At 46.0% G+C, this 104,760-nt stretch overlaps 3 protein-coding genes across 5 annotated transcripts; 2 read left to right on the top strand and 1 right to left on the bottom strand.

Moving 5' to 3' along the window:
- The first annotated feature begins 14,042 nt into the window (after nt 1-14,042).
- On the top strand, nt 14,043-32,691 carry BID (BH3 interacting domain death agonist). Its single transcript, XM_054387111.1, has 6 exons — nt 14,043-14,513; nt 24,136-24,201; nt 27,944-28,145; nt 29,954-30,099; nt 31,240-31,443; nt 32,673-32,691. Exons 1-6 carry the CDS (start codon nt 14,043-14,045, stop codon nt 32,682-32,684), a joined length of 1,101 nt encoding a protein of 366 aa, XP_054243086.1. The 3' UTR covers nt 32,685-32,691.
- Nucleotides 32,692-39,598: 6,907 nt separating this feature from the next.
- BCL2L13 (BCL2 like 13) lies at nt 39,599-81,298 on the bottom strand. Its single transcript, XM_054386473.1, has 6 exons — nt 81,178-81,298; nt 66,427-66,537; nt 65,180-65,336; nt 61,880-61,949; nt 54,153-54,296; nt 39,599-40,562 (listed from the first exon to the last, which is right to left on the bottom strand). The coding sequence occupies exons 1-6, from the start codon at nt 81,296-81,298 to the stop codon at nt 39,750-39,752; spliced, it is 1,416 nt and encodes a 471-aa protein (XP_054242448.1). The 3' UTR covers nt 39,599-39,749.
- An 8,363-nt stretch (nt 81,299-89,661) lies between these two features.
- Nucleotides 89,662-104,392, top strand: ATP6V1E1 (ATPase H+ transporting V1 subunit E1). 3 transcript variants are annotated; one of them, XM_054386685.1, is made up of 9 exons: nt 89,662-89,737; nt 94,281-94,346; nt 96,295-96,404; nt 97,360-97,426; nt 99,520-99,609; nt 101,481-101,549; nt 102,128-102,222; nt 103,128-103,215; nt 103,778-104,392. In XM_054386685.1, the coding sequence occupies exons 1-9, from the start codon at nt 89,705-89,707 to the stop codon at nt 103,838-103,840; spliced, it is 681 nt and encodes a 226-aa protein (XP_054242660.1). In that variant the 5' UTR covers nt 89,662-89,704; the 3' UTR covers nt 103,841-104,392. The 3 variants fall into 3 exon arrangements, with proteins under 3 accessions (XP_054242660.1, XP_054242661.1, XP_054242662.1); XM_054386686.1 differs by lacking the exon at nt 94,281-94,346; XM_054386687.1 differs by lacking the exon at nt 99,520-99,609.
- The last annotated feature ends 368 nt before the right edge of the window (nt 104,393-104,760 follow it).

Below are 104,760 nucleotides of genomic sequence, written 5' to 3'. Positions count from 1 at the left end.
AGATCATTGAATGTGAGCTGTAGAAGAGAAAAAAATCCTGAAGAAGAAATACCAGATCACTGCTTTTCCCTTTCGTGCTGGGGGATGCTGGCCAGATTTTCACAATGCTGAAAACTTATATCACTTGAGGGTGCAAAGCCCTACTGCATGGGAAAACTGCATCTTCTAAACCTGAACTTTTCAGGTGATGCTGAAGGCCTCCAGCAGAGAATGAAAATGGAAGAGCTACCATCGCACACACAAATTAATTTACAAGTACAAGAAAGGGAATGTTCGAAGGCCTTTTTATATCAAAATGGTTGTAAAAGGCACAACTTCTATTTGCTGTTCTGTTGCACTTTAAGAAGATGACTTGCATATCAGATAACTTGGGTTTTTTTACTATCTGAATATTTTTAATTCAAATTTTATATTTTTAAAGCTGAAGAAGGCTCTTGTGACCACAAGATCCCTTATTTGTATCAGAATCCAAGTAGGATGTTCTAGCTCTTTGTGTTGCCCAGGTGGGCAGCAGCACATGACTCAGCCATGTGCATTCAATGACACCTGTCCCATTTCACACGTGAGGGGAGCAAAAATGCCCTCAGCTTCCAAGAAGTGGGCATGCAAAGGCATCCATTCCCATGTGACATGGTCCAGACCGGGAGTGGCCTCTTCCTCCCTGCAGTAAGTAGGAGGAGAGCCAAGCTTGGAGCTGTGTTCCCTTTGAAATGGACACATTGATGATGGGGCAAGCACTTCAGCCCCCTAGAGGAAAGAAAGGGGGCACCACCTCCTGGAAACAGCCAGGAGGCAAATGGGGAGTGTGGGGGGGTTGAGGACTGCCAAAACAACTAATCATCTGCTGTTTTCACAGTACAATTCCATTGTTTTTAACTGTTCTTTTAACCACCTTTTCATTAGAACTCACCAACGGCTGTAAAATCCTCAGCTTCAAAGAACTGATGTGTGGGGAGGTGACAAGAGGTTTCAGCTCCAACTTCCAGACGTATTTCTTCTTTCAGTTAACTGATCCCCCATGGTCTCGCTAGGGCATGTTCCAAACTGTGTTGCTGAACATATTTTAGATCAAACAGCGAGTTTTCAGAGCCTGTCCTTCTCTCTCTCCGTCTCTGCATATTTTGTGTAAATATTTGTTTGTATGTAAAGACACCAGTGGCTCCTTGGGTTACCCCCACCATCAAGAACCTGAGTTTTGTGCAATGCCTAGGCCTCTTATAGAACACGGTGCTTGCATAGAGCTAGTCACCACATTTGTGTGCACTCTGGTGGTTTTAAAATATTTTTATACATCCTAATCCTGAACATTTTGAAGTATTATAAGTGGTCTAGACTGCATGATCTAGAGCAGCCCAGCAGTTCCCTTTTGTTAGCAGCTGTCCCTACAGCGTTCACAGCTACACCTCATTTGGTTAACATACTTTTCAAATGAATTTTCAGTTCAGCGTTTACACCAGACACTAGTGGAGGAGGAGAAAGGTGTTGCATTATCAGATCTCCTGTGTGCAAACTGAAAAGCCACACTATGGCTCTGTGGGAATTTCAGTTGTCACTGTCTGCAATAAGGAGAAACCTAAAGCATACTAAAAACTAGCCTGTACATAGTTCATGGAGAAGGAGGTGGCTGGCTCTTGACCGTTGGCAAAACAACCGAGATTCAGCTGTCCAAAGGCTCCTGCTTTTGGATTGCTCTGAGTACTGCTATAGGCAGGGTAGCCAGGCAAAGAGGAGGGCACTGGAGGCAGATATGAAGGGGAGGATGCCACCTTCTGATGGCGTGGCAGTAATTTAAGTACTCTGTATCTGTGCATGCATGTGTGTGTGTGTGTGTCAAGTTCAATCTGGGCGAGGGGATCTGCTTTGGCATCTTCCCTTTCGTATGAAAGTGAACTCTGATATTCAGATTGTTCAAGGCTCTGACGGTTGGCATGTATGGAGTGTTGTTAACAGAGAAGTGTATACCCTACCTGTACAAAATCCAACTCTGTTCCAGCCTGGTTTTCTTCTGTTTGGTTGTGTTTTATTGTTTTTTTATGCACACTTGCTTCGTTGGTGTTGAGATTTTAGCACCTCAGATGGCCAACTGAACTAAAAATAATAATAATAATAAAGTCATTAATTATTTTTTCTTTTTGTTGGTGGAGTTCCCTTTGTTTCCCTTGCTTTTACTCCCATCGCTGATGATTAAAGAGGAAGCCAGGAGCTGAGGGAAGGTAATCTTGAGGTGAGATAAAATCCTAAGTGTCAAAGGGCCTGACTTCAGTTTCTCTTCCTCTGGAACACTTGGACCCCATCTCAATTAATCTGAGATACAAACAAATCAATCTCAATACAGTCCTAATACATGAGTTTCCTTTCTTCCTCATATTCTTTGTGAAAAGAAGTCACAATAAATAGCCAGGAAGGGGTGAAGGTAATGTAAATTAAATGGTAGGAACTAGGATTTCATTTCTGTAGCTGAATTCCTTAGCCTGCAGTAAGAACATGAATATTTCATACTGATACAGCAGCATCCAGTAAAGAGTGAATATCAAAGCCTCTGTGCTTTGTGTTGTCTGAAGCCTCCACCACTCCATGCCTGCGTCTCACCTGCACTGTGCCAGCTCAGAAAGGTTAGCTAAGCGATGTGCAGCTCCAGAGCTGTGCCTCTTGAGCGGACTGGAAGGATTCAGAGGTTCAAGGTATCTTGTCTGGCTATCTCATGTTTGAAAAGGATGGATGTTCAGCCTAAGCAGTGGATGCTGGCTCCAGTAAATGGCAGGAGTTTAAAGCCCCAAGGAATGATAGCCAGTCAGCAGCACAACAGCAGATGTTGTGGGAAATCCCAGCTGGGGAAATCCCAGACAATGACTCTTATTTTCCTTTCAAAACAAAGGATAAACCCTGGTGTATGTGAAGTGGTTGGGTTAAAGCAGACCTACTACAGCAAGAGGGGGGATGAGAGGCTGCACCTTTGCTCTCATGCGGAGCACAGCCCGGAGCCTGGGGACCGCAGGCTGTGCTGTAGGTGGCAGGAGCAAGAAAGCTCTCTCCTCCGTTGAGTGCAGCTGAGTAGGACGGCAGTTCTTCAGCGATGTTCCAAACCTGGCAACTCTTCCTGCCCTCTTGGGCTCTTGTTTTCAAATAGTAGTGGGAGAATGCTGCAGCTAGCCAGGAGGGATCTCTGTGGTGTTAAAAGGCCATGTCCACAAGGAATCTTCCCTCCATGCCAAAAGAGAAATTAATGCATGGGAAGTGATCACTGGATTCTGGGACACAGGAGGCTGGCTCTCATCTATCGAAGGCAGTCTTGTGACACTTCATTTAATTATACTGTAAGCTCATTAGCCTCAGATCTCAATTAGAGACCCAGAAGGGTTTTCATATTTTATAAACTACAGACAGGACAACCAGCCTCCCAGAGAGACCTTCCTGTATTGCTTTACTTTGGCAAAGAGCTACAACAGCGCAAACATCCTGCCTCAGGAGCCCAGCGTGATGGCAGCTTTCACTCCCCTGCAAGCAACCCTTCAGCAGCCTCCAGCCACCATCTTTCCACACATGGTGTTCCATGGCCTCAGAGCTGCCTCACCCACCCTGAGCCGTTCCCTGCTGCACAGAACCACAACCCCCTCCCCAGCAACTTGGGCTCAGTGCTGAGGTAAGGAAAAAGCACAGCAGTTACTGAGAATGGAGTGTGAATGTGTCTTCTGCTCTGAGGAGGCGCACAGGAAGAAAGATGGCAGTGGGTTCCTTATGTAAAGTGGATCCTTGTTTCTGCAGATGTTATAATGAATGTAACTTGTCAGGAAAAATAACTGAGGGAAAGTCATATCTAACACTAAGAGCAAAGAGCAGGTGAAAACCTGGACCTCTGCCTTCTCTCATGTTTTAACAGCTTTTGGAAAGTCCTCACCATGAGTGCTGTGACAGCCACCTTTACATTAGTAACTGCAGTTTTAAGTCCTGTGTATAGGAGAATGCAAACCTGATCCTGTAAGGATGCTACCCTGCCACACATCTCGCCAGGAAAAGCATTTTCAGAATTCAAGCAAGGCCTACGCGCATCTTCATCCTTTAAATCCTAAGCAGCAGTAGCAACAGAGCTGTTACCAGGGAAGAGGATTGACAAGTGGCAATGGTGAAAGCAATAGTGCTGACATGTGGCTACTCAGCTGCATCATCCTCCCAGAAGGAGGGAGGGGACCTCCTGCCTCATTTTATAGCTACTACTCCAGGGAAACAATAAAGAGTTCCCTCCTTCCTTAGCCTGTCTCCTTGTACACAGCCCCCAAAATAAGGAAAAAACCCACCTTGTCCAGCCAAGCTCTGGAAAAAGTACCATTTGCACCAGTGCAGATGCCTGTGGGTGGCAAGGAAGTGGATGAGTATTGCCAAATTTGCTGAGTATGTATGTGGTGCCTTTCTGAACATCTCAGACAGCAACCATGTGGTTTCCTGTAAGCAGCAGGAAACTCTTTTATTAGTATTGAGATATCTCTTTTGTTAGTATTGAGATCCTCTATATACATATAGCAAATAACCTATACTACTTGGATACCAGAAGCAACAACAAAAGAAATATACCCACTCAGGGCAGAAGGAAGAGAGAATAGGCATTTTCCCTCCTTGGGGCTAGCAGTGCTGAGTTTCTAAGACCAAGGTGAACAGTTTAAGAGAACAGAAACCTTCCCTAGGATTTACAAAAGCTGGCAGACATATGTTGCTCTTTTCTTCCCCCTACATCATTCCCAGCATGAAGCCACCCAGAGGGCTGAAACCTGAATCTGCCTGAAACTGGCCTTCATTTTGTGGAATCCCAGGAACTTTAAAGAGCACTCCAGGCTCAGCACCTTCCGGATTGAACACCCTGCACCTGCTCTCTTTAGAGAGACAAAGGCTGGAAGTGGCGCCATGGCTCGGCAGGTTGGGAAGAAGAAAGCGTGTGACAGGAAACCTGCATTACGTACATGGTAAGCTTTGCTTTACACAAGGCTGTGTTCAAACTCTAGGGCTAATGGTAATTAAAGCAGAACTGTATTGCACCCATAAACCGGAAAAGTTAGGTTTACTTGGAAGGGATAGAAGTGGCTATCAATGGGATACGGGGAGATTTTATCTGTGAAATCCTCACGGTCGGACCCCATCCACCTTCTATAACAATCCTGTCAGCAGCAGGGGCCAAAGGCTGGAGACTGCTTTACCCCCGCACTGATGTATCTCCGGAAGAGGCTGTGCTCTGCTCGGGGAGATTCCCGGTACCCGCTGCGGTTTCGGGACGGTTTCAGCCCTGCGCTTTGCTCTGAGGAAGCGCCAGGAGGGCGAGAAGCCAGCTCCATCCGTCTGCCCGGCGCGCCGCCGGCGCCTCCCACGTCTTCGGCATACGAGCCGAGCCGAGCCGAGCCGAGCCGGGCCGGGCGCTCCCTGCCTGCCCTACCCCACAGGACGCTGGAGCAGGGGGAGCAGGGGCAGCAGCGCGGCGTTACCCTGGCCGTTGACCCACGCGGCCTCTGCCCCTGCGCCCGCCGTGCTGCGCGTGCCGCGCTTTCCCGCCCGCCGCGCCGCAGGGGGCGTGGGGCGGGGCCTGGTGGAGCTGCTGAAATAACCGGGAGGAGGAGCTGGGGCCGTGCTGCCGGGACCGCTGCGCTACTGGAGCCTTCTCTCGCACGAGTGAGTATGGTTTCTTCTCTTTCCCTATCCCCCCCGGCCAGCACGGTGGCGGGAAGGGCCCATCGCAAATGCGGTGGTTCAGGGAGGGTTATATGAGGCTGCCGCTGTTCGCAGCCCTATAGGGCGAAGGAAGGGAGGGACTCCGGCACTACGATCGTTGTCGTCAATCCGCCCGGGCTTAGGAACAGGCAAGGCGGTAAGCCGGTGGTGTGAACATCGCCGGGTCTCCCGGCGGTCTGAATCCCCCGTGATCCCGCCGAGACGTGGATGTGGTGCGGCCGTCACCAGGCCAGGAGGCGCCGGCGGTAGCAGAGATCTGGGCGAGTGTCCGGCCTGTCTTGGAGGGGCAAGCCTGCGGTTGGCGCCGCCGCCTCGGAGTACTCCCTCGGGCCTGACTTAAAGCTTGCTTCTCGTCACCCTTTGGTCCGCTGGTTGTGGCGCTGAGGAGGGCTGCGAGGGTCTTCTGCTTTCTCTTAGGGATGCTAGCAACTCTTCGGTCTCTCTGTAGTCGCTCCGTTTCCTTTATGCCGGGTGGGTTATTTTGTTTCTTCGCTTCTTGCCCTCTCAACCCTTTGGTAGCTTTGTGCTGCGCTGGTCGCTGTCCCGCTTTAAGGGCCATGCTGCTGTCGTCTGCGTTGTGATGGAGCTCTGCTGTTCGCTTTGGCCGCTCTGTCGCTTTCCCCCGCTGCCATCCAGGCACTCTGTACCCCCTTACCCCTGTCTTGCAGCCCGGCCTCCCTTCCGCTGAGGTGATTATCTCACTAACCATAAAAAGTTTTCTTTGCTCTTACTCTGCTTGGTAAAGTCCAGCATCTCTCCCTCGGCCTGTGGCGAGAGTTGTCAGACTGGAGATATATTTGCTGGCTGGGGGAGAGTAAGGAGTTAATCCTGTACCCGCGACTCCAGAGGGACCCATGCTTGCCTCATCTTTCCAGCAACAGAGGGCTGTAGGAGTGGCAGCCACAGCAAGAAAGCAAGGCAGGAAAGGATTTCGAGTGGTACTCCTGTCGTTTGTAGGAAAGTCTGGTGACTGATACAGATGTAGCAAATTTAGATTGGCTATTAGGAACAGGTTCTTTACTATGAAGGTGGTGGAACACTGGAACGGGTTGCCCAGGGAGGTGGTTAGGGCCCATCCCTGGAGATACTGAGGTGAGGCTGGACAGGGCTCTGGGCAACCTGATCTAGTTGAGGATGTCCCTGCTGACTGCAGAGGGGGTTGGACTGGATGAGCTTTGGAGGTCCCTTCAACCCAGACCATTCTATAATTCTGTGTGCAAAAAGGAAAGAGACTGGGGAGAATCCAGCCTCCTTACCTTCCACAGAGCTGTAGGTATCTGTGGTCACCTGCAGTGGTGCTGAGTGCCCTGGCTGCCTGTTTGTTTCTTGTGAGCAGCGCTCATGTTCCTGTGACCCAGTGACAATGTTCAGATTCAGAGCGACTGAGGGCTGGAGCCGGAAGTCAGGCAGTGTGCCAATTTGGAAGGAACTGAGCGAGCAGGTTCCTTGGAAAGATGTTTCTCTAATGTGTGCGGTCAGGTGATGGTCTCTGCAGCTTGGAGTGACAGTGGCTCTGAAACTGGTGGGGTTGGAGGAAGTTCTTCTAAAGTGTGATGCTTTGGAACTTTAACTACAGAAAGTGAGGTATAGGGTCTCAGAGTTGCTGAAATCACTGAAGTCTTAATCCAGATAGGCTTCTCTCAGGAGAAATTGGGACTTGATGTTTTTTTGGGGTATCTGGCCCAAAATCTTGTAGGATGTTTGTATTGTTGTCTTTTCAAAATGGGTGAAATGCTTGATGGAGCAAGGTGGATCCCCAACAGGAAATTGTTTCTAAAGGGTTTGGTGTTTCGTTTTGTTTTTTTTTTTTTAGTTAAGGACTTTTTGTAAAAGTCCACTTGTGGGGAAGCCTGGTGTTCTCTTTTAACTTAGTGTCACTCATCAGACTGAAAGTCCATTTTTCCTGTGGAAATATAATGTCTTAAAAGGTATTAATGAAAAAGAAGGGTGGTTATTTGTGTGCTTTTTTTTTTGATTCTCCGTGGCAACTTCTTTACACTGTTTAACACTGTTCAGGGTCTTCTTCAGTGTAAAGCCTTACAACACCTACTCCTTGTGACCTCCCCTATTCTATTGGTGCACAAAACCCACCTGGGGAATGCATTGTATAAAAAGAAGGATTCTAACGCTTTAGTTTTTTGCTTGAATTTCTGCTACCTGCCTCTTCCTGTTTTTCTGTTTTCTTCTGTAGGTCTCTTGTCTGTCATTATAAGTGACTGATTGTAGGGTTTAGGGACCAGTAAGAAAACTTATGCTGTGTGTGCAGAGTGTGTAACATCTATGCTGAGGAAGGTTGGTGTGAAAAACTGCCTTTCTTATTTGGCTGCTTCATGTTTGCATTTGGTGAGATCTGCCGAATTCAGTGAAGAAAACTAAACCAAACTGAAAATAAAACCGATGACTGAACTGTTTTTCCTTAGGTGGTTTTGTTGGGTTCCTGAACTCCCAATGTCTTACAGCCAGATTAGGCCAGATGGTGCTAGTACAGCTGAGAGGGTGAGTTCAGATCTGTTTTTCACTGTGCTCCATTGGCAGAACCATGTGTGATGCACCACTGTGCAAACCTGCAGTCTCTGCTCTCAGGAATTCAGTGTGCCTGCATCCAGCACTGGGGCACTGCACCTGTGAACAATCTGACAATCTTGTGAAGGTGCTCAGTGTGGCCTCTTATTTCTGTAAGAGCTGTGATACATAATTAAGGAAGGCTGGTGTGTGTGTGTGTGTGTTCACTGAGTGCTCTCACCTGAGGTCAGTTATGCCCTGTTGTTTCCGTGTATTGTGCTCTTTCTGTGTAACAGGATGACAGGAATCATCCACGCTCAGCGGGAGCCTGAGGAGCTGGCAGATCAAACAGTGTTTTCCTCTGTAATAGGATGAAAATGTTTAATCTGGAAGCAGGCAGACACATAAATCTATTGACTGCCACCTTTGGAGCCCTTGCTGGAGTGGCCTGGTGCTTAGAAGTTATCACTTCCCTTATGCCCTATTGAAAGGGGAAGTAGGGACATAATAGCTATTAGCAGGTTTATATGCTCCATGCAAAGACTGCAGGCAGGTCTGTGGAGGAGCAGCTGTGAGGAGTTGGCACCTTAATAAAGAAGCTCCTGTGGCCACTAACAAGTAGTAGCAGGTAGGGGAATCAGCCTGGTCTACAATTTTTTCTAAGGAAGGGGATTGAGTGCAGATTTCATTTATACCACTTAGCAGTTCCCAATTTACCAGCAAATATGGCATTCCTTGGCAGAGTGCCTTCCTCTGGTTCTCTCTTAGCACGTAGTGGCTTTATGTCTGTTTTAGATTGTGCTGTGCAAATCCAAGTACATGTAAACATTTCTAATTAGGGAGTTGAACTTGTGGCTTGGGCAAAGGTGCAAAACTTATGCTTCAGGTCCGATGTCCTGTTATTTTTAGACAGCTTATCTTGGGCTGTAGGGTTTTGTTTGTCCCTTCTCTAGAGATTTACCATGTCTGGGTTTTTTTTTGTTTTTGTTTTTCTTTTTTGTTTGTTTAAAAAAAAAAAACCTATCCCAGAGAAGAGTAGGGAAAGGAGGGGGTAAAAATAAATGTTATGAGTCACATAGGGCATCCAATCTCATTCTTTAGCTTTGAAAGTATTCTGTTAAGCTTCTATGGTTGTCTTTATTTGTATCAGATGTCTCTGGTGAACCATGTCCTGACATCCTGTTATTGCCTCATCTATAATGGGAAGTGAACAGGACTTTGTAGATGCTGGTGATCTGTGTTAGACATCTCCTTATACCTGGATGAGAGCATAGTGGTTTGTTGATGCCTTCTCTGCTCTGAGAATCCTGCAGTCCCTTCAGTAGCCCCACAGCTTACAGCATTGTTAGCACTACTTTGGGCACTTGCTAGTTTCTGTTCTGGATTCAGTCTGCTGGTTTTCCTATCTCTTTGCACCAATATGGCACTGCATGGAGGTGATAGTGTGCTTCCTGCCTGTGATGGGCTTTGGTTGGACTGTCCTTGCTGGTAAATGTGAGAAAAAATTGTATACTTCAATACATCCTCAGAACGTTGCTCTTTCTCACAGGAGAACAGTGTCAATGTGGCTTTAAAATCCTAGCCCAGCATTTTGCTTACCACTTTCCTTTAAAATCTCAGAGATTCAGTTTTATTCAGCTTCACTGAAGGTATGAGCAAGGGAATTGGACTGTGTGTGTATCATTGCAGACACGGATGTTGAGTTTTTGTTAAATGTCTGCAAACCTGCTGTATTTCCAGATAAACCCTGACCTTTGGTCAGTTCCTAGTATGCTCTTGCCATGGTTTATGGTAAATGGGTGCCTGCACCTTTGTAATGTATCAGAATATTCTTTCCTGTCCTTTAAAAAGGAGCAAATACTTTCTTTGGTTGTTTCAACTCCTGGTACTTGGGTGTCATTGTTATTAAACTAACAGCTGTGCAAAACAAATCTGCTTAGATCAGCTAGTTGCTGGATTTTGGTTTTATATTCACTTCCTGGGATTCAACATGAATCTGTTTCTTCTTAAGCTGAAACTGAAAGTGAAATACTTTGCGTTATTTCATGCAGAGTCATGCGTTTTCTGCTAGTAAAACTGACATTTTTTTTCACTGTGTTTTTAGACCTACAGCCAGAAAGCCTGCAGCAGTGTTGAATGGAAGATCGATGCAGCATGCTGAGGCATTTGGTGTAACTGCATAGGTTTGCCTCAAGCAGTAGGAAATGTGTGCTCCTGGAGGCAACTGCTCTGCAATTTTACTATAAGTTTCCAAATGGTTCCTGCCGTGTCTCATTGAAAGATAATATTTTTGTAGCTGTGCATCATTGTGTTAAAGGTGTTTGGAAGGAGATGGTGCTCTTTATGCTCACATTTATGAGGTGCTGCTGTCAAAAGGCTTTGATCGGGGCTGTGAATGCTCTTATGAGTTACTACTGGTTTTTGACTGCCTGATTTGATGCACGACTTCCTCTTTGAGGTTCTTGAAGTCTGGGCTCCTGTCTTAAAGATTTCCTTTGAGATGATTTTTTGTTGTTGTTATTTTTTTTTTACTGTCTTCATCAGTTTAATTATTGTGATGGGAATAGGAGGTTGTACTGCAGCACTGTGGGAAAGACTTCTTCTAGGAGCCAGCCAGTGTGTTCAGTGTAATCAAAGCACCACTGTCAGGTTTTCCTTCTGGGGATTGCCTCTTTGACTGTCTGTACTGGTACGTGGTTAAGTAAGGAACATAAGAGGTGCTTGTAGCTGTGATATATTTGGTGTTTAGGAGGAGGGAAGTCCATTTAATGTCTTGGGGAAAGCTCTACTGAGGCAGGGTTGTGTATGCTTTCAGAACAGATAAGCATGCAGCTGTGAAGATTTGTCTTTGTACCCCTTCTCCATGAATGCTTTAAGTCTTTTCTTGATAGTGAATGTTCTGACTCTGATAAGGTGAACAGGCTCCACTAAAAAATCCACTAAAACAGCTGGAGTACCAGCTGTAAAAATCCTCTTGAAATGTGCTCCTGTGGCCAAGAAGGCCAGTGGCATCCTGGGGTGGATTTAGAAGGGCTGTGGTTAGTAGGTTGAGAGAGGTTCTCCTGCCCTTCTACTCTGCCCTGGTGAGGCCACATCTGGAATATAGTGTTCAGTTCCAGAAGGCCCCTCAGTTCAAGAAGGACCTCTGGGAACTGCTTGAGAGTCCAACACAGAGCCACAAAAATGGAGTGGAACATCTTCCTTATGAGGAGAGCCTGAGGGAGCTGAGGGCTCTTTAGCCTGGAGGAGAGGAGGAGCCTGAGAGGTGACCTCATTCCTGTTGATAAAGATGTGCAGGGGGAGTGCCCAGAGGCTGGAGCCAGGCTCTGCTGGGTGATGCCCAGTGACACCCAGGGGCAATGGTTAGAAGTTGAGGCATAGGAAGTTCCATAGAAACGTGAGGAGAAATGTTTTCCCTGTGAGTGTGACAGAACACTGGAACAAGCTGCCCAGGGGGCTTATGGAGATATTCAAAACCCACCTGGATGTGTTCCTGTGTGACCTGCCCTGGGTGATCCTGCTCTGGCAGGGGGATTGGACTGTATGATCTGTTGAGGTCCCTTCCAGCCCCTAACATTTTGTGGATGGACTCTGGTGGATTCTGAATTGTCCTGTTTAACTGAGCTGTTGCTTCATAGCTCTGTGAGAGCCATCCTGGCTGTTGCACCAGCATACTTGTTTTAACTAAGCAGGGAGCTTTGATCAGCTTCTCTTATGTATTGTTGTGTGGATACTTCATTCAGAAATGACCCATGCTGATTCCATATTTAAATTTTCATACTGTGAGCATCTTTATAGCTTTTATGGTTTGTGGTTTGTCTTGTTTTGTGTGGGTTTGTTTGTTATGTTTGTGGTTGTTTGTGGGTTTGGTTTTGTTGTCAGAAAGCAGTGCACTTATGAATCTGGAAGTGGAGTTCTTGTCTAGTCATATTACTTGAAGGTAACTAAAGGCAGAGAGAGTGCTACTGATAGTGGCCCCATGTGTCCATACAGCTTGCTTTTATTTTTTTTAAATTAAAAACTCTGATTTCCTACTTTGCTAACCTAACTTGCTCACTGGGTAGAGGAAAGACAGATTTACATTCCTCTTTCCTGTTGGTATCAGCTGTGGCATGTATCTAAGTTGCAGTATGAAGTGGCATTCCTGATTTTGATGGATGATCTATGCTTGTGCTGGCAGGTGTTAATGGTAGTTTGTGTGTTACAAGTAAAACCAGGAGGATACCCTTGTCCTCTAGGTGGCATGGCAGCTATTGTATCCAGGCCCACTTCTTGGGATTTTTTGGTTGGCAGTTCTTGTCAGAGCTTGTCCAAGTGGCACCTGCATCTGCAGACGCGCTGTTGCCTAGTGATAAGAGATTGTCCTCTGCTGCAGGGACTGAGCACTTCCTTGCTGCTCAAAGGTAAGTGCAAGGGTCCAGTACTGATGCCCCAGCAGGGGCATCTTCTAAATCTGGAAGCAAGTCTTGCATTTCTGACAGTGGCAACACTGTCACTTGCACATCACCAACGATGGCCAGAGCTTGTTCCAGTGCCCACCACTTATCAACCTGTTTGTCCTTCCTTTATAATGTCAAAAGACTGGAGCTGTGATTCTTGTCTTTTTTGTTCTCCAATCATTTCCAAGAGTCCATCAGTTAAGAACAGCTTGAAAATGCTCTGTGATGTTACTGCAGGGTTCTGTTGCAGCTGCTGGCCTGATGTAGTTGGAATTGTGAATTATGAAGCTAACCTCCTAAGGGGCTAGAAGTCTCTTGAGGGGGATACTGCCTTTTTCCATTAGGGCTTACTCTGCTTCATCCTACTTTTCTGAAGGACCTGACAGAAATATTTTTTTAACATTTATGAGGAGGTGAAACTCAGGGCAGGCTTATGAGACTTGAGTTACTTTGCTTAACACCATAGAGGAAAAATGAAGCTCAGTCCCAAACTCAAAAAACAACCTGCACTGTGGCAGCCAAGATCCAATCTCTCGCCTTCTGTTTAGGCATTGTCAGACCCAAAATAAGGAGATGTACAAATTCTGCTTGGGTCCGGCTCTAGTTAGAAATCCCAGCTCTGAGCTTTGGGCAATTTGAGCTGAAGGCTTTCTGCTGGCTCAGTTTGAGCCAAACTGTAGCTGTAGGCTGTCTTCTGAAGAATACTGAACAGTGTCACCATGCTGCCTCCATCACTGATCTAATACAGTAAGGAAAAATTCCTGCCTACTACTTTCTTAAGAGAATAAGTAATACGGTAAATGTGCCGCCTTATTGATGTGCTGCATAGGTGCTGGGCAGCAGAGCATTTTAAGCCAAATGAAAGTAAAGGTTGGTGAGGAAGTTGGATGTTTTTCCTCCTGAGAAGTCAAAGTACTGCCCTGATAACTAGAGGACTCCTGCAGTTGATGTTGTTGTGAGGAATACTGTGAAACAGCAGCAGACCTTGGGGAGCCAAAAAGAAATCTAACAAAAAGGCCAATCAAAACCTTTTTAGAATTCTCTAATACAGCATTTCTTTCAAAGAAAATTGAAAGCCCATGAAACAAACTGTGTAATGTATTTGAGTCAGAATACACAGCTGTGTGTCCTTGGTGTTGGGGCTGAGACCTTTGCTCTCTTCTAGGGCAGCATCAAGAAGCAAAGGTGAAAACGCCCCAGTGAAGGGGGAAGTTGGACAAGCGTCCCTTGGTGTCAGGTCTTTGTGTTCCATTTAGAGTTTCAGTGCCACTGAGTGCTGGAAGAGAAGTGTGCACTGCAACTGGTAGGAGCAGGAAACATCTAGGATGGTTTAGAACATCAAAGGAGTTAGGAGCAAACCTGCTTGCTCCTGTCCTTGCTGGAGTGGCTCCTATGGCTTGTTCTGGTTACTTGCATCTTAAAGGAGGATGTGGCTGGAAGCTGAAAGGGAGAGAAACAAAAGCTGATGGGCTCCAGCAATGGGCAGTAGTGCTTGAAGAGCAGCAGGGAGCGGTGGATTTAAGCAGTCTCATGGTTCCTGAAGAGCAGCAGGGAGCGGTGGATTTAAGCAGTCTCATGGTTCCTGAAGAGCAGCAGGGAGCGGTGGATTTAAGCAGTCTCATGGTTCCTGAAGAGCAGCAGGGAGCGGTGGATTTAAGCAGTCTCATGGTTCCTGAAGAGCAGCAGGGAGCGGTGGATTTAAGCAGTCTCATGGTTCCTGAAGAGCAGCAGGGAGCGGTGGATTTAAGCAGTCTCATGGTTCCTGAAGAGCAGCAGGGAGCGGTGGATTTAAGCAGTCTCATGGTTCCTGAAGAGCAGAGTATCTTTCCTAGGAGCCCAGCAAATAAATCACAAGTGACTGGGGTATGTCCTGCAGTGAGCCACAGAACTGCTGGCATGTCAGAGTACTCTGCCTACTGCTTGTCAGCTTTACCACTTCTGAAATTGAAGCTGTTGGTGTTGTATTCTCCCTCAGAGACAAAGGGAGTTTGTCTGCAGTTTGGAAGCTGTGTTCCCTGTGGTGGGGAAGTCCCAAGAAACATCAGGCTGATAGCTTTGATATTAACCAGGTGGTACCAAACTATCCCTTCAGTTTCACAGTAGCTGTGTATGTGTGTCCATAGATGCACAAAAGGGCTCACTCAGCCCATCTTTCACCTGGCTAACATACTGCAATGTGTCTGTTCCCCCACCATGTTGACTGATTTATTTAATGAAGCCTAGAATAAAATTCTGTTTTAGGGGAGTGGGTCTGGGATGAGGCAAAAATCTTTGAGCCTTCTAAGCACTATTACAGGCTGGAATATCCATTGATGGGGACCCATCAATAGTGATAGGGGCAGGTTTTCTGTGGTTATGATAACATTTCATAGAATGGTCCAGGCCAGAAGGGACCTCCAAAGGTCATCCAGTCTGACCTCCCCATAGTCAGCAGGGACATCCCCAACTAGATCAGGCTGACCAGGGCCTTCTGTGGCAGAGAAATTCTCCCAAATCAGGGCTTATAGGCAAGTCAGATATAGGGGTAAGATTTTTATATTTTTAAAAAACAAACATCTTTTAATCATAGAATGGTCTGGTTTGGAAGGGACCTCCAAAGGTCATCCAGGCCACCCCCCTCTGCACTCAGCAGGGACATCCCCAACTAGATCAGGTTGCCCAGAGCCCTCTTGAACCTCACCTTGAATATCTCCAGGGATGGGGCCCCAACCACCTTCTTGGGCAACTTGTTCCAGTGTTCCACTACCCTCATGGTACAGAACTTGTTCCTAACACCCAATCTAAATCTGCTCTTCTCTAGTTTGAAGCCATTGCCCCTCATCCTGTCCCTGTAGGCCTTTGCAGTCTCTCTCTATCCTTCTTGTAGCCCCCTTCAGGTACTGGAAGGTTGCTATTAGGTCTCCCTGGAGCCTTCTCCTCTCCAGGCTCAGTACCCCCAGCTCCCTCAGCCTGTCCTCGTAGCAGAGCTGCTCCAACCCCCTGAGCATTTTCATGGCCCTCCTGTGGACCTACTCCATCAGGTCCATGTCCTTCCTATACTGAGGGCTCCCGACCTGAGCGCACAGTACTGCAGGTGAGGTCTCAGCAGAACAGAGCAAAGTGTCAGAATCACCTCTCTGGCTCTGTTGGCAATGCATCTTTGATGCAGCCCAGGTTGTGATTTGCCTTCTGTGCTGCAAGCTCACACTGCCTGCTCCTGTCCAGCTTCTCATCCATCAGCACCCCCAAGTCCTTTTCCACAGGGCTGCTTTCTGTAACCTCCTCCCCCAGTCTGTATTGATAAGCGAGGATTGTCCTGGCTCAGGTGCAGAACCCTGCACTTGCTCTCGTTGAGCCTCATGAGGGTCACCTGGGCCACCTCTCCAACTTGTCCAGGTCCCTGTGGTGTATCGACACCACCACTCAGCTTGGTGTCATCTGCACACTTGCTGATGGTGCCCTCAGTCCCACTGTCTGTCATTGATCATCTCAGCACTGCTTTGCAGATCAGCTAGCTATATTCCCTTTTGTTCTCAGTTTCTCTGTCCTTGCAAAGTCTGAAGCATGTGTAGCTGCCATGGGAGTAGGCAGACTTGTATAGCTGGAGAAATATGAGGAGAATCTCTGGTATCTGCTGGTGGCTGGGCTGTTTAGTTCCTGTTGGGTTTATGGGCTGGAAATTGGGTGTGACAGAGGGATAGGGATTCCTCTGGTGACTTCAGGCTGCATGATGTGGGATTTGTGACTTGGAGTGCTACAGACAGCAGTCTGGTGTAGCTTAGAAATATCCTCAAATGAGGAATTTCTCAATCTGCAGCACTGTTTCTCCTCCTTGCTTTCCAGCAATGGCTGGTTATGTAAAGCACTTGTTCCTGTGGCAGGTTTTCAGGAAAACAGTGAAACTGAGTGGTTCTGGCTTGATCTGTGGATTTAAAATATCAGGTCATGCCAGGTGCCTCAGTTTCCTTACCTGTAAAAACAGCTCTGCAGCTCAACAATGAAATGATTGCCTGCAAGACAGGTAAGAGCCACCAGCTCTGGGAAGGGACAGAGGCACTGTTTTATTTCTTACCATCATGATGTCATCCTGACTGCCAAAAATAAAGCTCCTGACTTTAAGCTGCCAGGCAGAGAAAGCAGTGCACAAGTTGGAGGGTTTTTTCTTTTTCCATGACTGACATTTTACTGCAGTTTCTGCTTTGAAGACTCAAGTGTGAGGTGAAGATGAATGTCGTGACAGCTCACACAGCAGGTCCAGTGCCTGAGAGTGTCTGCCCAGGAGTTTGTATGGGACATGGCTCAGAATCCAGACAAATTGTTAAAGGACTCAGTCTTACAGGCATGAGGCTTTGCTGCTGGAAAGAGCATGTTTTAAACCCAGACAGTGCCTGAGACAGCTGAGAATAGCAACTCACAGGCTGAGCTGTGAGGGGAGGTGAAGGATCTGAGGGGAGGTGATTCTAAGCAGAGGCATTCACAGGGTGGATTCTTTTCTGAGCTGTCTTGAAGGTGTAACAAGTGTGAAGAGAGGAAAGCTGATTTGTGTGGTGGCTTAGCACTGTTGCTGTAGGTATTCTGGTTCCTACTCCTGTTTATGGCAGCCTTAAGAGCTATTGAGAGTTCCCCCTAACAGGTACCCATATGGTACTGCTGATTCTTGCTGCCATGTGGGGAATTACTGCTGATGTGCTTGGAGATACAGCAGAACCCCACACTGACTTTAGGGCAGATAGACCCTTGCATGCCTTGCAATTCCACTGTTTCCATGTGTAGCTTCCCACCTGGGAAGACAAAATGTGCTTGCAGTGTTTGCTCTTGAAGTACATAGTATGTGTGACAATGGTATGGCAGGGAGGACCTAGTTTGGTCTCTCTCTGGCACAGCTATGGCCAGGGTGGTCCCTGCAAACTTGCAGTGCCTGGAGTCAGAGAGGGAAATCTGGCCCTGCCTGCTGTGGCCTCTACTGGGGACTCTTGAGTCTGCTGTTGACTCTGCTGGGGACAGAGTGGCTGGAGAGCAGCCAGGCAGAGAGGGACCTGGGGGTGCTGGTTGACAGTAGGCTGAACATGAGCCAGCAGTCTGCCCAGGTGGCCAGGAGAGCCAATGGCATCCTGGCCTGGATCAGGAATAGTGTGGCCAGCAGGAGCAGGGAAGTCATTCTGCCCTGTACTCAGCACTGGTTAGACCACACCTTGAGTCCTGTGTCCAGTTCTGGGCTCCTCAATTTAAGAAGGACATTGAGATACTCGAATGTGTCCAGAGAAGGGCAACGAGGCTGGGGAGGGGTCTGGAGCACAGCCCTGTGAGGAGAGGCTGAGGGAGCTGGGGGTGTTTAGCCTGGAGAAGAGGAGGCTCAGAGGAGACCTTATTGCTGTCTACAACTACCTGCAGGGAGGCTGTAGCCAGGTGGGGGTTGGGCTCTTCTCCCAGGCAAGCAGTGACAGAAAGAGAGGACACAGTCTCAAGCTGCACCAGGGGAAGCTTAGGCTTGATCTTAGAAAGAAGTTCTTCACAGACAGAGAGATTGCCCTTTGGGCTGCCCTGGAGGCGTTTAAGAAGAGACTGGATGAGTCACTTAGTGCCATGGTCTGGTTGATTAGTTAGAGTTGGGTGATTTGTTGGATTGGATGATCTTGGAGGTCTCTTCCTACCTGGTTAATTCTGTGATTCTGTGACACTGTTGCCACCACCCCTTAATGGCTTCAAACTAGAGCAGAGCAGATTTAGATTAGATGTTAGGAACAAGCTCTGTACCACGAGGGTGGTGAAACACTGAAACAGGCTGCCCAGGGAGGTGGTTGGGGCCCCATCCCTGGAGATATTCAAGGTGAGGCTCAAGAGGGCTCTGGGCAACCTGATCTAGTCGAAGATGCCTGTGCAGATGGGGTTGGCCTGGATGACCTTTGGAGGTCCCTTCCAACCCAGACTGTTCTGTGAGTCAGTGATTCATTGATGGCCTCAGCTGGGAGCAGTTGCTTTGGTGAGCTCCTTGTAGGACTAATACAACTTGGGTAGCAGAGGGAGAAACAGAAGATGGCACACCAAACCTGAAGGACCTGTGTTGCTGGAAGAAAGCAGTTCTGTACTGTCCCTGAGGATGTACTCAGCCCTGTCTAAAGAGTCATGGTTGCTATGTGGCAAACCTTGGATGCTTTCTTTGAGGGAAGCATCCAAAGAATTCTCCCTTGTGCAAACTGGCATGTGTGGGGGTGGGTGAGGTCTGTCATTTTGCACTGACAAGCAGCTGGTGGATGTGCTCTTCTGACTCTAATTATGTTAAATTAACATACACCATTAACATGGTGATGGAATGAACAAGCAACACTGAGCTGGAATGGACATGCCCCATGTTGACTCTTTAGAACTGATTTAAGGGTCCTAAATTTGTATTTAAAATAGTCCTTACATGCTTTTTTATTTTCCTAAGATGGGGAAAAAGTGATGAGAAAAACCTGTTTGTAGTCTTGACTGTTGAATGCTTCCAGGCATCTAGTGGTTTCTCAGAGGCAGCTGTTAACACAAGAAGTTCATCTGTCTAATGAGTGAACTGAAAGTGTGAAAAGGAATGATTTGTTAGAATTGGTATTTCAAGTTTTAAAACTCATAGTACATAAAATTCACTCCAAGACTTCCACCAGTCCTAAAGTAGCCTTAGCAAAGGATCTGGTTATACTCTGAATCTAAATGCAGATGGTGTTTGTAGCCTTTGTCTCCATCTTTTCTCATGCTCCAAGTAAAGATTCTTTTCACACAGTGTAAGATAACTGTTTGCATCCACCAGAGAAGTTCTTTACCTGAAACTAACACTACCAAACTTCCAAAGTCTTACTGATGAAGAACTTCAGGTGGCATCAGAGTGATTCCATTTGACTCTCTGGGGTTTGCTCTTGAGAGGTCTTTTTGAGATTCCATTAAGCAGTTTAACTGCTGAGGAGGAACTCTGTTGAAGCCCCTTGCATTGATTCAAGGCAATTACTAGTTAACTAAAAGCCAAAAATAATTTGCCCTGTATTGTGGTGGTAGGGAGACATTTTGTGATGTGAGAGAAATGCTTTTACCTGTTCCTGGTGTGCTTTTGGCCACCCAAGCAGAACTTTATTAGCTGAGGGCTGGAACCCCTCAGGGACTCACTCCCTGGGTGGTGATTCTTTGATTCAGCAAATCCAGTTCGTTAAATCATCATCTTCAAGCCTCCTTGTCTTAAATTTTTACCATATAAGCACTTTGGAGAGTGGTGGTGGTTTTTTTTTTCATTATTCATTTTTGTCTTATCTGTGCTCATGTGCAGGAGTTGCAGTTTGCAGCTGTAATGGTCTGATGGGTGATTTTTTTTTTTTTAAATTTTATTGCTTTTTCTTAGTGATGTCTATTTTTGTAGGTTTGCCCTGAGGAGTGTCCTTTCACACAGAGCTGAGATGATCCCCTGAGGGGAAGGGATAGAACCTCCATGTGTTGTAGGTCTCTTCCCTCTGCACACTCATTAAAATCTCTGGGTGCAGCAGGCACCCTGGCAGGGCAGGGGCTGCTCAGACCCTTTTTGTCTGCACCAAGGTGTTTTACCTGCGCAGGTCACCAGCACACAGGGAGGAGCTTCTCTGCCATAACCAGTCTATAAGCTTCTGGCTTTTGAAGAGCAGAAGTACTTTCAAGGCACAGCATTTCACAGTCTCACAGTATATTAGAGGTTGGAAGGGACCTCCAGAGATCATCCAGTCCAACCCCCCTGCCAGAGCAGGGTCACCCAGGGCAGTCTGCACAGGACTGTATCCAGGTGGGGTTGGAAAGTCTCCAGAGAAGGAGACTCCACAACCTCTCTGGGCAGCCTGCTCCAGGGCTCTGTCATCCTCACTGTAAAGAAGTTTCTCCTCATGTTGAGGTGAAACCTTCTCTGTTCAAGTTTGTCTCTGTTGGTCCTTGTCTTATTACTGTGCACCACCCAAAAGAGCCTGGCCCCCTCCCCTTGACACCCACCCCTCAGCTATTGATAGACATTGATCAGATCCCCTCTCAGCCTTCTCTTCTCCAGACTAAACAGCCCCAGGGCTCTCAGTCTCTCTTCACAGGGGAGATGCTCAAGTCCCCTAAGCATCCTCATGGCTCTCCCTTGGACTCTCTCCAGCAGGTCTCTGTCTCTCTTGATCTGGGGAGCCCCAAACTGGACACAGTACTCCAGATGTGGTCTCCTCAGGGCAGAGTAGATGGGGAGAGGACTCCTGCACATGTGCAGGAGCTGATGTGATGACCATGCTCAGCCAGACAGGCTCAAGCCTTACAGCTTCTAGTCACTGGTGGGGGAAGTGCACTTGCAGGGCCTTGTGCCAAGCTGCTCTGCTCTGCCTTTCTTAGCCAAGCTGTGTGGCCATGCCAGACAGAATAGATCAGGGTCTTTTTTTTTGACTGGTATTTTCTGCTTTGGGAATGGAGAAGTGTGCCTCTTGTCCTTCCCAGAATGGAGTGGTCTGTGCTGCCTCTTTTAAAGCAGGGAGTGGGAAAAGACAAGAGTGCATTTCTTCTGGACTGCCTCTTCCATGAGCCTTTGGACTGAACCAAATGGAGTTTCTTGGTACTGTGTAATAGCATGACAAAAAATGTAGGGAGTCTGTGATTTAAAGTCACATTCTGAGCTCTCCTGGAAAAAGTGTGGCAGGTGGCAAACCACCTTGGCTTCTTTTGCTGTAAGAAAGGTCATGTTGATCACTCTGCAGGCTGATATTTTATTTAGTTTATCACCACCTGGTTGTGCTCAATTTGCCCTCCAGAAATTCACTGGAATTGTCATCACTGAGGAAAAAAAAAAAAAAGGTCACCCTAGTTTGGGTGGAGGAGGTTTCACTGTAAGCTTTGTAAGTGAGAAATCCCTTTGGTGCTACCCAGCCAGTTTCACCAGCACATCTGACCACTTGTGTACAGCTTGCAGCTGTAGTGGCTTGAATCCCATCACACTTGTGCCAGAGCTGTGCTGCACTGCCTGCCCCTCTGCATGGGGGGTAGGTGTACCTTGACTGATGGGGAAATTTGCTCAGCCTGTACTCAGGTTGTGAAGTCAGCTATGAAGTTATGAAGGATGTTACTAGCCCAAATTAGCCAACATGGCTTAATCTGACCAGCTATGGACTACTGCTGTGGTCCTACATCAAACTTTTGGCATGGGCTGGAGCTGAGTGGGGATGGCAATATTGGGAGAGCTCAAGAAGGCTGCTGTGACAAATGTGGGTTTCAAGGCAAGTGAGATGAGGCCAGCAGAGGCTCAGCAGCGTTTGAGGCTTGCTGAGGCCAGCAGAGGCTCAGCAGCGTTTGAGGCTTGCTGAGGCCAGCAGAGGCTCAGCAGCGTTTGAGGCTTGCTGAGGCCAGCAGAGGTTCAGCAGCGTTTGAGGCTTGCTGAGGCCAGCAGAGGCTCAGCAGCGTTTGAGGCTTGCTGAGGCCAGCAGAGGCTCAGCAGCGTTTGAGGCTTGCTGAGGCCAGCAGAGGCTCAGCAGCGTTTGAGGCTTGCTGAGGCCAGCAGAGGCTCAGCAGCGTTTGAGGCTTGCTGAGGCCAGCAGAGGCTCAGCAGCGTTTGAGGCTTGCTGAGGCCAGCAGAGGCTCAGCAGCGTTTGAGGCTTGCTGAGGCCAGCAGAGGCTCAGCAGCGTTTGAGGCTTGCTGAGGCCAGCAGAGGCTCAGCAGCGTTTGAGGCTTGCTGAGGCCAGCAGAGGCTCAGCAGCGTTTGAGGCTTGCTGAGGCCAGCAGGTCAGCAGCGTTGGGCTGAGGCCAGCAGAGGCTCAGCAGCGTTTGAGGCTTGCTGAGGCCAGCAGAGGCTCAGCAGCGTTTGAGGCTTCTTGTAGGCCTAAGCCATGATGGTTTCGGAAGTGGTGTTTAACTCAGCAGGAGTCATTATCAGAGGATATCCACTCTTTACTAGTTGTAACATGAATAGCTTTGATCTGGAGGGAATTACTTTGTATAGATGATAATTCTTACATATTAAAAACAAAATAAGTGCAAGCTGAGGCTTTTCCTGGCCTCCAGAAATGTTGCTCATGCAGCTCCTGAGGGGTTTGCACAAAGCCATGGTCCTGCCACAGACTTAATGCTAAATCCCTACTTTCTTCTTAATCTTGAGGATTTTATCTGAAGTTCTGCAGCCTTAATTAGTATCTTTCTCTCTTCCAGAAAAGTCAAGCCCAGGAAGAAGTGCCATTCTGACTTGCTTTGGAGCCCTGTCCAGTCCTAGAGGAGCAGACAAGGGACTGTACTCTCCCCAGCCAGCAGACTCTTCTCAGATAGAGGTGAGTAGCAGCAAAAGGGGTTTGAATGTAATAAAGGGAAATGCAAAGCAGCAAAGGCTGAGTTTTTGCCTAAAACTGAGCAAAGCTGAGTTTTAGACAGCTGTTGGTCTGGTGTGACAACTAAGTGAGGAAAAAGAGCTCATGGTCAAGAGGCCCTGCTCATGAAAGTTGAAGCCAGCTTGCACCAGAGACTTCAGTGTGCAGCTGTGGGACTGTTGCATCTCTAGAGGCAGCAAGTTGAAGGTTCTTAAGGGGGATTCCTCTCTTCCCTTCCTTGGCATTTGCTAGGTAGTTTTGTGCTTTTGGCACTGGCTGTGCTGTTCTCACACCTGTCTTGCTCTGGGACTTCCTGTACCAGAGGTGACTGCTTGTGCTGCTGGTCTGACCCACCCATCCACTATACCTGGCTGGATGAGGAGGGAGCACTCTGTTCCTACCAGCTGCCCCTTCTCAGAGGGTGAGGGAGGCCACCCTCTGCATGATGCTGTCTGCCTTCCCCCTCCTCTTCCCTTGGGCATTGCCCAGCTACAAGACAGGCTGAGGCTTGTCAGCCCTGAGCATGCACTGTGGGAGCAGAGGAGCTTGTGACCCTGGGTCCTCTTTTCTCCCTTCTTCCTACTAGGCCTCCCTGGAGGTTTAGTGGACTTGTGCTCATGGAACTAGAGGCCTTTGGTGGCACTTTGTCCCATCCTCCCTGTCCAACATTTGCTAGGAAAGTATTGAAATAAACCTTGGTATACAGCTGTATTTCTGTGTGGGAGGCAGGGGAAGATGCATTTGAAGTGCCCCAGCTGTGCAACAATGTCAGCTGGGTGCTGTGATCCAGGATTTGGTGCTGTGCACACAGATTCAAGCAGCTCACCTGCTCTCATTCAGGTACTTAGAAACTCCTTTGTGATAATGCTGCTTTTCCCTTCCAGGCTCTGGCACTCCTCCCTTCTCCAGCATCACCTCTTGGCTTCAAGGCCTCATTTGGAGGTTATGTTGCTCCACTCTCTTGCATGTGTCTGTGGCAGGGAGGAGTTTCATGCCCCTTATTCACATGAATAGGGCCATTCTTGCTGGGACACTTGTGATTTTTCTCAGCCTTTTTTTGTCACTGTCAGCATGTGATGGGCAGCCCTCTCCAGAAACACAGATGTGCATCACTGGAAAGGTCATTCTCTACAAGATATATGGCCAGACCCATGAGCAAGGTTTATGGGGAGTTACTTTACCTTTCAGCCTTTTCTTTCTTTTGCAGTGCAAGAACTTCTGGTCTGAAGAGGGTCATAAGAGCTGCTCTGTCTCTGAAGCCATCATGGAACAGGTTAGATGCAAGTGTGACTGAAGTCAGTGGTTCCCTTGTGCACTTGTTCTGAGACACCTCAAAGGGGATAACCTTCAAAAAGTGCTGCCCATGTCCTCATCTTCCCTAGAGCTCCTGCAGGGGCCCTAGCACTGCTCTGAACACAGACTAAAATGGATGGAACCACTTCATTAGCAAGCTGCTTCCTCATTACCTCACAGTGTGACCCTTCCCCTTCCAGCTGCAGGCTGGGGTTTGTACTTTTTGGGGTTTGTACTGTTTATTGGTAAAGCTACAAACTACTGAAATGAACAAAGTAACAGACACCACTGTGATCAGTTTTTATTGCATTGGTTTGTGCAATATTGAACATAATAACTGCGGTTGAAGTGTCTGTCACCCTCCTCACCCCACCTTGTGCCAAGGTGCTGTTATAACCCTCTTTGCTCTGCCCTTCCATCAGCCTTTTGCACATAAACCTGAAGAATCATTGAATCATAGAATGTTAGAGGTTGGAAGGGACCTGCAGAGATCATCAAGTCTAACCCCCCCTGCCAGAGCAGGATCACCCAGGGTAGTCCTCACAGGAATGCATCCAGATGGGTTTTGAAAGTCTCCAGAGAAGGAGACTCCACAACCCCGTGGGCAGCCTGCTCCAGGGCTCTGTCATCCTCACTGTAAAGAAGTTTCTCCTCATGTTGAGATGAAATCCTTTGTTCCAGTTTGTATCCATTGGTCCTTGTCTTATCACTGTGCACCACTAAAAAGAGCCTGGCCTCCTCCACTTGACACCCACCCCTCAGCTATTGATAGACATTGATCAGATCCCCTCTCAGCCTTCTCCTCTCCAGACTAAACAGCCCCAGGGCTCTCAGTCTCTCTTCCCAGGGGAGATGCTCAAGTCCCCTCATCATCTTCCTGGCTCTCCCTTGGACTCTCTCCAGCAGGTCTCTGTCTCTTGAACTGGGGAGCCCCAAACTGGACACAGTATTCCAGGTGTGGCCTCACCAAGACAGAGTAGATATGGAGAAGAACCTCCCTAGACTAGTCCCATGGGTTGTTCAAGGGGGATAACCACTGGTGCCCCAGTGAGTTTGGGTCAGTGAGTAAGCTTCACTACTGGCTATAAGCATCCATGCCCAGATCATGGAGGATTTGCCTTCTGTTGGCCTCTGACTGATCATATACCTTGTTTGCCTTTTGTTTCTGTTACTGGAGTTTGCTTTTTGTTGTCTTTGGCTTTCCCTTTCTCTGTCTAGTCTCTTCAAGTACAAACAACTTGTCCTTAATTGCTGCTTACTGCTTTGTCCCAGTTCTGCTGCTGTTGCCTAGGCACTTTGGGTCTTGTAAGTACTACTGATATGTAGATAAAGTTGGCCTTGCAAGGGTCCACTCCCCAAAAGTTACCTGCAGCTCCTGTTCAGTGATCAGGTTCTTCATCCTGGTTGTACACTATGCACTTGGCAAAACAAACCATTCTGCTTCAGCCTTGATTCTTCTCCCTAGTTACAATTTTATGCCGAAGCATTTTCTCCTAGGAATACAGTCTGCATACCAGAGGAGGAATTTTCTTTCTGTTTTTACATAACATCCTGTTCCATAAGCTGCTCAGATAGAACTGTTGGACAGTCTCCTGGTTTTCTACAGAGGCCTTAGCTGTTCTTGAGGCTCCGTGTTTTCAGCAGGACATCTCTCTCTGTTATGGTTTGAGGCTGGATGCCTTTAAGAGCCATAGAGAAGTCTTCCAGGAGGACCAGAGAGGTCCAGGGATGGACCAGAAAGTGTAAAATTGTTATCCTATCCCATAATTCTGTTATCTCTTTGTAAGCTGGCTGTATGGCTAGCTCTGTGTCTTTCTTCTCTCTCCTCCTTGGAAAGCACGAGCTCTTATCTGGTATGGGGGAGGATTTGGGAACTGTCTACAGCCTTTGAGGGCCTGGGTAATATTTCCTATGCAATTCTGGCCTCTTTGGGCCTAATGGAGGAGGGCTTGGAGGAGGAGAAAAGAGTACTTAGGTCTGAGTATTAAGGTATGTCTGGGGGAAGGGTTTTCTTGGTATGTAGTATGGATTATGGATTTGTGTGTTTGCACTGAAATATGTAGCTATGAATAGCATTTCCATTCAAACTTTCCAGTTCTATCCATCCTGAGGGGAGTGTTTAACTCCTTTGAGAGGGGTTATAGAGCCTGTCTCACTCCTTAAATGGAGACACCCTCACAGCAGTCTGCCTGCCTGATGGACCAGCTCAGCCTAACTGATGTGTGCACTCTGCCACCCGGCCTGAAGGCAGCAGGGTGTGTGGCTGCAGAGGCAGCATGTCTCTGTAGATGATACCAGACACCAGTGACCTGCATCTCACTGTCACTTCCTGTGAGCAGCTCCTTGGCTCTCTACAGGTTGCTGAAGAGGTTATAGTGGAGCTAGTCTGGATCCTTTCAAAGAGGGGGAAGAAATGTGAGCCTTTGGATTTTCTGCAGGCTTACACTGTTATCTCTGTTTCCCACCTTGTTCGTGCTGTGGTCTGATCACACTGAGATGGGGAGCTGCTGGCTTCGTTATGGACAGGAAGTGGAATGGCCAATTCCCAACACGGAATGCCCTTCCAAACACAGGATGGGGTGCAGTGGGTGGTTTGTGCTGAGTACACCTCTGTTTCGGCGGAGGCTTATTCAACACCTGGGTGAAGGCACAGAGAGTGCTCTCAGCACCTTTGCTGATGACACAGAGCTGGGAGGAGAGGCTGACAGCCCTCAGGCTGTGCTGCCATTCAGTGAGACCTGCACAGGCTGGGAAGCTGGGCAGAGGGGAACCTCAGGCGGTTCAACAGGGGCAAGTGTAGAGCCCTGCACCTGGGGAGGTGTAACCCCAGGCACCAGCATGGGTTAGCAGCTGACCTGCTGGAAAGCAGCTCTGAGGAGAAGGTCCTGGGAGTGCTGGTGGACAAGTTCACCCTGAGCCAGCAATGTGCCCTTGCAGCCAAGAAGGCAAATGGTATTCTGGGGTGCACTACAAAGAGTGTGGCCAGCAGGTTGAGGGAGGTTCTCTTCCCCCTCTACTCTGCCCTGGTGAGGCCACACCTGGAGTATTGTCTGGTTCTGGGCTTCCCAGGGAGGGACAGGGAACTATTGGAGGAAGTGGCTCCACAGAAGGCCACAAGGATGATTTGGGGACTGGAGCATCTCTCTTACAAGGAGAGACTGGGAGACCTGGGGCTCTTTAGCCTGGAAAGGAGAAGACTGAGAGGGGATCCTATCAATGCATATAAATACCTACAGGGTGGAGGCCATGAGGATGGGGTTTGTCTTTTCTCAGTGGTGCCCAGTGACAGGGCAAGGATCAGCAAATACAAACTAAAACATAGGAGGCTTCACTTGAACTTAGGGAGAAACTCCTTTACTGTGAGGGTGATGGGGCACTGGAACAGGCTGCCTAGAGGGGTTGTGGAGTCTCCTTCTCTGGAGATCTTCAAAACCTGCGTGGATGCCTTCCTGTGCAAGCTGATACAGGCATACTTGCATTAGCAGGGGGATCAGACTAGATCATCTCCAGAGGTTCTTTACAACCCTTATGATTCTATGAGGTGCTCTGATCAGAGTTTCTGTCATTGCCACAGCTGCAAATGTGGGGAGAAGGTGAGCTGAGTCTTCCACCACTGGAAGCCAGAGAAGTATGTTCAAGATTGGAAAACAGCCTATGTGCAGACCTTCAGAGTGGAGCCTTTCCCAGGCATGGGCTTACCAGTGATTTTCTTCATGTTTCAGATCAATGGATCTGTCCAGGTGGAGCGTGTGCTGCTCTACACCTTCCTGGAGGCATCCTCAGACTGTAAGTTCAGGGAGCAGCTGCAGTGCCTGCAAAGCCAGGGGATGGTCTCTTTCCTGAGAGGCAGCTGCTACGACGACGATGAGGTGGAGCTGCAGACCGACGGCAATCGGAGTGGCCACATGCAGAACGGGGAGCCAGGTGAGTGCTCTCCTCTCCATCCTGCATGGGTTTTGCTTCCCCCTTTTCCCACCTCTGCTGCTGGTAATGTTTTCTCCACTGAGAAACTTCACAGCATGGCTGTGGGTTGGGATGTGATAGCTAATGCTTGGCTGCCCCTATGGATTTCTAGAGCACTTGTCACCCAGGGGGTTTTCTGCAGCATGTCAGACAAGGGCCACAAAGCTGATACTAATGATAGCTGTCCTCAAGGAGTGTGACATTAACCAGTTAGGCTTCACAATGTTCCTCAGGCATCATCAGTACCTGGGATAGGAGTTAGAAACAACTCTTGTTCTGGAACTTGGTGTTGCCTTTTCTGCTCTAGCAGTGTGATAAAAACTGTTCCTCAGCCAGTTTCTGATACCATTCCTGCTGCTTTAGCCATCTGCAGGATGGCTGTTGTCCCTTGCCAAGGATGTGTTGGCTGGCACATTGACTTCAACCTAAGTAGGGGGAGGAGGGCTTCAGTGAATAGTGTCCCCTCCTACAAATCTGCATAGATCTCCTGCCCCAGCTGGCAATGGCAGGAGATAGGACACGGGGTAATGGTTTTAAACTAAAAGGTGATAGATCCAGACTAGACAGAGGGAAGAAGTATTTACAGTGAGGGTGGTGAAGCACTGGCACAGCTTCCCCAGAGAGGTGTTAGATGCCTCATCCTTGGAAGCATTCAGTGTCAGGTTGGACGGGGCTCTGAGCTACCTGTTGTAGCTGAAGATAACCCTGCTCACCTTTCAAGGTCCCTTCCAATCTAAACCATGCTATAATTATCTGAGATGTTGCATTTTAGATGGTGCTTAAAAAACAAATTCTGACAGTAGCCACTTGAAAGTGATGCACACTCTCTCACTTCCCCTCCCTAGGCAGGGTGTTGACTGTAGCTGTCCTGGAGAGATTTTGGCTGGAGATGTTCTAACCTCCCCTGTAGTGCATTTTGATCAGGATGGGACTGCACTTTGCCTAAAATACAAATTAAAAATCCTGTTTGGACACTGCCTCTGTCTAGCAGAAAGGGACCTGGGAATTGTAATTGACAAATGGCTGAATGGGAGCCAGCAGTGTGCCCAGGTGGCCAAGAAAGCCAAAGGCATCCTGGCTGGGATTAGAAATGCTGTGTCCAGCAGGAGCAGGGAGGGGATTGTCCCCTGGGACTCAGCTCTGGGGAGACCACACCTCGAGTGTTGCGTCCAGTTTTGGGCATCTCAGTACAAGAGAGATGTGGAGGTGCTGGAGCCAGGGCAGAGGAGGGCAAGGAAGCTGTGAAGGGCCTGGAGAATAAATCTGATGGAGAGTGACTGAAGGAGCTGGGGATGGTTAGTGTGAAAAAAGAGGAGGCTGAGGGGAGACCTCCTGGCTCTCTACAGCTACCTGAAAAGTTGTTGTGGAGAGGTTGGTGAGGAGAGAGAGAATGGCCTCAAGCTACAACTGGGTAGGTTTAGACTGGACATGAGGAAGAATTTTTTGCCAGCAAGAATGGTCAGGCATTGGAATGTGCTGCCCAGGGAGGTGGTGGAGTCAACCCTGGATGTGTTTAAAGGTGGTTTGGATGTGGTGCCTGGGGATATGGTTTGGGGGTGAACCTTGTGGAGCAGGGTTCTGGACTGGACTTGGTGATCCTGAGGCTCTTTTCCAACCTGAATGCTTCTGTGATATGGGTTGAGTGCACACAGCTGTCATGGATACGCTGTGACTGGGGGTGGGCAGAAGGTTGCTGGGAATGGGTCAGCTTACCTGCACTGGACCGATTCTACCTGCTGCCTGCTGAGTGAGCCGTGTGTGTGTGGCAGTGTTCGAGCATGAGGTCGATGAGGAGGTCATCCGGCGTATTGCCACCCAGCTGGCAGCCATCGGGGACCGCTTCGACCAGGACATCAAAGCGAGGGTCGTGAACGACCTCGTGCAGCACTTCCTGAACGAGAACCTGTCTGGAGAGGTGAGTGGGAAGCAACCTGAGTGGCAGTTCCTCTCTGAAATGTTGTGTGTCTTTGCTGCTGTGCCTCTGAAGCAGGAAGCTTGCAACTCTCCCTGTCTTTGGTAGTTTACTGATCTAATTAGCACCATCTTAGAATTCAGCCCAGACACTTGCCTTGGAAGATGTGATGCTGCTGTGGCAGCTGTTGGCCTGCAGACTGAGATCCTTGGCGTCATCTTTCTGCAGGTGGTGAAACTGAGGAGTTGTGGAGGACTGCTTTTCAGAGGTGTTTTGTTGGCCCAGTGGCTTATCTTTGAAAATCAGCTGACTGGTTAAGGCTTTAGTATTTCTCTTTAGGATCTTTGGTGTCAGGTCCTGCATGTCTGCTGCTCATGTGGGTACAACTTGAGCAGTGTTAGTAAGGGCTTGCTGTGTGCTTGCGACTGAACAGACTGCAAGCAGTGAGACCCTTTGAAAGCGCTGTGACTCTTTAGCTCACAGGCTGGCAGTGCTGGGAGTAGCCTGGATGGGTGATCAGCTGAGAAGGCTTTTCTAGGTGGTATCTTCACCTCTGATGCAGTTGCTCTCCCACCTATAGATTGAATAGGCCCAGCATCTAACATGCTGCACTGCTCTGCAAGGGTAGTACTTTGAGGTCTTTTGTGTTAGATGTCCTTTTTCTCCAAGGATTGGATGTACATCTGGATCAAGAGCCACAGGTTGCTTCCACAAAGCCTTTTTAGCTTGACCTTCAGGACAGCTGTGGCTTTCTGGCTTGTTTGGCTTTCTCTGCCTGGGCTTGAAGTTTCCTGTGCTCTACAAAATAGTCTGTCTTTGACTTGATGGTCTACCTTCTTGCTGGAAAGGTGGGACTGAATGACTTCCGACCATCTTTTTGCTGGGGTTTTGTGGGGTGGTTTTTTTGTTGTTTGTGTTTGGTTTTGTTGGTTTACTTTTGTTTGTGGGTTGGTTGCTTGTGGGATTGTTTTTTGTTTTTTACCTCTCCTGGGGTTTATCACCTGCACAGAGTAGTTCTAGCAAAGTCTGACCATTCCCCCCAGTCTTGTTGTCTTGCTCTCCACCCAGTTAAGGTTAGGGCTTTCAGGTTTATTGTCTAATCTTCAGCTGTTGCACTGAGATCACTCTCTTCTTCCCCTCCAGGAGATAACCCAGCACATGTCACAGGCAGTGGAAGGGCTTGTGCAGGCCATGCCCTCAGACATGGATCGGGAGAAGGCCATGCTGGTGCTGGCAATGCTCTTAACTAAGAAAATTGCCAACACAATGCCCTCCCTTCTGCAGCGTGCCTTCAGCACCACCCTCAACTACATCAACCAGCAGCTCCGCAACTGCATTGCCAGACTGGTGAGTGCTGTCAGACAGCTCAGGGAGAGTCACAAGCAGCCTCTTGATCGGCCTAGCTCTGAGTTTGCCTGTGCTCAGCTGGTTTCCCTGTAGTGCTCTGGAGGGAATTCCAGAGTGGAGCTCTGGAGGTTGGTGTGCTGAATGAGGGAAGTGTGATGGGTGGACGTGTCACAGCTTCTGCTTGTCCCACTCTCTCAGCAGCCAGTGCTGAGTGCATTTCCTCTGCAGGGCAGAGAAAGATGTGATTGCTTCTCCCCTCCCTGCAGTCTCTTCAGGGAGCTGTGTTGTTAGGACTTGGTTTAATCATGCCCTCAGAGAAGAAATCCTGACCAGACCTCTGACAGCTGTATCTTCCCAAATGTCTTGTGCCTGAGGTCTCTGCTTTCATCTTCCTGAGCTCCCCAGAGTTTGGCAGAACTGGAAGGGGAAAGGAATTGCCCCTCTGCACAGCAGCACCAGCAGAGAACCATAAGTGATGGTCCAATGGGAAATGGTGGCTCCATTCTTGTTCTCTGGAGCTGCAGCATAGTTGGGGAGACTAAAGAGCTAGCAGTCAAGTCAGGGCAGAGGCTGTGGTGTTTGGCTGCACCTTCAATAACCTGTCAGGAGAGGGGAGAGGACATAGACACACACACAGAGGTACAATAAGATTAGATACCTCTCAGGAACAAGCTTGAGAATGGGCAGGGCTGTGACCCCGTGGTGGGGTGCTGTGGGTCTGTGGGACACCCCTGTGCTGCAGCTGTGCCACAGACAGCGCTGGCAGCACCCTGCAGAGGGGCCCAGCTCGCCCTGTGGCAGACTGGGCAGGTGCCTTGCAGAGCACCCCTGTTGTCTGCCAGGCAGCAACGCACAGTGTCCCTTGAAGTGGCACTCAGCCCAAGGGCACTGAGTTATCACAGAAAGCAGTCCCTGATGTAAGGCAAGAGTGGCTCTCACTGCCTGAGGGCTGCCACAGCACATAGCGCAGGGAGGGCAGGTCCTCCAGTGCACTGCCATGGGGAGGGGGAGAGCTCACACGAGCCCACTCCAGGGTCTGTTCCATGCTGTTGCCCTGGCACTCCTGGTGCCAGCTCCCTGGCTGTAGCACCGGCTGGCAGGGGCCGAGGGGTGGCAGAGCTCGGCAGGGTTCGGCAGCTGCTGCTGCTCAGCCTCCCCAGGAGCTGCGGGGCTGGCCGCGGGGGGTGGCTCTGCTGCTCTTAATGCTGGTTCTGTTTCTCTCTGCCCAGCTGCGTGACTGAGCTCCAGCCCTTGTGCAGAATGTGGATTCCTGAAGACTTTCTGCTTTTCTTGGATATATGAAATGACTTTCTGTGTTCTTAACTTCTGAGATACAGCTGTGAAAGGGAAGGGAGAGCTTCATAGATAGGCCTTTGTTGACTAGCACAGCAGTGATGGTAGTGTGAGCTGCTTGCCAGCTCTGCCAGTACCCCTAAGTAGTGCTTACCCTTTTTTGTTTTTCCTTTCCAGTAGCAGACAGTGCAGACCCTGGCTTGTGCCCACAGAGGCAGTGCTGTGGGCTCAGAGCCTGCCCTCTGTCTGGGTGGTTTTATTTCTTTTCCCTAATCAGCCCTAGCCTTTTGCTTTAGTTATTCTCTTCCCAGCCCTGCTCCTGGTGCTACAGCTGAGCCATGCCAAGTGTTTACTGTTCCCAGGAAGGCCTCAGGCTGTAGAGTGGGTGGCTGATAACAAAGATCACAAAGGTGGGGAGGGAGGAAATCAGGTCTGTCATAAAGAGATGGCAACAAGAGGGAACAGTGTTAAAGGAGCCAGGGAAGGCTGAAGTACAGATGCTTCAGTATCAATTGCCATAATCCTGTGCTTGAAAAACAAAACTGATCAAGAAACTGTAAAGAAAAGATTAGAGTAGGTATAGGGCAAATTCTTTTGGGGACCACAACCTGGATATGCTTGAGAAAAAGGTTTGGTTTTTTTAGCTTTAGAATATCTTGCTCTAAAGAGGCTCAGGAGGAATACCTGTCATCTCTTACATCTATATCTCAGGTTGAACAAAATCTGACTTGGGTTGTTTGATACATACCTGTAAACACACACAAGGTGGCAAGGGCTTCACCTGTGATGCAGCTGCTTCAGAAGTTTTGAAATGATGTAAATACTTTGTGAGGTTTTTTTTTAACAAATAAAATTGTCAGTTCTCATGGCAATACAGCTCTGAATTTCCTTTTTGGTGTCTGCACTGGACTAAGGTGAGGGGGGAGAGAGGAAAAAAGCACAGAGTCTACACCTAGTTTTTGAAAATTGTACCATTTATTAAAGTGCAACCTGGGGGCATGGTCTTACAGCAGTGTCCCATTAGCAGAGGGAAGAATGTACATACCCCTTCACTTCAACTGAATAGAGAACAATGAAGCTGGAAAGAACTTCCTTTTGAAAGATAGGAACATCTTTATGACCCAAATGGCACAAGAAGCTTTAGATAGTTTTCCCCAAGAGGGTTGTACCTGCATGTTCTAAGAAACATTCTGACCAGTTCCTTGGGTAATGGGTGACTTGAGGAGCAGGCAGAGGCTCTTCCCCCAGGCAAGCCTCTTGAGAACAGAATCTCAAATCCCTGCACTCTACCACTACCTGCTTACACCCCTCAGCAGCCTCGTAGAAGATGTCCCCTATTGTGCCTGCTTCAGAGTCAGTACCATTAACCTTTGCTACTCAGCAAATCAAGTGGCATTCTTTTGGTCTGAGTGGGTTTTAGCTTTGCACTTGAATGGAAGCTTATAATGCAAGTTAAAAATGGGGACAGGACCCCCTAAAGGTACAGCAGTAAGATGCATCCTCTGCAGCTTGTTCTATCCAAATCAAAGTGTTCCTTCCCTCCCCTGCAGATACTGCAGGGAGATCAAAAGCAGCTTCCACTGGAAGCTAACTGTAGCTCCCCCCACTTCTACAGCATAACCATAGACCCCTAGCTTGGAGGAAGCAAGTCAGCCTACATCAGAGACAGACTGAGAGAGGGTCAGCTCTAAGTGGGAAAGAAAGCGATGGAGTTGTTTAACTTAGGGAGGTGGATCTGATCAGTGGTGTGTTGTGGTTCTTCTGGATGTGTACTGCTAACACTACAGCTGACCCCTGCCAAACTGGTGCAGCTCTCATTCCACAGCCAACTACACTTGGCAGGAGATTTCCCTTCAGCAGATGCAAACAGTACAGTGTTGCCTAGAGCAGCCCCTGCAGACCATGAGACCTGGCTCTGCTGGAGTCAAGTAGTGGTAGCTTTTATTTTATATTCCCCCCACCCTTGATTTTTTTTTAGTGGCAAGACAGAGCCTGCACTTCGAAGCACAGATGCATACAGAGAGTCAAAGCAATACTGCTCTTGTAACCTTGCCAGAGCTGAACTTAAGCAGACCAAGCCAAATTAAAGTCAGGCACAGCTTCTGCCTGCAGCAGGTCCAGGAGGTGACATGTCTCACCTCTCCCTGTTGTGCTGGGAAAGACTTTCTCCTGCTGTGTAACCTGGAGCAGGCACTACTCCTATGGTAGGTGTCTGCTCCTGCTGGCAGCTGGGACTGTGTTCACCCCTCCCCCCACCCCTATTTCACAGGAAAAGCATCTAGCAGTTACATTCAGCTTCTGCAGCAGGAGTGTGCTCTGGTTCAGTGATAGAGAGCCTGAAGCACCTCTAGCTGTTTGCTTCCTCGGGCTTTGCTGGTGCTGCTGCACCTCTCTAGCTGAAATTAAAGACAGGGAAAGTTTATGAGCTCAGATTATTTTCCTAACTACCACCTTTAGCATGAAAAAAACACCAAACTTCAGAGTCTTTCTTGGTGAGGACTAATGAAATTTTTAATTTGTGATGGTGAGAAAGCATTGCTTAGTTTAAAAATGCAGACTAAAGTCTTAGCCTAGCTGTGACCAGAGCTTTATGGAAAGGAATGAAACAGGATCCTGGCACCAGACCTTGCCCTGTGCAAGAGCAATCAGCACTACAGCTTTCACCTTGCTCTTGAGCTGCAGCTGCCTGAGCACTGCCCTCCCAGCCCAGGATGAAAAAAATCAAGCCCTCACAAACAGCAAGGATGGATTCCTGTAGCTTGCTCTCCAGAAAGCAGACTGGGAAAGAAACCACCAACTGCAAACAGTACAACAGGCACCTCACCTCCAGCCAGAAGTCAAATTGGTGACCAAACCCAGGTGTGATAGCAGAGACTAGGTGACACTAAACAGCCACTTCATCATCTGGCTCTATGCTAGCAGCTTCTCTTCAGACTGGTGAGTACCTGGGGCAGGCAGCTGCTCCATGATTCACCTCTGAATGCACAAAAGGCTGCAGGAGTGCAGGGGTGTTGTTTTCTTGGCTCTAGCTTGTTTGGCCCACATCTACTATTTTAGATCTAAGTTACTTTCAGTATCTTTCAGCAGTATCTATCATCCTGAGAACCCCTACTCAGCATCCACCTAGCCCACCAAGAACCAGCACCCAAGTTTTCAAGCTGCCTGTGCCCAGAAGTTTCCTGTTTTGCCCTAGCTTAGCAGCTTGGCACTGCTGTGCCAACTACAGCCCCACAGCTGTAGGGTCTCAGGAGGTTGGAGGCCACGAGGCTCTCCCAAAGCACATGGCTGCAACAGGCAGAGACTTGGCCCTCTGTATGCAGCAGAGGGATTCTGAGTTTCAGCTTTTGCTCCCTAGGAATGCTAGCTGAAGAAAGCCCTTGCCCAGCTCTCAGCCACAATGCCCAGGTGAGCACAGCTTAGTTAAACACAACTGAACCCTAAGTTGCACCTTTCTCTTGAAAGCCTTTCACTTTACAGCTCCTTACTTAGCAAGCCACTTACTGCAGTTCCTGAAGGATTTAACACTTCTTGTTGAGATCCAGTCCTCTGCTGTTTTAGCATCTCAGCTTTAGGGTATGCTGCAGACAAGGGTAAAGTGAAGAAAGAATGGATCTAAGGTAGATATTGTGTTAAGGTACAGGCCACTCGAGGACGGATATTGAGGCACTTTTGGGAAGGGGATAAGCAACACAAGTGAGAGTAACTCTCTATGCCCTTTTGTAACTCTATAGAATCACAGAATTGTCAGGGCTGGAAGGGACCTCAAGGATCATCTATTTCCAACCCCCTGCCATGGGCAGGGACACCTTGCACTCAGTCAGGACATAGCTACTGCCCTTCTTCTTCCAGCTGCAGAAGCCACTGAAGAGAGGCTGCACCACATGGTTCAGGGCAATCAGACCCTGCAGTTTAGGATTTATTTTCATACACTTGAAGATAGTGGGGAGGAAAAAAAAAAACCCCAAACCCTTCCATTTTCTAATTCACACCTATAGTAAGCTGTAAGTCTGTAGGAACACTGTCAGCCTGAGCTTACTCAGCCTTTGGTGACTTCCACAGCATCTATCCCAGCTCTGACCATAGCAGAGTTCAAGTCCATAAGCTAATGGAGTCCAATAACCAGTGGAGTGTTCCCAGAGGATAGTACTGCATACAATAAACTTTCTAAACATGATACCGGGCGGGGTGGGGAAGAGGGTCAGAGATTCCTGCTGAGTAGTCAACTCTGTAAGACCCCTACCATGAAAAGGATGTAAAGAAGGACCCAGCAAGGAAAACCCAGGGTCCAGCTGATGTTCCATTGAATGTGGCAAGACATGAGATAGATACTCAAGGCTTTTGCCCCACCACAGAAGTGCTTAACAAAACAGAGTCACTGCTTTTCCTTCCTACTGCTGCCACCTTCTCACTCCTGTGTGTGACAGAAGATAACTTTTATTTCATGTCCCATTGGGCTCCTTGTGCCAGGAAGCTAGGGATTTCTTCCCAAGACAGCATGGATTTAATCTTTTGTCCTGTATCCATCTCCCACACTCAACCTTGGACAGAGAAGAGCTAAAGTACCAGCCTCACCCCTAGATTGTGCACAAAATCCATCTCTGCTTTAGAGTGCAGGTAGGGACTGCTGTGTAACTCACTGTGTGGCTACAGATGGGCCATATCCTACATGTAGGTGCATCATCATCATCATTATCAGTAAGGAGAGGATGGAGGTCAGCCCTTCTCCCACAGAGCTCATACTGGAGTCACCAGCAAAGCAGTGAGAGACAGGCCTGTGCTGACTCAGTGGGCAGTAAAGCAGCCCTTGCCCCAGGGAACCAACTGGGTACCCTCCCAGCCTGTCACTTATTGGTAAACCCTGCTGCAACACGAGAAATGAAGCAGAACTGTAACCATCTGTGCATGCTCCTCACAAAAGGAGCATGGACACCTCTTCTCTCCATGTGATGGAAGCTCCTGTGAGAGTCCAGAGCTGTGGTGGTGGGAAGGTAGACACTGAAAAGTCCATAGTGTGAGAAGGTCCCAGCATTCCAGATGCACAGCAAAGGGAGTACCAGCAGTGCTCCCAAGAGGTGGCAGAAAAAGCCAATTCCATTTTGCAACATGGTGTAGAGTTTCTGTTAAGGCCAACCTGCTACCTTTTGTTCATGGAAAAAGCAATCAGTGATCAAGAGCCAAGTGCAGAGCACCTCAGTTCAGTCCACAGCAGCAGCACATACAGAGCAATCCTTTATCTTGATACTCTACTTCACACACACACACACACACACACACAGAGCCTAAAATCCAAGAAGTTCTCTACAAAAAATCCAATCTCAGAAATGCTTAAACAAAAGAATTCCTCCATCTGCCAGGTTCTGACTTCCCAGCATCCTGGGATAGGGGTGGGATAGGAAAACGTAACAAGAATATCCTAAAATAAAGAGTATGTTAAGTGTCTTTTCCTTCTCAGCTCACTTCAGAAAAAAGGCTCATGAGGAGATGTACTCTAGATAAGGTTATCCAGAGATCAAGTACTTGTCTTTGTGCTTTATGGAGAGTAATCTTCCCCCTTCCATTTGTACATTATCCCAAGTTCCCATTCACCTGCCTCCTTCAGGTCTAAGCCATGGTGCCAGCACGGCCTCACAGAGTAGCTGTGCCTGGAAAGCCCACAGGTCTTGCCCACAGAGCAGCAGCAGGGACAAGGACAGACACAGAAACACAGAAAGAGGACTGCTTGTGGGTGGAGCCCATGGAGCTGATGTGTGCAGCAAGGCTTAAAAGGTTTCTCTGCACACGGATTTGAAGCGCTGTGACTGTTGGGAACAGGGATTTGCTTTTTACCAAAGTAACTTTCTCATCATTTGTGAACCTGTAAATTCAGCTGATGACAGATTCAGAGTCACTGACCACTGCAGGGCAGGAACAGGCAGATAGAGGAGATGATGTTTAATGCTGTTTTGCTCAGTTACTTGAATCCATCGCTTTATGTATCTGGGATTCTGTCACAGCCACGACCAGGTTAGGACTAAATCTGCTCTGTGTTTAACCTGGCAAAGACAATACAGACTGCAGGGTGACACAGGATAGCATAGCATTGAACCCTGGAATTGCACAGGAGGCACTGGCCTCTCTTTCACGCCAGTTTGCCGTATCTGCTGACTGCAGCCCCGGCATCAGAGTCCTGCTTGGAACAGCACCGTGTCCAGCAGGAATTTTGCACCTCTGGTAACTCCAGGTTGGCAGTAAAGTGGCCAGGCAGGAGCAGAGCAAGTGGATTCTCAAATCAGCAAATAGCAGAGGCTCTCCCACCCTCCTGTGCAGACAAAGCACTGTCCTACACTTCTCCCCCAGGAACACCAGGATGCTCAGAGATAATACAGCTATAGAGAGGCAGCATCTTTACAGGATGGGGCTCAAGTACATGTTAGGGGCCAGAACCAGTGCGAGCAAGGAGGTAAGAATAAGCACTCTCCCACAGGGGGCTTAGGAGGAACCTGCAAGGTTCCAAGGAGCAGTGCTGTACCTGAGAGGAAGCAGAGACAAGAGGGAGCCCAGCCTCTCACTACACGACTCAGGTTGGCTAATGTTGGCTAGTGAGGGCTGAGGGGTGCTTCGGGAAGGGACGAGACAGCGCAGCTGCGGTAGTGGTCAGGCTCTAGGGGCTGGCAGCAGCTGATTCTCCCCTTCCCCTGGGGATTCTCTGTTCCAGTTTCTAGAGTATGAGCACCCCTTTCTTCAGCACCTGCACTTGAGTTCTTCAATTTGCAGATTTTTTTTTTTTAATTTTTTTTTTTTTTAAAAATACCCCTGTACTGTAATCAGGAAAAAAAAACCCAAGTCCCTGCCCCCATTCTACTGAAAACATTGATTGTCCAGAGCTGGAGGCTTAGTGAACAACCTCACCCCATCACCAGGAAGTTACTCAAACGTCCAATTCAACAGCAGGCAGCTCAACCTTTGGGTAACACAGCTACAAAAGTCGGGTTGTGCTCTCTCCCCTCTCACCCCTGCTCCTCCCCAGAGCTCGGTTACTTTCTCCTGAGCGCCAGCGCTACTCCCACGGCTACGGCCAGGATGGCCACGGCGGCGGCTCCGCCGTACAGCAGGATCGACTTCCCCTCCGCCAGCAGCAGCGGCTTCTCCTCCGCTGTGGGGGACTTCTCTTCCGTTTCCTCCAGGCGGCCCTCTCTCCCCACCTTTTTTTCCCCTAGCAGCAGTATTTTCTCCAGCTCTGCTGCAGCCTTTCCCTCTGCCGTGGCCAGCTTTGGGGCAGGTTTACTCAGCGTGGGGATTTCGGGTCGAAGGAGCTCTTCAGCCACCTTCCCCTTCTCCTGCTGTTTGGCAGGTGGCGGAACTGAGGGCTGTGCTTTTCCAGCAGCAGCAGTTTCAGCTGGAGCTTTTCCTTCCTGCAGAGAAGTCAGGGTTTCTGGAAACGCTGCCTGTATGGTCTCTGCAGCGACAGCAGACACCACTGCTTCCTCAATCCCCTCTGGTATCTCTTCCTTCTCCACATGAACAATATCGGAGTTGGAAGAGTTGTTCTCACTCCTTTCTTCAGCCCCTCCATTGCTGTCCAGGCTTTTGACCTCTTCAGGATCCATGGCCACTTGCTGCCAGGACTCGGGTCCCAGGGAGACTGGCAGGCTCTCTGTGTGCCAACTCTGACTTGCTGACAGGGAGACAGGCAGGCTCTCTGACTGCCACGATGTGGTCACTGTGGGGGACTCCGGGGGGCTCACCTGTCCTGAGTTGTCACTGGTCAGGATGTAGATGTCATTACTGTCCTCTGCAATGAGCCCAGGGTACTCTTCCTCTTCAGAGTCCAAAGTAAAGACTGTCCCCTGTGAAGGAAAAGGAGGACACAACACATGAGCAATGGTTCCAGCATTAGCTCCCCTGTACAGGAAGGAACAGGACACCTGGAAACTTCATAAGGCTGGAAGAAAGGTGAGAGGGCCCCTGCAGGAGGAGCAGGTGTCTGACCTACATTGCATGAGAGATTACAAAACCCAGCTACTCAACTGCCAGTTCCAGAGAACAGAACCATTCAGAAGAGCTTTGCTGGGAGCATTTTTCTGCCTGACATTACTGAATCAGTGAGTACATCACCAACACAAACCACGTGGGAATTATTAACTGGAGAAGGAGATACCAAAGCCTGAAACCAAACCCAAGTACCAGAGTCCAGTTGAATAACATTCCCCTGGTGTGAGTGCTCTGTATTGCTTGTCCATTTTCACCTAACAGTGTTTCTCTTACCTCCTTACACTGTCAGTTCTTTCTGAAGCTTGTGTTTCCACTTTGTATCAACAACCTGTAGTCTCCAGTAACCCTAGGACTTTACTAACAAGTAGAGCTATTCTTAACTCCACTTTCCCAGACCAGCTTCAGAACTTTGGCCCCACAACTTCAGTTAAAACAAAAAGCCAAGCACAGACATCCAAAGATGCTGCCGGGCTTGGTTTGGTTTTAGTCTAGGAAAGCTCTGTTGACATCCTTGTCTAAGACAAACAAACAACTCGAGCTGGAACCATTATAAGAAGGGAATTAGGAGAGAGCCAGGTCAAGCCCCTCACAGAGCAGTAAGATGCTTTCTCTGCTCCCTCTGTGCCCCTGGAACACATCAGCTTGAGCATGCACCAGCTGACAGGCTGTAAGCTGAAGAAGGGCAGATTTAGTTTAGATATTAGGAAGAAATTCTTTACAGTGAGGGTGGTGAGATGCTGGAAGAGGTTTGCCCAAGGAAGTTGTGGACGTCCCCTCCCTGGAAGTGTTCAAGGCCAGGTTGGATGGGGCCTTGAGCAACCTGGGAGGTGTCCCCGCTGATGCCTTCCTTAATTTGTTTTCTTTCTCCCTGCTCCCTTCTGCATGCAGTAGTTCTCCCTCTTTAAAAACCCTTTCCAACACCTGTGCATTTGTGGTTTGGTTCTGCTCCAGTATGCTATTGATAGCTTCCCATTCCAAGAGACCTCCTCAGTTGTTCCACAACCTTTTATGGATTCATGCAGTGGTCTGTGTCAGGAACTGAGCCAAGTCAAAACCAGAGACACTCTGTTTTGCTGAGTTGTTTTTAATCCTGATCAGCATCCACTTTGTCCCGCTGAGATACTCACACACGACTGCGGGTAGAGCAGGACCAGCAGCTGCACCTACTCACACTGATGCCAAAAGCAGTAAATTGATGCTAATGCCCTGCTTAGCAGAAGGAAAATGCCTTTCAGCTTTGGTAACTCCAAATTGCCACTTAGTTGCTAATATGCAAGAACTTCAGGGCCTAAAAGGCAACGGTTTCTAACCCTGAGTAGGCGTATTTGCAGGGCTCACAGTTTTCCCTCAGGGAAACAGGAGATGTCCAGACTCACCACAGAGCCATCAGGCACACAGCAGTTCCTCACTTCTCTAGCAGGGGACAGATCTACACATGCACACACACACACAAAAGCCAAACCCAAAAGCAAGTTGGCAGGCACAGCAGAGGCTGCACAAACACTGCTGGTCACTGCCAGCAGCTGCAAGGAGAGCAAATGAAGCTGGAGCAGACCCCTGGAAAAGCACTGAACTGGCACTTAAGAGCTCTGCACAACTTACAGGTAGTGACATTTTAATCTTTCATGGTGGAAACTATTTTGGTATCGACAAACTCCGTAAGACTCCCCCCAAAACACCCTGTCATTTTGCAAACCTTGATGGACCCATTCATGGAGCTTTTGTACAACAGTAGAGGCTGTAGCACAGGACAGCCCTGGGACTCTAAGGGTGCTGGGATGTAAATCTCATCTTCTCTAGGCCATGGAATTCTGGATGATACTTCTCTAAGGAGATAAGATGTACAGAGCTCCTCAGGGGAAGGGTTAAAACCCATCAGGCCATTCAATAACCACTTAAGGATCATCATAGAGTCTTGATTCAGAATGAAATAAAAGCTAATGAAGCATTACATTTGTGAAGGTGTTCAGACACCACACCTCCCATCCCCCCCACCAGACCCAAAGCAAGTTCTGCTCTGAGCAGAGACTGACAATTCAAGACTCCCAGCAACCTCCTGAAAGTCACGTTTCACTAGAGGAACTACATTTCCTTTGAAATGCAGCTCAGGCCATGAAAACAAAGCAGAGGACCTAGAAAGAAGCAAGCAAGCAGCATTGCAAAGAAAAGAAGGAAAAGAAGAGCCAAGAAACTTAAGTAAAGGCAGAGGTTATCGGTTCCAAAGAGAGCAGTGTGAGCCAGGGCTGCTGCACAGCATTGTGAGGACAGCATTTCACATGCAGCACTGAGCTGCCCTGTTCTAGTACACACCCAGGACAACAGGGACTCAGTCACTGTGGTTAACTTCCACCACTCTGTGCTGAGGACAGAGAGGCAGTCACAGAATCACAGAATTGTCAGGGTTGGAAGGCACCTCAAGATTCATCCAGTTCCAACCCCCCTGCCATGGGCAGGAACACTTCACACTGCATCAGGTTGCTCAGAGCTACATCCAGCCTGGCCTTATAAACTTCCAGGGATGAGGCTTCCACCACCTCCCTGGGCAACCTGTTCCAGTGTCTCACCACCCTTATGGTTCACTGCCCAGACACTGAAACTGGACATTAGCTCCTCTGACCATCAGGATTTTCTCTGTGTGTTAAGTAGGAAATGTGGTACCTGCAGCCTAAGCTACTAACAGACATTTATGATCACAGCTAATTTTTTTTACTTCCAGAGATGGTACAGAGTCAGGACAAATCTTGTGAACCTCTATGCTACCCTCCCCTCTGCTGGGCTCTCCCCATCCATGAACCAGAGTTGATGTATTGCCTGCCTGCAGCACATGGCAGCAAAGCAGCCTCTCTGTGGTCTGATGCTGGCACAAAGACCAGGGACACACAACTGACAACAGCTCTTCTCTTCAAGCACATCCATGAGGCTGAGAGACCTAGGGCTCTTCAGCCTGGAAAAGACTCAGAGGGGATCCTATCAATGCTTATCAATATCTAAAGGGTGGAGGCCATGAGGATGGGTCTGGGCTCTTCTCTGTGCTTCCCAGTGATAGGACGTGGGGCACTGGGTAGACGTCAGAACACAGGAGGCTTCACTTCAACTTAAGGAAAAAATACTTTGAGGGTGATGAGGCACTGGCTGCCCAGAGAGGTTGTGAAGCCTCCTTCTCTGGAGACTCAAAACCTGCCTGGACATGGTGCTGTGCAACCTGATCAGGGCGCTGGCAGGAGGGTTGGACTGAATGATCTACTGAGGTCCCTTCCTGTGATTCTGTGACTGGTTCAACATGAAGCATACAAAACACCACACCCTGGCCTTGGGAGTTCTGGTGAATCTGTACACTTCTTTTCAGAAGTGAACTAAAAAAGCACCAGCTAGGGTCATCTTGAGTCAGCCTGAATTCCCCTCAAGTCATCTGCTATAGAGTGGTGAAAGGCAAGTGAGCAGGAACTCAGCAGTCCACAGCAGTGCCACCTGTAGTCAACAGAGACAGATAGAAACTGTGCTGCAGTTTAAGCCGTGCTGATACTCCTCAATACACATTCCCCCAGCCTCTTGCCTTCTGCTCTGTTCCTGACCCACTACACTCTAAGTTTTACCTTTTCTCTCAGAAATAAAACTCAAAGTTGTTCTTTAGAGGGAACACACAGATGACCTGACCATCATGAAAATGAGCAAGTAACACTGACCAAGAACCACCACAGCTACTGTGTGGACTGGTAGCTGCCCAGGCCCAGCAAGCTATCTTAGCTCAGGAGGATGCAATGCTAGACCCTAGGCAGGTTAGTGAATGGATGGGAGGCAACCCTGACATGTAAGGGTTGGGTATGAGCTGTTTTAGGGCATTTTTCAAAGGCCAAGTGCTTTGCTAGAGAATTTTCACTGGAGACAGAGTTCTCACAAAGTGTAGGTAGGATCTAGGCACATGCTGAGGGCAACATGCAGAATAAACTGCTTTGGAGAGGGTAAGGAAATGAAGGGATGGTAAAACGAGGAACAGGAGCAACCCTCAACACTTCAAGTGCTTCATTAATTCATGCACCAACACCATGCACCCACCCTGCCTTTGGCAGAAGAGAGGCCTTAAGAGGCTCAAACATTTTACTGTTCCTTTCCCCGTGCAGACTGCACTGACCTCAAAAATTATCTATCACCTGCTGACTTCCTAGAAATCAGAGCATTATAAACCCTGGGTGATTCCTTTCCTTCTTTACAGACAATTTAATTTCCATAACAGTGCCTTGGGGACTCAGCTTTCCAAGGCTGGGAACCCTGCAGGAAAGCTACACCAAGTGTCAATGGTAGCTTCACTACTTCTCCTTTTAAAGCTTATGAAGTTTGAACTGAAAAACCAGACAGCAATAAGAAACATTTAGGATACATGATTAATATTTCCTGAGCTGAATTAAGAGTTAATTCAGAAAGTCAAGTGGATAAAGCTAGGATTTAGTGCTGATTCAGTGGAGGTTTGCACTTTGTTTGGGTTTTTGGGTTTGCTTTTTTTCTTTTCAAGCAGCTGCCATAAAAACTGAATGACAATTAGGACAACTCCTCCTGATTCATCTACAGATGTGACCTAGAAGCAAAGCTCCCACAGAGAGATTAATTCAGGACAGGATGGAACATGTGGAAGGATTTTTAATAACCTGAAGGCTTACATAAGCCCTACTCTTTCAATTTAACTGTGAATAGGCTTTGTACTTGTAAGCAGATAGTCTGTTGCTCCAGCCCAGAAAAATCAGAGTTCCTCTTTTTCAAATTTGGGATGGGAAGCTTGCAAACTTGGAGTGTTTTTCCTCAGCCAGCACACTTACAGAACCACATCATCTATGTCCACAGAAACAAAAGTCCTTCACTGCAGCACCCTATCAGTCTTGATCCCAACCACTGCCACTTGAGGGAAGAGTTGACACAAGCTATGATGAGGGGGACTGGATAGTTCCCTTCTTAGCTGGAATACAAGGATGGTCCACAGCACATGAGGCAGTCTCAGTTTAATTTTGTGGAGGTGGCATTTGCAGGTGTAAGAAAAGAGCTCCAGAAGTCAATCACTGTCCTCAAGTCTATGCAGTTTGACTTCTACAAGTGACAGAAAGCACTTGTACCAAACATGCTAGCCTATCCTCAGGACAGGCTACAGCTATTATGAGATAGGGTGAGCAACACCAGATAAATGTCAACCGATAAAATAATGAAAGAATTATCTGAAAGGCCTTCCAAGAAGCAGAACCTATCAGCTGGGAGGCAGCTGCAGTCCTGCCAGTGCCAGAAATCTGAAAAATCACTCTCAGCAGTGGAATCGGAACACTACCAACCTTTAACACATACTAGGAAACTGCTACTGTCAAGTTTCAAGTATGATTTAAAACAGCAATCATAACAAAAAAATAAAAATCAGGTCTTGGAGACTGACTCTTATCATGCCTGTACTGTTTTTCATAGTATTCTAATAGGTCTGTTATTAAGTGCATAGAAACAAGCTGACTTACTAACTACACCAAACATTAACTACATGTAAGAAAAAAACAACCACCCTTATTTACCAGATTATTAATTTCTGCCTGATTTTTTCTTCTGGTGCAAACAGATATTCACATCAAAATCCTGCATGTCTCAAAGATAAGATTAACTTATTTTTGCTACAAAACTAGTAGAAGCACACATTGCATCTATAATGGAGACAGTATCACACAATGAACAGAAAGAGATCCCCATTCAGCTGCCTGACAGAGCATTTGCTGCATCTTAGAGAAGACTTTGAAAGCTCTGCCCTGTAAGCTGAGAAGCATGTAAAAGAGCTCTGCCTAACTGCTGTGGAAACTGTGTGTGCTCTTCTACGGTTTGGTTTGAAGTGCTCTTAAAAGCTCAACTGCTTCCTCTGATTCAGTTCTTAAAGAAGCATAAACAGGCAGGTAAGAGTTAGCTGTGTTCTCACAAGGAACGATGTGGATGGACAACTTGTACAAAACTAATTTCTGAAGACATTTAAAAGCCCTTTGAAAAACTACACAGCCTTGCAAAGCCACCCATACACCCCAAACCTTCATTTTGCTCAGCACAGACAGAAATTCTGTATACAGGTCAAAGAGGAATGCCAACATGCAGAAAAAAAATCTATGTTCCCTGATCTCTTCCCCCAGCCCTGAAACTACAGACCCACACAGCATCCCCAAGAAAGACTGCCTGGAGGGGCAGGAGGAAATGCTGGAAGAACAAATTGGAGAAGAAATCTTATGGAGAGTGACTGAAGGAGCTGGGGCTGTTTAGTTTTGAAAAAGAGGAGGCTGAGGGCTCTCTACAACTACCTGAAAGAAGAGGTTGGTGCTGGTTGATTCTCACAGGTAATTAGCAATAGAACAAGAGGTAACAGCCTCAAGCTGCCACACAGTAGGTTGAGACTAGACATGAGGAAGAATTTTTTCCTGGTCAGGCAGTGGAATGTGCTGCCCAGGAACTGGGTTGAGTCCCCAAGCCTGGATGTGTTTAAAGGTGGTTTGGATATGGTGCTGGGGGCTATGGTTTAGGGGTGAACCTTGCAGAGTAGGGTTCTGGGTTGGACTTGGTGATCCTGAGGGGCTTTTCCAACCGGAATGTTTCTGTGATTTTGTGAACACAACTGTCCTAGCAGAGCAACCTTCAGTGTGATAAAAAACTCCAAACACCCAGCATGGCTAGGAAGTTTCTGAGGCAAGAGCACTGACTTTATCTTCTACCATAAGTGATCACAGAGAGCCAGGAGGTTCAGTCACAGCAACTATAGGAGCACTAAGAACCCATCAAAGGCATTTGTGCTTAAAATCTAGTGCCTGAAAAGCACAAGGCAAGAAGTGAAGAGCTGGTCTGTGTCCAGGGATCCCAAGAGACTCCCTCTGGGGAAGAAAGCAAACATCCCACAGTAACAATGCCATGGCTGTAGCAGAGGGGCAGCTGTGTGCCCCTGAAGCACTACCTGTGCCGAGGGCTGAGCAGGCAAAGGCTGTGCCCACAGACGGCTGCTGGGGGCTGGACAGCTTCACCCATGCCAGCTGGGCTGCAGTGCCATCTGCTCTGTGCCTCCCCCTGCAGCCCTGCTATGCCCTGCCTCTTCAGACCCTCACTGAAGTCAGATCTGACTGCTAATCCTTCAGAGAAATGGATAATAAAATGGGTGGCTGAAAACAGATCTAGAATGAGACACTTTAATTAAAGTAACAAAAAGCCCTCAGGCATTTCCTGGAGTACTCATCTCTGTGAAACTGTCAAGCTAGGTGGAGCCAAGGAAAACAGAGCAGAGTCCACAAACAGGACTGTACTTTTTATTAAGAAAAAGAAAAGGTGGGGAAAAAAGGTCATGTGAAGTAAATCAAAGCACACCACTACTGCAGGCGCTGCTCTCATCCCCTTCACGGAGTGCTCTGGCAAGAACAGCTTCCAGAAGTGATCCTGTTCCTTCCCCTGCCCTCAAACACCACATCTGCTACCTGCAGAGTGCCAGCACCAAAGCCACACCCTGTAAGTTCTCAGTCCTGCCAGCTAAAATTGAAGTAAATTCAGTTATTTAGAGACTGCTTTTTCAGATGGAATTAAAGTTGTTGGAAGGGAAAAAAGAAAGGAGATGCTCAAGGAGATGCTCCTTAATCATTTAAGTTCCTTCTCCTTCAGCCATGGTGTCTAAAAAAATAACTGCAAACCCCTGAATCTATTACTGCACCACAGAAGTTACACACAACTACAAGTGGACACTCGGCAGCAGTGTTCTATGAATCCAGTGCAAGGTATAATTATTCTGAAAGGAAGATGCCTTTCTGGGACTCCTCTAACTAGATTTTCTCACATCTCTACCACACAGAAATGCCTTCTCTGTCCTCCAGTGGGGCACATCTCTCTATTTCTGCATTGTCATTCTCAAAGCAGACACCTGGGCTGCTGCTGCAGGAGATCCTCATCTCCAGCAGCACACACTGACCACCTCTCTTGCCTAGGATGACAAGTGACTCTTCACTCTTTTTCTCCTCCAGATTTGTTAACAGACTCTCTAGTACTTAGATTTTTCACATCACCAGCAGCAAAGGAAGTGTCAAAAGAGCTGGAAGGCCCATGACAAAACACTGGAAAAAGAACAGGTCTTCCCAGGCTGAGATATGAAGCTGTAAAATCGTTTCAAGACTCTCTTTGACATGTGCAAATAAGAAGTTAAATTCAAATCTGCACCTGAACATCACAAGACAAGAAGCCTGGGAAGGCAGAGACAATTTCAGCTGTGGGTTACAAATACCAGCCCCTTACTGAGAGCAGAAAGGTTATTAACTGCATGCTGATAAACACTGGCTGCATGCACTTATTTTGCCTCCTTCAACCAAGTGCAAACCAGGCAGGCTGGAAACACAAATGTGCAGCTAAGGGAAAAAAACAACAGCTAGCTTCCAAGTAATTTTTTACTTTTCCTCCTTCTAGATATTCCCAGACTGTTCAACGCAAATGACACCTAACCACAGAAAACAGAGCCTGAGATGAAAATGCATTATTTGGGAGGAGGGGTGGGAAAGGAAGAGGGAAAAAAACAATAGTCCTTACCAACTGACTGGCCTTACTGTGCACTTTTCCAGGAGACCACTTTTCCAGGAGACCCAAGAATTGCTTCTGATGTAGCAGCATTCAGCCCTGGAGAAAGTCAGGCAGAGCAAAAAAGGGAGAGGAAGTACGAGGAGAGAAGGGAGGGAGGAGAGAAGGGAGGGGGGAATGAAGGGAGGGGGGGAGTGAAGGGAGGGGAGGAGTGAAGGGAGGGGGGGGAGTGAAGGGAGCGGGGGGAGTGAAGGGAGGGGGGGGAGTGAAGGGAGGGGGGGGAGTGAAGGGAGGGGGGGGAGTGAAGGGAGGGGGGGGAGTGAAGGGGGGGGGGAGTGAAGGGAGGAGAGAAGAGGAAAGAGGGGGGGAGAGCATGTGCACTGCATGTCAATTTGCTGAGCCCTAACATCATTGGATTTGGAAAAGAGAAGAATGAAGCTACTGCTAAATCAGGATGTGAATTGGTTTATGACAGTTGTGGTGGGTTGAAATTTCTTCCCCCCCCCCCCCCATTAACTTTGCCAGAGCAGCTCAGCCGGAAGCAAATGAAAGCTGTATTTACAGGCAAAACTACAGTCTACAATGGAGTGCATGAATATGTACAAATATAGAATATTTACAATATTTACAGGTATTTACAATTAACAAACAGCACAGGGACCCCCCTGGCCAAAGACCAGGGGAGCTGCAACAACTTCTCCCCCTGCCTTACCCCCCTGTACACAAAGGGATAAGAGAAAGGAGAGACAGAGAAGTTAATACCAGTCACAACAAAGCAGTGCAGCCAAGGTCAAACAGCAGCCAGTTAGTATCTCCCAGCCCAAGGAAAGCCAGAAGAGAGGGAGATTGTTTTGCACAACTAGCTCAAAACAGGGAGCTGGACTGAAGAAATGTGTCCCCTCACATGCATCTATTTAGAAAACTTGGAATGCCAAACTTGTCACTGCAATTGGTGAAAGGGGGAGGCCATCCAGAAGAAAGCAAGACTTCCTTGCTTTCCCTGCAGTCCTCCAAACTCAGCTTGCATCTACCTGCAAATCTAAGAGATTGTAAACTAGCTGGAGTAGTCATTTCATCTCATCTACACATTTATGTTGCCAGCTGCACCCAAACACAATATGCAGTGCACTGCAGACAGTCCTATTTGGAAGACTATCACCCCAAAGCAGTAAAACAGACCAAGGGGAAGGGGAACAGGGTACACAACAGCCAGAATCATAGCATCAAAATACTGTATGCACTTGGACATGAAAATATGTTGGCCATTTCCTCACCAACCAACCAACCCACCCCACTCTGCTGTGAGAATTTAGCCCAACTGTGGTTTTAGTGCCTGAAGGGAAAATAGGAGTGGAACACTCATTGTTTCACCACATCGTCTCATCACCAAATCTGTGCAGGACTGGGATGAAAAATCAGAAAGTGACTTCTCATCTCAGAGGCTCTGCCTCTAGTATCCTAAATTTCCCATTCCTCACAAGTTATGCTGATTTCTTGAAATCCATTGCATAGCTATTCAATTTATCAACCTTTATTCTCCTGAGCTAGCAAATTTGCTTCTACTTAGCTGTTTTTCCACCATTCTCAGACAGATGCTTTCCCAGCCTCCTGAGCTGGCTTGGAAACAACTTGGAATCTTTCACCCAGGCAGAACCTTGGGAGCTCTTCCAGCTGCACTGTGGCTGCACAGCATGACACAGCAAGTGGTCTTGCTGGATGACACAGCTCTGCAAAGTTCTCTAACAAAGTCAGAAGGAAGAAATAGGTCCCCATGTGTCTGTTTAGAGAACCTGGAACACCAAACGTGCTTTTTGCTCCACAAGAGAGACCATACTAAAACTTGGTTTTAGTATGTAGATCCACAAATCTACAGTGGGGCCCTGGAAGGGCTCAGCTGGCCCCTCACCTTCAATTGGCTGCTTCCTTCCTAGCAAAGTTCAATCCAAGAGGAAGATCCCAAATTATGTGGTGCCAAGGGAAAAGACAGCACCAGAGACACTAAAGAAATGTCTCAGGTCTGCCCCTGAGAAGCTGACTCCTATGAAGCTCTCTGCTGCTCTTGATCCACAAAAAAACAGACAGGCTGTTCTGGTATCTGCTAAGATTTCAGCTCTTAGGAGAGACCTATCTTCACAGTGCTCTGGAACAGCACAACAGCCAAACCTCTTCCTGTCAGGGCACCATCATTCAGTGGGGACTCCCAGGTTTATACACTGCCTTTGTGGCTCTAGCAAAGTATTAGTGACACCTTGATCTGGCACACAAAGCCCTGTGGCAGATGCTTATCTTAAAAAAATGCAGCCCACTTGTGTGATGGCTACCAGCCTGCCTGCCAGCTGGCTCATCCCTAGCCCTTCTCAGAAACACAAACTCTCCCACCCTTACCTTGCTTCCCCCAACTCCATCCCCACAACACCATCCCACAGACTCAGAACAACCCAAGTAACAATGAACACTTCGCTTACAGGAAAAATCCAATAAACTAATCACATCATATATTCCCTTCTTTTGCACAAAGCCACAAGCCCAGTGGGCTCCCAACCCCATCCCCACAGCAACTCACAAAGGGTTAGTGCAGCTACATGAACTCAGCTGGAAAGGATTTTCATCACCTTGTCTCTTTCCTCCCCTCTTCTGCCGTTTCAAAAATAGCCCTGGCTCCTTTGCTGTGCTGCTTATGTCAGGCTGATTTCATGCCTGACTGGATGTATACAGACAAGCTCCTAGCCCACTAAACACCAACCACCCAGATCTCTGCATACATGCACAGTCACACAAACACAAAGCACAGCCCCCTCCCTTGGAGGCCAGGGTGGAAAGCTGCTTGTTTTGAGAGGCTTTGCCTTGTATTAAGTGTGTTCACAGCAGGCCTCAAGTAGGGGCTAGAGAAGGGAGCACAGCCTTTTCTGAGATTAAGTAAAGGAAAAGCAAAACAGCACTAACATCCATCCATCCATCTTACAGCTGCAAGAAAGGACCAGTTCTGTGATGAAAATGCTTTGAAATGTGAGTGCACTTAGTGCACTTATCAAATGACCTGAGGTCACTTGGCTGCATGCAGTTGATGTTTCTGTTCTGTCCATTTAGAGACAAACAATCCCTCCCGAAGGCTTTGAAAACCATTATCCACAATTGCCAGGAAGGGAAAGGACATAGGAAGGTGCAGATGTACAGAAATACTGGAACAAGCTACCCTGAAAAAAAAAAAACTTACAGGAAAAATCCTGACAAGCTGTCTGAATGAGATTTTTTTTTTCCTACTAGCACTTTTTAATCACTGGGTTTTCCTGAACAGCTTTTCTTTTAGAATAAATCAACGTGCTGGAGCCATTTCACTAATCCCACATTAATTCCATTCAAATCTGGCATCCTTCCCAAGCACAGTAATCTAAAGCTCAGCCTTCAAGACCCAGCTCATCAGCTGCAAGCTGGCTCTGTGATGTATTTTTAAACGAAACTTTCTCAGCACGCTATGACTCAGGAACATCAGTTCCCAAGAATTGAAGGTTTCCACAAGGAAATACAGCACAAAGAAATCTTGATTGCTCATTCTAGCCATGTGCCTATGTGGCTATAAAATCCAATATGCATTAGCTATTTTATCACCTATTATAAAAAGACAGCTGGACCTACTGATATTTCTGTAGGAAGTGGTCCCCAATTACTTATCTGCTAAAAAAAAAAAACCCTCTGAAATTTAAGAGGGAAAAACCACCATTTCCATATCCCATTTCCAGCAGTCACCAGAGCATACAGATAACACAAAAGGATGAGCCTCTCAGGCACAGTCAGCTCACTTCTCAGTGCAATTCTGTATGTACACTAACAGGAAAGAAGATAAAACCAGGAGTTCATCATGCAGCAACCAATTAGCATCTGAACACACAGTGTATGAAAGCCTGTTGTTATTTGACATCTGGGGACCTCTTCAGTTTCTAGGGCAATCCAACAAACCAGACAGGAAAAGAACTGGACCAGACTGCCTGGGGAAATTATGGAGTCCAATCACACAGGTCCTTACTGTCAACATCAGAAATGAATGGGTAAAAGGCAGTTCTGCCTTGGGGCAGAGAGGAGAAATAGATGACTGCCCAAGATCCCTTTCTAACTACATGGTCCTGATCTCAGAATTACAGAAAACATCTGGTTGGAAGAGACCTCAAAGCTTATCCACTCCAACCTTCAACCCAGTTTATGGTCAACACTAAACCATGTCCCTAAGCACTAGCTCCACACACTGCTTAAATACCTCCAGGGATGTCACTCCAGCACTATCCTGGGCAGACCATTCCAATGTCTGAGAACCCTCTCTGGGAAGAAATATTTCCAGCCTGAACTTCCCTCGGTGCAGCTTGAAACCATTTCCTCTGGTCCTGCCTCTTGCCACCAAGGAGCAGAGGCTGCCCCCTCCTCACTCCAACCTCCCTTCAGGGAGCTGTAGAGAGCAATGAGGTCTCCCCTCAGTCTCCTCTTCTCCAGCCTGAACACCCTCAGCTCCCTCAGATGCTCCTTGTAGCCCAGGTGCTCCAAGCCCTTCTCCAGCCTTCTCTGGACACGCTCCAGCCCCTCAATGTCCTTCCTGTAGTGAGGGGCCCAGAATTGAAACACAACACTTGAGGTGTGGCCTCACCTCCCTGTTCCTGATGCCCACAGTGGTTCTGATCCAATCCAGGATGCCATTTGCCTTCTTGGCCACCTGGGCACACTGCTGACTCATATTTAATTGACTGTCAACCAGAACCCCCAGGTCCTTCTCTGAGTTGCAGCTTCTTCCCCTGCTTCTTTATTTTTGGGGGGGGACATTCTTTCTCTCACCTGCTTACTTCTAGTAACCCCTCTTAGCTGTCACTCCTTCAAAGCTTCAAAATAAGCTTTGAACAAAGTATGAAAATTCAACATTGTCTTCTTACCCATCCTCCTTGTTGGATGATATAGTCTGCAGAGTAGTCTTCTAGATATGTCACCCCAAAGTTCACAAGGGCGCTCAGCGGTTCCTGGCCCCGTCTGGTTAACTCCATCAGAAATTGCTGTAGCAGAACCAGGGGTACCAAGACCTTCAAAAACAACAACAACAACAGCAAAAAGCCTTGTGAGTACAAAAAGCATTACCAACACTACTGCATAGGTAAAAGAGAAGAATTTTCATATGGTCCATTGAAAAGGGCTCAATCTAAAGGCCCAAAGACATCAGGGAATATCCACTTCAGCTTTGTGAAGACACCAAGCAGACACACAACACAACTCAGTGTGAAAGAAGCACTTACTCTGATAAGCAAAACACCCCAGCCTGGCTTGAGAGTTTCACAGAACAGGATTGCAGGGCTTTCCTAAGCCTCATGGGTTTTTCTAAACACAAGATCCAGCTAAAGAAGCAGAACAGGTCCAGAAGTTGCTACCTCATAGTTTGGAAGATACATAATTATAAACAGTTCCAAGATGTACGTCTCCAAATGGAAATTAAAAAGCCAACTCCTAGACATTCCTGAATAGATACACTGCATTAGTCTCTTTAGAAGGTCACATTTGGCTTTCAGACAGGATAAAAAACTCCTCCCAGCAGCATAACACTGCAGACATGTTTTAAGATGATAAACACAAACCTCTCACCATGTGAAACTCAACCTTCTATGCCATATTGAACAGGTACAGAAATCCCACCCTCATTTCCTACTCCCATTCCTCCTTCCACACCTTCTGCCTTTGACTGAATGCTCAGCCTTAACCCAAATGTGAATTGCTGAGGAAGATGGAAGACTGTGAACCCACCTCCTTCATCTTACACAGTTCTAGACACTTCCTTCTCATGGCTTTGCTTGCCTAAACAGCACACAGTTGAACTTTTAAACTCTCAAATTTATTCTCCTGCAGCACGCAAGTGGCCCTCTGGGCAGAGTTTATATGCAGCACTTTGCCCAGTTCAGGAAACCGGTAAGAACTGAAGTCATTTGCACCTGAAAGAGCACTATTATGATACAAGAGAAGAGTATGTCAAAGTTTTACTGCACACAGGTCACCACAACTGCACGGCACATCTATTCACTCTGCAAATAATGCTATTTTCCAGCTGCACAAGGTGCAGGCTAATACTGCTGCTCAGACTGAACTCCAAATGCCTCTTTCTTTCCAAGTCACCTTCTCCTTCAGCCTGATTTTCTGTCCTGTATATATCCTCCACTCCTATTCCCAGCAATCACACCTTAGCATGCAAAGCTGGAGGATGACAACCAGGAAAAGTAGGCTGGCTTTCAGATTTGTACTAAAAATCTCTGGTGGAGTCACAATGAGCTGGACCACTACCAACAGATGGAGCCTTTAAAAATGCCCTCATGTGATAAATTTCTGATGTTCCTGCTGGTTAACAACTGACAGAGCCCAATACTATGGCAGGCAGGTTACCACACTGTTCTTCTGGGATGACAGTTAACACTGCAGTTACTTAACTAGCAATGAGATGGTGCTTGAACTTTAAGAGCCTTGGGCTTTTTTGAGTTTCCTGTAATTAATCTCAACTCAGAGGCATAAAAGATGCAAGCTTAGAGTGCACAAACATGAGGAGCAGGTCAAGGTGAGGTAAGTGTCAGAAGACACCTTGGTCTTCTTGGATCAAAGGAAAAAAGCATGCTGTCAGGACTAGGCATCCTTCAGAGGCTTTGAGCACACCCCCAATACAACAGCATGAACACTGAGATCTCAAAAGGCCATTTACTCAAAGCTGAAGGCAAGAGAAACAAAGGCACAAGAAAAAAAAAAGGCTGCTCAGGAAATGAAGGGAGCTCAAATGGCATACTGAACATGACTGTCACCATCTTCCTCTGCCAAATTAAGTATCTAATCCATCCACTCTTCCCACATTTAGCAAGCCTCTGCAGGCCTCAGGTGCAAAGGATCAAATTCAAACTCTAATATATTTAGTGGCACACAGACCAACAAACACTGCCTGGTTTTTCTTTCCTGCTGAAGTTATTGACACTTACACCTTTCACACCAGTAGGAACAGAACAGGATTGCATGATGGTATCACAGGATGTTAGGGGTTGGAAGGGACCTCTGGAGATGATAGAGTCCAGCCCTCCTGCCAGAGCAGGACCAGAGAATCCAGCACAGGTCACACAGGAACACATCCAGACAGGGATGGAAAGGCTCCAGACAAGGAGACTCCACAATCTCTCTGGGCAGCTTGTTCCAGTGATCTGGGACCTTTCCAGTGAAGAAGTTCCTCCTCATGTTGAGGTGGAACCTCCTGTGCTGTAGTTTCCATCCATTGCCCCTTGTCCTATCCCAGGGCACAAGTGAGCAGAGGCTGTCCCTGTCCCTTCCTTCCTGACCCCCAGCCCTCAGATATTGATAGACATTGATCAGATCCCCTCTCAGTCTTCTCCTTTCCAGACTAACCAGGCCCCAGGTCTCTCAGCCTCTCCTCATCAGGCAGTGCTCCAGTCCCTTCAGCATCCTTGTAGCCCTCTGCTGGACTCTCTCAAGTAAAGAAATTACCTTCACAGTACTTCTATAAGAATGATGATGAGATTTAACTAAACCAAAATAAAAACATAGCAATTCACAGCAACTGCAATTCCCTCCACCAGTACACCTGGGAAAGAATGCTAGGAGCTATTTATATTTTGACTGAAGAAAAAATCGTACATGATCAAGTACAGCATGCCAGAAAATTGCTGGTAAGAGAAAATTTCTGGGGAAGCACTTAAAAATCCAAACTTCACTATCAGAACACTTCTGATGAATGGTGCAAACCTTTCTGTCAATTATACCACTGCAGTCCCACAGTACAACATTACAAATTTCAATGCATGCAGAGAAATGATTACAAAGAGGAGGTCAGACTTTTGAAGGAAGTATATCCAAAAGAATTGCCGCTTCTGTGTACCCTTTAACTACTGCAAAATAAAACTCCTCTAAATCTTTACATTATTATCTTTTAACATTCCTGTGCTACTCTTTGGCTCCATTAATCAGTGTAAAGGGACAATTCAGATGACTGCTTAGCTACTTAGCAGTTCAGTTGACTCAATGGCAGGATTTGTTACCTGATGCACACTAATGAGATTATACATTTTGGAGTATCTATTATAATAGACAGAAAATACTCAATTTTAAGCAAAAAAACCCAAACCAAAACAAAACATAAAACCTCAACAGTGGAGCCTTTCAAAGTTTTATTACATTGATTTTATTACAGGAGTATAATTTGCCCTGTTTGGGGTGGTTTGGTTTTGTTTTCCTGACAGCCTGATTTCAAAAGGAAGGTAAAGATTCATAGAATCAACCAGGTTGGAAGAGACCTCCAAGATCATCCAAGTCCAAACTATCACCCAGCCCTAACCAATCAACCAGACCACGGCACTAAGAGGCTTCTCTTGAACATCTCCAGGGATGGTGACTCCACCACCTCCCTGGGCAGCCAATTCCAATGGGCAATCACTCTCTCTGTGAAGAACAATATTCTTATTCTTTACATCATGCCTAACATTTTCACAGGATCATCTCTGAGAAATACTGCCAATAATGTCTTTTCCTGGATTTTCTTTCTTAACTGAGAACCAGCACTTTTAATGTCTGTGGGTAAACTTTCATAGAATCACAGAACCTTACAGAATGCATTGGGTTGGAAGGGACCTTTAAAGGTTATCTAGTCCAGCCACCCTGAAGCAAGCAGGGACATCCCCACCTAGATCAGGTTGCTCAGAGCCCCATCAAGTCTGACCTTGGATGTCTCCAGAGATGGGGTCTTCACTAGCTCCAGTGCTTACACATACTCTCATGCCACCCCACTAGTAAGTAGGCTGGGGGTGTGTAAGAAGTTGGGAGAGCTGATTCCAACTTTGCTTCTGTGGGATGTCAATGGAAAAACTCATGTCCCTGTGTATTTGTCCTGCAGTATTTCCTCATTCAGATGAGCATTTGGTTTTAGTGACTGAAAACACTCCTTTACATCTCATGTGCCAGTCAGTTAACCAAATCTCTTCAGCAGTTCAAGGAGATCATTTGACTTTGGAAAAGATCCACATTTTGACATGATAAAAATGATCAGTGTGGCTCTCTGAGTAGACCACATTCAATGTATTAACTAGGTGGGACTTTTATACATAAATACCTGTTAAAATACATAGCACAGAATCATAGAATTGTCAGGGTTGGAAGGGACCTCAAGGGTCATCCAGTTCCAAACCCCCTGCCATGGGCAGGGACACCTCACACTACAGCAGGTTGCTCACAGCCACATCCAGCCTGGCTGCAAAAACCTCCAGAGATGAGGCTTCCACCACCTCCCTGGGCACCCTGTGCCAGTCTCTCACCACCCTCATGGGGAACAACTTCTTCCTGACATCCATTCTGAATCTCCCCATTTCTAGTTTAGCTCCATTCCTCCCAGTCCTATCACTCCCTGACACCCTCAAAAGTCCCTCCCCAGCTTTCTTGGAGCCCCCTTCAGATACTGCAAGGCCACAAGAAGGTCACCTCAGAGCCTTCTCTTCTCCAGACTGAACAACCCCAACTCTCTCAGTCTGCCCTCATAGCAGAGGAGCTCCAGCCCTCTGCTCATCCTCATGGCCCTTCTCTGGACATGTTCCATATCTACAACAGCAAAGGCCAGCTCACACATTTCAAGTGAGATTCTATATACTGGTTCACAGGCTACTGAAAGCAAAAGGAGCATCCTGCTGTGCAAGATGCCACTAGTGATACAGCTTACAGGTAACTGAAAACACATTTCATCTACTACCTTGTTTTATTTCTTCTAGTCTGGATCAAACCAGAAGCCTTGATCATACAAAATTCTGTCTGTGGGAAGATCTTTCCACGTTTCTGACCCTTTGATATCTGCCACAGCTACTGTGCATCTTCAATTTCTGCTCTAGCCAAGAAACCACAGGATAGGTAATGGCTGTGAGCACATCTCAGGGAGTGCTTCCTTATTCTATCTGGGTAGCTCAGATAGTTGGATGTTTTCTTATTATTTAGTCATAAAGGTTCAGATTTGCTGATAGAGATTATTTAAACATACACCCTTCAAATTTTCACAAACCTGAGGCCAGCACAGCCTCATTTTGCTGCCATATGCCTGCTAATTAGCCCTAATGCTACATCTATTTATAGCTGCTTTTAAAAATGCTTTTTTCTAACAGCTTCTTCTTTGCAGTGAAAATTAAGCTAAGTTGAGGTTGAAGAAAAGATATCTAGATCTCTTCTGTTATAAAATGCAATTCTGATTCAGATGACAGAAGAATTTATAAGGAAATGAAACCACACAAATGTATTCCAGCTCCCCAAAACAAGTATTATTAAAGGAACTGCTAAGCATTCCTCAAGCATCAGGCTACCACAAAAACAATACAAACAGATGCTGTATTATTTTTCAAAATGTCCATTCTGGTCTGCTTGCATGTAACTTTTGTAGGAACAAATGTTACAGGTAAGAAAAGATGAAAGAAAAGATGATGAGAAGAGACATCTTCTGCATGGTATCCTCAATCACAAGCTGGTGGGGATCAAAATCCATAAGCCAAAGGGCCTGCACCAGTGTTTCAGCAATGACTCACAGAATGTGAGGGGCTGGAAGGGACCTCCAAAGCTCATCCAGTCCAACCCCCCTGCCAGAGCAGGAACACCTAGAGCAGAGCACACAGGAACGCATCCAGACGGGTTTGAAGTGTCTCCGGAGAGGGAGACTTCCCAGCCCCCCTGGGCAGCCTGTTCCTGAAGGCTGATCCATCTACCCAGGGTTGTATCTTCAACAGCTGTGTGCTGACAGCACATGGAGATGTGGCAGACGAGTGATGAGCTCCATGCAGCTCCCCCTTTCCCTTGCGAGCCAGATCACCATGACCGGCTTTATGCTCGTTTTCAATTTTCACCAACTGAAAAGTACAATGTGCTGGCTTAAGCCACCTTGATAATCAGATTTCATGGCTGTTTAAGCTAAAATGCTGTGAATCACAAGATGGCAAGCTGAAAGCACACACACACCCCCCAATGATAACTGCTGGAGCCATGGGCAGTAACTCGTCAAGCAATGTTTAATAAGCTGCTTTAAAAGTGCCCACACCCTTGGCTAGATGATCAGTTCTGAAGTAAGCAAGCAAGTCTAGTGAAGGAAAAGTATTTCTGGAAAACAAATGTAAAGAGAGGGGAAAAAGGTTTCTTGTCCTAGTTTCAATTTAAGACTAAATTTTAACACTCCATTTGTGATCAAACTGATGAGTATTCATTTCATTCTTTCATTCCTTTTCTGATCCCCACTGAATGCATCAGAGAATGATAAAGATGAGGAATTTGAATGATTAATGAAAGGTGAATCTGGGAATGGTCATTCTACTCATTCCATGATTTGCACCTTCCTATCATTTGAGATAACTGCTCCTGCCACTAGGTAGGCACACTGTCCCCAGGTTTTCTGAACAATTTAAATAGATTATCCATTTTTATTTTCACCATGTTTACCACTTTTCTTGTCTTTTCTTTTTTAGCATATATTTTTAACCTGAGATGGCAGCAAAGAAGCAGTAAGAGAAATATTATGAAAACATCTGCCTCAGATTTAATTTTAAAAATGCTGAGGAAATAAATCTCTCTTGGGAATTAAAAAATTGTTATTATATTTTTTCTAATTATGTCAAGCAACAACTCTAACTTTTCATTTTACTACAATAAAGGAAGATTGATCTAATACCTCCATCAGCTAACTTTTGGCAAAATATCTAAAACCTGCATATTATGCCCACCAACAAGGATAAGTGCAGAGTCCTGCACCTGGGAAGGAAGAATAAACTGCAGCAGTACAGGTAAGGAGGTGAGCTGCTGGAGAGCAGCCCTGTGGAGAAGGACCTGGGAGTGCTGGTGGACAAGTCCTGCATGGGACAGCAATGTGCCCTGGTGGCCAAGAAGATAAATGGGATCTTGGGGTGCATTCAGAGGAGTGTGTCCAGCAGATCCAGGGAGGTTCTCCTCCACCTCCACTCTGCCCTGCTGAGGCCCCACCTGGAATATTGCATCCAGTTCTGGGTTCTCCAGTTCAAGAGGGACAGGGATCTACTGGAGAGAGTCCAGCAGAGGGCTACATGGATGATTAAAGCACTGGAGCACTGCCTTATGAGGAAAGGCTGAGAGCCCTGGAGCTGTTTAGTCTGGAGAGGAGAAGACTGAGAGGGGATCTGATCAATGTCTATCAATATCTGAGGGTTGGGGGTCAGGAAGGAAGGGACAGGGACAGCCTCTGCTCACTTGTGTCCTGTGAAAGGACAAGGGGCAATGGATGGAAGCTACAGCACAGCAAGTTCCACCTCAACATGAGGAAGAACTTCTTTACCGAAGGGTCACAGAGCACTGGAGCAGGCTGCTCAGAGAGGTTGTGGAGTCTCCTTGTCTGGAGCATTTCCAGCCCTGTCTGGATGTGTTCCTGTGTGACCTGTGCTCTGGCAGGGGTGTTGGACTTGGAGCATCTCCAGAGGTCCCTTCCAACCCCTAACATCCTGTGAGCCTGTGATTCTGAGAATGAAAGCCATTTCATGCTAAAACCAACTTGGTTCTTTTAATTCTCTGTGCAGCTTAACTATCTCAAAAAACCACTATGGGCGTGAAATAGATGTGAGAGGTCTGAAAGTGCAAGTCACTTCTTTGCTACCTTGTTCCATCCACTGGCGTGAGCAGCTGCTTCTTGTGTGCGCCCTCGATATTCTTGATATGTCACGGGCCTGCAGAAGTTAAACCAACACTGAAAGTTACAAAAGGAAACAAAAGGACAAGAATACAATAAAATTCTCAGTTTCCAGAAAACAAAGTATTTTCACAGGTATTACAGTAAATAGTTTTCAAGAACTACCAAGCCTCACATTTTCAAGACATAAACACCAGCACCAGACAGATTCATGATGGCAACTTCTCCCCCTTTGCATAATTTAATAAAATTGGTTGAGTTTGATACTGAACAACTTAGAGGACATTACAGTAGCACAGTACATTAGAAGTTGGAAGAGACATCCAGACATCATCCAGTCCAACCCCCCTGCCAGAGCAGGATCACTCAGGGGAGTCTGCACAGGAATGCATCCAGGTGGGGTTGGAAAGTCTTCAGAGAAGGAGACTCCACAACCTCTCTGGGCAGCCTGCTCCAGGGCTCCAACACCCTCACTGTGAAGAAGTTTCTCCTCATGCTGAGGTGAAACCTTCTCTGTTCAAGTTTGTATCCATTGTTCCTTGTCTTATCACTGTGCACCACTGTAAAAGGGAAAATAATGGTTATTCTAAACAATCCCATTGGAGGGATAGCTCCCATAAGATTTGGTTTCCAAAATAATTTTTGTCTCTTCTCGCTTCTTATCTAGGGAGATACTAAGTGGCTTTTCTGACCTTGGCTGCATTGCTTTTCTTTTGGCTAAGTCTAATATATCTCTGCTTCTCTCTCTTGTCCCTTGTCAACAGGGGCATAAGGGGAGGCAGGGAGAGAGAAGCAGTTGCAGCTCCCCTGGTCTTTGGCCAGAGGGGTCCTTGTGCTGTTTTGTTGATTGTAAATACCTGCTAATATTGAAAATACCTGTAAATACTGTATATTTGTACATATCCATTGCATTCCATTCTAGATTGTAGTTTGGCCTGTAAATACAGCTTTCATTTGCTTCCACCTGAGCTGGTCTGGCAAAGTTAATGTTGGCAGGGAATTTTCAACCCACCACAAATTTTTATCACATAAGACTCTAAAGATAGAAAATTCCACTAAGAAATTCATGTGAGTTAGGGGTCAATGAAGAGTAAAATTTTTATAAACAATATAATAAAACAATATAGGCTATGAACCACTACAGGCTGCTCAATCACATGAACTTGGTGTTAAAGTTCAAACCTTTATTTGCAAGAAGCAGCACTTTTGATCACAAAAAAACGGGAGATAATTATCTCAGGAGATAATTATTTTAGATTTATCACACCTCTATTTCTTTGAATTGGGATGATGAAATCCCTTGTTTCCAAGATCATAAGTATCTTAGAGTCAGTAACACTAAAAACTGTCTGTCAAGTGACAGCAGAAGAGGTACTGCAGTTGCCCTGAGCCAGACCATGAAAAAAGGCAGGTTGAGACTTCAAGGGAAATAGTGGTACCTGGCACTGGACAGAAGATTGCTTATTGAATTCCCAAGGACTTGTCATGATCTAACAGCCTAGTGTACTTTAGCATAGTTTATATGCATAGAAGAGGACAGAAAAATACAAGCTAGATAAAAAACTCTTGCCTCAAATAGCATTTCTGTAGCAAACATGAGTAAAAGAATTGAGTTAAACGACACCGAGGAAAACATAATTTGGGTTTGTCACTTTAAGTGCATTCTAACAACTTCCTTGGTACATTAGTTCCTTTGAAACACAAATCCATGGGAATCAGTGGGATGAAAAGAGCAACAACAGCTGCAGGAAGGATATTATCAAGAGATTAAACAGTAGTTCTGGTTTGCCTTCTAACAAGGCATGCATTATCAACACATTATCACAGGCATTTCAGACTTCAGAGGTATGTATGTATGTACATAAAGTGATTACTTAGAATGCAAACATTTTATCCCAGAATATACAAGAAGCCTAGAATATCAGGCTAGACAAGTTGGAACACTCACAACAGACAGGAGTTCATGTGCATCCATCAAAATCAGACTAGGAACTTACAATTAAAAAAAAAAAACAAAACCACAAAAAAACCCACACAAAAATGCCCACAAAAAAACAAACCAAAACCAACCAAGCACAACAGTTTTACCATCTGCAAAAACATTTATCAAGATAAAAGCATACCAAGTAAAATGTGCTATTTAAACAATAAGCTTGAACTGCCAGGACAGCTCTTAAGGCAACAAGGTCAGCCCAGGGGCACAGAATCTAGCAGAAATAGACCTGGGGGTTCTAATTGGCAAGAGGCTGAATATGAGCCAGCAGTGTGCCCAGGTGGCCAAGAAAGCCAAAGGCATCCTGGCTGGGATTAGAAATGCTGTGACCAGCAGGAGTAGGGAGATGATCGTCCCCTTGTGCTCAGTTCTGGTGAATCCACACCTTGAGTAGGGCAGAGGAGGACAAGGAAGCTGAGGAAGGGCCTGGAGAATAAATCTTATGGAGAGTGACTGAAGGAGCTGAGGACGGTCAGCTTGAAAAAGAGAAGGCTAAGGGGAGACCTCATCACTCTCTACAACTGCCTGAAAGGAGAGGTTGGTGCTGGTCTCTTCTCACAGGTAATTAGTGATAGAACAAGAGGGAATGGCCTTAAGCTGCACCAGGGCAGGTTTAGACTGGACATTAGGAAAATAATTTTCCTAGCAAGAGTGGTCAGGCATTGGAATGTGCTGCCCAGGGAGGTGGTTGAGTTACCAACCCTGGATGTGTTTAAAAGCCATTTGGATGCAGTGCTTGGGGATATGGTTTAGGGGTGAACTTTGCAGAGCAGGGTTCTAGGTTGGATTCGGTGATCCCGAGGGTCTTTTCCAACCTGAATGTTGGTGTGATAGTTCCTTCAGACTCAGACCTAGATGGTAGTCATAAAGCACCTAACTATTGTCCTTTCAGGGAAACTCTCCCATTCATCTTGAGCCACAATACAAACAAACCTTCAGCTCCATTCTTAACTAAAAAGCAGAAGCAGCTGATCTGGCTAAAGCCCAGCATTCATGAAATTAGCAATCGAGCAGCAACTCAAACTGCTTGGAAGTTCAAAGGTAAAAGCTTAGAAAAATTTTAGAACTTACATTACTGCAAAGAGCAAGTACCACAAAAAACTATTCACACATTACAACAGAAAACAAAGAATCAACCAGACAAAGGATCATTGAGGAAACAACCAGACACCCAATGCAAAATGCTGCTCCCATCTTTAGCACTTCAGCAGCAGAGCAGCAGCCACAATGCAAAAGGAAACACTTTCCCTTTGAAAAAGCAAATGGAAACTCACTTGCTAAGCAAGCTCTGCAGTGCTTTGTGTAGATGTTCTTTCAATTCCTGGGATACTTTCTCCCCCAGATGAGCCAGGCAGTCTTCTATTGAGCTCTCTGGATTGGCAGGACTGAACACTGGGGAAGTGTGGCAGTCAAATCCTGTAGCAGTAAATGCTGAGAGAGGAAAAAAAAAACCAACATACAACATAAAATAAAATCGATTAATATAAGAACATCAACAGTCACAGATTTCTTATCCCACCACTTAACACAGTTCACATGAGGGGTGAAGAAATCTCAAGTCTATAGTCAAAGCATGCTATGAACAAATTGTATAAAACAAGTATGGTCCAAATTCTGGAAGTGGTACTTACAAGCCACAGATGACTACAAGCCATAGATGACATTTGCCCTCCAGCTCTTACTTCACAACTCCATCCCAACCAGCAAATTAGCTGAATGTGCAACTTCCTCAGTTTTAAACTGATGCAAATCCAGGTGAGGCAGCAAGAAAGCAACTTTTTCACAGTAAGATTTGCTGACACATGGATGCAGCTGCAGCAGTACTAGAGTACCATTTTGTTCAGAATAATATTTTGTTCACATAACCTTTTCCATCTCAGTTTAAAGCTTCTAAGAAAGCTTTATATATGGACAAACATAAACAGGTCTTGAGCATTCAGACTGTCAATTTGCAACACACATGCAAAGCAAAGACTCTTTCCAAATCATCCCTTGCTGGGTGTCCTGTAAAAGCCACACCTAGAGGTCAAGGCACGTCACAAAATATAAACTTGGTGAAGTGAGAAATCTGATGGCTTACGTCCACACTCCTCTGAACTATAGCTGCTGAGGAATGATTTCACTTCTGTCATCAACTGGGGCAGCTTAAGGGCTGCTTACATTTCATTATTTATTTCATTATTTATAGTAGCCTATTAAATGTCATTCAAGTGTTTGCCTTGGCTAGACTCCACTGCTACCAATGGTAACCTTTAACTATTTTACTTCATGTGACAATGTGCAGAAATCTTGCGGGTGGAGGCGTGTAAAGAGATTCAATGTGTCCACTAAAGTACCTGTTACAAATTAACCACCATTATAGTGCACATTATCGACTGGCCAGCCTGATCCAGTGTGAGGTGTCCCTGCCCTCACAGGGCATGGGGGGTTGGAACTGGATGAGCCTTGTGGTCCCTTCCAACCCTGACTGATTCTATGATTCTATGATTCTATGACTGAAATGGGAAAATCTGAAGTGCACCTTCCAAGATTTCTTCGTCGAGATGTTTTAGCTCCTTCTCGATTTCTGTTTTAATGTTCTCCAAAGCCTCTTTTTCCAAAGCATGTTGTGCCACAGGCTGTTGGGGAGTCCCTAAAAGGATCAAGAGAAATCATTCAAATGAGGTAGATATTGCAATATCATGCAAATGAATCCAAGGTGAAGGTTCTATTTCAGACAGCAACATACAAAGTATGATCCTTTTTAGGGGCACTTACTACAAAAAGTGTTATTACATGAACCCAGAAACCCATAAGCTTCCAGGCCTATTCAAGGTAGAATAGCCCTTTGAAATAGGATTTAATTTTTTTTTTATTAGAACTGTAAAACCAGAAACAGAATATAGAACAGCTTTAAAAACAAACTTATCTTAAATTTAAGGCCAAAACCAAACTGAGGCACATGAACACAGTCATTAAAAGTAATTTTCAAACCACACAGATAGGCACAAGGGTAATTTTTTTTTTTAGTAGCAAAACATGAAATTTCTATTGATGCCTGGAAAATCTACAAAAATACTCAGAGCAACGTTGGAATAACATCACTGAAGTGTCCTGAAATCTATTAACTGTGCATCATTGTGCTGTTCATGAGGAGTCTACAGGCCACAATGAAATAACTTAAGAGCAAGTACACAAGTCACAAGAAAGGCAAAGGACCCCTCAAATTGTCAGTCAGTTGTCAGTTCTCATCTCACAGGATGTTAGGGGTTGGAAGGGACCTCTGGAGATGCTCCAAGTCCAACAAACCTGCCAGAGCAGGACCATAGAATCCAGTGCAGGTCGCACAGGAATGCATGCAGATGGGTCTTTAAAGTCTCCAGAGAAGGAGACTCCACAACCTTTCTGGGCAGCCTCTTCCAGTGCTCTGGGACCCTTCACAGTGAAGAAGTTCCTTCTCATGTTGAGGTGGAACCACCTGTGCTGTAGTTTATATCCATTAGCCCTGCTCCTATCACAGGGTGCAACTGAGCAGTCTGTCCCCTCCCTCTTGACCCCCACCCCTCAGATATTTATAAACATTTATTAAATCCCCTCTCAGTCTTCTCTCCAGACTCAACAGCTCCAGGGCTCTCAGGCTCTCCTCATCAGGCAGTGTTCCTTCAGCATCCTTGTAGCCCTCTCTTGGACTTCCTCCAGTAGATCCCTGTTCCTCTTGAACTGGGGAGTCCAGGACTGGATGCAATATTCCAGGTGAGGCCTCACCAGGGCAGAGTAGAGGGGGAGGAGAACCTCCCTGGATCTGCTGGACCCACCCCAGGACCCCATTGGCCTTCTTGGTCACCAGGGCACATTGCTGTCCCATGCAGAATTGTTATCCACCAGGACTCCCAGGTCCCTCTCCACAGGGCTGCTCTCTCACAGGTCACTTCCTAACCTGTACTGGTGCAGTTTATTATTCTTTCCAAGATGAAGGACTCTGCACTTATCCTTATCTCCTACTCAAGTCATTCAGGAATCTGAAATAGCTGCACATCCCCAGAAGCACGTGTGCCAGTCTGTGTGCTGACCTCATATATTTGGTAACAATTAAGAAGCTTCAGCCATATCATTGAGGATTACACAGACTTTCAATCATCTTAATTATTATGCTGTGGCAAAACACAGACAGAAAACTGTTGCCAAACAAGCATATGTATTAAAACTTTTTAATCTTTAAGGAACTGCCTGGCTTAGAATCACAGAATCAACCAGGTTGGAAGAGACCTCCAGATCATCCAGTCCAACCTATCACCCAGCCCTATCCAATCAACCAGACCATGGCACCAAGTGCCTCATCCAGGCTTTTCTTGAACATCTCCAGGGACGGTGACTCCACCACCTCCCTGGGCAGCACATTCCAAAGGCAAATCTCTCTCTCTGTGAAAAACTTCCTCCTAACACCCAGCCTAGACCTCCCCTGGCACAGCCTGAGACTGTGTCCTCTTGTTCTGGTGCTGGTTGCCTGGGAGAAGAGACTAACCCCCACCTGGCTGCAACCTCCCTTCAGGTAGTTGTAGACAGCAATGAGGTCTGCCCTGAGCCTCCTCTTCTCCAGGCTAAACACCCCCAGCTCCCTCAGCCTCTCCTCACAGGGCTGTGCTCCAGACCCCTCCCCAGCCTTGCTGCCCTTCTCTGGACACGTTCCAGTACCTCAACATCTCTCTTGAATTGAGGAGCCCAGAACTGGACTCAGGGCTCAAGGTGTGGCCTGACCAGTGCCTAATGCTTTCCCCCCCTATAATTTATTTTTTTACAGGAAAACCGTTCTAAAAAATTGAATCTATTCTTGACTGAAAAGACTGTATTTGGGAATTGTGGAGTGACGGAAAAGCTCCTTCCCCCCAGGAGACACCCCAGTGAACCTATTGGGTTTATCCACCCCAAAAATTTCCCCTCTAGGGGACAAACAGGATAAAGGTGAGGGCAGGGCTGGCTCCTGGCCTGCTCCTAGCCTTCAACCCAGGTCCCAGCACAACATTCTGGAAGTCTGGGATTTCCTGGAGGATTCAGCTTGTCCTGGGGCAGCTCTGGGGTTCCCACTGGATGAGTGGCTGCTGCACACCCACTTCTGCAAAATCAGGCCCTGAGTTTCCTGGAAGAGGCCCCTCACCATCCCAGGGCAGGTTTCTTGGAAGTGGGGTGCATCGGCCCCATGGTGCCATGGGCAGGGGAGGATTCTGCTTTCTGCCAGCTTGCTGCTCCTTTGGGGAGGGACAGCTTTGCCCTCTGCCTTGCAATGGAACACCCAGCCAGCCTTCCATGGCATCAAGGAGCAGGTTATCCTGGATGTTTTTAAGGCCAGGCTGGATGTGGCTCTGGGCAACCTGATCTAGCGGAGGGGATTGGAACTAAATGATCCTTAAGGTCCCTTCCAACCCTGACAATTCTGTGATTAATGTAAACCTTTCCTCTATGAGACTGTATGGTAGGGAACTGTCGACTGAACTGATGGGATGGGTATTAATAGGAAGAGGACCAGATGTCTGGGACAGAGTTCCAGCTCAAAACTCTGGGTTTCCCTTTGCATTTGCTCATCATTATTTCTTCCATCAGCTTTCAAGTAACTCTTCAAATTCCATCCTAAAAGCCCACTACAAAACCTGTTCCATTCATTGCTGTCTTATTTTCACCAAACATTACTGAATCAACATCCTACCACTGAAATTTTCTTCTTTCTTTCAATTCCTTAAAACATCCTACTCAGATCTTTTACAGCCATATGACTACATGAGTGGACTTTGTATCACCTTACTCCCGAAACAAACAAATAAAACTGACCACCAAACCTGCCTTTGCTAAGTAATCCCCCTTCCAACCATTTCCTTCCTGAAATTTTGGGTCAGTCATCATCCCTCATTAGCCCTGCACTCACCTACTTCCAACAGTATCAGTGACTGGGTAACAGAAAACATTTTCTTGGCTCTCTTACTTATGGGTATCCCTCAGAATTCTATTTTTAGACCTTCATATTCTTTCATTTCCATGCTTTAAATACCACCTTCTAATCTAATCTTCTGATAATGATGACCATGTCCACTGTTTCTTACTCCTACACCCAAATACTGATGACTCTCCGACTTGTTTCACCCTTTTTTGCACCTACACAACCAACTGCCTACAGCTCTACCTGGGCATCTAGCCATTATTCCACTCTACAGGCATTCTTCACCCAGTTAAAGAAAATAATGAAAAGATTTTTATCTGCAATGTTGGTATCATTTGACTTCACTTCTTCCTCATCACTTTTATTTCACATCTAAATCTTCAGCCAAGTCCTGTAACACCCAGCGTAGCTTTCTGGCACATACTTCTTCATTCCTTTCTTCATAATTTGGTGGCCTTATGAACAATTATTTCCCTGAGTTCACCTCTACTTAAATCTACTTGAACTCCACACAAAGATGTATTCTTTTCCTCCACAATGAACACATCATACCACTAGTTTTCCTGTCAGTGAAGCAATGACACTAGATTACACACACACACAGATGTGTAGTAAAGTACACTGGGACCTTAAAGATCACCCAGTCCCAACTCCTTGCAAGGTTTCCTACATTTGAAAAATAAGTTAAAACCCCACAGATTCAACCCACTGAACGTGTGCTAATGCTTGAAAACTTAGTGTTCAACAGATACCTGTGAGACAAGATCTTTCTAAACCAATGTACAGTGTAAAGTCTAAACCAAGTCAGTACAAAGTGCTTAAATGTAGGTATGTGAATGGCTTAAAGGAGCCTCAGATAGCAAGTTTAATTCCATTTTACTACCACACAGATCACAGAATTGATTCATGGAATCATTTAGGGTGGAAAAGAACTTTTAAGATCGAGTTGAACAGTTAATCATTCTCACCACTGTGTTCAGAGTAACTTTATTTAGCCTCTTAAACCCCTTCTCAGTCTTTCTTTGCCACTCTGAACAATAAATTCCAGAGAGAAGCAAACAGTTCCTCCTTTTGGTTAATAAACAGACACTCACTAATGCCTCATCAGTCCCTTTATGGGTGCCTCTCAGAACGACCAAACCACTGCTTCACAGTCAAGCGCAACAAATAGAGGCAAGCACAAACTCTTATTTTAACCTGAGCTTCACCCTGTACATGGCAGGGGTGAGGGTGTTCAGAAGAGCACCCGTTCTCACGGGACTGAGGTGATGATGATCACACATGACAAGCTGTCATACTTGGTAAGTAGTCACTTGGAAAACAGAAGAAAGAGAAATTCCATTGCTGCCAGCGTACAAAAGAGCCATTTAGATAATCAGTGCTGCAGTCAATGGTTTCCATCTCCTAGCACGCACAACTTTGCAGCAGCTGCTGATTCCAACAGCACCTGACTATTCAGTCATGCCAGAACATCAAAAAACTACCCCTCCCAGACCAGTGACTTTGCACTGTTTGTTCCACTAATTATCAATGGACTTCAGCTTTCTGGATCTTCCACATGTTGACTGCTACCAACAAAAATTGCACCCAGTGTTGGAGAACAGAGTATTCCAACAGCAAAGGTCCTAAATTTTAGTCTGCAGAGAAGACTGAGAGGGGATCTAACCAATGTCATAGAGTCATAGAATCAGTCAGGGTTGGAAGAGACCACAAGGATCATCCAGTTCCAAACCCCCTGCCGGGCAGGGACACCTCACACTACAGCAGGCTGGCCAGAGCCTCATCCAGCCTGGCCTTAAACACCTCCAGGGATGGGGCCTCAACCACCTCCCTGGACAACCCATTCCAGGCTCTCACCACTCTCATGGGGAAGAACTTCTTCCTCACGTCCAGCCTGAATCTCCCCACTTTCAGCTTTATTCCATTCCCCCCAGTCCTGTCACTACCTGATAGCCTAAAAAGTCCCTCCCCAGCTTTCTTCAGATACTGCAAGGCCACAAGAAGGTCACCTTGGAGTCTTCTCTTCTCCAGACTGAACAGCCCCAACTCTCTCAGTCTGTCCTCATAGGAGAGGTGCTCCAGCCCTCTGTTCATCCTGGTGGCCCTTCTCTGGACACCTTCCAGCATGTCCATATCCCTCTTGTAATAGGGGCTCCAGAACTGGATGCAGTACTCCAGGTGGGGTCTCAGCAGAGTGGAGTAGAGGGGGAGAATCACCTCCCTGGCCCTGCTGGCCACACTTCTCTTGCTGCAGCCCAGGCTCTGGTTGGCTTTCTAGGCTGCAAGTGCACATTGACAGCTCCTGTTGAGCTTTTCATCCCCCAGCACCCCCAAGTCCCTCTCCTCAGGACTGCTCTCCAGCCAGTCCCTGCCCAGCCTGGATTTGTGCTTGGGATTGCCTCGACCCAGCTGCAGGACCTTGCACTTGGTCTTGTTGAACCTCCTGAGGTTGGCTTGTGCCCAGCTCTCCAACCTGTCCAGGTCCCTCTGGATGGATCCTTTCCCTCCAGCCTGTCTGCTGCACCACACAGCTTGGTGTCATCAGCAAACTTGCTGAGGGTGCACTCAATGCCTCTGTCCATGGCACCAACAAAGATGTTGAACAAGACTGGTCCCAGGACTGAGCCCTGAGGGACTCCACTTGTCCCTGGCCTCCACTGGGACATGGAGTCATTGACAGCCACTCTTTGGGTGTGGCCATCAAGCCAGTTCTTTATCCATCTCATGGTCCACCCATCAAACCCATGTGTCACCGGTTTAAAGACCAGGATGTGGTGTGGGACAGTGTGGAAGGCTTTGCTCAGGTCCAGGTCAATGACATCAGTTGCTCTCCCCTCATCTATTAATGTTGTGACCTGTTCATAGAAGGCCACCAGGTTTGTCAGGCAGGATTTGCCCTTGGTGAAGCCATGCTGACTGTCCCAAATCACCTCTTCACTATTCTTCTGTCTCAGTAGTGCCCCCAGGAGAATCTGCTCCATGATCTTACTGGGCACAGAGGTGAGACTGCCTGGCCTGTAGTTCCCTGGTTCTTCCTTCTTACCCTTTTTGAAAATGGGAGTAATAATGTCTATAATAATGGGAGTAACAATGTCTATAAATATCTGAGAGCTAGGTGTCAGGAAGGAAGGGACAGCTTCTGCTCACTTGTGCCCTGGAATAGGACAAGGGGCAATGGACAGAAACTACAGCACAGGAACTTCCACCTCAACATGAGGAGGAACTTCTTGACTGGAAGGGTCCCAGAGCACTGGAACAGGCTGCCCAGAGAGGTTGTGGAGTCTCCTTCTCTGAAGACTTCCCAGCCCTGTCTGGATGTGTTCCTGTGTGACCTGTGCTGGATTCTATGGTCCTGCTGTGGCAGGGGGGTTGGACTGGAAGATCTCCAGAGGTCCTTTCCAACCCCTAAGATTCTGTGAGTGGTACCTTTGTCTCCTTTAGACGACTTCCAAGTCAGGTAGAATAAAACAGTAAACCCAGGTTTTAACAGATGGGAACATATTTTAATGTTAAATAATGCAGATTGTCACCCCAGCGATGGTACTTGTATGATCCACAAACACTGAGTTCTTCCCTGTGCTGAAAAAAAAGAGGTTTGCCCATTACAGGCTTTTGGTAAACTCACTCTGATGGCCTCTTCCCAACCCTAACACACAAATTTCTGTTACAGAGTCTTACACAAAGAAGTTAGTGCATTCTGCTTTCTATTTGTGGGATAAATGATCCCTTTTACACCAGTGTGTCCTTGTTAAGATTTTGTTTATCAGGTATTTGGAGGTAACCTGCAAGGTAAGGGAAAATGTATTCCAGAAGTCCATCAAGTACCCCATCACTGACAATCAAACAGCATTATGACTACTACATCAATATAATATTTCAGTAAAGGTACACTGATAAAGTCCTTCCAGAACTTTAGTTAACAATACAAGACTAAGTCATTTCCCCAGGTTTGACCCTAGGAGGAAGAGCAGTAAGTCATTCATCCAAGCCAGAGAGCCTGAATATCTCATTCTACAGTGTTCATGTCAAACTCTGGCTAACAGAGACTACAAGGAGATCCTGACGACATGTTACTCCTTTGTCAGCTCAGGTGAATGCAGAGTGAATGAAAAAGAAACCTACTGATGTCATACATTGCTTTTGATGTTTTTCTTTCATGCTTACAATTTCAATTTACCAAAATCTCTGTCTAGTTTTCCTCAGTCTCTGTTTTAACTTCATGTTTCTATTATTTCTTTAACACCTCAGATTTTTTTTCTTGAGCACCTCAGAATTTTTGAAGTGATGAGAATAAGCAAGCATCCAAAATTCCTGTAAGTGCTGAGGTGTGATAAAAATATGCAAAAAGCTCTTTACAGGCATATTTTTGTTCCCTTCAATGAAAAACATATCCATTAGCCCAGCACACTCCAGAACACAAACTGCCATGCACAGATGCAGACCGTAATTTGATAAATGTTTAAAATAAGCTCTTTACAAACCATAAGGAGGCTCAGCTTAAGAAAATTCAAGAGTCCAAACTCTTAAGAGCCAAAAAGAGACAAGACATTCCCAAATAGAAGTCAGTGGGGCTTTTTTGTGGGCAGAGGAGAGACTTAATTAAGTAGGAATTCACATTCCTGGAGGGACTCCCTCTTACTTCTCCAAGTCACACACCCCAAAAACTCCCTTCCCATGTCCCAGCTCAGGAAACACCTCCCTCATTACCACCAACTGGATTGGTCTGACCTATAACCTGCACCTTTTCAGTTTGTGATTTTTCAGTCAAAGGAGGTATGTTTTACCCCAAGAGGAAAGTTTTAAGGAATGAATCATTCATCTCAGATAAAACCATTTCAAAAACTCCTTCATTTACTACAGATCAAGAGAAGGTACTATGAAGGGACTGAAGATCAAGAGAAGGTACTATGAAGGGACTGAAGATCAAGAGAAGGTACTATGAAGGGACTGAAGATCAAGAGAAGGTACTATGAAGGGACTGAAGATCAAGAGAAGGTACTATGAAGGGACTGAAGATCAAGAGAAGGTACTATGAAGGGACTGAAGATCAAGAGAAGGTACTATGAAGGGACTGAAGATCAAGAGAAGGTACTATGAAGGGACTGAAGATCAAGAGAAGGTACTATGAAGGGACTGAAGATCAAGAGAAGGTACTATGAAGGGACTGAAGATCAAGAGAAGGTACTATGAAGGGACTGAAGATCAAGAGAAGGTACTATGAAGGGACTGAAGATCAAGAGAAGGTACTATGAAGGGACTGAAGATCAAGAGAAGGTACTATGAAGGGACTGAAGATCAAGAGAAGGTACTATGAAGGGACTGAAGATCAAGAGAAGGTACTATGAAGGGACTACAGATCAAGAGAAGGTACTATGAAGGGACTACAGATCAAGAGAAGGTACTATGAAGGGACTACAGATCAAGAGAAGGTACTATGAAGGGACTACAGATCAAGGGAAGGTACTATGAAGGGACTACAGATCAAGAGAAGGTACTATGAAGGGACTACAGATCAAGAGAAGGTACTATGAAGGGACTACAGATCAAGGGAAGGTACTATGAAGGGACTACAGATCAAGAGAAGGTACTATGAAGGGACTACAGATCAAGGGAAGGTACTATGAAGGGACTACAGATCAAGAGAAGGTACTATGAAGTGTAAGTGAAGATACAGAGATGGAGTATGGAGAAACCCAAGATATTCTGCAACATCCAGGCCAAGTGTCACCTAATGACAGAAAATCTTGCAACAGGTATCCAACTCATGTAGGTCAAAACCATCTAAAGAAGGTACTACTGTTCAATTTGGGACAGGCTCTAAGGAGCCTTGAGCTCACAACACATGAAACCTGCTCACCTCTGCCTGTGTGTATTTTGTGAGATATAACAGAGTTCACTCCCAAATAGTGCCAGTGAATAAATAAATGTAAACTCCATTTCTCTCAGTAACTTAGTTCAGCAATGCTCAGCTGTAAGAAATGAGTGTGGCAAACTACTAAACACTTTGATCAATGACTACACACAGCAATTCCAAAACAGATAATAAATGGTCAGGAGAACACCATGCCAAATAGTTGGGTTAAAGCACTGTGGACAGCAAGCCCCTCAGGAAAACGGTAAACCTGTCAAAACCTTGTTCACCACTTGAGTGATCGATGCCACCATGCACTAGTGGCACTGATCATAAATCTTCCAGGTGCTACATGAGCTAAGGGATTATTTAAGATTTGTCATCTGTCATGGAAAACACAAAAAACCTTTCCTTCAACCTCTGTATATAGTCAGAGGTTCATGGAATGGGGTCAACTATGAGGAAGTAGATTAAAAACCAGAAATACACTAAAGTCTTGCACCTGGGAAAGAACAAGGTTGGGGACTGACCTGTTGGAGAGCAGTGAAAGGGAAAAGGACCTGGGGGTCCTAGTGGATGGAAGGCTGACCATGAGCCAGCAATGTGCTCTGGTGGCCAAGAAGGCCAATGGCATCCTGGGGTGAACTAGAAGGGCTGTGGTTAGTAGGTTGAGAGAAGTTCTCCTGCCCTTCTACTCTGCCCTGCTGAGGCTGCATCTGGAATATTGTGTCCAGTTCTGGGCCCCTCAGTCCAAGGAGGACCTCAGAAAACTGCTTGAAAGAGTCCAGCACAGTGACACAGAAATGATTAGGAGAGTGGAACACCTTCCTTACGAGGAGAGATTAAGGGAACTGAGGGCTCTGTAACCTGGAGAGGAGGAGCCTGAGAGGTGACCTCATTCACGTTTTTAAAGTTGTAAAAAGCGAGTGCCAAGAGGCTGGAGCCAGGCTCTGCTGGGTGATGCCCAATGACAGCACAAGGGGCAGTGGTGGAAGCTGAAGCATAGGAAGTTCCATGGAAACATGAGGAAAAATTTTTTTCCCTGTGAGGGTGACAGAACCCTGAAACAGGCTGCCCAGGGGGGTCATGGAGTCTCCTTCTCTGGAGATATTCAAGACCTGCCTGAATGTGTTCCTGTGTGATCTGTTCTAGGTGATCCTGCTCTGGCAGGGGGGTTGGACTGGATGAGCTTTTGAGGTCCCTTCCAGCCCCTAACATTCTGTGATTCTGTAAAAGTTACTCCTTGATGAAACACAAGAAGCAGTAACAATACAAATGTATTGAATCCCAAAAAGTACCTTGATGCACTTAAATAAATAGCACTAACAATTGTGGCAGTTTGGAAGCTTCTAGAGTGAGCATCAACCTCAGGGGAAAAAAAAAAAGTAGAAAAGTTTTCCAGTACTTGATATTTATTTTCTGTATATTGAAGCAGTAGTAGATACCACAAGAGTTCTAAAAAAATACTGAAGTATCTCTCCACAGTCTAATGAACAGAAAACTAAGAGCTTCCACACATCTAGAACAATGGTACTTGTCTGTTGCCTCAAAGCACATAACTTACACAGATGACACTTAAAAATAATTTTTGGTTTAGCAGATTTATGCAAGCAGTTTGTATTATCACCTGAAAACCTACTAGAAAGTAACTGAACTTCCTAACAGACTCTGCTTTAAGTCCACTGAAGTGAGTGTGATGCAGAATCTGCCAAAACTGTACTAGGAACAATCTCTCAAACTACTGCCCAGTAGCCTCTCTCCAGAGGTCTATTCCAGCCCCTAACATCCTGTGAGCCTGTGACACTGTGCAAGAGAGAAGATCCTCCAGCGGTGCTACAAGGTGGCTGTGACTAGGAGCACGCTCTGAACCGCCCTCTAGAGGAGTCCCTCGCTCTCCGAAGGAGACAAAAAAGATTAACATTACAAAGGCAAACTAAAACCGGCTTTTCCAGATACACTCCTTGTACTGTGATAGACACAGAAATCAGACAAAAAGTAAGGTCCTAGTCGGATCTCAAAAACAAATTGATGAAGAGGAAGTACTATGTACCAGTTCACACACAGGAACACACAGGATGTTAGAGGGTGGAAGGGACCAATGGAGATACAACCCCCCTGACAGAGCAGGACCATAGAATCCAGCACAGGTCACACAGGAACACATCCAGACAGGACTGGAAAGGCTCTAGAGAAGGAGACTCCACAACCTCTCTGGTGCTCTGGGACCCTTCCAGTGAAGAAGTTCTTTCTCATGTCTAGGTGGAACTTCCTGTGCTGCAGTTTCCATCCCTTGCCCCTTGTCCTATCCCAGGGCACAAGTGAACAGAGGCTGTCCCTGTCCCTTCCTTCCTGACCCCCAGCCCTCAGATATTGATAGACATTGATCAGACCCCCTCTCAGTCTTCTCCTCTCCAAACTAAACAGCTCCAGGGCTGTTTACTCATAAAGCAGTGCTCCAGTGCTTTAGTCATCCTAGTAGCCCTCTGCTGGACTCTCTCCAGTAGATCCCTGTCCCTCTTGAACTGGGGAGCCCAAAACTGGATGCAATATTCCAAGTGAGGTCTCACCAGGGCAGAGTAGAGGGGAGGAAAACCTCCCTGGATCTGCTGGACACACTCTTCTTAAAGCACCCCAGGACCCCACTGGCCTTCTTGGCCACCAGGGCACATTGCTGTCCCATGCAGAATTTCTTGTCCACCAGGACTCCCAGGTCCTTCTCCACAGGGCTGCTTTCCAGCAGATCACCTCCTAACCTGTACTGGTGCAATTTATTACTCTTTCCCAGATGCAGGGTTCAGCTGATAGCTCATATAAAAGAAACACATAAAACAAAGGATTGTTCTGCAACTAAAGCACAGACACGTAGTTTCTATCACTGCTTCAACTGTTTCCCATGAAAGGGTCCATCTGGACAGTAATAAAATTATAGCAGAAGATGATTAGGTGACAGGTCCTTTGTATCAGAATCCTGTCAGTTCATAAATGAGCAGTGTTCAGCCATCTAGAGTAGGAAGACTATGCACCAGAAACATCATCAGTGCAAGGAACTTGGGATCAGTTAAGAAATCGTATCAACAGTAGGTGACACTGCTTGAAAAACACACTGACAAGCACCATGTATCCTCATCATGTCATCATCCCTCTTAGGACTTTGTTACCGAAACCCCGAAGTTTCCTTCTCAGGATGGGATTCTACACAACTGCTCCTTCTCATTTACTGGCTTTCACATCTCTTTTGCCCCAGCAAGGTTTCTCAGACCACTCTGGTTACTGTAAGACCCAGCTACCTTCCAACAGTGCATTAGGCAGTGCAGTTAATATCCATTATGGGATGCTGCTTTGATCGCTGCCTCCCTGGAGGAGAGTACAGAGCATATAGAGCAGAGTGCTTTGGTACAGCTCTCCACAAGCAGGCATCAGCCACATGCCAAGCAGCAAGGAGATCCAGGCTGTGTAGATAAACTACTTACTACTCAACGAAGATGCATACAATAAACACAGGCCTGTTACCCCATACCCATACATACCCTGGGAGTGCAGCTGAAAAAACTGTTCACTTACAAGCAACAAGAGGAGGAGGAGGAGAAAGGATTTGGAAAAATAACTGTCAGAAAAATGAGAGCTGTTGGAAGCACAGAATGCAGAAAAGCATCAGGAAAAGTGAGCTAGGAAAGAATGAAACAAATCCTGAAGCAGAAGGATAAAAGTGTTTGCAATTAGTTCAGCCTGATTCCATCCAAGGCATTTTTAAATAGAGTGAGAAACAACATGACAGATTAAAAGGGAAATTGGTTTTATCTAAAGGCTTTGCTTAGAAATCAGTAAAAACACTGAAAACCAGATCTAATTCCAGTGAAAGATGACCAGGAGAGAAGCTGTGGTCACTGCCTGGTTTTAGGAGCAAGGGTTGGAGAAATACACAAGAATTTCCTGTTTAGAAAGGAAGGTTTAGTGCAACAAAGATGAAAGAACATATTTGGAAAGCATCAATGGTTTAGAGTGTTTTAAGAGCAAACCCAACTACAGCCTGCTGTCACACAAGCTACTGTATCTACATAGTAGCAGAAAAGTAGACTCAACAGCTATCTCTACTCAGGAGTAAGCCCTCTTAACTGACTACACAAATTTTATTTAAGCATTTGTAACTTCCTATTTATAATATTTGAATATTACTCTTGAATTCAAATATTTCTTAAGAGATTTCAGTAATAATTGGTTGAAAGGTTTCCCCTCAATTTGCAAATGTTTGAAAGGCAGCTAGAACCAAATTATTCTTAAAAAAAAATTCTAGGCTAATAGTCTCCTTTCTGAATCTTGTATTTACAGCACAAAGCAGACTTCCAAACTCTAGCTTTATATGTACTCAATACATTTCCAGTTATATCCCAGTTACCCTAGGATATTCAGAAAGCCAGAACAAGCACATTTTCCAACAGAAGTTTTTTTGAAACAGCTTTTTGGCACTAAGGTGCCTCTCCTTTCATGGGCCATAGAAACAGTCAAAGTGGAAGTAAAGAATATACCTCAAAGGCACCAAGATTAATTTTATAAATGCTATATAATATAACCAGCATATGCTATCTGCTTTAGTGCCAAACTGACAAAATAATTTCTGTCATAACTCTGATGCTGTCTTTTCAAGTATTTCTCACCTCATGACAGGTGAGTTCAGTAAATGACAGAGTAGGCACTCTTAAATGCTTGTTCAATAAAAAGGATTCTGTCTTTGGGGTGGGTTTTGGGGTTTTTTTTACTACATTTCATCAGAGTAAGTTCTGAATCACAGGAATGAGTAGTGACTGAAATGTCATTAAGAAGTGACAATTCACCAAAACAACCTCGACAAACAGAATTTTTTAAGTGCTTGTCACCACAAAATAAAGTTTTACTCCCTAGGCTTATGCAAAACAATCTATTCTGCCTCCTATTTATTTATTTAGCCTCACATATATATATAAACCTGGTCTGGAAGAAATATCTGCCTCTGACTCCATTCAGTCCTTGACTTCTTAACATTAAATAAATAAATAGATGTAGCACAGGACAGGTTAAGCCTCACACCTCTGCACTACCACTGACTGACATCAACAGAAGCGTTAACTTAATAGGGCAAAACTATTTAGCACATGAGATTGCTCAAGTCATTGCTGGTAAACACCACCTCACCCTTGTTTACTTCCACTTGCCTCCCCCAAAAAAGCAAGCATGGGCTCAAATTCTCAAGATGGCTCAAAAAAGATCTTCATTCCTCCTAGCCTCCAGACAGACACTAAACCCACTTATGTGCTTCATAAACACCAACTGGCCCTGGAGTAGCGCAAATTAAAACAGTAAACTAAGTACAATCAGCTTTTTCTCCATCAGCATCTCCTCCAGTTACTGTAAATGAATAAAATAAGAGATGCATCACACTAAATATCAGGCTAGCATTCTGCATCCATGCACAAACAGCTGGAGAATTAATTGCAAATACAGTTGCATACGTAAACACGTATGCATGAATATGCAAGCATTACCTTGAGCTGAAGGAGGAGGATGCTCCTGTGGCTTCTCTTGTGATAAAAGTCCCAGATAGCTGAGCACTACATACTTTGTTTCATAGTGAAATCCTACAGGCACAGCAGTAGAGGACGCCATCAGGTTGGCTTGCAGAGCGGCAGTGCTCTTATGGGGCACGTAAGGGTTTCTCTCTGGGTAACTGAGAAAGATTGCAAAAAAAGAATAGAGATGTATGTTTGTGGTTTTTTATGTGGCTAGAATAGGTCATGAACTCATACATAACAAGGAATTACACAACAATTGTGAAGTAATATCCAGGGTTTTGCCCTGATATCCTATGCATTCTTATTTTAATGAGAACCAACTGCCCCCCATCCCAGCTCCCTGCCTGCTGCTGGCAGTGGAATTTCTCACTCCTGCTTGGCATTAGTCTCACATTAAAGCAAACTGAACAGTTCCTCAACGTGTGTCCTCCTCATAATGCCTCCCAACTCAACCACACACAGAAATACATGCCTTCACACAAAGAAGTTTTGAGGGATTCTGAAGACTTAACTACAACTTCAGGTCAAAAGATGGATTGTGAGGAGCCTCTCTTCCCCCAAGCCTCTGATGAGTATTTTCCTGATTCTCTGCTTTCTCAGATGTGCTATCATGATGCTTAAAAGTTTTAATGCAGAAAAGTGACCACAATTTCCTTGAATTAATTTAACTGTTCCAACAGTAATGGAAAACACATGGCAAACAGAGGAAACGCCACATTCATTGTAGGGATTGGAAGAACAGATGGTTCTATGTCCTGGATTTCTCACCCAGACATTAATACTTATAAAGCAGAAATCCACACCTAACAGCAACATCTGGTCAAAGAACATCCCTGTTTTACTTTACTTGTTTTGTTGCTTTTTTTCTAGCAAGTCAGAACAGGAGGCAGGGGGGGTGAAGAAAGGAAGGTAGAGAGAAATCAAAAACAGCCATAAAAAGATTTAAAAATAATCTCAGAAAGCAGCATAGATGTGGGGGAAAAGGCATAGAACAGATTGAAGAGAAGCTTCAGATTAATTAACAAGGTTTAGCTCTCTGTAGTAGGAACAGTCTGGATAACTGCTTCCAACATGCTATCAACTTGATGAACCAAATATTATTATTTAGGGCTTTAATGTAAACTCTCACAATTAAGTTCTCAATCACTTCAAAAAGTCATTCCCAAACAAGTAGTAGCCCACTCTTGGCCATCAGAATGGATATCTAAATGAAAGGCATGCATAAAAGTTCATGCTACAAAATAGCTACTCAACTAAAGGAGATGCATAATTTACTAGAGTGAGACTACAGATACTTTTAGAAGAAAAATTAAAACCAATTTTAAAGCTTAAAACAGTTAGAACAAGAAAAATTCTATATACAGGGAACAGAAGTTGCAACGTCTCAAGAGGGTTCCAAATCATACTGGAAATGCCCTGAGACTAAGCCAAACTAAAGCACAATTTGCAAATGAAGCCTCAAGATTCAAAATAATATAAACAGAATAAATTAAAAAAAGCATTGACCAATCTATCTATGCAAGATGTTTGGGCTAACTTCTAGCCCCTCCTCCTCCCTGGAAAGGAATTCAGATTACCAGCAGTACAACTGGTTACTGAGGATAAGCAGAACTGTTATCTGTGCTGTGGCATGGTTGCTGTGTGAGTAGGTAGCTTGGCAGAGAAAAATTTATCTATCAGACTAAAAGCTGCAAAAGGAAAAGACTTGGTGTAAAATTGGTTAAGTGTTCTTCCTTTAATCTTTAGCAACTCTCATTTCTGGAAGTCATTCAGTACTGAAAACAAAGGAGGACCCTTTCATGAAGGCTATAATCTGGAAGCTCTGCCTCTTGCCATGTGTTTCAAAATGCCTGAAATCCTTTACCAAAGATTTGACTGAGTCTTTGCTATGGATTGAGGACACAGTCTCAAGCTGCACCAGGGGAGGTTTAGGCTGGATGTTACGAAGAAATTCTTCACAGAAAGAGAGATTGGCCATTTGAATGGGCTCCACCAGGGAGGTGGTGGAGTCACCCTCCCTGGAAGTGTTTAAAAAGAGACTGGATGAGGCACTTAGTGCCGTGATTTAGTTGATTAGATGGTATTGGGTAATAGGTTGGCCTTGATGATCTTGAAGGTCTTTTCCAACCCCGTTAATTCTGTGATTCTGTGAAACATGGATTTACATAGAGAGGAATCCATGCTGAAATTTTGAATCAACAGTCATCCCTTTTCCCTTAGAGTAGTAATCCTACATCTATGTGGCCTCTATCCTAGAGTGCTGTCAGGCAACACGTCATTCTTCAGAAGTATAAGAAATTAGAGTAGAAGATAAGCACTGTACATCTGTACATCTGCAGAGTTGCCCTTCACTGCTTCCATAAACTGAGACTTTCATAAAGCAGGGAGATTTAGGAAAAAAAAAAAACAACTGCTCAGAAGACTTGAGGATCCTTTAACAATAGATCTGCTCTTCAGACCAGATCCCCAGGTGTCATCACCACATCACATATTTGCATCACCAGGTTTGAAAGATCTTTCACCAGAATGCAAAAGCTCCCCAGCACACTTCTGGTTTGTTCAGCAGAGATCCAGAGACCACTCCTGAGACACTTCTTGCAACACCTATACAGTGAGTGGGAGCCCTTCCAGACAACCTGAACTGATCTGTCCTGAAAGCAGCAGTCTGACAGATGGCCCAGAGACATCCAGACACTACGCTGTGGATCAAAGAACAAGCCTGAACATGTAACAAAGGTTGTAATTCCAAATCAACACAGAAAATGAAAGAAAACGCCCACAGTCAACCAAAACAAGTGCCAGACTCCATAACAGCACAGCAATCAATGTGCAACAGTGAGGACTAATTCATGAAAATTTCAGCTCTGGAGGGAGGAGGAGAGAAAAAAAAAAAAAAAAAGAGAGATTGAGAATCAGACTAGTTTATTTAAATAGCAGTGAATGCTTCTCTGTGAAAAGCATGAAGAAAAAAAAGCTTTGGATAAAAAAAGTAATCACTTTGGTCAATATATTCTGGGAGGTAGTTTTATATTGAAACGATAAAGAAAATTTAGGAACTTCAGTAAAGGAAACATCTTCAGCTTCACATAAGAGAGCATCAGACTGGAAACGCACTTCAGAGTCGCTGGCCTTTCTGGGTTACTGGATTACTCATTTTGAATTGTGAATAACTGGTTTTGTTTACTAAAAGAAATAGACAAATATTGACTCAGATTCTGTAAATATCTCAAAAAAGGCCAGTTTTCAAGAATGAGTGGGATGAAAAAAGGACATGCAGCTTGAGGCACCAGACCAGAGGAAGGAGAGCTTTCCACTACTGGAGAAAAATGGAAGAAACTCCAGAAATTGTTTAAGAGAATAAGGCAACGGCTGGTATGGGAGATGTAATGGAACAGAGGAAATAAGGCATTATACAGGCTCCATAAGCCTCAAAGCAAGGGCAAGAGGGTTACTCGTGGTCTAACAGGTTTGCTGCAAGAATACTGCCTCTTATAAAGCTAAGAGACCAAAATTATTACCAATCACTCCCTACAAAAAAACTTCACCTTTCTCAGTTCCTGCACCCTGGGGGAATAAAAGGCTACATGTGTTGAAGCTTACTTAGTTTGTTACTCCTCCAACCCTGCTGTCCCTTGTTTCATGAGGGCTGAGCTGCTCAACCGACTCAAGAACAGAGTTCCAGTCAGGCTGACGTTTCCTGGGGCAATCTGTTACAGGCTAATCCACAGAAGTGTCAGTTATATGTTAGATAACGGGCAACACGAGCCTGCCAAGGAATACTGTGAACACAATCCTCTAGAGATGAGGCTGGGCTTTGTGTTAGTCCTTACCTGCAAAATCCTGCTGTGCATCGTTCAAAAGCCAAAGTGCAACAGTATTATGATACTGCCTGGAAGAACAGTCCACCAGCTGCCCCCAAAATCTACCAAGCATCTATTCAACCTGTTGCAGGTCTGAGACTTGCCTTTTGCAATTAGAGCTGTGGCCTCACAAAGTGTTTTGTTTCATACTTAAAAAACCCAAACAAAAAACCAAACCAAAACAAAAAACAGTAGGTGATAAATACCCCTCCTGGTTTCTAAAGCACTAAAAATGCAGGCCCAGAAACAACAGCACAGTCAAAGATTGTCTTCTTTTTACAAATAACACTGCCACCATGACCACAGTTAAGTCTCTCTTGAAAAGAGAGTGAATTTAGGGCTGGATGCAGTTCCCAGCTACAGCCCAGGTTATCAAGCCTCACTTACCAGCTACAAACTTCATCAGACTAGGAAGCTGCTCTGCTGGAAAAATATTTCAAAGCATGCATGGTCTCAGTCACCAAGTGTTGAGCCAAGCAGGGACAGGGAGATTTAGTGAGGCAACAAAATGGTAGCACTAGAGTTCAAGTTATTTTTAGGGCAGCACGCCGCTGATACATTCACAAGTTGGAGTCATCCTCCTAACACTAATCTCTGCAACAAGTAACCCCTCTTAGATCACTCTGATACACAGTCTCACATTTGTATGTTTTACCCAAACGTACTGAATATCAAAGATGTGCAGATCTACAAAACCACACCCCATACCAACAAGATAGAAAAGATTCAAGCACTCTGCAACATTACCAGAAGGCTCATGTAGGGATTTAGGTTGATACTTGCATGTATGGACTAGTTTAACCTTGCAGCAATTTATCTCTGGAAACACTTCACGTAACAGGTAGGCCTTTCCAAACTGTGATCAAGTTGGAAGATAAATCCCTCAGAGTATTTTTCCAACGATATATGATGGTAAGACTGAAAGACTGCTTTTAACAAACTTGAGAACTACTGAGTTCAAATACTTCAATTTTACTGGAATTAATCAATACCGCATCTGTTACTGATCCTCCAGTGGCACTTACTAGATAGAAATACCAGAAAATATGACAGTCATGTATCTGGGCAGTGGTTTTAGCTGGCCTTAGAGGGAAATGTAATTAAGTGAACATTCTAGGCAAATGGTTTGATTCTTTTTTTCTTCTAGGAAGAAAACTAAAGGCTGTGTGAGTTATAATGGCTCTCAGACCTTTCAGGTTTTAAACCATCCTACCACGATATTAAAACATGACAAACCGAGCTCCCATTAACAAGCTTTCATTCACTTTTTCAATCTGCCAAGCACTACTTGGTTCTGAAAATGAGCAAGGTAGAAGCACTGCACTCGCTTTAAGTTTCAACCGCGCCAGACAAAGGCAGAACCGGAGCAGAAGAGAAGCCTGCAAGAGTTGCAGCGTAAGCTACTCAGTTACTACGGCGATGAATGAGATATTTATATCTGGGCAGAAACGGCAAGGAGCAAAAAGCCGGGATGAGTCAGCCGGCGGGGTCCGTGCCGGAGCCACAGCCTACGCGCTACAGCTGCGGGCAGGCCGCAGCCCCTGCAGAGGAGCAGCCGCCGACTCTCCTTGCCACCGCCCTTCAAGAGCTGCCGGGGGACAGAGGGGCACAGCCCTCTCTCGCATACCGCGAGGCCCAGCCCGGCCTGACCACCTGCTTGAAGCGGCGCCCTTCTGGCAGCCCGTCGGGAAGGGACGCTCTGGAGGGGGCTCGGCTCGCCGGCCCTCATGGCTACCCGGGACTGGGGGACGACGTCCTTCAGACGCAGCCACGGCACGGGCAGGAGGGGGGCACGGGCAGGAGGGGGGCACCGGCCGCCGCGGGGCGTGGCCCCGCCGCGCTCCGCCCCCGCCGGGAAGTTCCGAGGCCACCGACCCCGCGGAGAGCGGCCGGCTCCCCCCTCCCGTCATGGACAATGCGCGGGAGGGGTGAGTGGGGGCGGGGAAGAGGGGACACGCGCGCCGCCTCCCGCCGGCTCCCCCACCCCGCTGCCGGGCGGCGGGGCGCAAGGTGACGAAGGGGGCGAGAGGGGAAAATAAATAAATGAATCGCCCGCCCGCCCCTACCCCCTTCCTCACCTGCGAGCGCCTCGGGACGCGAACGGGGCGGGGAAGGAGAGAAGGGGGGCGGACAGGCCGGGCGGGCGAGGAGCGGCGCTGCTCTGGGTCGGTCCGCCGGGGGTGGTGGGCGCGCGCTCGCGCGCGCGCGAGGCGATACGAGCTCTGCCCTAATTTGCCGCCGCCGCCATGATGGAGGGGCGGGGAGGTGGGGACGGCAGAGGGGGCATGACGTCACGGCACTGTGTGCCGCGCGTCACGACCCGCGCTCAGGGGCGTTGCCCGGGCCCGGCAGGACGCTTCTCCCGCCACGTGACCACGCAGGGGAGGGGGAAGAGGGGCGGCGGACGGGGGAGCGGCACCGGTGTGCAGCGCCTCAGCCGGGCTGCGGCGCTGGATTGGCACGGCAGGCCCGAGGGCGCGAAGACGGGAGGCAGGAAGCCCCTCCCCCGGGGTGGGCACTGGCCTGAGCGGGTTTCCCGCACGCCAAGGCACGCGTACGCTGTCGGAGGGGTCATGTCGGTCTCCCTTCGCGGATTCTGAGAAAAAGAGCGGGTTAGTTTCCGGGGGCCTCATCCGGTTCCCGTGCCTACAGGTATGGGTTAGCAGGCCTGGGTCCGAGTTCCAAACAGAAAGAGTCCCGTAAAGCTGAGCGGTCACTGCTTACCAGGGCTGGGGTAAAAGAAGGCAAGTCTGAGGGAAGTTCCGATTGGTTTAGATTGTGCCTGAACTAACAGTTAAACGTTCTTAAGCCCCAAACTACAAGTTGATTCCCTATCTTACAATGTTTATTGTAATGTAAATAAAAGTTACACTCATTTTTTTAATAAACTTTTTCACAGAAAAGATGGACACAATTATTGAAATAATAAGACAGGAAGAATAAGACATGGGTACAACGAATACCACCTTTGACCCTGATTTGTATATAACAATTCTATTTTTTCCAGAAAATATACCTGCAGAGTGTAAATAGAAGCTAGAATAAACAAATGCTATTATGAAGATTGCTTTAAATTTTGCCATGAAGAAAACAATGGCAAAACTCCTGAAAAATCAGGAATAGTCCTGAACATTTCTGCATCACAAAATGACAATAATAATAATGATGACGCTTTGAATTTCCACCATGTATTCCTGCAAGGAAATGCTGATGCCGTAGCTGTTACTCAAAAGATCCCAACCAACCTGAAGGACCCATCACAAGACTTACCCTAAGCCACCTCCACCTGACAGCCATGACCACCAATCTCCCTGCTGCAAGGCCATCCTTCCCCTCCTCTTGGTTAGCTATTTCCTGCATCTTTCTGGTATTCTTATAGTGCCCTGTAACACTATCCCCCCTACAGCTCAGTAAAAACTGTGAGATTTTAAAAATAGCATTTCACAGCTTTATACAGCTGAACATGACATTGAGATAGTAAAGCTTCCTGCAACAGGGAGGCTAGAGCATTACCTGAAGAAATCTACTTGACAAGTTTCTCTCCACGTTTCATTCCTATCTGCTACAAGCTGTTATGACACTTCTTGGAAGAAACTCAGTTGTTTTTGAAACTGAACATGATATTCCCACCAAAGTCTTAAAACACTACGCACACGGGAAAGATTACTTCCCTCCCTGCACACAGTGGCACCCCTGACCTCTTAACATCCAAATGTGTACTCTTGAGGCTCACCACTTTCACAGTGCAAGTCTGGGATAGCCAAGTGGACCTGCTACCCCAGAGCAGCCCAGGGTATCTGTCACCTCTGCTGCTGGAAAGAATTTAGGTTTGAAAAGACCTTTAAGATCATCAAGTCCAACTGTTAACGCAGCACTGCAAAGTCCAGCATGAAACTATGTCCCTAAGTACCACATCCACACATCTTTTAAATACCGCCAGGGACGGTGCCACAATCCACTTCCCTGAGTGGCCTGTTCCAATGCTTGACAACACTTTTGATGAATATTTTTTTTCTTAATGTCCAAGTCTTAAGGCTGTTTCCTCTTACCTGGGAGAAGAGACTGACTCCACCTCACTACAACTTCCTTTTGAGTAATTGTAGAGAGCAAAAACATCTTCCCTGAGCCTCCTTTTCTCCAGGCTAAACAACCCTAGATCCTTCAGTTGCTGATGAGACTTGTTCTCTAGTTCCTTCGCCAGCTTTGCTGGCCTTCCTTGAATGCCCTCCAGCACCTCAACGTCCTGGATAGTGAGGGGCCCAAAACCGAAACCGGTATTAGAGATGCTGCCTCACCAGGACTGAGTACAGGGATACGATCAATTCCCTACTCCTGCTAGCCACCCTGTTTGTGATACAAAAATGGGAGCCGCGAAGGCAGCCTTCCCCGGCCATGGAGAGAGCTACAGGTCAGAGCTGCCCCCTACCACAAGATGGCAGCATGCCGCGCGCAAAGACTCACCCCCGTGATGTTAGCCCAATTCAAGTTTCTATTGGTCCGGAGCAGCAGGTGGGCGGGGCGTCATGACGCAGACGCGGAGGTACCAGCGCCGGCTGTGACCCGAACCGGATTTGATTGCGCTTGCGGTTGGCCTGAGTCGCCTTCACTGCAGTCTCAACGCCGCCGCCAACGCCGCCGCCATGGCTCTTAGTGATGCCGACGTGCAGAAGCAGGTATAGCCGCGGGTCCTTGTCCGAACGTGAAACTGCAGCCCTGGAGCGGGCAGCATGATGGTCCCGAGGCCTCCGCTAGGTCTGCCTCCTCCACGCTGCGCTCGGCCCGGCGGAGGCCGGGGGGAGCTGATGGAACGGACTCAGCGTCAGGAGAGGGGTACGGGGGCAGCGGAGGAAGCTTGCAGGCAGCGTCCTTGCCATGAAGCCATGCTCGGTGTGAGGTTCAGGTGTGCCTGAGCCGACGGGCCATTTGTCTGGTAAAAAGGCAGTTGGAACGAGAAGGATAGTGACAGCTATGCGCCCCGCTGCAGCCAGCTGCGGCTGATTCGCGTTTTAGCTGTGCAGTAGGGTCTCCTGCGGGTGGAACGGTGACGTTCTGTGAAAGCAAAGGTAGTGAAGGGGACCTATGTTCCCAAGGGAACCTTAGTGAGAAAGAGAAGTCCCTGAAGAAAGTGAATTTTTCCCTGGTGGGCTTGGTTTGGCACCCATTGGGGAAAAGTATTGAAGCATTTTGATGACATCTTATGCCAGACTATAGTGAAAGGGATCGTGAGTAGCTCTACAGCGTTGAATTGCACTTGAAGGCAGATAAATGCATTGCCCTAGATAAGCACTGGCTTTTTAGATGTTGCTCTCTAAGGGCTTCCCTTCTTTTTTATTCTTATAGCTGAATTGCATTTAATTAGCTGCAAATTAGCATTTGGGTAGGCTAGTCGGTATTCTAGAACGCCCTTTTATATCCTGAGCAAAATAGTGCAGTCCGGCTTTTCTCTTGCAATGGAAACTTACAACCCCGAGGTCTGACTGTGCAGACTTCCTCCTGGGGCAGGACACTTTGTCCTTATTGACAGTAAACACTGCCCTTGCCTGAAAAGCTGCTTTGAGCTTGGTCAAAATGGCTTGCCATGTTAAAGACTGCATGGATCCAGCCAGTACTGGTCTGCGGAGTTTCCTGCAGGTGATGAGCAGATCAGCCAAGTTCCTTTTGTCCTTTGCATCACAAGTGCTTGTGTCTCACTTTCTTATTCAGTAAACATGATCTCTTGCAGGGAAGCATCACACTGAAAAGTAAAATCAGCAGGCTGCTTTTTATCCAAAAGAGGAATTGTATCATTGTGTCCTGTTATCTTTTATTTGGTTTTCCTGCCTCTTCCATGAAGGTAATAAAAATAAAGCTGACATTGGGGTGGTCTTGCTCAGCCACCATGGACCTGAACTTCAAAGGTTAGTTCAGAATCACAGAATGTTAGGTGCTGGAAGGGACCTTGAAAGCCCATCCAGTCCAACCTCCCTGCCAGAGCAGGATCACCAAGAGCAGATCACACAGGAACACAGCCAGGGAAGTAGTAAATATCTCCAGAGAGAGACTCCACAACCCCCTTGGGCAGCCTGTTCAAGTGCTCTGTCACCCTCACAGGGAAAAAAATTTTCCTCCTGTTTCCATGGAACTTCCTATGCCTCAACTTCCACCATTGCCCCTTGTGCTGGCATTGGGCATCACCCAGCAGAGCCTGGCTCCAGGATCAGTTGATATACTAAACAAGCAATGCTAATAGTATTTCACATCTGCAACATGCCTGTCATTGTTTTATACTCCTGACCCCAGGGTGATTCTGTTAACTGGCGAAGAGAATGCTGCTGGTGGCATGACAGTTCTGCATGTGTAGAAATCCAATATGAACTTGCCAGCTGGTCCTTTGAACTCTTAACTACTTGCCACTGTGCTATCAATAATTTTCACTTTGAAAATAATTTCTAGTTAAGAATTTTTCCCCTTGATAGACTTAATTGATTTCTTCTGTCAGAAGTTTTTAATAGATTGTTCCATCTGATCTGGCTTCTAACTCAGGCCACTTTAACATCTAAAACTTCCCATGGAAAGGATAATCTCACTACTCTTCTTTTCTATAGGAAATAACTGCCATGCCAAAGTTAACTTCATTTAAAATCAATCTGTCATTTAAAAATATATAATTCTTTTTTTCAGTGCTACTGAAACTAATCCTGTTCATAGATGTGCCAGTCCTGCGTGAGTAGGATCTGTTAATTACCATGAAAAGCAAAAAGAGATTCCAGTACAACAGATTCTGAAGGAAGTAATGCTGTTGAGCCACATTACCTTGCTTATTCCTCTTCATTACTCAGAGGCTGTTTCTTGAACACTCAGAACTATTTAAAGTACTTTTCCAAACTTCAGAAACCAAACCAAACTGGAGGAAGTGACTCAGTAATGTCAGGGTTACTACTTCTGTACAAAAGTTCTTAGTCTCCTCCAGCAATGGGCTACTCACCAAAATAATTCCCTTATTTTGTATGCCCCTCTTGGTTTGGTTTGGTTTTTTTTTCTGTAATGCAGATCTACCTAAAACTTGGTTTAACCAATTGTCTAATCAGATGAGCAGGGTAGAAAACTGACACTGTAGGTGGACATGCATTTGGAAGTGTTAGAAACTAGAATGAAAAGAAAAATTGAATTGCTTTTGAGGGTGTTGATAGTGTTAATTTCTTCCACTACATGTGCTTAAAATCATTCACTTGTCTGTTCACTTCTGTTTGGGCATTGAGCATTGTCTCACTTTTCCTATTGGTAACTTTTTTACCTCTTTAGAATACTTCATTTTAACATGGGATCATATAAAAAGAATTTTTTATGCAAGTTTATCCAGACCAGATTGTCTCACCCATTAAGTGCAAGCAAAAATGTCAGTTTTTCACTCAAGTGTATGATCTATTCCATCTGCCCTTTGAAATTACTCTACTAATTTGGTTGGGCCTAAGTCCTTATGGTCTGCCCCAAATCATAGAATCAACAAGGTTGGAAAAGACCTGAGAGATCATCACCTATCACCCAGCACCTCATGACTAACTAAACCATGGCTTCAAGTGCCAGTGTGACCTTAAACTTAGGGCTGGTCACAGAAAAGCATGTGATAAAGAGGCAGAACTCACTATAATTGCTTTCCTTGCATTTAAGCTGTTGGACTGCTGCTTTATTGTGTTTTGAGGTGGTTTTAAAAAGGTTCTCTAAATAGAATATGTTAGTGCATACCAGGCTCTGAGCAGCATGGATATACTTCATATGGTCATGAGGAACTAGCACTGCTGTCTGTTTCCTCCTCCAGCTCTTCCAAACTGACTACTTTCTAAAGTTACATAGAGCTGAACTGTGTATCAGCAGTTTTTAATGACCTTGGAAGTCTTTACAGAATTTATTGCCTTTTTTTTTTTCCCCAAGAAAGACTTCTCAGATGTGTAAAGGAACTTCTGATTTTACAGATCTGACCAGAGCGGTCAGTAGCCCTTTGCTTTGCTTCACTGGTCACCTAGTGTGGAAGGTCCAGTTTCATGCAGATGCCATCTGTACCAGATGTAGAGCTGGGACTCTATGTTCATCTCTTATGCTTCATGTAAACAATACAAAACCAAACAGACTAATATGTGAGGAGTTTGGGTTGGTTTGTTTGCTTATTTTAATAATCATGGAGAGGAAAAAAAAATTCTCATTAGTGAAGAAAAAGGACAAATTTACTTTGGTTTGGTTTGCTTCTGGTTTTTTTATGTAGTTGCATATCCAAAGGATGTTCTTCTAATCCCAGCCACTGAAACAGCATAATACAGAATTATTTTTTGAAATAATAATTTTAATGTAATCTTTGTTAAGATGAACAGAGTCTTTGACCTGTATGCTCCATTTAATTTATTTGAAAAAAACATTACAGAATCACAGAATTGTCAGGGTTGGAAGGAACCTGAAGAATCATCCAGTTCCAACCCCCTGCCATGGGCAGGGACACCTCACACTACAGCAGGTTGCTCAGAGCCACATCCAGCCTGGCTGCAAAAACCTCCAGGGATGAGGCTTCCACCACCTCCCTGGGCAACCTGTGCCAGTGTCTCACCACCCTCATGGGGAAGAACTTCTTCCTAACATCCAATCTGAATCTACCCATTTCTAGTTTTGCTCCATTCCCCCCAGTCCTATCACTCCCTGACACCCTCAAAAGTCCCTCCCCAGCTTTCTTGTAGCCCCCTTCAGATACTGCAAGGCCACAAGAAGGTCTCCTCAGAGCCTTCTCTTCTCCAGACTGAAGAGCCCCAACTCTCTTAGTCTGTCTCCATAGCAGAGCCCTCTGCTCATCCTTGTGGTCCTTCTCTGGACACCTTCAGCACCTCCACCTTCTTCTTTTAATAGAGGCTCCAGAACTGGACACAGAGCTCCAGGTGGGTTCTCAGCAGAGTGGAGCAGAGGGGGAGAATCCCCTCCCTGGCCCTGCTGGCCACACTTCTCTTGCTGCAGCCCAGGCTCTGCTTGGCTTTCTGGGCTGCAAGTGTTCACTGCTGGCTCATGTTGAGCTTCTCATCCACCAGCACTCCCAAGGGCTTTTCTTCAGGGCTGCTCTCCAGCCAGTCCCTGCCCAGTCTGCATTGGTGCAAATGGATATGAATTAGTAAATAGATATGCAGTGGCTTACTGTACAAATGAGGAATACATACATACTTCCTGTCATCAAAGTTCTTTCTGTTTTTGCCTGTCTTGTTGCAGATCAAGCATATGATGGCTTTCATTGAGCAGGAAGCTAATGAAAAGGCTGAAGAAATAGATGCAAAGGTAAAATTAGAAGTTCAATGTCAGTAAGTGCCAAAGGGGAGGGGGGAAGTGCAAAAAGTGTCATTGTGTCTGACACCCTGCTGTGATAGTTGCAGTCCTAGAACACTTTAAGATACAGTTCACCTTATGACCTAGCAAAAAAACTGTGCTGTGAAACAAAGTTCATATCTGGTAGGCTTTGACAAATTAAGACAGATTTGGACTGGTTTTTGGCCAAAGTTTTCTTAGTGGTGCTTAAATATAAATTTATTTGTGTGCAAACTCACTCCTGTTTTTTAAGCAATCAGGAGAGCTGAGTGGTAATGTGAATGAATGGAGTGGATTAAGTGGAGCACCTTCTCCCACCTCCTATACATAACTTGATGTCACTGAGGATTGAAGGAGTTCTCTACATAATAATTAAGTCTGCTGAGGTTTGTCATAAGCTTTAACAGAAGGCTTAATTTTAATTTTGGTTTGGCTTGCCAAAATTAAAATTGACTTGTCTGTGTCAGGCAGAAACATTTAGGTGTAAGTTAAAGGATTAATATTAGGATCATGGAATTGTCAGGGTTGGAAGGGACCTCAAGGATCATCTTGTGCCAACCCCCCTGCTATGGGCAGGGACACCTCACACCAGATCAGGTTAGCAGTTTTGCACAAGCATTCATACATGTGCCAAAATGATACGAGGTTAAAGTTAAATTGGTTGGATTGTGTTGGTCAAAATTGGTAAGCAGGTTCATAACTGCTTCATAACTAAAGCTGTGTAGCCCCCTTCAGATTTAATTCTAGCTATGATTTAGTAGCTATCCTAGAGGGCTAAAACATGTATTTATATTTAAGGCACAAGCTGAATTACTTGGAGGATTCTTCACTCAGGTTAAGCCACAAGAGAGTGATTTTAAAATACTAACCTGGTGATACAATATAGATGTTTACCAAAGAAGTAATGATGGTACCTTGCAACCATAACAATCTTCATTATACCAATACTGAAATATCTTCATGGTATTGGACTCAGCTTATGTATTGCTAATAATATTTAATCACAGAAGCACCAAATGTTAGGGGTTGGAAGGGACCTCGAAAAATCATTGAGTCCAACCTGCCTGCCAGAGCAGGATCACCTAGAGCAGATCACACAGGAACACATCCAGGTGGGTTTCAAATATCTCCAGAGAAGGAGACTCCACAACCCCCCTGGGCAGCCTGTTCCAGTGCTCTGTCACTCTCACATGTAAAAGTTTTTTCCTGTGTTTACATGAAGCCACCTATGCTTCAGCTTGTACCCATTGCCCCTTGTCCTATCAATGACCATCACTGAGATGTGATGTTCAATCCCTCAAACCTTTAGAACTGCACAAATACTTGATCAATTCTAAAGCAGATGTTCCTAATGGTCTGCAAACAGAAGGCAGAAGCTGAGTTTGGCTTCTCAGGTAAAAATAGGAAAATTCACCATGTCTTTTCACATGCTGCCTGGCTAGGCTCTGTAAAAAAGTAATAAGTGTAGTGTCACTGTCCTTGTGTAAGAATTGCTTCAATTAATGTTGTAGGCACTCAGGGCTGGGTAGCTTGTTTTAGGTGGAATCTCTTGTGGCCAGACAAGAAACCACTTCTACAAAAATCAGACCTGAAGTTCAGATAAAATGAGTTTTGCTTAACAGTATAGAATATATAAATATGGTGATTCTGTGCCTGCAGTATAAATACTACATGGAAATGTGTCAGCCCATTGATAAAATAAACTGTATCTTAAGTTAGCAAGGTTCTAGCTCAGTAGAACCTATCCCAAGCTGCCTTTGGCTTGAGTATTGGTGAAAATGTTTTGTTTATGTGGAACTGTAAATTGTGTTATCCTAGCTTATCTATGATGTGCTCTGAAAGCATGGCTGTTTCATTTTGATTCTGTTTTTTTCAGCCTATGGAATCAGTTTCCACTTCAGTTATTTAATTTTTACTATAGGCAGAAGAAGAATTCAACATTGAGAAGGGTCGCCTTGTTCAGACACAGAGGCTGAAAATCATGGAGTACTATGAAAAGAAGGAGAAACAAATTGAACAGCAAAAGAAAATGTAAGTTTCTTCAGTTAGAAGGCTGAGTTCAGAGCCTGAGCTCTCATTTATTGCTGAAAATCATAGAGTACTATGAAAAGAAGGAGAAACAAACTGAACAGCAAAAGAAAATGTAAGTTTCTTCAGTTAGAAGGCTGAGTTCAGAGCCTGAGCTCTCGTCTTATTGCTAATCTAATGCAGAATTTTTTCAGTGGTAAACTGTAGCAAATACATTTGGTTCTAGTTACGAGTTTCTATTTTTTTTGGGGGGGGAAGAAATTGTCAAAGATTAGCTGCAATAATATAATTGTTAGTAAGTGTGGTGAGTGAATCTCATCTTTATGTAGTTAAGGTCTAGGACTCTACCCTGGTTTGTTGCACTGGGACAGATGAGGTTTAGTTTTGGTGGGTGTTTACTGAAGGATGTGGTTCTGCATTGTAATCATTTATGCAAGCTCAGAACCAGATGCAAACAGATGAACAGGCTATGCTGTTAGATATTGGAGTATTGTTTACAGGATGTTAGGGGTTGGAAGGGACCTCTGGAGATCTTCCAGTCCAACCCCACTGCCAGAGCAGGACCATAGAATCCAGCACAGGTCACACAGGAACACATCCAGACAGGGCTGGAAAGTCTCCAGAGAAGGAGACTCCACAACCTCTCTGGGCAGCCTGTTCCAGTGCTCTGCCAGCCTTCCAGGAAAGAAGTTCTTCCTCATGTTGAGGTGGAACTTGCTGTGCTGTAGTTTACATCCATTGCCCCTTGTCCTAATACAGGGTGCAAGTGAGCAGAGGCTGTCCCTGTCCCTTCCTTCCTGACCCCCAGCCCTCAGATATTGATAGACATTGATCAGATCCCCTCTCAGTCTTCTCTTCTCCTCTCTGTTAACTTTTAAATGTGAAGCATGTAGTTAAATGTTGCAGTTCTTCTGTCAGAGTCTAATGGATTAATTCAATTTTATTACACACCTTGCAGTCAGATGTCCAACCTGATGAATCAAGCAAGACTGAAGGTCCTCAAGGCAAGGGATGACCTTATTGCAGTGAGTATCTAGTAGAAGCAGAGGTTCTGTTTCCACTATCTGTTAGAGAATGGCTTAGAATATTTTTCTAAAGCAAAAGATGATTTGTGATTGAGTGATGCTTGCTTCAACATACAAAAATGGTTTTCCCAGCTGCTTTGAAAAGACACTGAGAATCTAGTCCAGCTTCACTAATCTCCTTTAGCACAGTTTCTGTTATTTTCTCTTTTAGGTAAGTACAGTTCCCTGCCAGGAGCACTGCAGGCAGTGGTTTATCTATGATTTGGACTATATCTTGTTTCTTGGCAGAGCAGGATCTCTCTCTTGAAGTTCTGTTTGTCTGAAGCAGCATTTATGGACTATAGCTGGCATGGCTTAAGCAAGTAGGGCTTAAAACACCACTAACTGGATTTTTCTGTCTCCTTTAGTGGCCCCTAGTACATGAAAAGGTTTGCTTTTTGTTCTAGTAGGTGACCAAGCTGTGTGTTGATGTAGAGGGTGAGTAATTATTTATCAGAGTAAGCTACATGCAGTCTTACTCCATGTGATGCAAGATAAACATGGTATGTTCTCGTTTTGCTTATTATAGATCTAGCAGGTTTCCTCTTACCTCAGAGCCCCTCTCAGAAGCAGTTTTGAGTGTTCCTATTCTGCTAGATGGTGCTGTTGAGCTGTTGGAAAGGCTGCAAGACCTATAGAAGTGAAAACAAAACCCCAAAGGATGATGTTCTAGTTGATGCTCCCTTGAAAGAGGAGAGCTAGGAGAAAGACAGTCACCAGTTCACTGATTCTTTAAGCCTAGTTTCAAACTTTAGATTGTATTCACAGAGAGGAGTATGGTGGGTGGCTGAAGAGCTAACTCCATTGTGGTAGTCTCTGCTGGGTAATCTCTTCCTCTTTTATCAGCTGACTCACCCTCGTGCTTCTGAGTAATGCATAACACTCTTCCTCATTTTAAAGCATTTAAAGTCATGTGTTGCCTGCTCTTTCTTCCCTTATCAGGTTGTTGGTCTCCTCCATGAGCAAGGGAGATGAGCAGTTGCAGAAATGCTGTGTTACTCTAGGGCAGACATGACATTAAATTGTGATAGTCTCATATCGTACTACTGCTTGTGTTATATTGAAAAGAAGATGCATTCTTCTTCTAAGCACTGTGAGGCAGTGAAGAAAGGTTTATACCAAATCATACAATTTCTTTATCTGGAGTAATTCTGATGACTCAGTTCTCAGAGCCTGTTTGAGTTGACTCAAATTTCTTACCATTTCAATCCCATTTGGTACTGACTTGCTGAGAAAAGATGATAAAATCCATCTACTTCAAATGAAAAATATGCTCTGACTTTTAAATGTTGATGTGCAATTCAGAAATGGCCTTCTAGTATCTGAAGGGGGCCTGCAAGAAAGCTGGGGGGCACTTTTTAGGGTGTCAGGTAGTGATAGAAGTAGGAATGGAGCAAAACTAGAAATGGGTAGGTTCAGATTGGATGTTAGGAAGAAGTTCTTCCCCATGAGGGTGGTGACACACTGGAACAGGTTGCCCAGGGAGGTGGTGGAAGCCTCATCCCTGGAGGTTTTTGCAGCCAGGCTGGATGTGGCTCTGAGCAACCTGATCTAGTGTGAGGTAGGTTAGAACTAGATGATCCTTGAGGTCCCTTCCAACCCTGACAATTCTATGAAAAATACCTAACCTGAATATTTTTTGATAAAAATACAGATTGGATTTCTTTGCTTGAGCACAAAGCTGAAAGACTTTATTTGGATGACTTTATTAGTTTACATTAGGCAGTGATTCACAACATATTTAAGTCTGTTGTCACAGACAGTTTAAGTCTGACTTCAAAGTACTATCCTTTTACTACTGAGGTCTCCCCATTTCATGGAGAAGGGATTGCTGTCAGGTTAGAACGGGATCAGATCAGGGCAGGGAGAAGGAAGTGTTGGGAAGGGGATACTACGCACAGAGACAGAGGTCTAGCTGGGATGAGCACCAGCTGGAATGTACATTTACGTGTTGTCAGGGTGTGAGAGCTATAACAGGAGTACAAAAAGTTGGTAGGCATGAAACCAAATGCCAAACAGATGGGCTCTGCTGATCTGATTTCTTCTGAATCTAGGATCTGCTGAATGAGGCCAAGCAGAGACTTGCCAAGGTGGTGAAGGATGCTTCCAGGTACCAGACATTGCTGGATGGACTAGTTCTACAGGTGACTATTTTAATTGCAAACAATAGATGATAGCAGCTGTATCCTTCTGGCTCTCTTTCTTCCCAAGTAACCTACTGAAAGTTACAGTTGTATTGGAGTCTACATCAAATATTGCTGGTGGTGTTTGAGTTTTAAACATCACTTCTGCTATACCTTTCAGTCTTGGATTCTGAGCAGATAAGCTTGCAGCTTATTTTGAGCTGTAAAACCCAATGTGCCCTTGCAGCAGTTTCATTATGAGATGCCTACATATACACTGTAACATGCATGTTTAGGATTCACACTTCTTCAAGCCTCTCTACTAATCAGTGTTTGACAAAAGCTCTATCCCCAAACTTAGAATTTAATAGTTTTCTGCTTTTAAAATCATTTTGGTGTTTGAAACTTAGAGATCCTGACTTTGAATTTACTGTTGTGTGACACATGTCTGTGAGAGACATACAAAGCAGAAATAAATGCTTTGCTCACCTGGAATGGCATTCTCCAGCCCCAGAAATTAACTGCTAAACATTCAGGAGTATTGGCCCAGGCCAGTTGTGTGACCAGTGGTGCCACCTCCTGGTATGACTTGGTCCTATTACTGGAACCTCAATCCAGCCCTGAGCTTTCCTGTCCACAGTTTGATAGCAGTTTCCTAGCAGTGTTTCCTACCAGCTTGTGATTTCAGTTCAGTGTTGTTTCTATGTCCTACCTGTGCACCAAACAAACCTGTCTCACTTTGACAAGCTGGCCACATCTGCCTTGGCTCATGAAATCTGATGCAGGGAGGAGGGAGCTGTACTCACAGCTGGGATAGGTGGTCATTGTAGGTCTCTTCCAGCTGGAACTAAACCTGTTCTATTCTCATGTATTACTATAGGAACTTGTTGTGGGTTGAGGCCTATGTCCTAACCATAGAGAAGATTCCTCCAGAGTACCAGAGGGTACAAGGAGCTGAACAGTCCAGCCCAGTGGGTGGACACAGGAAATTGTTATCCCATTCCCGCAATGCCTGCATGTCCCCTGTTATAAGGGAACAGCACAAGCTGTCCCTTCCTCTTCTCCCTCACTCTCTCCATTCCCAGTGGGCTCCCTTGTCTTTGCTACATGTGGGAGTGGGGTCTCGAGTGACCTGGCTGGGCCCTGGAGCTCGCAAGCTAAATTTTAAGCTGTGTCATTCAGGTTTGGTATGGGGGTGGGGAGTAGAAAGCCATGGGGGGCAGGGGGCATTGGAGGCTTGGGGGTTTGGCCTGGTTTGGAGGGAGGTTGTATGAAGCTTTGGCCTAAGGAGGTTCTTTGGTAACTGTGGCCGTGGGGGACTATGAAGCTCTGTGTGGTTTATATGCTTTGCACTGTAGTATGTAGTTGTGAATAGCATTTCCATTTAAACTTTCCAGCTCTATCCAGTCCTGAGGGGAGTGTTTAAATCATATGAGAATGGTTAAAGAGCCTGTCTCACTCCTTAAATGAGACAGAACTGCAGGGAAGGAGCTGTTAGAACAGGCATCAGGAACAACTGCATGTCTTCTCCAGGAGCTGCATAGGAGAGTGTCAGCTTGGCTGTATGCTCGGCCTACTTAGGCAGCAGTGATCCTTATGTGTGTATGTAAATTGTCTGGGCAGCTCAGTCCTATGATACACATTTTTAGCTGCACTTGAGTTCCAAACCAGAAGCTAACACACACACACACACGAACCATAGTTGTAGGCTCTTACCCCAGACATTGGTGCTGTCCTTTCACAATGAGGTGAGCTGGAGAGCAAAGAACTAAGTAAAAGAGGCCCATATTGGCAGGTGTTAAGTTTCAGGCTCCTTTCCCTTTTTGGGGTCGAATAATTTCAAGACAAGTAAAATGCTGACTTTCTGCTGCTGTGGTGGTTGTCTTGTGCAGGGATTCTACCAGCTGCTTGAGCCCAGGACAGTTGTTCGGTGCCGGAAACAGGATCTCCCTATGGTTAAGGTAAGACACCTGGAAGAGTTTGACAGTAGCCTGCTCTGAAACTGGGACCTAACTGCAAATATTCACTGCTCAGATCCCATCTGTGTGACAGGAAAACAAGCTAACAAGCTTCACTTGTGGAAGAGAGCAAGTATGCTGTTGAAGTTGAGGATCATTTGCTTGATTGGATATTACCTAGGAAACTTTAGACATCCTTACAATATTAAGAAGGTTTAGGCTGGATGTTAGGAAGAAATTCTTCACAGGAAGAGAGATTGGCCATTGGAATGGGCTGCCCAGGGAGGTGGTGGAGTCACCATTCCTGGAAGTGTTTAAACTGGATGAGGAACTTAGTGCCATGGTTTAGTTGATTAGATGGTGTTGGGTGATGGGTTGGACTTGATGGTCTTGAAAGTCTTTTCCAACCTGGTTGATTCTGTGATTCTGATTTGGTTTGGCTCAAAAGCCATACTGAAATACATTTGCCTAATTAAAGGCCTCAGTCCTTTCATTTTATTACTACAGATGATTGAGTGACCAAACTTGAGTGGTATGTGAGTACTTGTCAATGCTAACTGGAGGTTTATCTTGTATCCTAGACTGCTGTACAGAAGAGTATTCCCATCTACAAAAACGCCACAAAAAGGGATGTGGATGTTCATATTGACCAAGACAACTTCCTGCCAGAGGAAATGTAAGGAAAATGGGAGTCTTTCAGAGCGCTAACCTAATGCAAGTTTTCAAGCCACTGCTCTTACAAGAACAATCTCAGAAAATTCGTTGGAAGGGATCTCCAAAAGTTATCCAACCCCCTCTGCAGTCAGCAGGAACATCCCCAACTAGATCAGGTTGCCCAGAGCCTTGTCCAGCCTCACCTTCAATATCTCCAAGGATGAGGCCCCAACTACCTCCTTGGGCAACCTGTTCCAGTGTTCCACTACCCTCATGGTGCAGAATTTCTTCCTAACATCCAATCTCAATCTGCTCTTCTTTAGTCTGAAGCCATTGCCCCTTGTCCTGTCACTGCAGTTCTCTGCAAACAATCTCTCTCTGTTCTTCAGGCTGGAGGTATTCAGCCTGGAGAAGAGAAGGCTCTGGGGAGACCTAATTAGCAACCTTCCAGTACCTGAAGGGGGCTACAAGAAGGATGGAGAGAGACTGTTTGCAAAGGCCTGCAGGGACAGGACAAGGGACAATGGCTTCAAACTAGAGAAGAGCAGATTTAGATTGGATGTTAGGAACAAGTTCTGCACCATGAGGGTGGTGGAACACTGGAACAGGTTGCCAGGGAGGTGGTTGAGGCCCCATCCGTGGAGATATTCAAGGTGAGGCTGGACAGGGCTCTGGGCAACCTGATCTAGTTGGGGATGTCCTTGCTGACTGCAGAGGTGGTTGGACTGGATGAGCTTTGGAGGTCCCTTCCAACCCAGACCATTCTGTGGTGAAAAAAAAGTTTGTTTTTTAAAAAATATAAAAATCTTATCTCTATATCTGACTTGCCTATAAGCCCTGATTTGGGAGAATTACTCTGCCCCATTCTGACTTGGAGATGTACCACACATTTAATGGACTTCTTTTCTTCTGTCTCCCCCTTTTTAGTGCTGGAGGTGTTGAAATCTATAACAGTGATGGTAAAATTAAGGTTTCCAATACCCTGGAGAGTCGGCTGGACCTTGTAGCCCAGCAGGTGAGTTACTCTTAACAGTCAAGGTGAACAAGGTGTAATTAACTTGTTTTCATCTTGTAATTAACTCCTAGTGTTTGCAATGTGTTAACTGTCACAGTAGTGTGTGGGGTCTGATCTGAACATGGATGGCAAATAAAGAGTTAATTTTGGAGTGAAGCAAATGTTACCTCCTGTTGGTGCTTCTCTACAGCAAAGGTGGTTTTTCTCTGAATGTTAAGCATGAGCACAAAACTCCAGAAATTAGCTCACTCAAAGACTTCTTGTGACTACACTGCAGTCAAGATACGGAAATGCTGAGGCTGTAACTTGAATTCCTGAAGCTAGCCTTAGTACTAGAAACTTTAGCTGTCACCTAGTGGGAAAAACCTAGCTCTGGCCTCTTTCCTGTGCTGCAGTCCTTTAAGTCCTAGAGAGCAGGCAGAGGTGTGTGATCAGGTAAAGGCTTCAGAAAACCCAAATGGATGGACTTGTTAATTTCACAACCCAACCTAGCTAGCACACAGTACCTGCACTGGCCATTTTGTTGTCCATTGTGCATAACCAATATACTCTTTCTTAACAGATGATGCCAGAAATCAGAGTGGCTCTCTTTGGTGCTAATGCCAACAGGAAGTTTTTGGACTAAACCTCTATGAGAGAAGGTGGGAATCTGTTCCACTACCATACTGAAGGGGATGCAAAAGCATCTGCTGGATTTGAATCTTGAGATGTAACATACCTTGTCACCCACTATCTGTTCTTCAATGGAATAATTTTGCATACCTGCTGTGCTTAGTCTCTCCACTTGTGGTTAGAATGTGTTGCTTGAAGGATGTGAAGACATGCATATTCATCCAGCAGTGACACTAGAAAATGGAGGTGTGGGGGCTTTCTTTGCAATGTTGTAGCTCTGTAAAAGACAAGTGCTTCTTTCAGGGTCCCTCTCTCTGCTTTGGCCACATCTCTTTTCAAGTTGTTGAATCTGTGAAGTAAATTCCTATGCTGCCCGTGGGAAATCCCTTTTCAGTTAAGGTCTTCAGTGTTAGAGAAGGCATGCATTCCTTCCCAGGGTCAGTAGTTAAATTCATGCTCCTTGGTCAGGCATTTTTCTGTTCTGTATATGTGACTTGAAAAGAAAAAAAAAAAAAACTAACAAAACAAACAAAGCAAGAGCCTGAGCCTGTAAAACATTATTTATTGAAATAAAATTGTGTGTATGTATGAAATTCTTCGTAGCTTCTCTCTGGGGGATTGGCAGCAGCTTGTGAAAAGAGGGTTTGTGTGTGTATAAGGCCTCACTCCTTGAGGGCTGTGTGTAATAACTGTACTGTGAAGGCAGAATTCAAGTGCCTGGAGTACTGTCAAAGCTATTTGCTTGACTAACAGTAGATTGTATGCAAGCCTTGGGAACAGGGCTCTAGGATAAGCTTCATTCTTCCTACAAAAGTGGTCAGGAGTTTTGCTCCCTCAGTCTCTGGCAAGAGAGAAGTAGAGTGACACAACTGTGCTACTTAGATGCAACAGATGCAGTACATTTCAGATGACAGGTTTGTTGCTTCTAGCCTC

This window comes from Indicator indicator, chromosome 14 (genome assembly GCF_027791375.1).
Source record: "Indicator indicator isolate 239-I01 chromosome 14, UM_Iind_1.1, whole genome shotgun sequence".
NCBI lineage: Eukaryota > Metazoa > Chordata > Aves > Piciformes > Indicatoridae > Indicator > Indicator indicator.
Note: the sequence above shows the minus strand (reverse complement) of the source record. Positions and strands in the feature narration are given on the sequence as shown.

What these genes read in the sequence shown, in the direction of transcription:
- BID (XM_054387111.1), top strand. Translation starts at nt 14,043, where the DNA reads ATGGCTTGTTCTGGTTACTTGCATCTTAAAGGAGGATGTGGCTGGAAG. An exon ending in CTGAAGCCATCATGGAACAG is followed by an intron (nt 24,202 to 27,943) that starts GTTAGATGCAAG and finishes TTCATGTTTCAG; the next exon opens with ATCAATGGATCTGTCCAGGT. An exon ending in ACGAGAACCTGTCTGGAGAG is followed by an intron (nt 30,100 to 31,239) that starts GTGAGTGGGAAG and finishes CTTCCCCTCCAG; the next exon opens with GAGATAACCCAGCACATGTC.
- BCL2L13 (XM_054386473.1), bottom strand. Translation starts at nt 81,298, where the DNA reads ATGGCGTCCTCTACTGCTGTGCCTGTAGGATTTCACTATGAAACAAAG. An exon ending in CGACGAAGAAATCTTGGAAG is followed by an intron (nt 65,337 to 66,426) that starts GTGCACTTCAGA and finishes TTCCTCTCTCAG; the next exon opens with CATTTACTGCTACAGGATTT. An exon ending in TCATCCAACAAGGAGGATGG is followed by an intron (nt 40,563 to 54,152) that starts GTAAGAAGACAA and finishes TTTCCTTCACAG; the next exon opens with GGGACAGTCTTTACTTTGGA.
- ATP6V1E1 (XM_054386685.1), top strand. Translation starts at nt 89,705, where the DNA reads ATGGCTCTTAGTGATGCCGACGTGCAGAAGCAG. An exon ending in CTGAAGAAATAGATGCAAAG is followed by an intron (nt 94,347 to 96,294) that starts GTAAAATTAGAA and finishes TTTTTACTATAG; the next exon opens with GCAGAAGAAGAATTCAACAT. An exon ending in TGGATGGACTAGTTCTACAG is followed by an intron (nt 99,610 to 101,480) that starts GTGACTATTTTA and finishes TGTCTTGTGCAG; the next exon opens with GGATTCTACCAGCTGCTTGA.